We start from the raw sequence: 144,179 nt of genomic DNA, 5'->3' as shown, positions 1-144,179 counted from the left end.
ATCAATCCGACTTCCTGAGGATCCCATTCATACTTGCAGCATATTCTAAATGAGGCCTGACCAACGACAGAAAACATTCCTCTTCAACATTTCCATCACATTTCTCCCATTACTCTTCTGATAAATCCTAATTTTTGTAAACTTGTCCGAATATACCTCGTGTATGTTTCAAACGCTGACCCAATGGACTCTGAAAAATGTGCCAGAGCTATAGTTTGTAGGTAATATTATCCGAGGCGTTGGTTACCCATTCACACGGTATTTATTAATTTATTTATGCGCCCTACAAGCCATCGCTATGGTGTGTGGCAGTTGCAAAATTAGTCTGGTGTGAATACACACCAGACTAAATTTGACCCGTAACAGGTATAGTACACGCATACTTACAAGTAGGATATGGCTCTGCCGAATCCAACATGGTCTCCATCCATTCTTATCACCTGAACAAACAGCTGCTAAATTTTAAACGGTGAAACTGTTGGTGGTGACGGTGAAATTGTATATCATAGAAGGGTGGTGACGGAGTGAAGAGTCAGGTTGGTGGAATATAGATAGGCCTTTGTCACCTCCGGGCGGTGTTGGCCGCCATCTGGCGAAGGGATGCCCGTCAGGAATCGATGGTCAGCGTGGCGAAGGGAGGGGAAGGCGGCCCACGAGGGATGGCACGGGGCGTAGGACTCAATGTGCAAATTAAGGTAGTGCCCACGCGCGAAAGATGGATGTAGTCACGTAACTGACGTATTCTCAGCGAATCAAATGTGTTGCTTAAAGAGCAATAATAAAACAAAAAGGGATATGGCAAAGTAGAAAATAAAAATGAACTCAATTCAGATCTACAAGAGCAACAATTCAAAATGTAGACCGATGATCAAAGTACGCCGAACATGAGGGGAGCAGCACGCATGCGCACGAGGCACAAGAGAGGGGTTTCTCCCAGGGTGATTCGGGGGATGCGAGAGGTTGGGAGGGGAAGAGGCCCCTTTCATCTGGAGGGACTTGCGTGGGTGGCCTTCCTCTAACTGTCTGCGATGGTCAGTCGGGTGTAATTGGCGCAGTTGAACTTGGTGGTGGGAATTTGGAGATATGAGCTGCGGTGCGCCCGAACGCGATGAACGAGAATGTTAACCCGGGAACGAAGTCCATTGATCGCTCGCTGCTTTTGGGGAGGAGGGTTGAGCATAGAGCAACGGCAAGAGGAAATGGGGATGGTGGATTGCGAAACAGTGTGCCATGGACCTTTCGATGACCGCGTCACGTTCTCTCGGGAACAAAGCGGTCAGCGGAGTGCAATTTGGAATCGTGGGGAGAGGAGGCAGAATCGGGGTTCATTCCAATTAATCGAGCAATTTTCCAGTTTCTAGATGCGATGCCCTTCAGCAAATAGTGAAACGAGTAGGTGGTGGTAGTAATGGTTATTAGGGGAGGCGATCGACGACTTCAAGGGACGGGCAGATAGGGATGGATGGGAATGGAGGGATGGTGGAGGGAAACCCGCCGACATCACCTTCCCCCATCCATCCCAATCTACCGATCCCGCCTAAGCGGACTCCGTTTGTTGAAAGGCAGTTACTTCTGTAGTGGTTTGATATTTCTGCGGTGGCTCTTACTCTAGAGAGAGAAAAAGATTCAGAACTTCCGGGACTCGATAAAAATCGTATACACACTGTGTGACTGAAATACAAGGTTTGTATAAAAAGTATCCGCAATAATTTTTTCATGACGTTTGCATGAAGTGCCGAATTCAGACATTGTCGCTTTAGTGTGCGCATGATTGCAGATCGTAAATTGACATTCATAAGATGACAGTGCACACCATAATCACTGAAAATTTCGCGATGCGAAAGATCTGCGCTAAACTCGTCCCGAAGGTCTTGCAGGACGACCAAGAGCGGAGTCGAGAGTGTCTGCTTGCGAAGACTTTCTGAATCGACATCGCGATGATTCCCCAACCCCCTTAAGGTCCCGAATTGGCACCAGCAGACTATTTCCAACCTATTCCAAAAAGTGAAATCTTCCCTAAAAGGGCTTCACCATGTGACCGTCAGTGCCGCCAAAGAAGCTAGCACGCGTACCCTTAAAGGATCTTCCGCCCACCAGGGAGCCTTCGAGTCTTGGAAAAACCGCTGGCAAGGGATAAACTTTGATGAATTTCGAGGCTTTGCGGCAATATCCGAAATAAATCTATTTTTCCGATAATTTTCCCGATACCTTTTATACAAACCATGCATATATTTGCGCATAAAAGGCCTTGTGGCATGTCCCCCTGTTGGAGATATCAAAACTCTGCATCATAACTTTCTTCCATTCGCGTAAAACTTTTGTCTTTTCATATCGCCCTATTTTTTTTATTTTTAAAACAACGTCTGCGACATTGATCATAGTAAAAATACTTGTACATGGCTGTGGCTCAGGAGCGATGGATAGAGGAGTGCCAACTTAAGGTGCCCTTCACCGCTCCTTTTGGTTCGTGATGGGATTAGGAGGGCATTTGAAGATTCGATTCTCAGATTCGAGGACCCGCTTAGGGGAGAGAACGTTCGTTTTTAACTGAACTGACCATTGATTGCCTAACTCAGTCAGTCACTCACCTGCGAACTCATTCATATTATCTATCCTATGCCTTCCAACTAATGCTCTGTCAATTTAATATCATTTACATGTTTCTATTAATTATTTAGAGGAGATTATCGGTCAAGGGTACTTAGTGGTGAATCTTGGGACTAAGAACTTGGTCGCCAGCCCAACGCAGCACAAAGTTAAATAAATGGCATAACTTCCTCCACATCAATTAGCCATTCCTCAACTGCATATGCTTCCCATCCCCGTTCACTTCTTCCAACTTTCTCATTCCTTTCCTACCCAGCATCCAACTTCTCAGCTGCCCTCTTTGAACTTCTTTCTCTCCTTCCCCACCGTCCGACTCTGTCCATCCTCCACAGCAACGCCATCTTGAATGTCTCCAACCTATGCTCATTCTCTTGCCTCGATGACCAAGTTTCCGAACCGTACAATACAACGATCGTATTTCTATTTAGTGCTCACCCAAAAAATCCATCTTTAGGCCTTTACATTGGACTATATCTACGAGGACAACCACAACATCCAAGCCATAGGGAGTGGGGTAATTCACGGGGAGAACCCGACCTCGAACTTACGACCTCTGGGTTGTTAAACGGAGACAGACGTCACCACGAGGCGAGGTATAGTGGGGGAATGGCAGCAAACATGAATGAAGGTAATTTGGATGGGCCAGAGGAATTTGATAGAGGGAAAAGCGGTGGGCAAAAAAGAGAAGGGTAGGGAAAGGAAAGGCACGTTAGACGTCATGAAGGGAGGAAGGAAGTGTTCGGAATTGAAGAAGACTTTATTGGCGTTTCGGGCTTTATTTGAGAGATATTAGAGGCCGATACTTTGTGCAATTTCATTGTACGGCATAAGATAGAATCAAAATACATGAACAGACTACCATTAAATGCCCCAAGCAACCCAGTGACCGTGCACGCCCGCCACCCACCTGCCTCTCTCCTCTCCCATGCAAACCCAAACTTGTTTGCGCCCCCCCATCCTCCGCTCCACCATACTTTAAATCGATTTTATTTTTTAATTAATCAACCGGTTAAGGTAGGTTTTTGGATGGACACAGTTACTAAATAAAACATTTTGTGACTCCTAACAAAACAAAAAATCCAGAATCCTAATCTAAATCAGGTCCCTCTTCAGCTCTGAGTACTTTCTTCCTCCCTTAATCCCGTCCGACATCCCTATCCTGCTCCTTCCCTTTCCTCGTTTGCCTGACATTCTCCCCTCAATTACAGTCCTCAACATCCCACTGCCAGGAAATACCCCCTTCATCCACTTTTCCTGCCTCCATACGATTTTTCCCAACAAACCCCTCTCTTCGCCCACCATACCAAGTACTTCCTCATTTGTTTCCTTCTTGGTCCATTTCATATTCTCCATTCTTCTCCACACCCACATTTCAAAAGCCTCTAGTCTACGTCTATCCTCCTGCTTCAATGACCACGTATCCGCGCCGTACATAGCTACGCTCCATATCAAAGTTTTTACGAGTCTTTTCTTAACGTCCTTATTCAACGTCCCTGTCATCAACTCCCTACTCCTTGTGAAAGCCTCTTTCCCCAGCGCAATTCTTCTCCGTACGTCCCTACTACTTCGAGCGTGTTGGTCCAAAACACTTCCGAGATGCGTACACTTTTCTACCTGCCCTAATTTTTGCCCTCCTATTTTAAGGGTTAGCTTAGCCTTTTTCCTTCTAGAAATCGCATAACAAGCGCAGTTCTTCCCATGCCTCTCTGATCATTTCCTCTGCATACAGGTTGAACAGTACCGGTGATAATGGGCAACCCTGCATTACACCTCTTCCTAACACTGCCCATCCGGACTCCCCGTTCCCCACCCGCACCTGCGTAGTCTGAGACATGTACAGGTTGCGGATTAGCCTCCTTTCCCTCCAATCTATTCCTATTTTCTTCATAATAATCATTAGTTTTTCCCAATTCACTCTATCAAACGCTTTTTCGAAATCTACTAAACAGGCAAATACGTCCTCGTTGTATTCTATATTCCTCTCGATTAATAATCTCATTACTGCAATGGCATCACGCGTACCTCTCCCCTTCCTAAACCCAAACTGATCATCCCCTAAGTAATAAATTTTCCCTACTCTCTATCCTTTTGTTGATGATCCTGAGAACAACTTTAGCTGCGTGTGATATCAAACTTATCGTCCTGTAGTCCTCACATGATGTAGCCTATACCGTTTTCGGAATACGAACTATAACTGATCTCATAAGGTCTTCCGGCCAGATTCCTACCTCATAAATACTAAGAATCAGCCCATAGAGCCTCTTCCTCCCACATTTCCCTAAACATTTCAATAGTTCCGCGAGAATGTTATCCACCCCCACAGCCTTATTTAGTTTCCTTTCCTTTTAGCCCTTTCTATCTCATCGTCGAGTATGCCTGGACCTAAGCTATCTTCCTCCACGTCATGTTACTTTTCAATGTCTAACTTTGTTGGTCTAAGTTCTTCACAATACAGTTCTTCTATATATTCCTTCCATCTCTCTTGGATCTTTACTGTGTCAACTATTATCTTACCCGACTTATTTCTAACTGTTATCATAGATCTTCCCTTCTTACTTCACGATAGTGATTTAACCTTGCTGTACAGCGCACCAATTTCACCCTTCCTCTGTAAACTTTCTTTATCCTCGTACTGCGTCTTCCGTTACGTTTTTGGTTTATATGTTACCCGTCTCAATTTATTATTTAACTATTTTTACTTCCTTCTGCCTATTTCTCTGTTTACATTTTTCTATTTTCTTCTCTTATCTATACGTTTAATTATTTTATCCGTGATGCATGGTTTCCCAGTCCATTTCCCGTTAATGTTCCTATTTTTTCATTTGCAACTTTCGATGTCCCTTTTTCATGTATTCCCATTTTTCTTCTCCAGTACTCAGATCCTTAAGCTCATCTATGATTTTCACTATCGCCTGCTGATACTCCTTCCTTGTCAATCCATTTTACGCTTCTGCATTCCATTTCTTAACCCGTTGCCCCTGTATTATCTTTTTGAAACGGACTCAACACTTAATAGCAACTAAAATGTGGTCAGAGTCCGCATCCGCTCCCGGGAAGCTGTGCGAATTTATCACACTGTTCCTTTACCTGTGTCTAACCAGGATATAATCTATCTGATACCTTTTTGAGTCACCTGGCATTTTCCATGTATACCTGCGTCTTTTGTGGTGTCTAAACCAAGTGTTGGTGATGACTAACCCCTGTCTTCTGCAGAACTCAACTGCTTTCTCCCCGCAGTCATTCCTCGTGCCTAAGCCGTTGTCCCCCACCTCATCCCCATCTCTTCCTTCGCCTACCATCGCATTCCAATCTCCCATCACTATCAAATGTTTCCCTGCACGAACACATGCGATTGTGTCCTCTAAATGATCGTATATACTATCTAGATCTAGCAGACATAGTAGGCATTTCAAAAAGTGAAGTATGGTGGATATTAACTGAAAATTTGGACATGAGAAAGCTGTGTTCAAATGGGTGCCTATTTTTGCTCACACTCGAGCAAAACCAGTGTCGTGAAGATGTTTCCATCGAGTGTTTAGCAAATTTTCAAAGCAGCAAAGTAGAATTTTTGCGCCGCTTCATAACCAAGGATGATGAAACATGGGTCCATTACTTCAACCCGAGGCAAAAGAACAATCAAAGCAATGGATTTAAAAGGTAAAACTTCCTCCAAAGAAGATGAAGACGGTCGGTTTTTTTGGGATGCGCGTGGGATAATTATCATTTACCATCTTGCAAAAGTAAAACTATCAACCACGAGTATTATGCGAACGTATTGCAACGTTTGAGCGAAGAAATCAAGTAATAGCCGCCTCATTTGGCTCAGCAGAAAGTTTTGTTTCATCGAGACAAGGCACCAGCTGACAAATCCGTTATTGCAATGGCCGAAATTCATGGATTAAAGTTGGAATTGCTACCTCATGCACACTCTAAGATAGATTTAGCCCATCTCAAATTATTATCTGTTCGCAAACTTGAAAATATGGGTAGTTGGTCAAATACTTTCCAACCGTGAAGAATTGTTGGGGGCAGTTAACGGCTCTTTTGAGAAGCAAGACAGTTCTTATCATAAAGAGGGTATCGAAGTTATTGAGTATCGCTGGAAAAAAGTGTATAGAACTGGAAGAAAATCAAATTAAAATAAATACATTTCTTTCCAAAAATGTTGTTTTCTTAGAAGGTTCGGGTACTCCTGGGATTACCCTCGTGTATGTGTGTGTGTTTGTCTATATATATATATATATATATATATATATATATATATATATATATATATATATATATATATATATATATATATATATATATATATATATGTGTGTGTGTGTGTATATATATATGTATATATATACATATGTTTATATCTATGTATGTGTTTTTATATGTATACATATATGTACATATATATGTGTCTCGGTAGTCCAGTGGGTAGAGCGTTGGACTACTGACCGGAGGGTCCCGGGTTCGATTCCGAAGGCACTCTGGGTACCTGCAGCTCCACTCAAGCTAAAGTGATTTTTCGGGTATAAGGTCTTCCTGGGAAGAATAACCGGCACAGGGAAAGGAACTGGCCCCCCTACTCTGATGTGTAAATTTCACACGCCGTATAGGACTTAGTACTGGGTGAACTGTGTCCATGTATGTGTGTATATATATATATATATATATATATATATATATATATATATATATATATATATATATATATAGTGAGTGTGAGTGTGCCCATTATATATATACATATGTTTATATTTATGTATGTGTTTTTATATGTATACATATATGTACATATATATATATATATTTGTATATATATATATACATATATAAATATATATTTGTATATATATATATATATTTATATACATATATATATGTATATATATATATTTTTTATACATATGTAAGTATATGTGTAATTTCCCTCCCCCGGACTACAACCTTGACGTGGTGGAAGGGCTTGTGCGTTCCGATGGCCTCTAGAGCTGTGCTGGCGGGAGTAATAATAATTGCTCCTGGTAGGGTCTCCCATGCGAGATAGGTCGACGGTTAGGAGCCAGACGAAAGGTAGTCCACGCAGCGTCTGTTCCTCAGTGAGACGGCTGCAATGGCGTCTGATACACGTCTGATATAGGATTTACGATCAGTTAGAGGACATAATCGCGTGCGTTCCAGGAGGGAAACTTTTGAGAGTGATTGGGGATTGAAATGCGACGGTAGGCGAAGTAAGAGATGGGGATAACGTGGGGGACTACGGTTTAGGCACGAGAAATGACCAAAGGGGAGAAAGCAGTTGAGTTCTGCAGGAGACAGGGGTTAGTCATCACCAACGCTTGGTTTAGACACCACAAAAGACGCAGGTAAACATGGAAAATGCCAGGTGACTCAGAAAGGTATCAGCTAGATTATATCCTGGTTAGACACAGGTTTAGGAACAGTGTGATAAATTCGCACAGCTTCCCGGGAGCGGATGCGGACTCTGACCACAATTTAGTTATTATGAAATGTAGCGTCCGTTTCAAACAGATAGGGCAGGGGCGGCGGGTTAGAAAATGGAATATAGAAGTACTAAATGGTTGTAACAGGAAGGAGTGCAAACAGGTGGTAGAGGAAATCATGGAGAATGGTAAAGAGCAAAGTACTATCGAAGAAAAATGGGAAATGATCAAGAAAGGGTTGTCTAAAGCCGCAAAAGACACTATTGGAACCGTTAACGCTAAAAGGACTAGGGAACCATGGATCACGGATGAGATGATTACAAAGATGGATGAGCGGCGAAAATGGAAGAATGTTAATACAGAATTAGGCAAAATGAAGTACAAAGAATTAAACAATAAATTGAGGCGGGCAACAAATAAAGCAAGAGAAGCATGGTGGAAGACGCAGTGCGAGGATATGGAAAGTCTGCAGAGGAAGGGTGAAATCGGTGCGCTGTACAGCAAAGTTAAATCTTTATCGGGAAGTAGGAAAGGGAGATCTATGGTAACAGTTAGAGATAAGGCGGGTAAGATAATAGTTGACGCAGGAAAAATGCAACAGAGATGGAAGGAATATATAGAAGAACTGTATAGTAAAGAATTTAGACCATCAAAATTAGACAATGAAAAAGAATATGACGTAGAGGATGATAGCTTAGGTCCAGGCATACTAGACGATGAGATAGATAGGGCATTAAGGGAAATGAAACTAAACAAGGCCGTGGGGGTGGATAACATTCCCGCGGAACTACTGAAATGTTTAGGGAAATGTGGGGGGAAGAGGCTCTATGGGCTGATTCTTAGTATTTATGAGAAAGGAATCGGGCCGGAAGACTTTGTGAGATCAGTTTTAGTTCCTATTCCGAAAAATGTAAAGGCTACATCATGTGAGGACTACAGGACGATAAGTTTGATATCCCACGCAGCTGAGGTTGTTCTAAGGATCATAAACAAAAAGATAGAGAGTAGGGCAAATGATTACTTAGGGAATGATTATTTTGGGTTTAGGAAGGGCAGAGGTACGCGACATGCTGTCGCAGTAATGAGATTATTAATCAAGAGGAATATAGAACACAACCAGGAGGTATTTGCCTGTTTAGTAGATTTCGAAAAAGTGTTTGATAGAGTGAATTGGGAAAAACTAATGAGTATTCAGCAGAAATAGGAATAGATTGGAGGGAAATGAGGCTAATCCGCAACCTGTACATGTCTCAGACTGCTCGGGTACGAGTGGGGAACGGGGAGTTCGGTTGGGCAGTATTAGGAAGAGGTATAAGGCAGGGTTGCCCATTATCACCGTTGCTGTTCAACCTGTGTGCAGAGGAAATGATTAAAGAGGCATAGGAAGAACTGGAGGTAGGAATGAAAGTGGGCGGGGAAGTCGTTAAATCAGGTAGGTTCGCTGATGACCAAGCTTTGGTTTCTCAGTCAGCCAAGGGGTTGCAAGCATTGCTTAGTGAATTGGAAATTCAGTGCGACAGGTATGGGATGAGAATCAATATTAATAAAACAAAGGTTATGCGATTTTCTAGAAAGAAAAAGGTTATGCTAAACATTGAAATAAGAGTGCCAAAACTAGAGCAGGTAGAACGGTTTACGTGTCTCTGTAGTGTTTTGGACCCACACGGTCAAAGTAGTAAGGAGAAGAATCGCGCAAGGTAAAGAGGCTTTCACAAGGAGGAGGGAGTTGATCACAGGGAGGTTGAGTGAGGATATCAAGAATAGAGTCGTCAAACCTTTGATATGGAGCGTAGCTATGTACGGCGCGGATACGTGGTCATTGAAACAGGAGGATAGACGTAGACTGGAGGCTTTTGAAATGTGGGTGTGGAGAAGAATGGAGAGGGTGAAATGGACAGAGAAGAAAACAAACGAGGAAGTACTTGGTATGGTGGGCGAAGGGAGGGGTTGGTTGGGAGAAATCCTATGGAGGCAGGAAAAGTGGATGAAGGGGGTACTGGCCGGTAGTGGGATGTTGAAGGTTATAATAGAGGGGAAATTGTTAGGCAAACGAGGAAAGGGAAGGAATAGGATAGGGATGTTGGACGGGATGAAGGGAGGAAGAAAGTACTCAGAGATGAAGAGGGGTCTGATGTAGATTAGGTTACAGGATTTTGTATTTTGTTAGGAATCGCAAAATATTTATTTTGTAGCTGTGTCCATCCAAAAACCTACCTTAACCGGTAGATTACCTAATAATAATAATGTGTATTTTTTGGTATCTTATGTCAAGATGAAGCTACAGTGTAGCGAAACTAGTTGACAGAAATAATTTCTATCCTGTGGAAACGCAAAGTATTTTGATTCTTTCTTTGGCGCTAGTTTCGGATGTTAGGTTTTGGTTTTTAAAAGGGGCTACATATCTTAAATACTAAAATGAATACAATGTCTGTTCCCATCCAAAATACGAGTATACTTTCAAAGGTTGAATAGTAATAATATATAGAAAGCCATCAATTAGTATATGCTCCTAAAACTTGCAAATGTCTTTCTCCAGCATATGAATTACCTTGCATTACTTAGCCATTCACAGATTTAATGAAGAACAAATTAGAGGAAATGTGTGAAAATGTTGTTTAGTGAAAACTCCAGCAAGATTCATAAATTATAGAGGCAGATTTTTTTAACATTATTTAAAAAAATGGAATTTAATGTAAATGATAGCAAGAACCTCATTTATATTTACAATGTCAGTGATTTTTTAGCCGGTCGCATCGTAATAAATTTATTCACTGAAGTCAATTGCTTGGAGGTTAATCTACAAAACGTTCGAACGTAAGATAGACAAGTGTGCCTATCAGTTTTTGTCGAAGTTTTTGCAAGATGGTCGCAAAAACATGTGTCGCAACGTTAGAATATCAAGGCCCTGCCTAGGCGACGCGATTCATTGCACTCAATGGACGGCCGAGTGGTGAGAAAGCGGCGTTCGCATCTCCCCAAGGGTATTGTTTTCTTGCCCTCAAAGCGTCTTTCTGAGCGTCCCTCATGCCGTTATGTAGGAGCGACCGACCGACCATTTTGAGGCGTCCACGCATCCCCCATGCTCCTGTGGAGCGCCGAGAAGGAAAGTTGACCGCAGGAATTGCAGTCGGCGAGATAAAGGAGGACAAGACTCGCCTCTGCGCATGTCGCCCGTGTTCGCATTAGAATGACACCATAGCGGTATGCAATTGGCCGTGCGCGTCGAAAGCATTACCGAATCCCCCAAAGAGGCGCCCTTTACAAGAAAGGGCGCCTCTTTTTTTGCCCCCCCACGCAAGAAAGGCGAAGTCTCCTTCGCCTTTCTTGCGTGGGGGGGCAATTCGTTTCATCGGGGCACTTCAATGTCATATCTGCATCTGAACGCTTCCTTCTTTTTTTTTGTATCGTCTTTCCAATGAGCAGGGAAGGGGCAAGTTGGTGACGTGCCATGTACTCTCGTGCTCTGTGTGTCCAGAAAGGCGATGCAGAGGTTTGTACGGCTCTCCGAGTCCCGTTGTGAGGTTCACTTCTGTGCAAAATTCCACGCGTCAGCCTTAAACTCGGGACGAGTTGCTAATTCGGTTCATAATACGCGAGCAGCGGCGGCCCCACACACCCCGAAGCGAGCGACGTTTCTCTCTACCGAGCCGGGCCTCCTCCTCGTTCGATTCTGACCCCCTCTCCCTTCCCGTGCATAGTTCACCGAAAGAGCGCCATTGATAAAATTAACTTTAAGTTGTTGAGCGCTCGCATGCTTCATATTGTGCTCAAACATACTGCCATATACCATTCTTATCCTTGAAACCACCAAGCCGAAACTTCTTTATTTTGCATTCAAATATACTCTAATGTTCATTTCCCACCCGACAGCTTTTTGTGCTAGCCTAAACAAGGCCTAAGCCTTTATTGTGAAAGTATACTTTTCCAACATGATAGCCTCAATGCCTGTTAAATGCTCACTCTCCGATATATCAGGCATTGCCTTTTTTCCCACCCTCTCTACTACTCGCAAAAAAGGCGACTCTCGCAGTCCTTTGAGGAAACTATCTCAGGCAGCATTTATTATTAATATCAGAGATATATTGTGGGTCACAGAAGAGTGGAAGTTAGTCGGGGAAAGTAGTCTTTGCGGAAACTTGCGACACGGGGGCTGTTTACTCGCATCCTCCCCCCTCCCCCGCTCCCTTCCTCCCGTCGACCTTTGAGCCTCCGCCTGCCCCAACGTCACGACCGACAGCACACCCAAATCCGTCAGCGCGCTCCAATAGGAAAGTTTTGAACTATTGAGGAGGCATGCTAAACAAGAGCTCGAGTGGTAGTTCGCTTCAATGTGTTTCCTCTTCATTAGCATTGTTCATGAGGTCGTAAGTTGAAATTGAAGTCACAAGGTGATGGCACCTCGGTGTTGAGCAGTAAATATTTTCCTTTATTTTTCTGGCATTTAAATCATCTCTGAAGTTGGTGGGAGGGTGTTCATCTCTAAGACGTGAGAAGCGAAGATAGCTGAAGTCTGCAACGGCGTGCAAATTATTTTTAAGTCGGATGATCTTTGACATATTCCAATTCGTTTTGTATTTCAGTTTTCTCTCATGACTGAGAAAGAGGGAGAGTGAGAGAGCAATCCAATACCAAATTGCGGGAAAATAACAAATAACCATGTGATTGAAATCATCCCTTATTAGTTGGGGTGATTTTCAAGTCTTATTCCCATATTTGTTTTTTAACTTTATTTCTAACATCGTCCTCTCTGATATCTTCTCTGGCTTCCGCCAGCCTCACACGCTGTTTCTGAGACTTGAGGAGAATACTCAATAAGAATTCATCGATAGCATGAAGGTGTACTTACTGGCCATCTATGGTGTTACTCCAGAGTCCAGTCCGCATATTTTATCGTGGAGAGTTACTGATTTGATAGTTTGGCCACCAATATTTTTTATGTTAATTCCCGTGGATATCAAATGAAAAATTACAGATATAATATTAAACGTTGCCTTCAATTAGCCTTTAAAGTTTAGAAATGGCGATGATAATTAAATTGGTGAGAAGAAAATTTTACCGCGTCTCTGGCTTATTAGCATCTCTTTTTATTATTAATTCAATTATAATTGTTATGAGTACTGATGACCGAAAGCACATTCCCTCGTGATGTCTTGCAGGGTTAGTTGTAGTTACGTTAACAAGCTGAATTGTAGTTGTAGAGTCTCTCGCAGCTGCTTCGCTTCAAAATTCATTTATTTTCCATTCACTCATTGACATTCGTCCTTCGTTGAATTGAATACTACTGCTCTTTCAGTACTTCCTGGTTTCCAGCCTTAGGTTCTTTGAACAAAGTAATTGCCTCTTCTTAATGAATGCGTTCTTAGCTTGGGCTATTCTTCGCTTGATGTCGGTCGAACTTCTTCCATCCCATGTAATGCTGCTGCCCAGGCAGATGAAGGATTCCACTCTCACCCCTCGAATGGTGATATCTGCATTCAGCTTCTCTCTTCCGCACACAAGGATTTTAGTTTTCTTCTTGTGGATGTTCATATTATATTCCCCCAGTACTTGATCCATAGCACTTAAGAGTTGCTTGCATGTCCTCTCGCGTCTCTGCTACTACTGCGATGTCATCTGCAAACCAGAGCATGTTGATTTTTTCTCCATTTACCTTGACTCCTTTGATACCCAATTCTTGTGTTTCTTTTATTGCCTCTTCCAGGCATACAGGACATGTTCATTAATTATTGCTGGTGAGAGGTTGCATCCTTGTCTTACTCCTTTGTTTATTTTGGCTTCTATTCTTCTTCCATTTCTCGTTTCCATTACTGTAACCTGATTCTTGTAGAGGTATTTGTGTATATGTACATGTATATATACATACTCATACACACACGCACACACGAGGTCTGTCCAAAAAGGATCCAGTTATACAATGTTTTGAGATAAATAGCCTACCTGGAGCATTAAAGAGGCCTTAAGTTGTCCCTTTCGAAGTACTCCCCTTGGGAAACTCACACACTTATCCCAGCGTCTCTCCCACTTTTCAAAAACAATCGGCAAAGTCCTTTCTATCTGAATGTTCATCAGCTGCCTCTTCCTCGCATTCTCCCCTATCTCGTCAAAGTTAAGAATTTCGTGCTGCAGTTGCATGTGATTTTTTCCAAGCCGCAAACAATGACCCAGGTTTACTAGAAAAAGTTCATTAGTGGAGGTAAGTCTGGGGTCCACGGTTATGACCCTGAAACAAAAGCGAAGTGTTCCTAACAGTTGGTTGATAAGATGAAGGAGAATGTGACGAGGTAGCTGATCTGAAATATGAATCTCCAGGTAATATTGATTAAATCCTGATAAAGTTTGACCGTAATATCTGTCAAGTCCTTTAACAATCTATTTTGTAAAGTTTAAACTATTATCTATCGCTCATTATTTTTGCAATTTGAAAATAGGGCCTCAATGAACCTTTGAAAAACTATAATAGACCTGTAACTCGCTAAGACAACTGTTGATAGGGTTCTTCACTACCAAGTTACTAAGTGATGTTTAGCTTTCACTTGTGAGTTTGAGCATCTTCTATCAGACTTTCATGCGGAATCTATTACTCAAACAGCGCTGCTTAAATTAATTGATGACACTTTTCTACCCGTAGATGATAAAGTGGCGACTAATACGGTATAAATTTATTTTGGCAAGTCCTTCGATTTTTGAAACGTTTCCGCGGGAAAATCACTTCTTCATGTACACAATATAACCTATGTAAAGTTAACAATAATAAATACGCATGCATGTATACAGATCTGAAGGGAAAGGATTTTTTAATACTACTGAGTACAACATGGCCAATTCAAACTACTCGTGTGAGGTCCTCATGTCCGAGGAGTCAAGAACTGCCTCCAAGGGACTCTTTCTAAAACAGTGAAGATTTCTCATCCTTAACGAACGAAAAGATCCTCTACCACCTTCGGCATTTTCCGGGAGCAACAAAAGAGTTCCGCAGTTTTGGAGTGCTGTATTCTCAAACTTCGCACAGTAACTGTTATGGTCTGGTTTTATTTTAGACCTTCAATGGAGGCAATCACTCATTACACTTACGTGAACTGAAGTATGAATTTTACTCTTTTCTGTAATTTACTGGTTTAATTCTAACCTGACATATTGAAATCAAGCTGTTGTGATTTTCCGTCATTATTTTTCATTGTTTCGGTTTCCCGAGTAGTTCCTCAGGTTTCTATTCTTTGACCCCTGTTTCTCATTCTATTTACTCCAGTTTTACTTAATCATCTATATCTAAAAATACTTCACAAACCGCCGCAAGGTCGTGTTGTATGGAGTGCTCGGTTGCCGCCCGTAAAACAGAATAACACCGCCTGCAAAAATAACAAATTCATGTCAATTCACACGTACAGAGTGGTCATTCATGCAAAGTCAATATAACTTGTAAACTTGCAAATACATATACTATCAAATAAAATACGCATGCACCTACGAATATCCCTTATGTCTGCGCAGCGTTTAATCTTGCCCTGACTTGTAAATCGTAAGTATTTAACATTTCCATAGTGACTTTGGTTTCCTACTATTATAATTCTTGATTATCTGTGGAAAGAACGAACATTTTTATCTATCTGTACTAAGGTGTTATTTAACTTATTTTATCCTTGTGGTCAGACCTACCCAAATAGTATGGGGCCATAATAATGTTTATAGTTCCATTGTTAAACCCGTTGGCTCTGAACTTTGCTAAAAGTCTAAGTCTCGCTTGTACTCTTCGCATCTCAAGCGGCTCCCTGCCTAATTCCTCAAACAGACCTCTTCTTCTCGTCTTCTTTTGGTGAACATTTTGGACGATTCTGACGGATTTTCGCAGAACTTTATGTAACTCTTTCAGCAGCACGTTCTTTCTATAATTCCAAATTCAAGTGTCGCATTCCAAATTTGGCTAAGCTAAAGGGAAATGATACCTTTTTTCAACTTTCTCATTACATTTCCCACCACCCTTTCAATGAAGCCGAGTTTCTTTAAAGCGGATCCGCATATTGTCCTGATACTTGCTCCCCGTAAAAAGCGTGATGTTAGAACTACCCCCAAATATTTAACTTGGTCTGCCGTAGTTAGAACTGAACCCTATGTTTTATGACTAATGTCCCTCTCATCATTTCTTTTGCTCCAAATTTTCAAAACTGCATTCGCCTATGCTAAGTATCATTAGTGTTGACAGGTAAATTGAAATAAATACATATACTTTACGCGGAATATTAGCCAGTTTATATCCAGTTATATCTTGCTAAACCCCCATACTTCATTGATGCAATCAATGCTTGATAATTGCTTTATTAAATAATGGGCCAAAATAAATTGCCTCCGGTTAAATCCAAATATGACGAAGCAAGTATTTTAGGCAATGCTCTGCTCTTAAACAGGACTTTTTATGACTGCATTCCGCCTGTCCGGGTTAGTCACTCCATGATGCTATTTTAAAAGGCTCTTTGGTTTATTTGGCTTACTATTTCTTTTAAATTTTCATGGCAAATGAATGTTTTGGCAATGTATAGAAATGAAATATTCTATAAGATTCTTAATTTAATTCAAAAGCAAAAGAAAAATGTTCTGTTTTCAGCAAAGTTATACTTTTATCCACTCTTATTTTTCCAATTTTGGATTACGGTACAATAATTTATTGTGCCTTAACCTGTGTCCTTCATAATCGGCTCTAACGGCTAATTAACTCCTGGCCTAAATTGGCTTGTAAACTGGGAAGCCTGTTAACCGTGGATGCCTTTTGAGCTTCCATGGTTAACAGGTTAGTTTCCTCAGTAATTACCTGAATCCCAGGTTCTTTTCTCTGTGTTCAGCCACTGGAAATCTTCCTGCCTAGAGTATATTAATATACCCTAAGGACATGCGTTTCAAATAGGATTAATATTCTTATCATAGCTTCATTCTAACTCCCCTAGCTCGAGCCAATATTTATTTTAATTCTTTCATTATTACTCTCCAAATTTTTGAGCTCCTTGCACACCAATAAAAAATCTCTCTTTCCTCCCCATTCATTTAAAGGTATACGGTACTCAAACCTTAAAGTCTTCGTTACCCAGCTATAAATATTTTCTAATTTCTCTGTTTAAACGTGTGACAAATTGGTGCACAAACTTCCTGTGATTGTGTGCGGGAAACTACTTTCACTCCACCGACAGCCATAAACCACAGTCACCCCACCTCATAGGGGTTTTCCGGAGATCCTCTTAAGGAAAGCCATTGCTAGGTAGGTCACCAGCGCGCAATATGGTTTTTGGCGAAATGTAGTCTCTCTTTAACTGAAATAATAGTTTTTTCCTTCCTAAAGTCTCCTTTGCTGCAGACTCCGCCAAGCACTTTCTCCAAGGCTCCCATGGCCTGGTCCTTAATTAAATATCTACTGTACATAATATGTTTCGCGATATTACTCCCTTGTAAACTCCCTCCAAAGCTTCAAACTCCACTTTTCAACCCCTCGGCCCTAGTACAAATTGTAAATTTCATTGAATAACGGCTAGATTTTGGCCTGAATCTCCATCCAACCACGGGAAGCCGTTCAATTTGAAGACGTGTATACTTAACCTGTGGTGTCAAGTTGTACCACATTGCATTTTCCCAGGATTATCTACGCTTGTCATGGAATGTGGGTTGGCTGTTAGTTATTACCAAGCTCTTTATCTTCATAAACTCGATTGCTTTCCCTCTGTATTCATGCCTAATTCCTATCGCGTACCCCCTCCTTCCCATCTCTCACTTCGTTCCAATACCCCATAATCACAAGATTTTAACTTTCCTGTACGCTCTCCATTATTTGTTTTATTTACTCATTCACCAAATCTCATTTTCCTCATGGACAATACTTGACGGCATCTCTACCTACGCAGTTTTATCCATCACCTAATCTATATTAACTTCCACTGTCTCTATTTTCCTATTCACTATTACGGTATATCCACATTGACTCTTCTCCCCGACACCATTAGCCAATAATCCTTTCTTTTTCCGTCTGATCTCATGTGTATCTAACATATGTGCTTCCTAACTCTATTAATATCTTAGCGTATTTTTACATCTCCGTCCTTAACATCGTTCTAATGCGCAGTACCCCTATGCTAAGGGGGATCAAGATGGTGCGGTGGCTACCGTACTGGCTTCCCACCCAGAAGGACCGGGTTCAAATCCCTGCGGTGTTGAATATTTTTCAGAGGTATCTCGATCCCTACTCGAGGTGCTTTGTGGAGGGCACTCTGAGTGAGTACGCCGTCCGTCGGATGGGACGTTAAGATGCGTACCCCTTGGCGCCTTTCGTAAAGAGTAGGCTAATGCCGACGCCGGGTTTCTCTCCACTCTTCATCCTTTCCTGTCCATCCCCTATGGCGCAAATGACCTCAGCTGTCGGTCGCCTCCCTTAAATACTACTATTACCCTATGATAAGGTTTGCCGTCCTCTTCAAAGTCATTTTTCCGCAGGTGTCAGCTCGGCCGGGAAAGTATTTTGCTTGATGACGACCGCTCAGTCCTTGGCTCCCCAACGAGGGCTCGTCCATTCGCGAACCACGGGATGGCGGGCGGCGTCTCGCCCTTCCAAGCTCGTGCCGGTTGCCTTGCCGTGGCGCTAGATGCCGCCGGACATTCCTCGGGGATCCCCCTGCCACCTCCAAATCACCCACCCGCCTTGAATTTCTCCCGACCGCGTGAATCACCGCCAAACCATCCGCTCGTTGAAGTTTCTCGTGCCATTCGGCCGTTGAAGTCACCAGCCGTCGCTCTCGCTTTATTGCATTGACGTGTGACCCCGTCCCCCCTCGCTCTCGTGCCCCCTCAATCGGTCGAGGTGGATCTCCCCTTATTGGGGGCGCTACCTGGGGGTTACTCTGGAGGGCTGTGGGGCAGGGCTCCGAGGGAAGAGACTAAACCGCTCGGAGGGGGAAAAATCGCTTCGACCTGGACATTGCTCGAAGGGCGAGTGCTTCCTTCCGCGGAGGAAGCGTCCTGTTTGCCAGGGAATGTTCAGCTTTCGACGCAAGATACTAACTTTCTCACGCGGACATTGAGGCGCAGCGCGTGGGTACCTTCTTCCCTCATGACTCTCCGCCTCCCCACCCGGCAGCGCCGCCTCCAACCCTCCCCCTTCCCGCTCAAAGCTTTCGTTTCAGGAATAATCGCAATTTTTAATCATTATTACTTTCTAAACGGATGAAAAGAAATCGGGAAGGAAATTGCCATATCACTCTAGCCGTTGAAAATGAGAGGCTGTCTTATTTATTTACGCTAAAGGGTGTCGTGTCGGTTACTGTGGTTTCTTTTTCACAACGCGGAGATACTTGCACCTTGCCGTTGAAAATTAACTGTTACCTTTCAAGTATAATTATATCAATTTTTTGATATCGCTTCAACTACTTTTAATGCCTACTTCAATCTGCTAATAAAAATGACCACCTTTACGATAGTATATCATTGAACATAATCAAGTGCTCGTTCTGTAAACCTACTGAATCATAAATATAAATTATGTCATTCATGAACGTAACAGTTCAAGACTAATTTTTCTTCATCAAGTTTAAAATATTTCTGAGATCGCCCTCATTATTGATACATTATATTTCTCATAGTATGAGTAGGAATTATGCTTTCGTTTTACGGTGCATATTTAAAGAATCCTGCCCTTTAAGGTTTAGAATTATTATTGTAGTTTTTGCGAAGAGCGCGAGACCTTTCTCAGGAATGTAAAAAAGTATATCGATGTTTCGACATTGCCGATTATATCTTAAAACCTATACGTATATACAAAAGATGAGATTTTCACAAATATGAAATAAATTTCAATAAATAATTAATACTAAGTAAGACATTTCGGGCGTTAGAGTTATTCACAGAGGCAATGCGACCCGATGAGTCGGCCGTATGGCAAACACGTATGATAAAGTCTTCCACATTTATATTAGACGGAAGAAAAATTACTGCATGTTGGAAGGGAGTACTAATGGCAGTTGATACATAAGTGAATACGTTAAGGTGAGATTAGATGAGTCTCGACGTAGGGTGTGCTTCGGGTGTATGACCTTCGAGGCGATGGAAATGTGGGGCGCTGCAAATGTGGGTGCGGAGGGCGGTGGGGGCGAGGCTGGGGGGCGCGGTGGAAGATTCGAGTGTGGAGGCGTTGAAGGAGTGGGCGGAAGGGTGGGGCGAGAGGGCGGGTAGGGGAATGGCGCAGGCGTCTGTGCCATGGACAAGTACTGTCCGTTTAAATCCCTTAAGTGTGTCATTAATGCATTCAGTAACCTTCCTACATTTATCTCGAGTCAATTAATTAACCTTATGTAACATTTTTCCAAAACTATAAAAGTCCTAAATGCTGTATTCTTATTTGATATTGAAATTATAAATTGTTATGCATGCATGTTTCAAACGAAGACCAATTCCCTTGATAATTTTCTTCATCTACACAACTACTTAATACCCCGCAAGCTGCCGCAAGGGCGTGTAGCGGAGGGTGATAGGCCACCAACCACGCATATCCAGAAGACATTTCTCATTATATGAGTTTTTAGTGCACAGCAAGAGGGTCAGAAGCAGCATTGTGGGGGCGGATATGAAGTAGGTGATTTTTCATCTGGGTATCCTTTTTATCCAGAATATTTTAACCAACCATTACTCGGTAATGTTTCTCGATATTTTCTCCTAATTTTACATTTTGGAATTAGGATTCATAGCTCACTTTTTCATGTTTCGATCTGATACAGGAGTAAAAATCTAGAAATTTTTAAAGTTATGCAAAATAAATAGAAAATTTTTTAACATCAGTTGGAAAGGAAATAGACTTCACCTCGAATATCGCTCAAGCGTGATCATTTTACACGGTGTATTTATAATGTGCTTCTTTTTGATATGCAATAAATTTGGTTGTCCCGTTTCTGTCCAATCAGTGCCACATACTCTTTTGAGTAATCCAGGAAAACATTTCATCAAAACTTCGCTAATAATTTCCCTCCGCAAATACGTAAATCTTGAATATTACATAATAAAATGATGTCAGATGTATTTCATGACGCTGTGGCATCGCTGTCGCTCCAGGATGGTCTTTGTTCAAGAAGCAGCGTTCACTCTTCACTCGCCCCCCGTGTCCCCTCCAGGCACACCGGGCGAGTTCCTTAATCGCGCGGGCCCTTCGCCCCCTCCTGGTGTAATGTGCCGACCGTGTGAGAATTTCGCACTCCCGTTACTTACGCGCCTCGACCCGACCGACGAGACCTCTCCCGCTTTCACACGTAATTTAAATTAGCAGCCCTCCATTGTTCGCGGCGACTTTCACTTTCCTATCCCGTCGACGACTCTTTAATATCGGGAATGGGGGAGCCCCGTGTGGTGCCGCCTTCGTTTCAATCAGAGTACGCGTATGCGCGATCCGTGGCCCTAGTTCCCGCGAGCAGCAGCGAGAGTGAGTCCGCGCACCTTCCCGTGAGACTTTCTAATTTTTCGGTCGGCCGCTCCACGAGATGCGATCGCCGCGATTGAGCGTTTCCGCACTCCGTCGCGGACGCTCCGACCGCCTCCGCCGAACGCGCTCCCCTTCGCCGAACGCGCTCCCCTTCCCTGCTGTCGCCCTACCTTTCGCCAGGATGCAAAGGAGTAGAAATCTGGCAGCGCGCTTCGCATAGCAATCGTCCCACAGCAATTGGGAACTCTCCTCCCCCCCCCCCATCCCACCGTGCGCCACTCCACACCTCTTCACTTGTTTTGTGTGTATGAGGAACAGTGAGGGGAGGGAGGAGTCTCCCAAACTTACTCGAATGTCCCGCCAGGGGTCCCGTTCCGAACTCCCTACCGGGTTGGCCGATTCCAATTTCCATTTTCTCACAAACAAGCTCTCTATTATACGTAATAATGAGACGTCATGTTCGTTCAAAACGATTTCCTTGTTTTATTTCACAAGAAAGCTTGGCGCCGTGGGAAATACATTCCTGCATCATAATCTAGGAACCGCCACGTACTTGTAACAGTGTTTCAGATAACCAGTATCATTTTCGTAATTTGTAAAAGTTTATTAAGGAAGTGCTGCTTAAAGAACTGGTGAAAACACGTAAGCATCGAGCATTGTTGGTACCCATATTGACGATTTCAGCGTGTTTTAAATTTTTCGCGAACTTTGCGCAAGAGAAAAATGCTATCTTAACTTTAGGAGACTATTATCTTTGTTGATCATCACCAGAGTGGTCCAATCTGCCAATGCATGGCGGGTTTTGATCATTCTTTCGATGCCAGGAGTTCCAGGATGCGAAAAATTCTACCTCGCCTCCGTATTCAAGGGAGCATTTGAAAGCAACGACGTTCTACTTAGTCAATGGCCTTACACTAACAAGGTCAGATCCGTTTGATTTCTCACTTTTAATGAGTGTTCTTCACCTCCGAACGCCTATCCCCGGTTGGCGGTGACAATATCTGAGTGGAAAGCTGGATGAGTAATTTGGGATTGGATTGTTTTCTTGAGAGAACAGGAGAATCGCGATTTGGGAAACAAAAAGTAGGTAAGCGTTGATGAACTCTTTGAGGGAAAGACGCCAGACAAAGTGCACTACACGTGGAATGGGCCATAATGACATCGGAAAACACGAAGTCCATCGGTATCTGGAGCATTTGCGCATTCTACACCCAGCCAATTCTATTGCCGAGATCAAATATATGAAACATTCAATTTGAACCCTGCTCCCCAAACTAGGCTGTCAATCGACACTCCCTAGCCAATAAGCAATCCATCCATGGAACTATGACTGGACGTTTTTAGATGGGATAACGGTGACCAAATGGTTCAAAAACCTTAGGTTAGGGCAGAGATCACCTAATAGTGAGTCCTACAGGGCGATTTAAACACATTAGCATGGTTACAAGAAGAGCAGTTCCTTTAGCTCTGCCATCTCTGGTTTTCCAAGGTCTTCTAAGTTCCCGAAAAGTAACCTGGGTGAATATAAGCGTGCCATCAGAGTCACCACTCGGTATCAAACCCAGGGTCTCCAGTCAAAAAGCTCAGCACTCCGCCCACAGGTTTAACACTTTCACTGTGAATTAGATTGTTAAATTTTACAAGTTAAATGAAATTTTTTTGAAACAATGGCAAGCTTGTGACAATACCTTAAAGGCTGGTGTAGAAATGAATGGAAACCATTTTAATTTTATTATTTCTAAATAACACATGAGAATGGTTTCAAGAGACGGACGCACTCTGATAGCTTTCCGAAGGATTTCACCCGCATTACTTCTGTGCTTGGTGCGACGTGTGGAAATAATGCGCGGGGACTCGATGTTAAAATAAACAGGGGCCGGTGTTTTTGAAATCACAACTTGATGATTCATTATTTTTATAAAATTCTCCATTTTCCCTAATCACTGAAGAAAAATAAAAACGTCAGTCTTAGTTTGAAATAATGGATTTTAATTGCATGCGGGGGCGTTTAGTAACATTTTATTTTTGGTTTCGAATGGTCGAGCCTCCCGTTTTACGTTGACACGGCCACGAATCGTATGTGCAAAAGAGAAAGGATTCCTTTCAAGTACATACAGCATGCCGGCAGAAAAGTTCAATGGGATATGTAAGTGAATGAAGCAATTGCTGCGGATGTCGCAGCGTTCCCAAAGATCGGTCGAGTGCATTTGTCTCTTGGTCTGGGCCCCTTGTTTCCGTCGGGGCGAGAGCGGCCCCGGGCAGGGTGGGCCGACCGGCCGACCCAACCGCCCGCGCCCCCGATCACGTCCGAGATAACCCGACCTTCTTGCTCACAAGCGACACCTATCTATTCTCCTATGTCTAAGGTCGACACAAAAGAAATATCGAGGTGGCCATTAGTATCGGATATATCGAGCAACATCGATGATATTGAATTTATCAAATAAAATCGACAACATCGAGTATATTTAGCCACGGTGCGTAGGCTACTGAAAATAATCGCATCGGCTCAGTTGCTTCGAACCAGGCACATGGACGCGTGGTGCCGGTCGATGTTTTGGCACGCCGTCGTCGACTTCCCCTCCCCCCGCCCCTCCGCCAGGGAAAGTGGGCCTCTCCCAGCGCGCGGCGGCTCCTCTTTCCGTCCCCGCCCTTCAAGCGGGGTCGTAACCCCCCGTAGGAGTGGGGAACAACGCGAAGGGTTTCTGCCTCACCCCCTCGAGATCGCAGCCGAGCGCTTCCTCCCCGAGGGGCGGGCCTCCGTCGGGTGCCGAGAGGCGTATGCAGATTAGCTCACGCAAGTGCGATAGCGATCCGCGCGTAACTTGTCAGTGCAGCGTCTGGTTGGGATTTTAAAATGTCCCGAGAGCCGAGGTCGCGCGGCTCCGTGAACTCAATCCAACGTGGGAGAGAAACGGCGCAGTGAGACACGGCACCCGAACGCGGGAGATGAGCCCACGTGGACTCGACCGGATGGTCACCATCGGCAAATGTCAGTTCAGCACGCAGGGAGGTTGGGGGTAATACAAGAATCCCTTGCAGCCAAATATGTGCCTACTACCGGGTCTCATCTCAATGCTACCTCCTGATTCCGTGAGAACCCTTATTTCTGCTGGGTTAAAGCAGCTCTATACATGTATATAATACCCCACAAACCGCCGCTAGGAGTGTGGCAGGGGTTGTTAGGTCACCCTCCGTAAAACAGAATAAAAATATGAGCAAAACCAACAAATGTATGCCAATGTACACCCACAGAGGCGTATATATTCATGTAAAAACCTTTTTAACTGAAACGCATGCAAATACATAAGTATAATATCAACTAACATGCATATGCACATACGAATATACCTTATTTCAATGGTGTTGGATTCAACCTTGTGAACATTCATCTTGAGGAATAGGAAAAACTGCAAAATTCATCAAAAATTCATGTTTTGGTGAATTCGGCAAAGTTTGTCTTATTCCTCATTTTGCCTAATATCTACGCAGCGTTTTGATCTTGTCCTCGCTTGCAATTCGAATGTTCATACTATTTCTATAATGGCTTTGATTTCTTACTATTATGACTCGTGATTGTCCGGGTGAAATAATAATTCCCTTTATGCCATATATAAAACATCTTTTGTTCTGTGCCTTTCTAATAGGCAATGCCTTGCTTGTTCTCTTCGCATCTCAAGTGGCTCCCAGACTGATTCCTCGCATCAAAGGCCGGTCACGCACGTTTTCTTGCACGCATTAATAACAATTTTTGACGATGCTGATCGATTTTCCCTGGACTTGATCTAACTCTTTTGATATTGTTTTTCCAAGGATCCCAAATACTTGCGGCATATTCCAAATGAGGCCCAACTAGAGCCAAAATAACACCTCTCTTTAACTTTCTAATTACATTTCCCCACCACCCGTTTAATGAAGCCGAGTTTCTTTAAAGCTGATCTGCATGTTGTCCTGATATTTGCTCCCCATGAAAGGCGTGGTGTTGGAACTACCCCTAAATATTTAACTTGATTGGCCGTAGTGAACACTGAACCCGCTTTTTCATATTTTATGTCCTGTTCGCCTCTTCCTTTGTTCCAAAATTGCAAAACTGCGCTTTTGCCCAGGTTAAGTGCAAATCCTCATTCCTTGAACCAATCTGACATTGTGTCCAAGTCTCCAATGAGTAGCTCGCAATCTGATTGGCCCCTTATTTCCACCTCTAAACCACTCTGTCGTCCGCAAATAGTCTGAGGTTGCTACTAACGTGTGCGTTTAAGTCACTAATTTATATATTAAGAATAGAAGCGGCTCTATTATTATTATTATTTACTTCTAATAGAATAGCTTTATAGTCACTGATGTTGCTACTAACGTGTGCGTTTAAGTCACTAATGTATATATTAAGAATAGAAGCGGCTCTATTATTATTATTATTTACTTCTACTAGAATAGCTTTATAGTCACTGATGTCGTCCATTATTCCAATGTGTGTAATGGCTTCGGGCGTTGAAGTCGCGAGGATATCAAGTGTGCTGTGGCCCCGTGTTGGCGATTTAACAATTTGATCTTAAAGAGTGTTTTGCGAATAACATGGAGGAGTTCTTGGTATGAATTTCAGTTTTTGGTAGATTTTCCTATGTAGTACGAGTACCAATCAATTGATGCTAGAATAGTATCACCAGCGATTATAATAATGCTGTTGCTATGTTTGCTGCTGAGAGTGGATAATTGGTCGTCCAGCTTGCGTAGAATATCTGTATTTGAATCTGGTGGTCTGTGAAATGAGCACACGATTGGCCTTCAGTCGTTGTGGCCCTTTATGTTGAAGCAAACGCTTTATATGTCATTTACGTCGCATTCATACTTTTGGCTTCTGAGTTGTGAATATACAGCAAGAAATGCTCCCCAACAAAGTCTTTTAGGTATTTCCTTTCTATAAGTTGTGAAACCTTTTCGAAAAACCTCAGTTTCCTATATCTTTCGTGAGCCAACTCTTCGTTCTTACTACAATGCTTGCCTTATGGGCGTATTGACAAAAATATGCTCGATATCCGATATTTTTTTCTAGTTCTACGTCAATTTCAAGTTATAATTTTTCTTTGGTCCATCACCTTTTGTTTGAGTGTTTTCCAGTTGCTCATAAAACTGTTTCGCGAAGATTCATTGTAAACTGTTGCACTAGTTTTATATTCACCCCCATGATTATCTTTATTGCTTTTCGAGGCACTAATTTTATTGATACTAATTGAGTCATTTTAACGCAAGTGTTCATCTGTTTATTATTATCGGGATCTGAGATTCATATTAGGAAGCAATGTACTTAAGATTGAGATGATTGAGGAATACAGGAGCTATTTTGGAGTAGCGGTAGCTCTTGACACGAATGATGAGGGTGATGTGTAAAAGGGAGGGTATAATTTATATGAGAGGCGGTGTCATTACTATTGCTAGCCTACCAATTAAGTTAGGTATTGAATGGACACAAGCTGCCAACTGGTACATCGTCGATTTCCCTGCTTCTAAGTGCCGTCATATCTCTCATTCCGGAATAACATTCCTATAATACTGATCAAGTACATAAATAATTGGCATTAAATCGGAATGTTGATTTATCAGGCTATAACTAAAATTGCTAAATTGCTGCCAACAATAAAGGTAGAGAATTTATGAACTCAATTACGTGTATTAAATATTGTTATTTGTTAATGAATTTGTTCGAGGTACAGTTTTTTATCTCCTCAAATCAAAACTCTAAACAAAAATAATGTGAAAAAGTGTAAGCAAAACTAATTTTCTATTTTGTGACGTGAGATTGGTAACCAAAAAATGCAAGACAATACAAATAAGACATTAAGTGAATTTCCTAAGAAAGTTGAAGCTAAATTATATTGATATGTCCCAGGACAATTGGTTTTTTATGGTATCTGCACGATTATTCACGTTTAATATTTGCCAACTTTTTGGACGGAAGAAGTGCTACACTTACGTCGAATCCCGAAAAGTACACTTCCATGAGAGTTTCTCTTTTTAGGCTTTTTGGTTCCTTATGATGTGTCACGTCTGGACCAACGTACTTTTTATGTGACTCGGGAGTTTTTATATCTCGTGTATTCAAATCATGCAGGGGAACTGTTTGAAAGATGGATCTATTCAAGAAAGAAACATGCAGGATATCAAAAAAATGTATGTACTGCCTTCGCAAGGAGCAGAATTGATTTTTCCACTGCCTCTACTTCCTACGCTCATTCATGTCTGTCACAGATTCAAACAGTTGCAGCCAATTCCCTCTCATATCACGTATGTACCATTTTCTTTTCAACCTTCAAAGCTCTCCCTTCTCCTCTCAAGTCGGCTCGTTACTATTCATCCAATGAGGCAGAAGTCCCCCCTAACCTGGCGGGAAATCACCGCGACTGACAGCGAGAATGCGGGGCCAACCCTGGCGAAGGAACAATTTCATTGCCAACCAACAATTCCGTTTTAAGGCACTTGAGATCTTCTTGAGAAGGAAGCCTCTGATCTTTTATTTTTTCATAAAATTACGCACATCAAGAGTCCGTGGACAATGCTGTCCCTTTGAGGTATCAATTACATTGGCGAAATTTTGAGCGGAATAGTATTTCTTCCATCATTTCCTCTTAGAACTGCCTAAGAACTCTTCTATTTATGCAAAAAATTAGAAATATTAGCTCTGTGCCGTTCTATTAGAAATACGCCAACAGTTTTTCCAATAGGAAGCGGACGGGTGGGTCGAAGACAGGTCGAGAAAACGTAATTTTGTCTTTAGTCGCTTTCAAAATACGATGGACAATATTTTGGATTTGCCATCGAGCTAACGTGCGAGGCGGTTGCAATCATCCATTCCCTTCGCCCGCACGGCGTCTATACTCTCGTTATCTGCACTTTGGAATTTAAAAAATAGACATTTTTCAGCATCTCGGCGTGATCCGTCGGAATACGTATCATAACCACCGCTGAAAGCATCGTTTTATGCTGACTCGAATTAATAGAATTACTTTCCGGCTATAAACTATTCAATATCCTGGCTCTAAAATCACCCTTTCTTGCTACCGATGGATTTTTCTAGCTTTTTCACAATTCAAATTATGTGCTCGGTGGAGCTAATTCCCACAGAATTCGCCCGTTGAGAAGGTTGCATATACGCGCCTTTGCTCCCCCGGCCTTCTTCCACCAGAATCATACCCATCTGACGCGCATTCCTTCATGTTTGCTGCATATTCCGTTGAGATGGGTTTCGTTTCGGACTGCTACGAATCGGGGTCATTAGATGTCTCGGCTGAATAATAGCATCGATGATACCATCACCGTTTCTCGCACCACAGTTGACAAGAATGGCCATATGTGTAAAACCTTCACACACACACACACACACACACCATGGATATACCCAAGTGCGTGGACTCGATAGCCCAGTGGGTAGAGCACTGAGTTACTAAGCAAAGGGCCCGGGAAAATTCAATTCTGGGTAGCGTCTGGGCACCATCAGCTTCACTCAAGCTGTGCCATTTTCTGGGTGCCAGATATTCCTGGAAATCCATAGGCAACAGAGGGAAAGAAAATGGCCCCCACCAAAATTTATATGCCGTTGAACCCGCTACTCAGTGACCTCTATAATTACCTATCAAAAAAACCTACCCTGATTATCTATCGTGCTGGTGATTATGTCACAGTGAACTTTATTTAGAAGGCAGTCATTCATCACTCGCCCTGATAGTGGTGGACACATGTGTCGTATGCTTGGCTCCTAGTAACTACGGAACCCAGCCTCGCGGACCGTGAGCGGCAGGGCTTCCTCAATCGTCATCTCATTAAATCCTGGCAAAGCGAAGTCGACAAAAAAATAACAAAAAAGGACCAAGCAAGTAGCAGTTGGGACTAAGAATTTTGCGGCGACTTTGAGGACAGAAATATTAGAAATCAGAAACCTGGAGAGAAAAAGATAAAATTTTAGTGATATGCGAGGTGAAAAGGAAGGATATCGGGAGTTATAGGAACGATAATTGCGTGGATCGTTCATTAAGTACTTTGGAAAAAATAGAAAAGCCAATCATTATGAGTAGATATTTTTTTATTTTACAACTTAATCTCCTTTTAGCTCGCCTCTCTCTCCCAGCATTTCTCCAGCTTTTTTAAGCCGACCAAAGACAATGTAATGTGCATGCCTGGTTGGTGACTTGACATTCCCCGCCACACACCCTTTCGCTGGCTTGCGGGGTATGATATAGATATGGATGAGATGTAGAAAACTAGGTTTTCGGAGAGTCCTCAAAATGGGCATCTATGCTGGCGATGACCTCCTATTTCGACGTGAATCGTTTTCCACTGAGCCATTTTTTCAAACAAGGAAATCAGAATGGTCAATTGGGGCCAAATCTGATGAATTTGCTTGATGTTGTAATAATTCGACCTTAAATTACATCATTTTCACCATCGAAACTTCGCAGGTGTGCGTTGTCTTTTATAGAAGAGAATTTTTTCTTTGACAAATGAGGGCTGTCTTCCTTAATTTTTTCACTCGACCGATGCAATGACGACGCATAATACTTTTCATTTATCACTTGTCTTTTTGCCAGCAATCAACGTGGATGCTTCCGCGGGCATCCCAAAAACCCGTCGCCATCATCGCCTTTTCAGCCAATTTCACCATCTTTGCCTTCTTCGAAGCTGGATCGCAGTTAGAAACCCACTTTTCCGATTGCTCTTTTGTCTCTGGACTGTAGTAGCGAATCCATATTTCGTCCTTAGTTATGTATTGACGAAAATCTAGTCAGGATTGCGACGGAGAAGTGCCAAGCCAGCCTCCGAACTGAACACACGAATTCGTTTATTCTCCACTGAGAACAACCCATCCTGCCGAGATTGCTTCACGCCCAACTGTAGAGTGTAGCTTTAGTAGTTTTTATTTCATCAATTTTGTATTAGAGTTTACTGAGCCGACTAACGAAAGGTGAGACTAACAGAGTCAAATATACCGTGAGCTCGGGGAAGACACCGCCGAAGTCAAAAGGCAGGGGATCCGGATTGGTGCGGTGGCTGTCATACTGGCTTCCCACTCAGAGGGCGCGGGTTCAAATCCCGGCGGTGTTGAATATTTTTCCGAGGTTTCTCGATCCCTACTTGAGGTGCTTTGTGGAGGGCACTGTGAATGAGTACGCCGTCCGTCGGATGGGACGTTCAGCTGCGGACCCCTTGGCGCCTTTCGTAAAGAGTAAGCTAATGCCGACGCCGGGTTTCTCTCCACCCTTCATCCTGTCCATCCCCTATGGCGCAAATGACCTCAGCTGTCGGTCGTCTCCCCTAAAAACTACTCCCACTACGTTTTCGTGCAGACAAAGCCTGTCAACTTTTCGCGCATTCAGTGCAATCATTGAAGATCGGAGATCTGATTTCGTGGGTGCTTTCTTCTCCGGGATTAATGGATTGAGCGTTGGACTCCAGTTTTCCTTTGGGTCAACCAGCGAGAACGCTACTGGAACTGGCTCTGCTAATACATCTCTTAGTTTCCAACGCGCTGGGCGTGTCAACAAGCTTACCCACAGTTAGTTTCCACTTCAAATGAGGGATGTTCACTCAAGAATAATGAAATTCCATTGACAAAGTACTCGTGATCATCCTCGCTAATTTCATTCGTTCTTATAAAGATATCCTCATTGGATAAAATGCATTGTTCCGCCTTTCTTTCTGGCCTCCAAGGGCATACTGGAAGCATAGGCCCTTCAAAATCGTCTCAGAATTCTTCATCGCTGCTTCAGATGGTCATAAACGCTTTCCACGAAGGTATTCCTTCGCTTCAGAGAATAGGCAAAAGCCATTTTGGGGCTCGGTCTGGATTGAATAGAGGATGAAACACAAATGTCACATTGATTTGCGCGATAAATTCACCAGCGACGTGCACCCGTGCATTATGCATGGGTTGCACCATCCAGCCCGTTGCTTTTAAGTGCGGCATTATGGGATTGATTTGGCCGAGGAGAATATGCAGTATATCAAAAGCAAAATTACAACGCAGGAACTCTTGTTGCCTCTTTCATTGCCGTGGGTGCACTGAAAATGTTTCAAATTGCAACTACTGCTACTCACACAAAACTGGAGTCAATCAAACTTTTACCTTAGACATTATTCTATCAGTGTAACGTAAAATCAAATTTGTGTACTATCACTTATACAAAAAAATGTATATTCATTCTTTATTGAACATTTTTTCACGTTTGTTTATTCGAGTTGCGTCAACGCACATAATTCATCAACATCTACACATTACCCGTCACTAGCCGTCGCAAGGACGTGTGGTAGGGAGTGAAAGGTTACGAGTCATGTAAAATGTTTACATAAATCATGGTGTGACTGGTGATATTCTCATTCTTATTTAGTGAACTAATTCAGGAAGGGTGTTTTTGTTACTGCAATCAGTTGAAATAGCAAACAAACCGAGTATCGTCCGAGTAACCAGCTGGCACTTTTGACCAAACACGATTCGCACCAGGTCACCAATGCAATTATAAATTACATTCAGACTACTTAAAAAGTATTTAAATTCACCCAGATAATTGTTTTTACTGCTAATAATACTGAAACATTATTTAGTCCAATTTTAATGGCAACTTAAGTTGTGTATCTGAATATGTTCAGAAGATGATACTTGCATTGCATTATAATTAATGCTTTTGAAATGACGGAGCGCTACTATAATTATGAATTGTATTATTCCTTAAAATAAACTCAAGACTTTAAACATTGTGTCCCACTGATTTCGAGAGGGTCGTGTCTCCCTTTACATTCGCTAGAACTTCTTTATTTCTCTCAGACTGAAGATCGACCCCGTAGATGGGTTCCCTTTAATTGCGTCGTCGTCCGCCGTGACGGTGTCGCATTGATGACTAGAGTGGTGTTGTCACTTAGGCAAAAAGGCAATTGCCAACGTCTCTCTTCACGTGACATTACAGTTCTCCATATCGGTGGATTAAGTCAGGGAGGGCACTCGTCACAGGGCCCACCAGCAGAGGCCCTGCCGAAACCATTGTATTTAAAACTTCGTTGGACCCTCGAGCCTTTTCCCTTGGCATAAAGCAAAAAATTTAATATTTTTGATAGCCCAAGTAAGCTGTGACGTTTCCCTTCATATGGCAATTCGATGGTATCCATGGCCACCGTCATTAAATGGTCATTTGCAGTGACCTCTCCACTCATCTCACGCGGCGATAATTCATTGCAATTGATGGAATCGTAGGCGCCAACTTTTTCCTCGGGCTCAGAACTGATAGGCAAGAAGGCAAATCCATGCCGTGGAGTCGATTGAATTCAAGCCCTGGACCGATCGGAGAATGTCCTCGGGTGTAACGCTGATATTACCCGATGTAGATTCGAGGACGACTAGGGGAGTATTCAACTTTGAGATAGGTGTGTATTTAAGTAAGTTATGCATTGATAATGGTCTCAATTGGGATACTTAAAAGTTATATCCAACAGCCAACCGCGATAGTTATTAAGCTAGTCATTTCTAGCATCCATTGATTCGAGATAAGTGGAAAGGTGAGTAATAAATGAGTCATTCAATGACAGGGGGAGTTTTAACGACTTGCTGTTCATGTGTACGGCAATTGATCTCCAAGCTGCATTACTTTTTCTTCCATTCTGCACTGAAATAAAGAGCACAATTGAATGTCTGTTAAAGAATCCACTTTCCCTCTTGCAGCTATAAAGTCGTTCATTTTGTTAAACGAGTTGAATCGGCCTTGTCTCCAGAGGCACGATTAATCAGTCGCTCGCCGCCATCAGACAGTCACGCGGTTACGCGAGCACGTCCTCCCCGGCGGCTCTGCTTACTTCACCCGATCGAGAGAGCATGTGGAAAAACCGAAGGCGTCGACCTCAATATTTCGCGGAATTGACACCTCGTTAATAGTTCCTGAGGATGGAATAGTTCATATTCTCATTATATGCATCACAATTAAAGGAAACACTCAGCTGATTGAACTAACCCGAGCAGGAATAATTTCAAGAGAAGGGCTCATTCAAGCTTATTAGGCTCTGCATCCAGCGAAAATCACCCGTCAATGAAGTTACGCTGAGAGTCAACGATTGATATGTGATGATGAACACCTGATTTTTCCGCATCGTTTTATCAAAAAAAATATCGATCAGACGCTGCCATAAAGAATCAAATATCCATCTTTTTCCTTCGTGTTCAAAGCCTGGGTCATATCCTCGATTCCCATGGGCGACAACGTGAGCATTGCGGAAGGGTGTTCCGATGGGTGTGCTGGCGGGAGCGATGATCATTGCTCCCGGTAGGGTCGCCCATGTCAGATGGGTAGGAGCGAAAGAGGAAAGGTCGCCCGAGTGGCTTCAGACGCCTTTGCATCTTTTAGAAGTGATGCTGACAAATGAATGAAAACTATTGAGTAGAGCATGATCAAGCATTCATGATTCACAAGAATGAGTCCTGGAAAATGCGGGAACTGGTGCCCGGGCTGATTGCCATGCGTGGCGGTGGAGAAGGTACGACCCCCGCCCGCGGTCGTATTCGCTTTAAAACCTCCCATAGCTGAGGGAATGTAGGTGGACAAGAAGAGGCAGGAGAGATGGACCACCGTAAAAAAGGGCTTGGAATGTTTCGTCTACATCTGCATAATACCCCGCAAGGGTGTGTGGCGGGGGATGCTAGGTCACCACCCGTAAATAGGAACAATACCACATGCAAAATCAACAACATGCAAAACTACACCCACAGCGGCGTACACACTCATGCAAAAATCCCTTCATCCAACACTTATGCGAACACATATACCATAAACCAACAAACAATTGCACCCCAGGATGCAGCACGACAGCCATCCAACAACACGCAAGGCAGAACACAACAAGCAAGAATGTGAAACACCACCACCACACAATGTTAGAACGATACTGAGGACATTGGAATTAGAGAATATAAAGCGAGAGATGGAGAGATGAAATAAATATAGGCTAGGTCTATGCGTCGTAAGATCGAAAGGCGGTGTAGATTATTGGGGAGATTGTCGCTGGGTGATACATAGTGAAGGGGGGGAGAATGAGTTTGCGGTAACCCTAGCACTGACCAGGAAAACAGGGGAGAAGAGTGGTGAACGTGGAGAAGGAGAATGATGAAATACCAAGGGTGGAAACAAAGGACGTACCCGTTCAAAGTCTTGGCAATCTATGTCTGCGTGCCGACAAGTGGGAGGAGAGGAAGCAGTATTGTATGCTGTCGGATCGACGCAATGATTTCGAATTTATCGGAAAGACAAACTCGCTAGTGCAAGTGGATTGGAATGCGGTGGCCGGCAGATGGAGAGACTGGAGTGAGGCGTGGTTTAAGTGAAAGGAATGACCGCGGTGAAAAAACTGTAATGTTTCGCAGAAGGATTATCATAATATTTGTACAACTAATTTTAATATTAATTATAATTAGTATCACAACCGATGAATGCTTTAAAAATTACTGTAGGCCTAGGTGCACATGGAAAATGCCGAGAGATAAATGGATATGTGACTCAGATTAAATTATAGCTAGGTCAACCTTCAGGAAAAGCGTTATTAAATCACATAAGCACATGCGGATTCGGACGCAGTTTACAGTTCATGAGGTTAAATATTGAAATCAAAAGATTGAAAAAGGTAAGGAGTATAATATAATGGGAAGTGTAAGATTAAACTGAGGCGAAGAGAAAGGAATTCTCCGGAGGCATTTGATAGATTTCTGTTGGAGAATGACTATTACAGTGGAAGAATGATGGAAGTATCTCAAACAAGGAGTAAAAAAAGCAGTTTGCGAAACAAGAGGGACCCTTGAGTAGCTTCAGGCGTGATGTGGTGGAAGTCGAACATAATTAATAACTGATCGTAGCACTTTTCCACTTGATAAAAATATTTTTATTTACGACCGGGTTTCGATGTATTACCTGATGATGATGTAATACATCGAAACCCGGTCGTAAATAAAAATATTTTTATCAAGTGGAAAAGTGCTACGATCAGTTAATCATTATCTTCAAGAGCGACCCTGTATAGAAAAAGGGTTGGTAATCCTTGGATTAAAGAAAATACGATTACGAAGATGCAGAAAAGAAAGATATGGAAATTTCATAGAATTAGGAAAAGAAAGTAAAAATAGTTAAACAATAATCTGGTGTGAGGAACCAATGCCACAAAGGAAACATGGTGCAAAGAGCAGCGCGAGTATTGGAGGATTTTCAGGAGCCGGGTGAAATGGTGCCCTTAGCAGAAAGGTGATAGAACCATCGGGATGTAAAAAAAAGGAAATTTGGTTTACACTATGTATACGCAACGCGTAAAGTATCAGTCATGTAAGAATAGGTTATGACAATATGAAAAGAATATGCAGTTGAACTATATGATAAAAACAATGGGTCAGGGTTTTCGCGAAAACTTTCCGAATAACTGCCTTTTGTGAAATTCTGCGTGAAACTCTGCAAATTCTTCACGGAAACATTTGAGTTGATTACTAAGGCTTACGGTGAGGATACTTTGAAACATATTGCCTGTTACGAGTGGTTCACATGATTCAAAAAGGGATAGCAATCAGTGGTAGATGAGGAGCTTTCCAGAAGGCTGTCAACATCGACTGATGACCCCGACATCGAGGAAGTGGGTGATCTTGTTCGTGAAAATAGACGTTTACTATCAGGAAACTTCCGCAAGAGTGTGGCATCTTGATTGGTTCATGCCATGAAATCCTGATTGAAAAATTGAGGATGCATGGAGTCGCCGCCAAATTCGTGCCTCGCCTGATGTCAGCGGACCAGAAGCAACATTGCAAGTACCAGACTGTCAGGAACTGCTTCGAAGAGGATGAAACCTTCTCGTTCAGAATCATAACTTCACAATGGATTGGTGACACATCCCCCGGCCCCGAAAAGCTCGACAAGTTCGCTCGAATGTCAAGGTGATGTTGACTGTCTTTTCGATGCAAAGGTGGTTGTGCATCACAAATACCTCCCTCAAGACCAGACACTCAACAATGAGTAGTACATGGGGGTTAGGAGAGACGCCAGAGAGAGAGAGAGAGAATCAGGCGAAAACAGCCCGAACTTAGGAGGAGCGGCAAGTGCTTTGTTCACCACGACAACGCGGCGGCTCATTCGCCTCTCTTAGAACTCGTGAGTTTTGAGCCAAAAACAATACCGCTGTGCTTCCCCACCCACTCAACCTACTCACCAGACCCCAGTCGCCCAATGTGACTTCATCCTGTTCTCCAAACTCAAAACCCAGCCCAAAGGAAAATGATTCGCCACCATGTGAGAGGTGGAGAAATATACGACGGAGGAGCTTATGAACATTCCAAAAGAAACGTCCCAGGACTGTTTCAAAAAGTAAGTTTATGCGTCGGAGAGGGAGAATTTTTAAGTAAAGTATTTTTCTGTTTTAAATAAAGTTTGCGTACTTTTTGAACAGTTCTCATGCCACCGAGCAATCATAGGGAGGAAGGCGTCGAGAGAGTATACGAATATATGATCAGTGGTAAAATTTCCCGTGAGCGGAGGCAGATTCAATTTTATATGTAGCTTCATAGAAAAGCGATGACGGTTTATAGAAGATAAATCGGGGAAGAAAAAAGAAATCAAGGCGCATTAACCGGAGCGACAAAAAAGGGTATGAGCAGGTGCTAAAGAAAATAATGGGTGAGAAAGGGACTGGATCACATCTCCTTCCTTTAGAGCCCCTAGATAATTTGCGTTCATGTAAATCATCCTAAAAACTCCCGGCGATGACCTCCCGGCGCCCCCCTCCCCCCAATCTCGCCGTCCGCGGGAAAACACGAAGGGGGGAGGGGAGCTCGTTGTGCGATGGAGGCATCATTGCGCCGGGATGTTCGTTTGGTGCCCCGTGTCAAAGCAAATTGTGTCTCGCACGGTTTATCCTTTTGGAATACTTGTAGGTTTTTTGGCAATAACTCTTTGACTATCGAGGTGTCTCACCATCGAACTAATCGCTATTTGCTCCATGACCTCACCGAAGATGGATGTGAGGGAATTGTGTCTGTATTTGCTCTGTTCCTCCCTGTCTCCGCTTTTAAATATAATTGTCATATTAACCGTTTTACAGACACTGGGGACCTTATTATCATTATAAACTTCTTAAATATGTTTTATAGATACGTCGCGATTTCGCGGCTTCGGAATGAAGGGATATAGAAGGCGTATGAAATAGAAGAACAGGTTAGTGTATTGCAGGTTACGTCTTGCTAGACGAAGTTAAGAAATGTATCGCCTAGAACTTCCTAATAGGCTTTAACAGATGAATTTTAGATTCTAATCCAAAAAATGTCAGTCATACATTTATGCGAGGACTCCTGAACAATTGGTTTGATTTTGCAAGCAGCTGAAGTGGTCCATGAAGGAAGAATATGTGCATATTACGAAGGCTTTTAAAGTATGAGTGTGGAGAAGGATGGAGGAAGTGAAATGGACCGAGAGGAAAACAAATGAGGAAGTTCTAGGTATGGTGAGCGAGGAGAGGGGTTTGTTGGGAGAAATCATAAAGAGACAGGAAAAATGGATGAAAAGCATATTGATCGGCAGTGGGATGTTGAAGACTGTAAAAGACGGGAGATCGTTAGGCAAACGAGGAAGGGGCGGGAATAGGATAGGGATGTTGGATGGAATGAAGGGAGGAAGGAAGTACATAGAGATGAAGAGGAGCTTGTTCTGGAGTAGGGTGTTGGGTTGTCTTTCCTTTTATGTTTACAATTCCGATGAAAAAGGTGGTTGTGCTAACGAATTATTCAAACACCCAAATTGTGAGTAACCTTTTTCGAGTTCCATTCAAATGTCACGAGTATGATTTTACATTTATTCACATATATACGTACTTACTTCCAAATAAGTGGTATGCACGGTCATTTTCCACAATATTTGAAACAATACGTCCGGTTTCGCCATCAGATGACATATTTTGGCCACATTACAAGAAGGGATGTAAAAGATGGGAAGGGTTCGCTGGAGATGTAAGAAGTGTCTCTCAACTGACGCTTGCGAACTGTTCTGCAAATTTCTCGGTCCAAAACGGAAGAAGTTTCGCGACGGTTTCCAAGGAACATGGGAGGCAGTTTTAGCATGCGTTTTTGGTCCATGCTCATGCGTGGCAACAAATTACTACCAATACCTTCTCACACCTTACAAAAAGGATTAAAATTGGACGCATTAGAGCAGATTGGAATTCCCCAAATGTATTAGATTATATGAGTATTCCAATTCCCTCTATGTAACGAACAATCGTATCCAAGTTCTCTCCTTAGCTTTCCATAAACTTCATGTTCCTGCAATGATGCTTTCCCTCAGCAAGACTCCCGCAATCACGGTCCCCCATTTCGCTCTGAGGTTCAAGGCTGCCGAGAGACCTTGACCAAGAGAGGGGTCAAATATATGGGTCCCAAACACGCTCCTAAAATCTGCTGTTTACCAAGGGAATCTTGCATATAAGTGTATGTGTGTAAATACATATAAAACATTTTATATATTGTTATATTTTATCATTACATATATATATATATATATATATATATATATATATATATATATATAAACTACTACCGTAAGTTTTCCTCCTTTCCTTGAAAAAGGTGGTTGTGCTACGGAAAGGTTCAAAAAACAAAGTCGTGCCTTTCAATGTACTTCTAACTTTAATCTGCCATTGCCACGCTTAGGACTAATATAATATTCATTTTCGTGACATTTTTCGGACTATTAACGACGTTCTCGGAGACGAACGAGGATTGTCATCTCACAGAAGCATATCATACAATTAATTGCGTGACCAATTTCACTAAGTCTTACGACTCAGGAAAAACTCTCGCAGTCAATCCCGTTTGCTCACTATTACGCTGTATTCTCACATTTAATGCAGAGTTTCCCAGAGGAAGGTAAGAATGGGCTCTCAAATAAGAGGGAAAGAACGTCATCTACCATATTTTCAAACTCATAACGAACCTCAGTCCCTTAAATACATTTTCTTTTTGTCTCTTCTGATCAACATGCAGAGCCGTTGAGCGTTCTCTTGTCGCATCCTCGGCACGGCCGGGGAGGTAGGAAGTGGCAAAGAACGTCCACTGCCCTCGAATCGCTCGTGATCTTCACTTGGGCGTCCCAAGCGTCCGGCCACCACTCGCCCCCAGGCATTTCAATGTCTCGGGGCGAGACTTATGCCCACGGCTCACTCAGGCCCTCATTCCTGCACGCACGCATGCGCCTCTAGGTGGACGCTTCTGTCATTTGCTGGCAACGAAGCGAAGGTGAGATTCCATCCCGAGGTTTATAAAAACATGCCACGAAACGTTCCGTGGTAATTGCCCCGGTGTACGTACAAACGCATGTAGTATGTGTGCAAGTATTGCATAAACATATACATGCATATATATATATATATATATATATATATATGCCATCTCTTGGCTAAAGAATCGGGGCGCTTGGCGACATATTAGACCCACGGATCTCAGGGTAAATTACGTTTCCTCGATAGCTCAAGTGGTTAAGAGCATCCGCCCGGCAAGTGGAAAGATCCGAGGTTCGAGTCCCGGTCAAGGAAATATTTTTACTCTTGTGATCTGTTCGATTCCGCCTTCCCCACCTCTATTGTGTTCGTCCTTTATGTGTGTTCCTATCCCTTTTCCTTATATCTGTTTCTGTATATATGAGTGTATATATATATATATATATATATATATATATATATATATATATAGATATGCATGTCTAAATAAATATGTATGTCTGTATAAATAGATATATATATATATATGTATATATTATATATATATATATATATATATATATCCCTCCTCGGACTACGGCCTTGACGTGGTGCTTGTGTGGACGTGGAAGGGCTTGTGCGTTCCGATGACCCCTAGAGCTGTGCTGGCGGGAGTAATAATTATTGCTCCTGGTAGGGTCACCCTTGCCAGATAGGTCGAAGGTTAGGAGCCAGACGAAAGGTAGTCTGTTCCTCACTGAGGCGGCTGCAATGGCGTCTGACCCCAGTGGGGCGGCCAATAAGTGCTGGTGTCACGTTAAATACACTATTGAGTAAGCCAACGGGAAACCACCTCAATTATCATTACCAAGATTAACATGATGGACTTTAGAGAGATGTTGAGTCCTGGCAACTACGGGGCTCGGCCCAATCGGCCGACACACGACACCTACCGAGCGTGGGAAGCAAGGCTTCCGCGGTCGTCATACCACGAAACGCTTGCAAGGGAAAACCAGCAGCAGCAGGACAGAAGACGCAGGAGAAGAAGACCAAATTAGTTAGAATAGGAACGCGGAATGTTAGGACAATAATGAGGACAGGGAAATTGGAGAATGTTAAGCGAGAGATGGAAAGGGGAAATATAGATATTTTAGGTCTATGCGAGGTGAGATGGAAAGATAGCGGGGATTACTGGAGTGATGAGAATAGAATAATATACAGCGGCGGGGACGACAGCCAACGAGGGGTTGCCATAGTATTAAATGAAGAGGTAGGAAGAAGCGTAGTCAACATAGAGCAGGTAACGGATAGAATACTACTAGTGGAGATAAAAGCAGAACCGACGAACTTAGTTATTATTCAGGTATACATGCCACCGAGCAACCATAAGGAAGAAGAGGTCGATAGGATATACGATCAGTTAGAGGACATGATCGCGTGTGTTCATGCAGGGAAACATTTGATAGTGATGGGGGATTGGAATGCGACGGTAGGCGAAGGAGGAGATGGTGATGCGGTAGGGGACTACGGTTTAGGCACGAGGAATGACCGTGGGGAGAAAGCAGTTGAGTTCAGCAGGAGACAGGGGTTAGTCATCACCAACACTTGGTTTACACACGACAAAAGACACAGGTATACATGGAAAATGCCAGGTGACTCAGAAAGATATCAGCTAGATTATATCCTGGTTAGACACAGGTTTAGGAACAGTGTGATGAATTCCCACAGCTTTCCGGGAGCAGATGCAGACTGACCACAATTTAGTTGTTTTGAAATGTATCATCCGTTTCAAAAAGATAAGGCAGGGGCAGCGGGTTAGAACATAGAACGTAGAAGCATTAAATGGTATGAAAAGGAAGGAGTACCAACAGACGGTAGTGGAAATCGTGGAGGATGGTAAAGAGCTAAATACTATCGAATCAAAATTGGACAGGATCAAGAAAGGGTTATCGAAAGCCGCAAAAGACACTATTGGAACCGATAACGCTGAAAGGACTAGGAAACCATGGATCACAGATGAGATGGAAGAATATAAATACAGAGTTAGGCAAAATGAAGTACAAAGAGTTAAACAATAAATTGAGGCGGGCAACAAATAAAGCAAAAGAAGCATGGTGGAAGATGTAGTGTGAGGATATGGAAAGTTTGCAGAGGAAGGGTGAAATTGGTGCGCTGTACAGCAAAGTTACATCTGTATAGGGTAGTAAGAAAGGGAGGTCTATGCTAACAGGGATAAGGCGGGTAAGATAATAGTTGACGCAGGAAAGATCCAAGAGAGATGGAAGGAATATATAGAAGAACTGTATAGTAAAGAACTTAGACCATCAAAATTAGACAATGAAAAAGAATATGACGTAGAGGAAGATAGCTTGGGTCCAGGCATACTATACGATGACATAGAAAGGGCATTAAGGGAGATGAAACGAAATAAGGCCGTGGGGGTGGATAACATTCCCACGGAACTACTGAAATGTTTAGGTAAATGTGGGAGGAAGAGGCTGCATGGGCTGATTCGTAGTATCTATGAGGAAGGAATCTGGCCGGAAGACTTTCGGAGATCAATTTTAGTTCCTATTCCGAAAAAGGAAAAGGTTGCATCATACGAGGACTACAGGACAATAAGTTTGATATCCCACGCCGCTAAAGTTGTTCTTAGGATCATAAACAAAAGGATAGAGAGTAGGAAAAATGATTACTTAGGGGATAATCTGTTTGGGTTTAGGAAGGGGAGAGGTAAGCATGGAGAGATGGAAGGAATATATAGAAAAACTGTATAGTAAAGAGCTTTGACCAACAAAGTTAGACATAGAAAAGGAACATGACGTAGAGGAAGATAGTTTAGGTGTAGGCATACTCGACGATGAGATAAAAAGGGCATTAAGGGAGATGAAGGTAATTAAGGCCATGGGGGTGGTTAACATTCCCGCGGAACTATTGAAATGCAACAACAAACAACATAGAAACACATGAAAAGATCACTCACACATTATTTCTTAATCATTTCGACCCTTCAGATAATTTTGACGGAATTTGCTCCGTCTTCATCGGGAAATATAGAAGTAATGACTGCTTCAATAGTAGAAGTGAGGGGTGCGAGAGAAAGGGAAGGGGGCCAAGGGAAGGGGAGAACAGGAGGCGGAGGAGGGGTGAGAGGAATAGTATGGGGAGAGGAAAGGGAGAGGAGAGGCTAGAGGGGAGCGGAGATAGGCAAGGAGGGAGAGGGAGGATGTGGAATTGACTCAAAATCGGAAAAGAAAACAATCTGCTCACCGCAACTATTACAACATACGAGACCCAGGTTTCAACTTACAAAGTCGTGATCAAGACCCTGCAAGTCGAAACAAAGGCCAAGCACACCAACACTCATGCGGAAAAACAAAGTATTCGACTCTCCGATATGCATCGCTTCCTCAAAGTGACAATTCGGGCCATTCCCATTAGTGAACGACATTGAGGCCCGGATGCTGATGGGCCATACAGATCCAAATGAATGCTATTTCAAAAGTTTTTAATGCTATAGGTTTATCGGATGTGGGAAGGGACGCTAGGACGGAAACATTGTAACAATGGTTGAAAGGGGTATTATGATGGGAAGCATGTTTAGGGATGGGGAGACCCGCGGACGGGGAGAAGGGATTGCACGAGGCGTAGTGGTTGTTAATCCTAATGTTCAGTGGTGTGGAACATTGTCCTATGTAAAAGGACGGGCGGAGTTTACAGTTTAGAAGATGAAAAACATTCTTGGAAGTGCAAGAGGAGTGGGGGAAGGGCGGGAGAGAGTTAAATGGTGGGATGGAGTGGGGTGGAGTGGTGAAAATAGGGCAGGTTTTACATCTTCCTCGGTGACACGGGTTGGGTATGGCTCTGGGGGTGTGAGGGGATTTTGAGAGCGGCCTGGTGGATTTGAGGATATCTGCTAGGTTGGCGGGACGTTTGAAGGTGACAGAGGGTCATTTGGGAAGAAGGTTGGAGGAAGTGTTGTGATTTTTGAGGATGGGGAACAAGGCTTTCAGGATGAATTTGAGAGACTGAATGCCTGGGAAGTAGGTAGTACAGATTGAGAGAGGCTGGGAGTCTGTGGTTGAGGCAGGCTTGGGGGTGTAGGAATGTTTGAGTATTTTTTTATGGAGGAGAGAATCAGGGTATCCTCGTTGGAGGAGGGAGTGGTGAAGGTTGGTAAGGTATTTGTTAAGGGATTCGGGATGGTTGCAAATACGGTGACCGCGGATTGAGAGGGAGTAAGGGAGGGAGCGCTTGGTATGGGAGGGGTGACAACTGCTGTAATGAAGGTATTGCTGCTTATTAGTAGGTTTAGTGTGAACAGAGGTCAGGAATTTGCTATTACTAAAGGAAATATTGACATCGAGGAAGGTGATCTGAGAGGATGAAATGGTCGAGGTGAAAGACAGAGATGAGGAATCATTGAGTTGGGAGATGAAGGAATTGAGGGAATCTATGCTATGTGGCCATAGTAGAAAGATGTCATCAATGTATCGGAGCCACAGGAGGGGTTGCAGAGGATAGTTTGAAAGGAAATTCTCTTCCAGGACACCGAGGTGGAGGTTTGCATATGAAGGGCTGAATCTGCTTCCCATGGCACAGCCCTGTATTTGGAGGTAATAGTTATTGTTGAAAGAAAAGGAGTTGCGGGTGAGAATGAAATTAGAAAGATCAATGAGAAATTCGGTGCTGGGGATGTGAGGGGTAGGGCGTTTGGAGAGGAAGTAACGTAGGGAAGAAAGGCCTTCTTGGTGAGGAATGGATGTGTGTAAGGAGGTGACATCCATTGTAGCCATAGTAATTTGGGGGTCAGGAGGGAGGAAAGTTGAGTGGAGCAATCTGAGGAAGTTGTAGGTGTCTTTTATAAAGGAGGTTAGAGAGTTAACTAAAGGTTGGAAATAGTAGTCCACGAAGGCGGAAATTCTTTCAGTCGGAGAGCTACGAGAGGAGACTATAGGGCGGCCTGGGTTGTTGGGTTTATGGATCTTAGGAAGAATGTAGAAGTTAGGGGTGTGAGGTTGGGAAGGGGAAAGGAGGGAGATATCCCTGGGGGATAGATTCTCCTTAGGGCCGTTGTCTCGGTTGAAAGCGATTATTTCTTTTTGGAATGCGAGGTTAGGGTCAGCAGGAATATGTTGATAGGAAGAAGTGTCGGAGAGTAATCTGTTATATTTTTGTAGGTAGTCTGGAGTGTTAAGGACTACAACTGTCGAACCTTTGTCGGCAGAAGTGATGACTAGGTTAGGGTTGCGTGTGAGGTTTTTAACTCAGCTATGTTGGCCGGGGAGAGATTAGGTTTCGGGTTTAGAGATTCAAGGAAAGGACTAAATGTTTTGGACAGGAGAAGATTGATAAAGATTTCGACCGGGTGATTTGGAGGGAGCAGTTGAGGTTCAAGGTCGGAAGGTGGACGGAACTTAGTGAGGGCGCTGTATATGTGTGCATTTCATCCTCTCAGATCACCTTCCTCGATGTCAATATTTCCTTTAGCAATAACAAATTCCTGACCTCGGTTCACACTAAACCTACTAATAAGCAGCAATACCTTCATTACAGCAGTTGCCACCCCTCCCATACCAAGCGCTCCTTCCCTTACTCCCTCTCTATCCGCGGTCACCGTATTTGCAACCATCCCGAATCCCTTAACAAATACCTCAACAACCTTCACCACTCCCTTCTCCAACAAGGATACCCTGATTCTCTCCTCCATAAAAAAATACTCAAACATTCCTACACCCCCAAGCCTGCGCTCCATCACTGATGTGAAGCTGCTTTCCAACTTGTCTGCTCTGTGACAGGACTAACGATGTGTTCTCTAGTGGGAATTCAAGATCCCAGCTTGGCAGGAACTCAGTCCGCGGAATCTCGCCAAAAGGATCGAGTGGCGTCTCACGGTCTGGGCGGTTGACCGGCCGGCGGGGCGCGGTGGCCTTGAGACGGCCACTCGGCGGGGGCGGAGGGACGGGGGGGGGCGTGGGAAAGGTTCGAAGGGGATTGAAAAGGGGGGGGGGGCTGTTGTGTCTGATTCGCAAATTATTATAGCTCTGTTAGCCAATCAACGAAGTGATTTGAAGTCGAAGTTGAGAGATCAGAGTGAAAGGTGCGGTCTGAAGTTAAATCATCAGGAAAATAATGTGATTCTCAAGAAGCTAGAACGATTTATTCAGTGGCGTACATCGGATCAGGTGGAATATGACACTTATTCGGATATTATTTGGAGCAACAGAGGACGTGATGGTTGGGTTATGAGAGGAGAAAAAGAATAAATCTAGCGATGACAAAGGGTACTTTGAGAGAGGAGAGAAGTGTTTAGTTTCAGTTCGTGGTAACAGTTCATTCTGAGGTCAAACCATTTTGTACTTCCAAACAACATTGTGAGTGGTCATGCAAAGATATTTCACCTCAGCGTGACGATCAGGTCAATAAGTAATGACCTGAAAGGTGTATATAATTTCAGCCTCTTGGTCTCTGAGAAAAAGGAGAGTTTGGATAAGAGACTTGCATTATGGATTCATAAAAAATGAAGATAGTAAGATGAACTGTGGAGGAGATGAGAGAACGTGTGAGGTGTGAGAGGAGGAGAGAGCATTCCGTGGCGAAGGTGGGACTTAAATGCATGTGTCCGGGCGATATATCGAAGGGCAGTGAAATACTGAATGTACTGAGAAGATGATAGAAGGGAGTGCGCGGGCGTGCAAGGACGGATGGCAGCTGGCAGGGGCGATGGAGAACACGTGAATGCATGCGAAGGAGGGAAGCAGTGCATAGGAACGAGAGTGGAGATGTTCGAGTCCTTTTTAAGTTCACGATGGTTTATATCAGTTTGAAGACTGTGACAGAGGGGACAATGTCAGGCAAGCGAGGAAGGGGCATAAATAGGATAAAAATAGGTTGGTCGTAACGATGGTAGGAAGGAAGCCAGTAGAATAGGAGAAGGGCTTATTTTAGTGCCGTTTGTCAGGTGGTGATTTGTTAGGAGAGGCAATGGAATTATCTTTGTACAGTTTAAAAGGCCATTCCAAACTTCCCTTAACCGGTATAATACTACCAAATACGACTTATAATAAACGAGGTGGTATCATAAAATTTAACTCTTACTAAAAAATAATCGACGTAGAACCTTAATTTTTATTTGCTATTCTTAAGCTTTGTCGACATAAACACCAACCAGAGTTATACATTTCTCTCGGTGTTTCTTGACCATTCGAAGGCCGTCAATATAGAACTCCACAGGTTGCGACGAAAACCATTGTTCCCCGTCTAAAATGACGTAATTTGTGTTATCTCCAACCCTTCAGTGGTCTTATTTGTTATTTTAATAAGAAAAAGTCGCTTGGGGTGGGATCGAGTGAAGAAGGGAGAATGTGGCAAAATTTCAAAGCCACGCCGCTTCGATTGCAGGTCGCGCCGTGTTTGCTTCTGAAAAGGAGTCGGTAATCGTGGGAACTAGCGTGTTGACACCTTTGACATGTACAATTCATCGTGAATATATTCCAAACACTGCCGTGCTAACTAATATTTGTCAAGAGAATTTGGATAGTTGCTCAAAGCGAAGCCAATTGGATAAAGTCCTCTTCACTTTCTTCACTGTCGCAGAATCTTCCGTGATTGATGATCTTCCTGTTCATGGATCTCCTGCGAGGGATCTGTGGCCAGTTTGCAAATTCCTTCTCCACCTCACAACTGTATCACATGGCGAACTATCGTTTCCATGAACAGCCATCAATTCATCATCGATTTTCCAGGCCCTCTTAACCATTCAAATAAAGCAACGGAATCACACTGCAAGCCTCCATCTCGCCTCCTTATTGCGAGCTACCTCAATCTACGGCTTCCTGATACAAAAAATCAACATTAATAGCTGCAATACACAAAATTATGTACATAAGGATCAATCCTCCACTCCGCCCTCGACGCGCCGGTCGAGGGCGGAGTGGACGGACGTGCGGACAACACTCGGCAATTGAGTGGTGCGTCCGCCGCCGTGGGGGCACTTCCACGCTCCTGAGCTGACCTTGCTTCCTTCTCCCCGGGGGGCAGGTGGTCGAGAGCAGAGAGGGAGCGGGGATGGAGCGGTCGACGGGAGCGGCCCTCGCCGCCGCCCTCGTGGGCCTCGCCCTGCTCGCCGGACACGCGGTCGCCGTGCCGCAGTGCGACCATTACGGCGGCCCCGGCTGCCACCCCTTCCTGCCGGCGCCTCCGGGTAAGAGACCCGCCTGCGCCACCCCCGGAGCCACCTTCTGCGAGAAGACGGAGCACTACCCCAGGTGAGCACACGCACTCCCCGGGGGCCACACCTCTTCCTCCGTGTCCCGGACCACATTCCGTACACCATACCCCATGCGTAATTATCGATGTAATATATATATATATATATATATATATATATATATATATATTAATTATATTAATATATACCTGTATATTATCCCGTGAGACCTAACAGTTTTTGAGATTCAGACATAAATTTGATTTTCCATGTTTTCGAAAAAATATAATTTAATTGTTTAATCATCATATTCGAGAGATAAACGAAATTCATTTCGCTCGGCATAGACTAACTATTAACATTAATTTTCCACTGCATTCTTGGATTGCGAGCCATTTTTTGTGGAGGTTTTGCGGGCTATCACACGGTTAGTGCTTAATCATCTGAAAACTGCGTCGCTGATGGCAATTATTCATGGCGGTTGTCTTTTGTTAGTTTAAAGAAGGCGATAGAGGGGGGAGGAGATGGCTCCCTTTGGCGCCGAATTTTGGATGCATAAGTACGCGAGTGGACCTACGCCAGACGCCTAACGTCGTGTACAGGTATATCCGATGGGGATTTCGTAACACAAAGTGGCAAATGTCGTGTATATAGTACATGACAGAGTCTTAGAGGGTTATATAGGTGAGTTTCTTTCAAAAATTGTTACGCCCAACGAAACCAGGAATTTTTATCAGAGTCTATATTTTTAAATAAAGCAAATAAAAATGTATCCATCAAAACCAAAACATACACAATTACTTGACGGTGGACTCAAGGCATGTCGTGGAGGGGCTGATGACGGATCAATCTGGCTTCGGGCGAGGGACTGGTGCTCCCGCTGACATCGAGAGTGGTCCCGATGAGTCGGGATGTCCCGATGCTTCCAAAATGCGAAGCCTTCAAAGAGTGCTCTCGACCCAGAGGTGTCGGGAGTCTCTCATGATTTTAGTGCGCTCTAGAAACTTTTCCAGCTAATTCAGTCGGTGCTGAAGGGTCGAATTATTTAGACGGAGTCTATAAAGGTCTTAAAATGGACGCTGCCGAAATATCTGAGCACTAGAGAGATTCAAAATATAGACCTAAGTAATCATTATGTTTCCCGACACTTCTTGCCATTAATAGTCTCCACCATTAATCCTTAAGCTATCCATCCTCCCCCTTCCTTCCCGCGTCTCCAGAAGGTCAAGCTCTCTCCTCGCCAGCCACCCTTCTCCCAGCTCTGCCCCTCCCCGTGCGGGCGAGGACTGTTTCAACCGACTCCACCCTCGCCTATCTCCGCCCCACCCCTCAACCCCGCCCAGATCAATCCCTGGAATAGAACCAAGGTTTCACTCGTTCATGAACGTGTTTCATCTTTTTTTCTTTCATTCACCAAAGGCTAATTGAAACCGAGCCGGTCTCCATAGCTTAATACCCACCAAGGCGTTAACTTCTACTTAAGCGTGTGTACGTCCTTTCAAAAAAATTGAAAGACGCGTATTATCTTGATCTTATATTGAGCAAAATAATGCATATTATCGTGAATCAAGTTTGATGCGATGGTTATCAAATGCTGTTTACCCGTTCCGCGTCCGCTGGCGGGCCGTCACCCAAGTCCATCGCGGCCCATTCCCCCGAAGCGACCTCAATCGAACTCGCTCGTTTTAATCGATCCGTTCACCCATTCCGGATCGGGAGAGCGCGTGCCTTACACGCCGCCCACTCCTCCTTTACCGGTGACCCAATCAGTCATCGCCGACAGTCTTGAACGTGACCCGGATTTTGATTAAGACATTGCCTGCTCATTGCCTTCTTGATTATTTCGTTCGCTGCTGATCCCACTTCCGAGGCGGTTAATACAGGGTCGCACCCAAAAGTGGTAGGACTGATTTTTTACAAGAATTTTATTGACGATATACTTACATTGACTTAATAATCTTCAAAGTATGCTCCTTGAGCTGCTACACACTAAGTATAACGTTGCTCCCATTCCCCGTACGCCCGCTGGAAATTTTCTTTGGGGATGCCGTTGATGACCCTTGTCGAAGCCTCTTGAACGGCCTTTATCGAGTCCAAACGTCGTCTTTTGAGCTATCTTTTCATCGGGGGGAAGAAGAAGACGTCCGGTGGTGCCAGATCGGGAGAATAGGGCGGGTGCGGCAACGTGTCAACGCCGTATTTGGCCAGGAGCTGTCTGACGACGAGCGCGCCATGGCTCCCATTTTCGGCACCATCTTGGCGCACACCTTGCGCATGGCCAATTCCTGTGAAATAATGCGTTGGACGTTGGATGCAGACAGACCCAACTGGTCTGCAATTTTTTCACTGGTCAAGCGTCGGTCTGTGTTCAGCAGTGTCCTCACTCTGTCCACATTCGTGTCGGTTCTTACCGTCGACGGCCGTCCGGAGCGATGGCCGTCTTCAACGAGCTCCCTACCATATTTAAACAAATTGTGCCACTCAAATACTGTGGAACGGCTTAAGGCAGTGTCCCCATAAGCCTGCTTGATAATATCGGGGGTCTCAGTTGCCGTCTTCCCGAGTTTCGCACAAAACTTCACGGAATAACGTTGCTCTAAATTCAGATTCATTTTGTTTTTCGACGCGGACAAAAAACTTGCTTCGCTAAAAACGGTGTCCTCACTCAACGACAGCCCGCAGGCGACTGAGATTGGTGTCGGTCTGTTTCTAAGAGCCCCCTCCACCTTACCCTGCCAGGTAGACCCCCTCCACCGCTCCGTTCGCGCCAGAGAAAATCAGTCCTTCCTGGTCATCAGCGAACCTAACTGATTTTGCGAATTCCCCGCCCACTTTCATTCCTACCTCCAGTTCTTCCCATGCCTCTTTAATCATTTCCTCTGCATACAGGTTGAACAGCAACGGTGATAATGGGCAACCCTTCCTTACACCTCTTCCTAACACTGCCCAACCGGACTCCCCATTCCCCACTCGCACCTGAGCAGTCTGAGACATGTACAGGTTGCGGATTAGCCACCTTTCCCTCCAATCTATTCCTATTTTCTGCAATATACTCATTAGTTTTCCCAATTCACTCTATCAAACTCTTTTTCAAAATCTACGAAACAGGCAAATACCTCCTGGTTGTGTTCTATATTCCTCTCGATTAATAATCTCATTACTGCAATGGCATCACGCGTACCTCTCCCCTTCCTAAACCCAAAATGATCATCCCCTAAGTAATAATTTGCCCTACTCTCTATCCTTTTGTTTATGATCCCGAGAACAACTTTAGCTGCGTGGGATATCAAACTTATTGTCCTGTCGTCCTCACATGATGTAGCCTTTACCTTTTTCGGAAATAAATAATATATATATATATATATATATATATATATATATATATATATATATATATATATATATATATATACATATGTCTATAAAAGTAAAAAATACACACAGACACATATGTATATATACATATTGTCATATATGTGTATGTATATATATATATATATATATATATATATATATATATATATATATGAAAGGGGTATGGGCTGGGAGGGAGGTGTGGAGCAGGGAATGCTGGGAGGGAAATTAAAGATGGCGGTTAAGGGTGGGAATTTAGAAAGAACGGGAAGCTAATATGTAGGTGGATTCACGAGTTCTCACCTCTATATTGGTGGCTGAATTAGGTAGGGATTCTAGGATGCTTAGAGCAAACCTCTGGTCGAATGTAAGGTTGTGGGAATCGGCGTGTGAAGGGATAGGAAGCGAAGAGACTGATGCAGAATTGCGGGAGTACCGGTGATTATTCATTCGAATGGATAACGGGGTAATGCATTCGCCTACGTAAAAGGAAGTGCAATGTTTGCATGGCAAAAGATAAATAATGATTTTTGAGAGGCAATTAGCGTGGGAACGAGGTGAGGGCGCCATGAGGGGATGTAGGGAGAGGGGAGTAGACCTAATAAGAAGACAGGTTTTACATCGGGGGCGGTTGCAAGTAGGGGAAACATTAGGAAATATGTCTCGGGGGGGGCGCCAAAGGGTTGGTGGATCTTAGAAGGTTTTTGAGATTGGCGGGTCGCCCTATCTGGCATGGGTGACCCTACCAGGAGCAATTATTATTATTCCTAGGAGCAATTATTATTACCCATGGAAAAAAAAAAAAATATATATATATACAGGGTTCGTCCGGAAAATAAGTGTACTGACTCCTGGGCTGGGCGCGCCGCTCCAGACGCGCCCAGCACCGCTCTGACGGGCTGCGATTGGAGGGGGGTATGTTGGCAAGCGACGCTGAAAAAGGCAGTCGGCTCTGAGCTGTGGTGTAGTGAGGAGCTCTGTTAACGCGAACCTCCACGCTCGACCCACGTCACGGAACGCGATGCCGAAGTTTTTGGAGCACCGTTATTCCATCAAATTTGCGGTAAAGCTTGGGAAATCGTCGGTATGATTAACCAGGCTTACGGGGAGTCAGCCATGTCCAGAAACATGATCTTTCGGTGGCACAAGATGTTCGTGGAGGGCAGAGAAGAGGTCGACGACGAGTCTTCGAGAGGTTCCCGATGATGCCTTCGCGGGAGCGTTCCAGGAATGGGAACGCCTCTGGAACAAGTGTATCGACTCACAAGGGTACTATTTTGAGGAATATTAGCTTAAGATATGTAAAAGTGTAATAATTTTTTTTCCTGAGCTCATTACACTTATTTTCCGGACGAACGAATATATAAATATATATATATATATATATATATATATATATATATATATATATATATATATATATATATATATATATAACGATTGTACGGAAAAACTCATACGAGCGGCACAATAATGGGCTGACACAACATAACACAAATAGAAAAGAATAGACACATATAAAAGAACACTTACACGGTAAATTGTTCGAGCTTTCGGCCCTCTCAGGGGCCTTCTTCAAGAGAGACTCATATATATATATATATATATAGATATATATATATATATATATATATATATATATATATATGGGGCGTTTATCTCAGTATTAATTTGCGTAAACTTTGAAAAATCTGGGTTGGCGATTGGACACCTTTCCCCTGTCTTTCTAAAACTACTCATCCCGGCCTTCCATCCGCCACTCGCACCTGAGCTGGCTGAGGTCTGCAGAAAATAAGTTGCCTCACTTTCCAATTGACTTCTGTGATGCATTCATTAATTCTATAGACTTCATTGAACGCCTTCTCGAGATTCACATAGCAAAAAAATACATTCTCATTATACTCTAGTTTAATTTTATTGCTGACCTCATTACTGCAGTGGCATCACGCGTGCCTCTCCATTTCCTAAACCCAAACTGATCATCCCCTAAATAATCACTTGCCCACCGCTTCAACCTCACCACAAAACACTGATGATCCTGAGAACCACTTCAGCTGGGCGTCGTATCAAAATAAATGTTCTTAAATCATCGCATACGGCTGTTTATGGGGATGGGACACTCATCTGAGAAAACCTTTCGACTACATTCCTCCCTCATCAATGCTACGAATTAGTCCCTAAATATCTCTTCCTTCCACGTTCTCCTAAACTTTTAATTAGTTCCGCGGGGGTGTAGTCCATCCCCGCGAGCTTAATTCATTCCCATTCCCTCGACGCTTTTTCTGTCTCGCAATCGAGTAGACATGGATCTAAGCGGCTCCATCTATGACATATCCACCGTTTACATACGTGCGTAGGCTTGCTGGTCTAATATCCCAACCATATAGATTCTACCCATCTCAGTTTTAATATTTCCTTAGCCAATCAATATTTTTCTTGAGTATTCGTTATTAGTTTGCACGGTTTTTCACTTTTTACCTCTTAATAGATATTTAAACTCTCTGTACAGCGCGCTCATTGCACCTTTCCTTTGTATGATCTCCATGTTTTTACATTGTGTCCACCACCATCCTTCTTTCGCCGCATTAATTTCCCACTTCATTCCCACTTTCCCACTTTCAGTTAACTTAATTAACTTCTTCGCACTTTCTTCTGCCCGATTCTGAGTTTAAATACTTCCATTTCACTTTTTCATTTATCTTGTTAAGCATCTCGTCCGTAGTCAAAGGTTTGTTTCCAAGTCCTTTTCTTTTAGCCATTATTTCGTTAGCTGCTTTCGGTATGCCTTTTTTGAAGCGTTGCCATCTTTCTTTTTTCTACCTGCACTTCTATCCTCCATCGTCAAATGTTTCTTTGCATAATTCTACTCTTTTTTTCATTCCTTTTAATCCTTCTACATTCCATTTTCTCTGTATCTTCGCTGAAATTTCCTCTTGGATATGACGTTACGCTTCATCACTACTTGACGTCACCCTAAATTATCATCTGTATCCGCATCCCGTCCCAAGAGACTATGCTAATTGATCACGCTGTTCCTATATCTATGCCAAACCATAATATTCGAGACCCGCGGTCATTCCTTGTTCGTAAACCCTAGTCCCCTACCTCTCTGCCATCTATTCCCTTGCCTGCTGTCGCATTCCTATCCCCCAGTTGAGATTGGAATGTGACGGTATGGGACGGAAGTGTTTCCCTCTGGGAACACCCGCAATTATGACCTCTAACTTATCCTGTACCCTGTCGATTTCTTCCTCTTTATGACTGTTTGGTGGCATGTACGCCTGAGCAATGACCGAGGTACTAATAATATTTTATTAATCACAGCAAAGCTGTTCATGTTTTAGGGAAGCATGGTGGTTAAGGAAGCGTAAAAACAACGGTTGGTTCATTCAAGCGTATACAGTTCATATGAGCAGCAACCCCAGTTCCCAACCAGAAGGTGACTGCCAAGAGGGCAGGGCGGTTTTCAACCACATGTGCGCATGTGTGTATACCTATCGTAGTTTCCCCCTTGTGAGGTCCAGTTTCGCTCTATGGTCCACTGATCGCGCCATACTTACCATTTCTCCTCCTATTCGTACACCACTTCCTATCTTTTCCTGCATCTAGTCATCTGCCTTCTTGACATACGTCTTTACTCGTTGAATATCAAAGGCGATAATGAGCAGCCCTACCATAATCCTTTATCTTCTTCATTTAGCCTATTTCACCACGTTTAATCACTGCCGACTGCTCTCATCTAAAGGGTGTGGATCTATCTCCCATCGTTGTACTTCATTCCAATTTACTTTAAGATGCGGGAGACCATATTTCACTTTTCAAAGGTTTATTCCAGATTGAGGAATAAGATGAATGTCCGCTTTTCCTATTCCTCTGCCTCTTCTAGAATTGATGGGTTCTCAATTAAATACTTCCCCATTTCTTCTCCATTCTTTGGTACTTCATTCTAAATGTCAGAATCTGTTATCCATGTGTCGTCGGTCTGATTTTGCTGACTATTTCTCTTTGGATAAAGAACGATTACATTCTTCCTCAAGTGCGCCAATATTCCTCGTCTCATGTACATTTCACGAATGAGGTTGGATGCCTGTGTCACATTCTTTTATCATGAAATTTTTATTTCGTTTTGAAGGCAAGGATTTCGATCTCTTGATGCCTTTTTTATTCTTAATTCCTTCATTGGAGCGTCAAATTCAGATCTAAATGTGCATGGACTTTCTCATCATCGTCGTCGACGGCGTCGCCTTCGTCTACTATTCTTGCATGCATTTCTTCTCCGTCATAAAAATTCTCCAAAATACTTTTTTAGTCTCCTTACTTTGCTTTCATATTCATTGAGAGTCTCACCGCCGCTAGTCCGAATGGCATTGAATGAAATGTTGCCATAGTTTTGAGGGTGAGCGTCGAAACCATGGCAAAAGAGTCAATAAAAGCCATTCTGTGGAATCGTTGTTTCTGTTATCAAGTTGAAAAATGTTATACCAAGGCATCGTTTTTATCGCAAATAGTCTTACTGAATAAATATTTATTTTTAAGAGAGGAAACGAGTACTTTTTAATTTCATGATTATACTATTTTAGCAATCACCTAGGAGACGACCACCAAGGTAATAGCTAAATTTACTTAACTTAAACTAATTAATATAACTTGGATCCTTTTTTACTAATAAGTCAAAGGTCATGTTCGCCTAACTTTGTAGGAATGGACCCTCAATTGCCCTGGCTGCGGCCATAATTAAATGCTGAAGCAACTCATTGGCATGTCGGATATCGCCTTATACATACGAGTACAGTTCATTTATCTTGCGGATCCGTAACTTCCCGGAATGAAGTTAGTTCCTTTCCGATTTCCTTCTTGATTTAGTTGTGCATTATAGTGGACTACTGCTTCAAAAATCAGAAATCTTTTTATTTTTGTGTGATATCCTAGTTGTACAATGTGACCTGAAAATCTCCCTCACTAATATATGTAGCAAGCCATCGAGAGTCACCTTCATGTTTCCCACTTAGCAGCGAAGTAGTAAAGGAGAGCTCGGATCCATCGTCGCCTTCTCCGGAGCCATTCAACTCAAATATATACATTTGAATTAGATGAAAGGAGACTCGTTGCTATTCAACATACCTGATGACGTTACGCTGAAACGAAACCTAAGTCGTAATAAAAATATTTTATGTGGAAAAGCAACTTGTCTTATTTCATCTTGAAGGGTTATCTCCATCTTACGCGTGAAACTGTGTTATTTGAATTGGACTGAGAGGAACACGATACGATGGTTGCCGAATGTGTTAAATGACTGGGATCGGAGCGACCCCATCGCCAATCCAGGCGAAATGAATACTTCCCGGCAAGATAAACTCGAGACGCCCGAACGACCGTCCGCCAACACTCGCTCCCGAAGACGCATGCGTCGCCATTCCCTCCTCATTTCACGCACAAGTGAGCGGCGCACGTGTTTTTAAGCTTCGATTGATTTATATTGTTCTCACGATGGGGGAAATTTATTCTTATTAATGGCAGCCTACCGGCGTAGGTGTGTTTTGGATGGATACGCAAGGCTACCACCGCCACATTTTTATGCCTCATTTAACACGACACACCTCGGCACCCTTTACGACAGTAAACCCTTCAAATCCGAGCGTCTCTCCATTTTTTCCTTCCAAAATGTCTAATCTGTTCCTCCCCACACCTCATCTCCTCGCCTCTAGATCCAATATCCCATCGCCATTCAAAATATTCCGGATACAACTTTCCGACATTCTTTGGAATTCTTCCAACAGCCCAATTTCCTCCTCCTCTCTATTGTTTTTCGCGCGCGCCCGTTTTCTTTTTTAGAAAAAAGGTTCCACCATTGGCCGCCAGGAGCGCGAATCCTCTGTTTACATTGGTCATTGTCTTGCGAATGATCACCCTATTCCTTTTTTCGCTAGTTCCTGTTGTTAGGCGCGAGGACCTTGTGGACACATTGAATTTGGTTCGCATTATATTGGATACATTCTTTTTATTAACGTGAAAATGTAGAAAATTAATTCCTTAAGGGGGCGGCAGACATTGACTATAGCGTAGGGCGGCAAATGGGGTTAATGCGCCCCTGGGCACCCCCTCTGGCGAATGCGAGTCCAACCAGGCGCAAAGTGGTTTGGCGCGTGCTGCCCCCGACGCGTGCCGAAGCAACCTTCGGATGCATCGCTCGGCTGACGATCGCTCAATTGAACTCGAAGGGGACCGAGAATTGCGTTCGGGAAGTGTTTGCCCTCCCTATCCCCCCGTGGCGGTCTCTTCGGCGAATGTGAATGCGGCAAAAGGCCTCTGAACATGGCGGGAACCCTGGCGCCATGCAGCATTTGGGCCGGTCGTTGACATCCATCCCTTCCGAGCGACGCGCACCATTCGGTCAGCGCTGCCGGGGAGCGTTCCCATCCGACTCGCCGATTGGTCATTCCACCGATGCCTGAGGAGGCTATCACGAAAATTCAATAGTGGGAAAGTTCTCCAAACCCCTTCTTATCACATTACGATAACATCTGCCAACCTATTTGTGATTTTCTAGGGAGTTAAACATATCAAAATATAGATTCTGATTCTGTAGCGTATTATGAAAGATATAGCGTGAAACATTCATTCATTAGTACACGAAACCATGGAAGCCACTACTGGGGTGTATGGCAGGGGTTTATTACACACCAGACTGCTTTCGACCCAAAATAGTATCCGCCCCTAGCGCGTTCGGACAAGATTATTCTGGCCCCTGTTTATTGTTATTGTTTGTAAATAATACTTTTAAGACTGGAGAGGAAATAACTTGAAATACTGTTTCCACACTTAATTTCTCGAATTTTATTTACATTATCTCTCCTGGCCCTTCTGCAGGAAATGTTGAAAATGATGTTGAAAATGATGTTGCCATGATGTTGAAAATGCATTATTAGCCCCTATGATGGGGCTAATAATGCATTTTCAACATCATCGCAAAAGAGACATCCTTCTAATTAATGCGAGAGATTTAACTTGTAATTAGCCTTCCCTCTCTGAGTGATTCCCGACCCAGCTCCTCTAATAATTTTGATACGCTACTCGGTGTATTATTACTACATTTTGCAAATCTAAATGGTTTTTTCTCCATGTAGGGCTCGAGTGTTTGTAATTGTCTATTGTTATATCAGTGTTAATTGTCCTATGTAAAGCCAAAGTACTGTTTTCGGATTAATTTAATAGATCAATTTGTTCATGGTTTTAATATAGCCTTGGCTATATAATTTATTTAATATAGGCTTGGGATGCGTTGACTTTGCTCACGGTGGAGTGAATTAAGTTGACAAAGCAGTGGACCATGCAAAATTGAAAATAGAACGCGCTGCGCTCCAAAACCACTCGTCTTTAAATCTCGGAAACATTGGATCTGAATCCTTCCATTGAAGATTTAAAAATTGAGTTGTTATTGCTTTTATAATTGGTACTACTGAGTGAATATAAAATGAGCGTTGCTACGGTCGTGAAGCAATGAAAAACGAAATAAAAGCAGAGGCCGTAAACTTTACGGTCTCGGCTATTTCGTTTTTCATTGGTACTACTGAGTTCATGTTCAGCACATACCAGGCACGTCTGGTTCAATAATAATTACATTCCACACACTGCGCCCGTGAATTCCTTCGCCCGAAATGAAGAACAATTCAAATGGAGGAAAGACGCGACATAAGTGAAGTTTGTCGGGCAGTCGAATGGGGAACAGAGCGTGCGGGATGCTGGCGGAGAGCAAGCTGGACTCGTTGAACGCGCGACGTTTGAAAGCAACTCATCGAAGCGAATGCCACCACGTCTGTAGCTGGCTGCTATACTGTGACTCCCCGCAAATCGTTTTATTACGTCGTCGTCGGCTTGTGGCTCTCGGAGACCGTTTCTCTTCTCTGAATCCTTGCGAGACCCAGAACGCTATCGAATAAACAAAACAGCGGCGCTGAGGACTGCTTTCTCCAGGAATGATCCAGTGCTGCGCTCATGGCATTTTCCTCCCCATTCCACGCCACCAGTCTTTTCGCTAAATTCGCGTGTTGATCCAGAGGACAACTCCTGAGCAGTCCCAAGGCTTCAATCATTCAGTGCATATTGAATCATCATTTAGAAGATTATTCGGGTCTCCCACCTAATCTTGGAAAACATTATTCGCCGGGAAAGTACCAGATCATTCTTCATCATTTAGAAGTTTGAAGAAAATAATTCGTTCTTATAATGCAACAATTTCAAAGTGTAAAAATCATACGCCTCAACCGGTATTCGAACCTCCGATCCCCCTTTCTCCGGCCGAGTGCTTTGGCCAGTGAAACTACCGAGGGGTAGTTTCTTCTCTTTCGCTCCCAAATTGTGGGGACTTTAAAATAATAAGATGTTATGACGCATTTTATCTTACGGCATTTCGTCTTATTCCTTCGGAGCCGCCACCATTTCCTTGTGCAAGAGGACGCCCCGGAACGCCTTCAGACGATGTACCGTACGTACAATGCGTCATAACATCTTGTTCCTTTAAATACCCAAAAATTTGGGAGTGAAGGAGTATACTCCTCGACAGCTTACTGGCTAAAGCACTCGGCCAGGCATCGAGGGATCCGGGTTCGAATCCCGATTAAGGCGAGTGATTTTTACCCTTTGAAACTGTGGTATTGTAATGCAAATTAGCGGATGACTCTGTAAAAAGTTACTGTCGCGGCATCTCCCGCCGTTTCTTGGAATTTATCACGGGTAAAATTTTTAATTATGATGAGAGCACAAAGAAATTTCATCTGCAGTGAATAAACATAATAAGTGTGTCCTTGGTGCCAATTGCCGCGGCGCGCACCCATTAGCTTCTTTCGCCCATGACCCCTCACTATTTCTTTCTCATAGCACGCACTCCGTCACCCTTTCCTCTTAGCACGCGCTCTCAATTCTTTAGCACGTGGCTTTGCACCATAGTGGTCCAGTTCCTTGTAATTTTTATTTTTCTGTATTAATTTTCTTCCTTTGTTAAATTTCCCCTTACGTTATTCGCCACGTTTTTCTTGATGCTAAAAACCACCTTAGTTCAGCCGTCCGTCACTGATTTTAATTTTGCTTCATGCGATGACATTTGTCCATAAAGCTGATTTTTTTTAACCTTTCAGCTTTTATTTCCCTTCTCCACATGAAGGAATGCCAACAATTCACACGCCAAATCAACGCTCGCCTTATTTAACTCGTACTTACGAAATATACTTGCGGTCTCTTACGTGATTTTCTGCACTAATGCGCGCAGTCAGACACAAATGAAGACTAAAACTCTTCACGTTTTCGAGATAAATTCGCCTCAGATATTATGTTACCATGTTGTTTCTATGGAATATGTGGTCAAGATATTGATGTATTTCGAGTGTTTCTGGAATTTCCTCGACTCTTGTTTGTCTGACTCCGTTGGTCGACAGACGTGTACAACCAATCGCACCTTGTTTTGTTTATGCATCTCTCCGCGAATGAATTTAGAATTCCGATCACGCTTTGTGAAGACTTGATCCATTTGTTTGCGTAGACCCTCCAAACCAGATTCCCATAGCGAACCGGCTTTTCCCGCTTATTATGGCTCCGTTGCCCATTCCACTTCAGATTTGTTTTTCTTACTCCCCAACACATACTATATGTACTTTCGCCATCCTCGCGCATTCTTTCGTGTATTTAGGCTTTAATTTGTTATTCTTTTTTAATGGTGACCTAATAGCGAGGTGCCAGAATTACCACGACTCCGGAAAATGGGAAGGAAACATTATAAATAGATTCGCATAATCTGAAAAGTTAAGAAAATTCCTCAGGAATATTTGATTCCGAATCGAGAGTTACTTCCGCGAAAGCATTAAAGGCTGTCCTTCCGTCCATCTTCATTTCAACAACAACCATGCACAGTTCAGCTTCGTCGAGAAATTTTTTTATCGTTATTTTCTCGATTCTTTCCTCCAAAATGTCCCTTTTTATCTTATTGTTCACGAGGTATTATTCCACGGACTCCCACGAGTCTCACCCTTAGCTCGCAGGAGGGCGTTCTGAATCGTTAACGAAGCTCCAAGGATACGTTCGGCGAGCCAGGAATCCGCCGGAGAGATCCGCTGACCGCAGTGCCAAGAAAACGATTACCTCGAAGGGGTGTCATCTCTTCCGGATTCACGTGGAGACGCCCCGAGTTCGACTTTAGCCTTGAAATTCCATTGTCTCCCGCCTCGAGGGCAGTCTCCTTCGCTTTTACTAAACATGGCCATCGTCTTATGGGACATTTTATTATCTGATCGGCCATTGGACGCCGTCATCCTTGTCGTTTTGAGACACGGTAGCCTGTATTTCGGCTCCTCACCCGGAGGGTCCCGGTTCAAATCCCGCGGGAGATGGCTATGGCTATTTCCATCAAAAAATCCAACTAGTGCGATTATTGTAGCCATAATGGGAGAAATTCGCAAGCCTTTTGAAGCTCGACAAGTGCGAGGTGAAATATGTGCCCTCGCCTATCGAACCAACCTCCGATTCGACCAATGCGATAAAATTGAATCGGTACCGTTCCTCACCTTTCAATGCAGACGTGTTGAGAGGTGTGAACGATCCTCCGATTGGTGTGCCGTGAATCCTCTTCCACTCCGAGGATTGCAATTCTGCCTCCGTGGAGACGAAGGATCGGATCGCGGGGCCGAAGGGAAAGTGAACGTTCAAGTGTTGACGTCTCAGTTCGAGGGAAACGCACTCTCCTCGGCGCAAGAGGGCAGAACGTGTGGCTTCCGCCCCGAGGGACCCGGGTTGGCCTCCGGGCGATGAGAGACGGCCGTAGCGTTCGGCTTCCTCAGGGCTTCGTGCAAATCCGCGGAGGAATCGTCCGCTCGTTAACCCTCTGGTCGTGCGGCGATTTTCTCGCGCGGTACTTTTCCTCTCGGAATCACGTCCGTCCCTCCTCGCCGTCGTCAACCGGACTCCCCTCAGCAGTCGGAGGGATGGATCTTCATTTGGGCGAAATTGAGACCAAATGGTCCCTTCTTCCAGGGAGCCCTCGTCGTAGCCTCCTGCTCCTTCGCAACGCTCTCCCAGAAGACTCCATCCCTTACAATACCCCGCACTATCCCGCGCAATAATCTGCCCTTGACTTTTGGCAGCATTTGGCGAATGTCAGTTAAATGCGTTGATTTTCCAGGTTTCCAAGTATTTTTTCATTTCATTCAAAATTGTTGACTTCTCGTCATTTCTACAAGTCGGTGTGTTCAAACGTCATCCTACTGTATCAGTGTCTTGGGGCAGGGAGGAAACGTAGACGTTGGGCGGAAATCCTGTCAAGATGGAGGAAGACATCGGCGCCAGATACGGGCCTCCAAGCACCCTACTCTGCCCGCACTGATGTGGCGAGTTCAGACCAGAATACAAGTTCTTGCTTATTCACGAGAATCGGAGGCCTTTTTTTCTCGCTTTCGAATCAAGTTTTGAGGGTCTTATGCAATTTCGGTGGAAGAGGGAGGTCAGTGCGGGCGCTAAATAGCGCAGTGCGTTCTCTGGGTTATATTTGGGACCGGCGAGGGGGGCGTACGCCTGCGGCCCCCCTCTCTGCTCCTCTCCGTTCTCGGCGGCGCATTCGGTCTTCTCCGTGGAGTTCCAATTCACTCGACCCTTCGTCTTACTATTCCGGATGACAGGGCGTCTGATTGGTTCGCTCACTTGAATTAATCAGGCGCCCCATTTTAGATGTTTCTTTCTTCTGTTCACTCGCCGGTCGTCCGTGTTTCCGAGCTGTCGTCAGTTTCCTTCATCATGGACGTACAATTCCATTTCTCTACACTTGTTATTGTCAGTATTTGGCGTACTTCCATGCCTTATTTTCGCCAATTTATACTTGTCATGAATTTTATAATCTTATTTCTCAGTCTAATTTGTCAATTTGTGGCCCGGAAAACTTTTTAAACCGCGCCAAGTGCCCAGCGTAGAGATACCCAAACATGTAAGCGAAAGTGTTTTTCACCTTCCATTTATTTGGACAACATCGTATTAACCTCTAACAACTTTAAATTGATACTTGGTGAAATTATTCGAGATGAAAGCATAGTATTTAATCAAATTAATAATAACACTTAATAATAATATTGCTAATAATTAATTTAATGATGAAATGGTTATATTTAAAATTTCCCACTGCGAAAAAGGTTGATGGAATACTTAAGCAGCTAACATTATAATTGATCGTAAGACTTCAAAATGTTTGCTGTGATTACAAGTATCCTGTTTAGGTCAACACAACACTGAGGTACGTAGTGAATACAATTAATAAGGCATTACGGGAGTGCCAACCCTCCCATGTTTTACTTTCCTCGGCTGCCCAATCATTCGTTAATGGTTTGTAAATTTATCTCTCCGCTATTACAAAGGATATCCAGGTCATAATATCCATCATAAACTTCGTCACAAACAATGTTTGAGGCAAAACGGAAAATATTTTTTTTATTTTTAATGTTACAATAACTATAAATAGAGCACGGCGTCCCTCCTGGAGATCTACAAAAAACAATTTTACCGATTATTATGCTGTTAAAGTTTGAATTTTTAATATATTCTATTGTTTCAGGCTTCACTTCGTGGAAGTATTCAATATCCATGCTAAAAAGAAAGACTCGTACTTTTCCACAGATTTTATTAAACGGTACAAGGCGTTTCAGCGACTTGCGGGATCATCAGGTACCTGTACCTGATGATGCCGCAAGTCGGTGAAACGCCTTGTACCGTTTAATAAAATCTTGCGGGATCATCAGGTACCTGTACCTGATGATGCCGCAAGTCGGTGAAACGCCTTGTACCGTTTAATAAAATCTGTGGAAAAGTACGAGTCTTTTTTTTAGTATGGATATTGAATTCTTAACTTTGAATTTTTACATGAGAGAAAGCATTTTAAACAGAACATTTGGCTGACTAATTAGTACATTAATGCAACAATTTCAGAGTGTAAAAATCATTCGCCTTGACTGGGACTCGAACCCAGATCCCTCAATATCCGGTCGAGTGCTTTAGCCACTTAAGCTACCGAGGCGTCCCCTTAAACTCTGAAATTAACTCTAAAAGCACTCGACCGGATATTGAGGGATCTTGGGTTCGAATCCCAGTCAAGGCGAATGATTTTTACGCTCTGAAATTGTTGCATTGAAATGCACATTAGCGGATGACCCCGTTAAAAGTTACCGTTGCGGCATCTCCCGCAATTTCTTTGGAATTTAGCACATTAATATTTGTTTCCACATTTTCTGCAAGAGCAAAATGACAGGCAACTCATTAAACGCAGAAAACATTTCCCAACGCGAAGAAATTGGACGGAGTACACACACACGTGGTCAACATTACAAGTCCTCCTGAGACTTCGCAAAATTGTGTCGTGGTCACGCGTCAACACCAACGAAAATCTCCTTCTATGATCACCTACATATGAGGAGCCTTTGTACCGAATAATATCCGTGTGGTCACTTCATTCCGGGTCATACGTAAAAGGTCTCTGGTTTCTTTCTCTTTTGCTTACCCGCCGCTCATTCAAGCACCTACTCTCGCCATCGTTTCAGATTCTCTCTGACCCAGTTACGTCTCGATGAAATCACTTCGGCGAATCCATCGTCTAACCCCACGTCCACCCACGCACCCACCCCTACCTCTCCACCACCCCCTCCCCCACTCCCCAGCCGGATCCTCGTGAGCTGGTTCGGCGTTGTCCGCACCTCCCGTGCCACCGACACACACATGACTGTGTAATGTGTTTGCGCGAAGATGTGTATGTATATATATATACATATATATATATATATATATATATATATATATATACATACATACATACATACATATATACATACATACATATATACTACACACATACTATATATATACATACATATATACCTGTATATACATTATATATAATTGTGGTTTTTATGCGACAACTAAGGTCATTTGCGCAATTAGGGAGGGTGGAGAAATCCGGAGTCGGCATTATCCTACTCTTAAAGGCACCAAGAGGCCCGCGGCTTAACGTCCCATCCGATGGGCGTCGTACTACTTGAGGTGCTTTGTGGAGAGTATTTGGAGTGACCAAGTATTCTATACAAAGCACCTCGAGTAGTGATCGGGGTACCGCTGAAAAATATTTGTTTCCAGGATTTGAACCCGGACCCTCTCGGTGGGAACCCTGGACGTTAGCCACCGTACCATTCGATCCCCTCATATATATTTATAAATATCTATTTATCCCTGTATTTATAAATATGTATATATATATATATATATATATATATATATATATATATATATATATATAAAATATCTTCGAAATGGAACGCTCTTCGGCGACACACAAATATATAAAAAACACAGATGTAGATTTTTAGAATATAGAGACACAAAGAAAGGACACTCACAATTTGTTATTTTACGTTTCGACAGCACGGCTGTCGTCTTCAGATTCTGAAGACGACAGCCGTGCTGTCGAAACGTAAAATAACAAATTGTGAGTGTCCTTTCTTTGTGTCTCTATATTCTAAAAATCTACATCTGTGTTTTTTATATATTTGTATATATATATATATATATATATATATATATATATATATATATATTACATATATATATATTTTTTTATTAGGTAATCTACCGGTTAAGGCAGGTTTTTGGATGGACACAGCTACTAAATAAAACATTTTGTGACTCCTAAAAAAACAAAAAATCCAGTATCCTACTCTGCGTCAGGTCCCCCTTCATCTCTGAGTACATTCTTTCTCCCTTCATCCCGTCCAACATCCCTATCCTGTTCCTTCCCTTTCCTCGTTTGCCTAACATTCTCCCCTCTATTACAGTCTTCAACATCCCACTGCTGGTCAATAACCCCTTCATCCACTTTTCCTGCCTACATAGGATTTCTCCCAACAAACACCTCTCTTCGCTCAACATGCCAAGCACTTCCTCATTTGTTTTCTTCTCTGTCCTTTTCACCTTCTCCATTCTTCTCCACACTCACATTTCAAAGGCCTCAAGTCTACGTCTATCCTCCTGCCTCAATGACCACGTTTCCGCGCCGTACATAGCTACGCTCCATATCACAGTTTATACGAGTGTTTTCTTAACATCCTTACTCAAAGTCCCTGTCATCAACTCCCTCCTTGTGAAAGCCTCTTTGCCTAGCGCAATTCTTCTCCTTACGTCCCTACTACTTTGACCGTGTTGGTCCAAAACACTTCCGAGACACGTAAACTGTTCTACCTGCTCTAGTTTTTGCCCTCCTATTTCAATGTTTAGGTTAGCCGTTTTCTTTCTATAAAATCGCAAAACCTTTGTTTTATTAATATTGATTCTCATCCCATACCTGTCGCACTGAATTTCCAATTCACTAAGCAATGCTTGCAGCCCCTTGGCTGACTGACAAATTAGAGCTTGGTCATCAGCGAACCTAACTGGTTTTAGGAATTCCCCGCCTACTTTCATTCCTACCTCAAGTTCTGCCATGCCTCTTTAATCATTTCCTCTAAATACATAGATTGGAGGCTTTCGCAGCTGTTGAGAGATGCAAACGTGGTTCTCGGGTTAGACTGCGTGAGAGACATTTTTGGCTCATCGTTTCTCTCCCGTTGAGCGTCTTTAGGAGCCAAGTAATCTTACATGCTCATTCCGCCGGTATATATACTTCAGTTCTCGGTCCTTTCACTTTTTGACCGTTCGGGTCTAACGGCCGTTGGTTGGTAAGGGTGGGGGTGGGAGGTCGTCACAAGCACCTGGTTTCCCATTTCACTCAATCAAACGGTTTTTCGAAATCTACGAAACAGGCAAAAACTTCCTGGTTTTATTCTATATTCCTCTCGATTAATAATCTCATTATTGCAATGGCATCACGCGTACCTCTCCCCTTCCTAAACCCAAACTGATCATCCCCTAAGTAATAAATTTTCCCTACTCTCTATCCTTTTGTTGATGATCCTGAGAACAACTTTAGCTGCGTGGGATATCAAACTTATCGTCCTGTAGTCCTCACTTGATGTAGCCTATACCGTTTTCGGAATAGGAACTAAAACTGATCTCACAAAGTCTTCCGGCCAGATTCCTTCCTCATAGATACTACGATTTAGCCCATATAGCCTCTTCCTCCCACATTTTCCTAAACGTTTCAATAGTTCCGCGGGAATGTTATTCACCCCCACGGCCTCATTTAGTTTCATCTCCATTAATGCCCTTTCTATGTCATCGTCGAGTATGCCTGGACATAAGCTATCTTTCTCTACGTCATGTTCCTTTTCTATGTCTAACTTTGTTGGCCTAAGTTCTTTACTATACAGTTTTTCTATATACTCCTTCCATCTCTCCTGGATCTTTCCTGTGTCAACTATTATCTTACCCGCCTTATCTCTAACTGTTACCATAGATCTCCCTTTCTTACTTCCCGATAAAGATTTAACTTTGCTGTACAGCGCACCGATTTCACCCTCCCTCTGCAGACTTTCCATGTCCTCGCACTGCGTCTTCCACCATGCTTCTTTTGTTTATTTGTTTCCAGCCTCAATTTATTGTTTAATTCTTTGTACTTCATTTTGCCTAATTCTGCATTTACATTCTCCCATTTTCGCCGCTCACCTATCTTTGTAATCATCTCATCCATGATCCATGGTTTCCTAGTCCTTTTAGCGTTAACGGTTCCAATAGTGTCTTTTGCGGCTTTAGACAACCCTTTTTTGATACATTCCCATTTTTCTTCGATAGTACTTTGCTCTTTACCATCCTCCATTATTTCCTCTACCACCTGTTTGTACTCCTTCCTGTTAAAAACATTTAGTACTTCTATATTCTATTTTCTAACCCGCCGCCCCTGCCCTATCTGTTTGAAACGGACGCTACATTTCATAATAACTAAATTGTGGGTCTGAGTCTCCCCTCCCGGGAAGCTGTGCGAATTTATCACACTGTTCCTAAACCTTTGTCTAGCCATTATTAAATCCATCTGATACCTCTCTGAGTCACCTGGCATTTTCCATGTATACCTGCGTCTTTTGTGGTGTCTAAACCAAGTGTTGGTGATGACTAACCCCTGTCTCCTGCAGAACTGAATTGCTTTCTCCCCGCGGTCATTACTTGTGCCTAAACCGTAGTCCCCGACCTCGTCACCATCTCTTCCTTCGCCTACCGTCGTATTCTAATCCCCCATCACTATTAATTGTTTCCCTGCAGGAACACATGCGCTTATGTCCCCTAACTGATCGTATATCCTATGGACCTCTTCTTCCTTATGGTTGCTCGGTGGCATGTATACCTGAATAATAACCAAGTTCGTCGGTTCTGCTTTTATCTCTAATAGTAATAATCTATCTGTTACCTGCTCTATGTTGACTACGCTTTTTCCTACCTCTTCCCATAATACTATGGCAACCCCTCGTTGGCCCTAGTCCCCGCCGCTGTACATTATTCTATACTTATCACTCCAGTAATCCCCGCTATCCTTCCATCTCACCTCGTATGGACCTAAAATATCGATATTTCCCCTTTCCATCTCACGCTTAATATTCTACAATTTCCATGTCCTAATCATTGTCCTAACATTCCACGTTCCTGTTCGAACTAATTTGGTCATATTCTCCTGCGTCTTCTGTCCTGCTGCTGCTGGTTTTCCGTTGCAAGGGTTTCGTGGGATGACGACCGCGGAAGCCTTGCCTCCCCCGCTGCCGGGCACGACACACGGCCGATTGGGCCGAGCCCCGTGGTTGCCAGGACTCAAAATATCTCTATTGTCCATCACATTTTTCTTGGGAATGATAATTGAGGTGGTTTCCCGTTGCCTTCCTCAATAGTGTTTTTAACGTGACACCATCACTTACTGGCCGCCCCACTGGGGTCAGACGCCATTGCAGCCGCCTCACTGAGGAACAGACGCAGCGTGGACTACCTTTCGTCTGGCTCCTAACCTTCGACCTATCTTGCATAGGTGACCCTACCAGGAGCAATTATTATAACTCCCGCCACCACAGCTCTAGGGGTCATCGGAACGCGCAAGCCCTTCTATCACGTCAAGGTTGTAGTCCGGGGAGGGATATATATATATATATATATATATATATAAATTTTCTCGATACTCGATGTCTCAATGGTTAAGAGTGTCGGCCCAGCAAGAAGGGTTGTGGTTCGAGTCCCAATCAAGGAAACCGTTTTACGCTTGTGATCTGCGCGTTCCCACGTTAACCACCATTCCTGTGGGCAGTTGGGCTCTTACGGGAGGATAATTTGTTCGCCAGTGGAGAAAATCGAGCCGATAACATTAAAATGCAGCAACTCCAGAGTGCAAAAATCATTCGCCTTGGCCGGGATATCCCAGTCGAGGCGAATGATTTTTACACTCCGTAATTGTTCCATTGAAATGCATATTCAGCGGATGACTCCGTTATAAGGTAATGTCTCGGCATCTCCCCCAGTTTCTTCGATAGCATTGAGGTTATGTGTTCCTTCGAGAAATACCCTGGTACTTTTTATTTTAGAAGAAATTTCTTTAATACTGATGGATTATATCAATAGTTGACATCCAATCGCAGTCCTGATTTTTCATATGTATGGCTTATTTGTTCACAAAGTAGTACTTATAATTGTCTAACTGTTGACAGTTAACTGCATAAATATTGGTTAGCATTAAGAAATTTAGATTGAAAGTTGATTCTATCTATTTTTTTCTTACCTTTTGTTTTGCATATCCTGAATTTGAAAAATATGGTAAAAATTAACTTTTACAGGGAAAATTTAGGAAATTTTCACATGCCTTGAAGTAACTTGCGAATGGTAGCCCAGGAATGTAGTTTGCAAAGAAACAAATATCGTGAATTTCCTATAAATAGTTGTGAATCGTCCACCGTCCTTCATTTCTCCAGTTCTTCCAACGCCTCTTTACTCATTTCCTCCACATATAGTTTAAGCCGCACCGATGACGATGGACAACCCTGCCTTACTACGACTCTTCCTAACACTACCCATCCGTATTCTCCGTCCCCCACTCGCATCTGAGCAGTCTAAGGCATGTACAGGTCTCCTGTACATGCCTCAGACAGTACATAGTCTCCTGTCCCACCAATCTAAAGTTATCCCTATAATCTACCTGTCTTCCTATTTTCTGTAATGCCTGTATACTCATTAGTTTTTCCCAATTCACTCTATCAAACGCCTTTTCTATAATAATACGAAACAGGCAAATACGTCCAGATTGTATTCCATATTCTACTCTATTAGTGATCTCACTACTGCAATGGCATCGCGCGCATGCATCTCCCCTTTCTAAACCCAAACTGATCATCCCCTAAGTAATCATTTACCCCACTCTCTATCCTTTTGTTGATGATCCTGAGAACCACTTTAGCTGCGTGCGAAATCTAACTAATTGCTCTGTAGTCCTCACATAATGTAGCCTTTATATTTTTCGGAATAGGAGCTTTGTCCTGCCGAAATCTTCCCACCGAATTCTTTTCGCATAAATGCAACGAACTAGTCCATACAAACTTTTCCTCCAACTCTGTCCTAACATTTTGATTAGTAGGGCGGGAATGTTGACTAACGGTTTAATTTCACTTCAAATGCTTTAATGTCCTTTCTTAGCCAGGGCCTAAGCTATAAATCATATTCTTTTTTTATGTTTAAACATACTGGCTGAATGAATCTTTACCATATAGATGCTCTATGTATTCTTTCCATCTCTCTTGAACCTTTCCTGGTTCAATTTGTGATTTTTAGTCGCATGTTTAACAGTATGAACATGAAATTTCCCATATTAATTCATGATAGTTCTTTTGCTTTCATTTTCAGTACTTGCACCTATTTCACCCTCCCCTCGTCAACTTTCTTATCCATGCATTGCAGCTCCAGCACGCATCTTTTGCCCAGACATTTTCCTGCTTCTCTACACTACTTGTAAATCGCTAACTCTACTCAACTCTACCCGTCACCTTGAAGTTTGCCCACCACCGGCTCCGACTCCTTCCAAATATTTCCGGTGAATGCTTCTACATTTCATTCCACCGTCCAGCTTCTCTGTTTTTACCTTATTAATTTGAGATTACACTTCATGAGTTATCATCTTAATTTGCATCCGCACCCGTGAAAGCGTTGCAATTCAATAGGCGGTACTTATATCTTCGCCTTTTCATAAAATAGACAAGCTGATGTCTCCTTGAATTCTATTATCCTTTAATGTCCGGCTAACTACTTTAGACAGTTACGCTACCGAGGCGTCCTCACTCGGCACATATACTTTTACTACTTATCTCACGTCTATTTTGGCGTTCATTCAGATTAAACTATGTCTCCTGCAGCCTCCTTTTCTTTCCCCTCGCGTTCGTCCTTTCTTACTAAACCGTAGTATCCCCCCTCACTCCAATCACTCGATTCGCCCAAAAATCGCGTACGCTCCATAACTATCAACTGCTTCCTTCCAAGGACTCTATTTACTTGTATACATTGTCTATTTCTTCTTCCCTATAGTTATTTGTCGAATTGTAGACCTGAATATTGACAAAAAATTTTGATTCTGCTTTTATTTCTACTAAGATTCAATTACTCACCTGCTCCGCTAACTCTACGCTTCTTTCTATCTTTTGGATTCTATCATTGCTCGCGGACTCAACTCACTTCGTCCATTTACTACTCCAAAGCAATTACTCCCATTACCCCCAGTTATATTTCCATCTCACCCTTCGCAGCCATAAAATATCCTCTCTCCGTATCTCGTTTTATATTTTCTTAATCCCCAGTCTACAATATCGTCCCAATATCTCAAGGCCCTAGTCTTTAGCTATCCCTTTCTTCTTTTGAGCCTTCTTCGCGGTCATTACTGTTTATCTTGCTCTGCAAAGATTTCGCGCAATGACGACCGCGGAAGCCCTGCCTTCCCCGCTGCCGGGTACGACGACATGAAGCATATGAACATGTTGTCCGCAGAGAAAGTCACTGAGCAGCTCAACCTGGAGTCTGAACGCGCCCCTCTTCCGGATATTCATTCTACAAATTCTTTTTTCTTTGCTGTCTCCATTCAACTTGATTTTGGTGGTCACTTATTGGTCTTGGACAGCTCGCCGCAGCGTGGAAATGTCTTAAGGCGCGCGTGAGTGAAGTTTTGTGAATGTGGCTCCAGCGAAACATTTAATTAAGTCAATCAATTTTTGGCATAATCAAATATATTGTTGTGATTACACACCAGACTATCCTTGACCCAACGAAGCTTTCCCTCCTGGCGCGGCCGGACAAACGTTAATTCATTCTGAATCCTTATCGTTCGTGGAAAAAACGACATCTGAAAGCTATCTGTTCTGCACTTAATCTCAAGAAATGTATTCATATTATCTCTCCTACCGTAGTGCGATGGGACATTAATACATTTTCAAGTTCACTGCTGAAGACACATCTTTCCCATTCATCCAGAGACTTAATCAGTAATTTATCCTATCCTAATCGCTCCGTGAGTTATTCCCAGCCTAGCCACTCTAATAATTTTGATACTCTTCTAATAAATCCTAATTTTTTGTTAGCTTGTTCTCAAATTCTCCATATGTTTCATCCAAAAGAGATCGTGAGTGAGGGTAACGCCTAGGTATTTAATCGAGTCTACACATTTTATTTCGGGTTTGCCGATGCAATAAGCGTTCGGGAGAGAATTGCTCTTTTTCCTAAAGTTTATCACTACGCACTTTTTTGAGTTTAATTCCAAATGCTATGTGTCACAACAGCGTTTGATAGCATTAAAGTCATCTGATAAAGCTGATCTGTCATCAGGTTTACGGATATCACGGTAAACCACGACATCGTCCGCAAATAACCGTATCTTACTGGTGACTACGGATTCAATGTCGTTAATGTAAAGTAGGAATAAAAGAGGTCCGATAACACTTCCCTGGGGAACACCTAAAGTCACTTTTTTGCTGCATTTGAGCTGACTCCATCTATCGCTACTCTTTGTACCCTAACATTAAAAAATCCAGCCCAGATCATATTTATCTATGCCATATACTTCTAGCTTTGTGAGTAGATCACTATGAGGAACTAGGAATCCTTTTTAAAATCTAAAAAACTGCGTCCAATGGAACATTGCCTCCTAAAGAACTTCATCAATAACTGCTGACCATCGAGGTGCCACACTATCTAACTAGCCATTACGTATCCAGTTTGTACGCGTGCATTTTCCATGACCTCGCATTATATGGATGTTAGGGAAGTACTCGTAGGTTTTTAAATTGCTCGGCTTCCCTTTGTCTCCATTTCTAAATGTTAAATTAACTGTTTTCCAATCACTGGGAACCTAGTGATCTACTAGCGATTTTTTAAATATAACTTCTAGATACGGCGCAATTTCCGACGCTTGTTCTTTAAATATAAGTACGAGTATTTTATCTGGCCTGGAGGATTTACTAGGCTTAATATTTTTCAGCAAACTCTCTATTCCATTACATGATATTTCAATTTTTAGCATCGGTTGGCGGGAATGAATTGGTAAGCTATTGGAGACATTTGGCGAAAGAAGGCTTTGAAAGAAGGAATTCAATAACTTGGTCTTTTCTAAACTGCTGGTCATCTTCATCGTTTTCGAGTGAATAAACTGTCAACTAATTTTCCTCAACCTCTCTGACGTTACGCGAAAATGCTTTCGGATTCTATTTCAAATTTTCTGCTAATCTTTGCTTTTTGAAATCGTTAAATGCTCTCCGAAATTTCTTCTTGGCATTTGATCTCTTTGTCTTGTAATCATAAATGATCTTATTGCATTTGATGCTCGAGATATCGTTCCTTATATTTTTCATGCTGCTGTGACATAAATCATGTCACAACTCTGACGTCGCAATGTTTTCCTAACATCCGAAAGGTGCCATCTACGAGACAGTGAACCAAAATAAATCTTCCGCGACTCTTAGCGCAACACTTCGACATTCCCGAATTGATCGTATATGCGCCTTTGACATTATTACACGTTAAGATGGAAGACAAGGCATTACTTAACTTCGCCGGGCATCATAATGAAATTGAACATTGGAAGAAGCTTGAATTTCGCCACCACTGAAATGAATACACGGCGGTGGTGGTGACACGCCAAAGCGGAATCCGAATGCTCTGACCGACCATCCCTCGACCTCTCTGCCCGAGGTGAGTCGAAGCCCGCAGCCCTCCCGACGGACGGCGGTGTGGGAGGGCGGCGAGGGATGGGGGGGGGGACGTGCGAAACTGCTTTCTCCTTAATCAAATGGATGATAGCGCGGGCGGCCCGCAGACTCACCCGCCGCCCGGAGGACACTGCTTTCTCGAGCCGCACTCCGCGGCGGCGCAGGGGGTCTGGAGGGCGACCATCAAGGGGCGCTTCCCCCGGACCGCCTTCGCGGAAATCGCCGCTCGTCGCCAAGTTAATATTGCCCCGTGCGAGTTCGACTTAGACCTCACGGATCTTTTATTTCAGGCTGCAAAGTGTGAGAAATTAATTTCATTTCAATCCTTACAAATAAGTAAGATCAAATATAATGATGATTAACGTAGTCAAGTGTTTTTAAATGACGCGTTCACTTAGAGTTGTTTCAACTTACAAATCCACGTAAAATTTGAAAATACAAATCATATTCGTATCGGTTCGAGTTTACGCAACAATTGAGGTCTCGACGGTGGTCACCACATGATACCTGTATATTCCCAATTAAGTGACGTACTAAGTGAAGGCGACAAGGGGGTTGAAAATTTATTATTGGCCCCATCGTACTACGGTAGGAGAGATCATGTCAATAAAATGAGAGAGATTAAGTGTAGAACAGAAAGATTGAAGATGTCATTTATTCCACGAACGATAAGGGGTTGTCAGAAAAAAGTTGTCCGACTGCGCTGTGGGGAAGAAAAGTATTTTGGGTCAAAAGTAGTCTGGTGTGGAACCACCCCCTCCCACACTTCCTGCCGGTGGATTGAAACGTATTGTATTTTAAAAAAACAAAAAAAACACAGGATGCGTTCCGAAAGTAATGCAATTAAATTTCCCGCTCCGCGCCTATTGGTCGGAGTGGTACCAAACTAGTTGGAGTAGGTGGGGGCGGGGATCCGAAGCTTAGCCACAAAATTGGTCTCAGTGCTCTGCAAGCCGTGGATATGGCAAGATGTCCGTTATTGTAAACCTCTGCGCGCCGACCGTGCAACGAAAAAAAAGGAATCGACGATCGAGCAATATTACGTGGTCCCTAAATTTTTGCCAAACTGAAAAAATCTCTTGAGGAGACCAGCAAAATTATTCGCGAGATTTACAGGGACTGCTCTGTACTACTCACAAGTTACGAGGTGGTTCAAAGCCTTTAAGGCCGGCCGGGAAGAGGTTCACGACGAACAACACTCTGGGCAGCCGTCAACCAGCAAAACCGACAACAATGTATTTTTCGACAGTAAAGGATTGGTCCATAAGGAGTTTGCTCCTCGAGGACAGACAGCTAACGCTGCCTAAAACGTGGATGTGCTGGAAGTACTCCGAAAAATGGACGAGAAAAGACATTTCCGCTACCTGGCAACTCCATCACGACAACGCGCTACGAGTCCGCGAGTTCCTGTCTAAACACTAGGTGCCAACGCTGCCCCCACCCCCTAAAGTCCTGACGTCGCCCCAGCTGACTTCTTTTTGTTCCCTCGGATTAAGGCAGCCCGGAAAGAAACCCGTTTTTCGTCCATAGAAGAGACCCAATCAGCCGTGACGAAGACTTTGCGAGAGGTCCCCGAAGACGCCTTCCAGGGCGCGTAACAATCATGGTGGAGTCGGTGGAAAAAATGCGTAGAGGCACAAGGACAGCACTTTGAAGAATTGTGAGTGTTTGTGCAAATGTGTTGAATATATTTCTTCAAAAGAAATAAAAGCATTACTTTCGGAACGCACCCTGTACAATAGTTTGTATTGAACAAGGTCGACTTGACTAAATATATCCTTCAAAGGATAATGCCAATGGAGGACGCTTGAATCGAGGGCCAGGTCGAATCGGGCAGCTCTCCGAACCAGCAGCCGAACTATGAAATGATTCGCGACATTCTTCGGAGAGGCCTCCTTTCCAGAATGCACCTGTCCGGATCTCACCGCAAGCGCCGAAGCTTGACCGCCGGCCGGAGGCATCGGCGTCGGCCCACGGACGATAAGGATAAAGGTCACGAGGGCTCGCCCCCTTCCACCCCCACTACTCTCCCGCCGGTCCTCGGCGGCGCCGCGCCGAAAAGCGCCCCGCTTTCCCTCTTCTTCCTTCCCTCCCCCCCTTCCCCAGAGATGATCTGCCGCACGCCTCTCCTCCTAAATATAGCGCACGTAACCCCCCCCCCCACACCAGTGCGCGTGGCGAGGACCTTGCTCCGTCATGGTGCCATCATCCATACCAATCATGCACTCTACTCCAATTCAAAACGAGGGTAAAAGCGTCGGACGAAATTCCAATGAATAAAACATTTCACCAAGGTGGCGGATCTCTACTTAGCCCTCCGCTCTGCATATACTACGTAGAATGTGTTCGATAGGAATAGGCTTCGGTCACAAACAGAAGAATGAAAGAAGGTCAAGTAATGACAATAAGAAAAATAGAATTCATCATTCAAAAGGAAACTACCGCGGACGCTCTAGTTAACTAAGATCACGGGAATTAGACAAGATTCAATGTAGAGGTAAGTTGATTGCGAAAGAATATGAAAGAAGGGGTATGAATGAGACGAAAGGTAGTCCACGCAACGTCTGTTCCTCAGTGAGGCGGCTGCAAAGGCGTCTGACCCCAGTGGGGCGGCCATTGAGTGATGATGTCACGTCAAACACGCTATTGAGAAAGCAACGGGAAACCACCTCAAATATTTTCACGTATAAACATGACGAACATAGATTTGAGCATGAGCCCTTGCAACGAGACTCCTTACCCACAGCATGTTCGTATACTTCATTGCGTCGAAACTTAGAACTATTGAGGCGTTCAGTCGTCCCATTGGCTGAGGGGGGAGGCGGCACGCGGAAGTGGTTGAGGGGGACAGCCTCGTGCTCCAACGCCGGCCACGCCGACGTTTTTCCTGATTTGTGAATTTCACGAACATGGGAAATGGGGCCTGGAGAGGGTGACTCAACTCGACGGCGAATTCAGAATATTTACCAATTTTGCAATGAATTATCTCATTAACTCTCTAAGAATACAATGCTTATTCATTTGATTCATTAGTATTCCTTTGAATTCTATTAAATCAGTTTATCCGATGGCAACGTATCATTCAAAAATACCAATGTCACATTTCTATATTGCGCTGTGATCGTTAATAAATAAGTTATTAAATAAATAATGTAATTTAATTTAATACTAAAGTTGAAAAACTCGTTTGTTGCCTCATCCATTCATTTTGCCTCCTCCTACTCGCCCGAATCTCAAAAGCCTCCAATCTTAGTCTCCAATCTTGCTTCAAAGGCAATGCCACCACATCGTACAAACACAACGGTCCATATAAAAGTTTGAACGAGTATTTTCATAGCATTCATGCTCAACCTTCCTGTCCTAAAATCCCTCTTTCTTGTGAAAATTTCTTTGCTTAGTGTGATTCTTCTCCTTGTATCCCTACTACGACCAATTTGACCCAAAACCCTTCCGAGATGCATAGGCTGTTCCACCTTGTATTCTGTTTGCCCTTCTATTTTATGAGTAATCTTTAACCTAACCTTCCCCTATCTCAAAAACTGCATAATCCTCTTATTTTGGAATATTATTTGAATTTCATCCCATACCTATCGCGCTGATTTTCTAATGCGCTCACCAAAAATTACTGATTTGACTAAATGACTAACCTAAGCTTGGTCATAAGCAAACCTAACTGATTTTATGAATTCCCCTCCGACTTTCATTCCTACCTCCAGTTCTTCCCATGCCTCTTTCATCATTTCCTCCGTATACACGTTGAACAGCACCGGTGACAATGGGCAACCCTGCCTTACACCTCTTCCTATCATTGCCTATCTTGACTCCTCATTCCCCACTGGCACCTGTGCAGTCTGAGACATGTACAGGTTGCAGATTAGCCTCCTTTCCCTCCAATCTATTCCCATTTTCTTCAATATACTCATTAGTTTTTCCCAATTCACTCTCTCAAAAGCCTTTTCAAAATCTATGAAACAGGCAAATACGTCCAGATTGTATTCCATATTCTACTCTATTAGTGATCTCATTACTGCGATGGTATCACGTGTGCCTCTCCCCTTCCTAAACCCAAACTGATCATCCACCAAGTAATCATTTGCCCTGCTCTACATCCTCTTGTTGATGATCCTGAGAATCACTTTAGCTGCGTGGGAAATCCCACTTATTGTTCTGTATTCTTTCTATATGAAAGCCATCATTAATGCTACAAATTATTCAATAAAAACTACTCCTGCAACATTTTTATAAACCCTTAGATAGTTCCACAGGAATGTTTACTTTCTCCATGGCCTTATTTTTTTCAGTACCCTTAATGCCCATTCGATTGAGTAAGCATTGATGCAATGAATGCTTACTGCATTCTATTCTTTTTCCATGTCTAATCTTGCTAGCCTAATGTCTTTACCACATGGATTCTGACAATCACTTTTGAAATTTTCTTGGATGAGTGAACATACTCCGGACATAGAATGCCAAGCAAAACACAATTGTGTCTTTTTATGCATTGCATCCTGAATCGCAGGAAGGAAATGCACAATTGCATGGTGCAATTTTATGTTTCAAGAAAACCTTAGAAAGGTCCTCACGAGAAATTTATATTTTCCTACTAGGAGATGAAGAGTATTAATGAAAAGGTGACTAACTGGATTAGGGTATTCTTATATGAATTTTTAAAATTGCTACGAGAGGAGAGTACATTAGCTGGGGAGGAGACAATTTTAAGGGCATCCTGACTAATAACTTATTAGTTGAATATTTTTTTGCATATAAAAATTTTGCTATATTTTTGCCAAGACTTCATAAACTTGAGCCATGGCTCTAATTGATATTTGACCTTTTACTTCATATGTAAAACACAAGATAATCAAATATTGTTATTTCCATATTGGCCTATAAACTTTATTAGCATGAACATTGCAAATCTTTTTTTTTGAATGTCTGTAAGCAGTTCCATTATTATTTTGCTCATTCCATCATTTATTTCAGTACACACGTCATTACTTCCTAGTTAGAAGGACCATAAGGGAAAATGAACTTAAATAAAGCTGTGGGGGCAGACAAAATTCCTACTGAACTACTAAAAAAAAAGGATTAGGAAAATGTGGGTGGAAGAGTGGGCTAAGGGCTAAGGGCTATGGGCTAAGTCGTAGTATCTATGAGAAAGGAATTTGGCCGGAAGGCTTTGTGAGATCAGTTTTAGTTCCTATTCCGAAAAAGGTAAAGGCTACATCATGTGAGGACTACAGGACAATAACTTTGATCTCCCATGCAGCTAAAGTTGTTCTCAGGATCATAAACAAAAGGATAGAGAGTAGGGCAAATGATTACTTAGGGGATGATCAGTTTGGGTTTAGGAAGGGGAGAGGTACACGTGATGCCATTGCAGTAATGAGATTATTAATCAAGAGGAATATAGAACACAACCAGGAGATATTTGCCTGTTTTATAGCTAGGCTAGGCTAATCTGCAACCTGTACATGTCTCAGACTGCTTAGGTGCTAGTGGGGAACATGGAGTCCAGATGGGCAGTGTTAGGAAGAGGTGAAAGGGAGGGTTGTCCATTGTCACCGGTGTTGTTCAACCTGCATGCAGAGGAAATGATTAAAGAGGCATGGGAAGAATTGGAGGTAGGAATGAAAGTTGTTGGAGATTCCATAAAATCAGTTAGGTTTGCTGATGGTCAAGCATTAGTTTGTCAGTCAGCCAAGGGGTTGCAAGCATTGCTGATTGAATTGGAAATTCAGTGTGACAGGTATGGGATGAAAATCAATATTATTAAAACAAAGCTTATAAGGTTTTATTACAGAAAGGAAATAGCTAAGTTAAATGTTAAAATGGAAAGGAATACTAGAGCAGGTGGAACAGTTTACATATCTCGGAAGTGTTTTAGACCAAAATGGTCAAAGTAGTAGGGACATAACGAGAAGAATTACATTAGGTAAAGAGGCTTTCACAAGGAGAAGAGACTTGATGACAAGGACTTTGAGTAATGATATTATGAAAAGGCTCCTCAAAACATTGATATGGTCTGCAGTTATGGATGGTGTGGAAACAAAATCCATTGGAGCAGGATGGTAGGCATAGGTTGGAGCAATCTGAAATGTGGCAGTGGAGAAGAATGGAGAAGATGAAGTGGACCGAAAGGAAAAAAATGAGGAAGTGTGGGAGGGAGGAGAGGGGATTGTTAAGAGAAATCCAAAAGAGGCGGGAGAGATGGATACGGAGCATTTTGATTAGTTAGGGACTGCAATAGAGGGAAAAATGTTAGGCAAACGAGGAAAGGGCAGGAATGGGATAGAGATGTTGTACGGAATGAAGGAAGGAAGGAAGTGTACAGAGATGAACAGGGGCTTGTTTTAGAGTAGGTTGTTGAGTTTTGTTTTATATGGAGAGACAAGATATTATTTGGTTTTTGTGTTCATCCAAAACCTGCCTTAACTGGTAGATTACTTAATAATGTTTTGGTGTGAAAGATTCATTAAGAGGATTTCATTAACGGCATGTCCATATGTACCAGACCTACAGAAGTTCACAAAGTGCTATTTGAATATGGGAGAAAGGTTATAAGGCTCCAACTCATGGCCTCACACCAACAAGTAGAATGAAACTGCCATAAAATTCAAGTGTCTGCGATTGGTTGAAAAAGTCCAGACAGGAAATTAAAAGTGAGCCATGTATATTTTTAAATATTTGGAATTAACAATGTGCTGGAAGGAAGTGAAGTTGAAATTGTATATGAGGGGAGTGACAACCCCAGTGAAAATAACTGCTTCTTTATGTAATAATTGTTTTGATCTTTTCCATCTGATCTAAGTATGTTTAGTAAGTTCTTGGTAGGAAAAATCACAGTGTGCTTTATGGGCTGTGAAAATTGATATGGGGAAGTGGTAGTCCAGGGGTTGGTTTTCTAACCTGAGTGCATTGCATTCAAATCAAAGGTTGTGCCATGATAAGTAAGTTCAGTCCTTCATATGCCAATCCCTACCTTGGCATCCTTGAATTTTCTCTCCCAATGCACCCTGAAACCCATAATATGGCTATGATACATTTATGACATTTTTCTCATTTGACAACATGGTATGGACTCACTTAAATTTTTTATCTCTTTCCTCAGTAGAACATCATCTGTTTCCTTCACTTCCGCTCAAATCACATTTTTAGATTCACAAATCTCCCTCCTCAATAACAAATTCCATGCTTCAGTCCATAATAAACCTACAAATAAACAACCATAATTTTACGATAGCTGCCAACCTCTCCACACTTAACAGTCAACCCCAATCTCTCTTTCTATCTGAGGCTGCTGTATCTGCAGCAACCCTGATTCCCTGAATGAAGTCCTTCATATACTTCATGCATCTCTCATCTGATGGGGTAATCTGGAATCACTTCTGCACACAAAAATCCTAAAGTACACATACCCTCCTAAATTATAACGAATGAAGAAATATGGCACTCCATCTATTTGCTCAACTTACTTCCCAATCCCTTAGAATTATACTTAAAAGATCTTCTTCCCATCATCTTCAACAACAAATCCACCCCAACCCACTTTCCAAAAGCCCAACTGTAACATTTAAGCATCCAGTAAATCTTTCATATATTCTTAAAACTACCAGACCCCTTTCTAAATCCACTCCAATTCTCAATATCCCTCTGACTCAATGCAAATCTGCTAGATTCAAAACTTGCTTCATCCCTGTCACAAAAGCCCTCCCAACTTGGTCAGTTAATGTTTTCAAAATCATAAGTTCATGTTCCATAAAGTATTAATTTTACTTAACCTATCTAAACCTTTCACGAGAGTTTTTGGGGCTGCCAATATTTATAGCAACCATTGGCAGCCCAAGAAACTCTGGTTAAAAATTTTACAATAATGTGTGGACACCATTTCATACTTACCCATGATGAATGAATCCAGAATTCTACCCTTTTTTATCATGCATAAACGAAGGATTGGAAATTATCTACATGTAACTTATGTTTTCATTGAGAAAATAAAATATACTGTTGAAGAACTTTTAATGGTGTCCAGAAATGCATGGTATCAGGAACTCTAATAAATGTTGAAGAACTCGAATTGGAAGACACAACTGATGACCAGGATCAATTTTAGCAGCAATTAACGGTGTTTGACTTGCAATAGCTCCCAAGTATGAGCAATGCTCAATTAGTTGAATAGTAATGCTTGGAATTTTTTTTTCTTCTTGAAACTAATCATCTAAGATTTTTTCAATGAATGGGTGCATTTTCCTTTTGGCACTTACCACATTCATGGATGGTTCTCTTAATAAACACACTTCCGAATTTCTCTTCACAGCAATACACTTTCTCTCATATACATATTTTCCATTTGCATTAGTTGGCCGATATACAGGTGTTTCTGAAAAGTGCTTACACACCTTAAATAGACTCATTTTTTGTATTTCTTAATGTTTTGTATCTCATGAATATTATACAATGAATGTTAAATTGTAAATAACACAATTTTTCTGCTTGCCTGATTTATTTTATTATCAGTTAATTCACTCGCAAACCTGAAGTAAAATCAACAAATCTTTCTATTGTTTCAGGCTTCACTTCGTGGAAGTAATTGATATCCATTATTGAAATAGAAAGAAAGACTCGTACTTTTCCACAGATTTTATTATACGGCACGACGCGTTTCGTACGAGTCTTTCTTTCTATTTCAATAATGGATCAACAAATCTTATCTAATATATATCACTTTGTCCCTTTCTGGCAAAATATTGTTATTAAACACTAAAGTATAGCATACTTTCACCACTGAACAGATAACAAACTATTAACAAAGTAAAAGTTTCCTAATACTGTCTCCAACTCATCAAAAGTGACTTTCCAATTTTATTATAATATTAATTTTATTCGCCCAGAGATTATAATTGATTAAGAGCAAGTCAGGCGTGAAAGTTGAAACAAAAAATAAAAGATAACATACCTTATGGTTTTAGGCTTCATTTCATGGAATTATCTGATATTCATATTAAAAGATTTCATACTTTTCTGCGGCTTTTATTCTAACATACCGTGAGGGTTTTACGGACATGAAGAATGAAGTCTGTGCAGAAGTAAAAAATCCAATATATGGATAAAAAATAAAATTTACATGTCTAAGCTTCTAGAAAGATGAGCTTGACTCAAACATAAAATGGTCATTAATGTTGCCCCGGGATAATTTGGATGGCAGTCCAGTTTGTTTGAATGATTATTACCATCTTTCACCCTACATGATACAATCAAAGATCTTTATTTCAGTTAAATAATATGAATATCATCCAGAAAACCATGCATGAACACATGTAGAGGATTCTTCAGGAAAATAAATACTTACTGATGCAAACAAGTTATTTAGAAAAACAATGCAATAATTTCAAAATAAAACAATATTATGCATATATGTACCTAGTTGTTGTTTTATTTTTTGAGGGGCGGCGACCGAGAGCTGAGGTCATTTGCACCATAGGGAGTGGACAGGAAAGGATGAAGGGTGGAGAGAAACCCGGCATTGGCATTAGCCTACTCTTTACGAAAGGCACCAAGGGGTCCGCAGCTTAACGTCCAATCCGACGGACGGCGTACTCACTCAAAGTGCCCTCCACAAAGCACCTCAAGTAGGGATCGAGATACCTCTGAAAAATATTCAACAACGCCGGGATTTGAACCCGGGCCATCAAGGTGGGAAGCCAGTACGTTAGCCCCCGCACCAGCTCGATCTCCCACATACCTAGTTACAGGGTCGCACCCAAAAGTGGTAGGACTGATTTTTTTACAAGACTATTGACGATATACTTACATCGACTTAATAATCTTCAAAGTATGCTCCTTTAGCTGCTACACACTTAGTATAACGTTGCTCCCATTCCCCGTACGCCCGCTGGAAATTTTCTTTGGGGATACCGTTGATGACCCTCGTCGATGCCTCTTGAACGGCCTTTATCGAGTCAAAACGTCGTCCCATGAGCTGTCTTTTCATCAGGGGGAAGAAGAAGAAGTCCGGTGGTGTCAGATCGGGAGAATAGGGCGGGTGCGGCAACGTGGCAACGCCGTATTTGGCCAGGAGCTGTCTGACGGCGAGCGAGCCATGGAACGGCGCGTTGTCATGATGAAGCACCCAGCAGTTTGCGATGGCCGGTCGGACTCTTTTCACGCGTTCTCGGAGGCGGGTGAGCACCTGCACGTAAAAGTTCGCACTCACAGTCTCCCCTGGTGGGACAAACTCCTTGTGAACCACTCCATGACGGTCGAAAAACACAATCAACATCGTTTTGATTTTTGATTTGCTCATGCGAGCCTTTTTTGGACGTGGGGACGCGGAAGTGTGCCATTCCGCGGATTGTCTTTTCGTTTCGGGGTCATATTGAAAAACCCATGTTTCATCACCAGTTATCACATTGTCCAAACAATTTTCATCTCGGTGCAAATTGGCCAACACTTCTTCGGAAATGCGCACACGTGTTGCTTGTTGGTCGACAACACGAATTTTCGGCACCATCTTGGTGCACACCTTGCGCATGGCCAAATCCTGTGAAATAATGCGTTGGACGTTGGATGCAGACAGACCCAACTGGTCTGCAATTTCTTCACTGGTTAAGCGTCGGTCTGTGTTCAGCAGTGTCCTCACTCTGTCCACATTCGTGTCGGTTCTTGCCGTCGACGGCCGTCCGGAGCGATGGTCGTCTTCAACGAGCTCCCTACCCTCTTTAAACAACTTGTGCCTCTCAAATACTGTGGAACGGCTTAAGGCAGTGTCCCCATAAGCCTGCTTGATAATATCGGGGGTCTCAGTTGCCGTCTTCCCGAGTTTCGCACAAAACTTCACGGAATAACGTTGCTCTAAATTCAGATTCATTTTGTTTTTCGACGCGGACAAAAAACTTGCTTCGCTAAAAACGGTGTCCTCACTCAACGACAACCCGCAGGCAACTAGGGCTGGCGTCGGTCTGTTGCTAAGAGCCCCCTCCACCTTACCCTGCCAGGCAGACCCCCCTCCACCGCTCTGTTCGCGCCAGAGAAAATCAGTCCTACCACTTTTGGGTGCAACCCTGTATTATATATATATATATATATATATATATATATATATATATATATATATATATATACACACATATATATAAAACCATAAACACAGTATCCAACCCGAAGGTCGGTTTGGTAGATGATGGTAGAGTTCACCCAGTACTAAGCCCGACGGCGTGTGAAACTCACACATGAGGGTAGGGGGTCCAGTTCCTTTCCCTGTGCCGGTTATGGTTTCCCAGGAAGATCTGGTACCCGAAAAATCACATAGCTTGGGTGGAGCTGCAGGTGCCCAGAGTGCCTTGCCCGGGAATCGAACCCGGGACCCTCCGGTCAGCCTGTATACCTACCGGTTGTCTATCAGGTGTTCATCAACAATATACTTGTAATTACACTTCATGGGTAATAAATGCTTCACTTTGCTTGTATTTATATGCATTGATACTTAAGATGATATAGATTTTGGAAAGGAATGACAACTTTTCGTTCCCATTGCTTAAGTCCTGTTTCGCTCTAAGGTGAAACTCTTTTCTCTTTGGCGAGTCACATGAGTGTTTTTGCTGCTCCTGGGTATCTGAATTATTATGAAGCAGATGAGATTATTTTTTAAAAGGAGGAATTCAAGTTGAAGAATTTCATATTTTGAGCTCTACAAATAATGGAATTGCTCTGAAAGTATGCAATTAACGCCATAAGTCACATCATATTTGTTTTTTTGATTCCCTAATTTGATCCTGTTATGATTTTGAGTGTTTTTTGATTTCAGCCACCTGATCCAGTACCTGATCGAGAGATGGGGCTATGACTACACATCCTTCTTGGCCGATGAATCTCGGATAGAATATAAAACTCCAAGGTAATATTTGATCTTTAGATTTTTATCAGTTATATCAAAGTTTTATTTTTTAATTATTTTTACAATGCTCCTAATTTTAGGTGGCAAGGACCCTTCTTCAGTATTCTGCCAAGAAAGGTCCAGGCACCAAATCCCCTGCAATACCTCTTCAGATTCTAATCTCTGAATAATTTCTTGCTATATACTTTACAAGTGGAATATATATTCTCCTAGCATGTGAAGGTCACATTGATGACCATAAAATTTAATGATGGTGTTTTTTTTCGTGGCTATATTCTGTATCACTTTCTAATGTATCACTTCATTTTTTTAAACTGGTGTTAAGGACTGTTAAAATAAATGTATAGGAAAACTGAATTCATTGTTGTTTTTGTCCATTATTGCGCGACACATGGATGAACAATCATTTGGTGAAGGCAATATCTGTTGAGAGGCCCTTAAGAGGAGGCAGTAATGTGAAGTGGCATACATATATTGTTTACCAATGAAATTTTCCGAAGATAGTTGAAAAACTGCCAAAAGAAGGACGGTATTGCCTGTGTTTCCACGTCTTGCCTTTGACCGTCTGTTTATCTCTTTGCATAGGCCTCCACCGCCATATCATCCGTATCACTACACTCCTGGCATCACAAAGGTCCCAACTTATTATTACCCACCTCCCCCACAACATGTAGTGCCTCACACCCAGTACGGGCCACCACCCGTAAATGCATCGACACCATTTGCAGGATATCCCGACAGAAGATATAAGCTGGATCCCCAGTTTGTGGGACCCCTGGTGTACACTGCAGTGGTCTCAGCTCCTCCATATACCCCATCAGGGGATTGGTGGGCAAGGTGAGTTTGATCTGCCATAATTTAGTTTTGATAGACGTCAATCAAGCCAAGGCTGCTAGTGGCCCTGGGGATATATCATTTTGCACCAAGGCTGAAAAATTGACCCAATTTTTAACTGTACAAAAGGGATCTAAATATCATTACCCACAGCCTCCATCCATTTCCTGCAAAGTAATGATTCTGGCCTCTAGGTGAAAGAAATCAAAATCAAATATTGGAATGTACTTTTCCATCATTTTCCTACTGATTGCATTGACTTTGGATGGCAACAGGTTGATAGAGATGGGCAAGATTGAAAATGAAATATTTTCAGCCAAAGTTGGAAGAATTAAATTATTAAAGAAATATCTCTAAGCTTTTGCTCCATCTTTCTTCAATAAATAAAATTTTGCATATACCAATGGATCATTTCTGTATGAAAGAATATTTTTTGCCACGTTCATTATTCCCAGTAAGTACTGCACTGACACAGAATTCTACTGCTGCAGGCCATTACTGACACGCAATCCAGGATTTTAAAAAACAGACAGCAGTTGAAGTTGTTTCCAGTTTAAATTTCATGTGTCAACCTGGTGGATGGTACTATTGGTGACGTCTTAGCTAGTTTGCAAGTTCCTCCTGGACACAAGTGTTTAACTTAAGAGGGTCACTGGCATGCTGGAAAACATTAGGCAGGTCTATCAAGAATGAGGGTCGAGTCAGTAAAAAGAGAGCAAAGAGATTATTAATTGAAATAAAGTATGTATCTGCATTGATGCACCAGTTTAGGAGCATCACTGAACTTATGATTTCCATGGTCATTTTAATTACTTGAGCATGTTAAATTATGAATATCAAATCACTATTATTGCCTAATTTGCCAAATGAGTTTGATTAAGTTCACCATAGACCCACCATTTTCTGCATACTAATTCTAGAGTTAACTGTAGCCAAATTTGTGGCTTATGAGGACAATTATGAACAATGTAGCAAAAAAGTAGGAAAAGAATAGCAGAATAGGCTAATCTGCAAAACTGTAAACCCAGGTCTGATCTCTGGATATGGTACACATAGTTCATTTAGAGAACAACTGTGACCTCCACACGAGTAAGATAATCACATTAAAAAGCCATTGTTTTTTATCTTAGCAGAGGACTTTGTTCTCTAGTTCCAAAATGAGGATCCTCTGGAGTTGTTGTGCACTGTTTTTCTTGTATTTTTCATTGAATTGCAGCCTGAAACTATCATCTCATTAGCGGTACTAGAATTCAAATATGCGAGATGACCACAAGATTCTTAGAGGGTGTGAAAAGGGTTAATCAAATCAAATCTTTATTCTGAATGCTTACATTTTTTAATGCTTGTCCTTGCAATTGAATTTGATTATGAATTTAAGAAAATTTTCATGGATAGTTTGTTGTTCATTAGTCAGAAGTGAAGCTTATTTATGGTAAAAATTTTAACAAATTCAACATTCAATTCTTAGCAGAGATTCTAGTAGCCTCTATGATTACTACATATAATATGTCTGCAAGATTTGGAAAGATTATAGCTTTAATTCCCAAGTAAGGATGTTTTATTGATATGAAATTAATTTTCCTTAGCTGAGTCAGTGGTACTATGTGTCTCATACCACCAGACTATTTTTAAATGCCCGATTATGTTGCAGTTATAAAATGTGCCATCTTATCTTGATTTCAGGGATCTGTCAGTGACTGAAAACATGGATCCATTCTATCATATTTATAAACTGGCTTTGTTTTCCCTCATAGCATTTTGTGGGGCTTGACCCAAGTTGTTTGTTTTACACCAATGTCTTTGATGGATCTGTATTTCAACAGGTTTCAAATGGGCTCTCTCCACTTCTCTCTACCCTTAGCCTCCACTTCCTTCTGAGTATACTCCTCCCTCACCTAATATCTGTTAGCATTCCAATCCTCATTCCTATTCCTCTCTTTCGTTTGATTATCTTTAGCTGAATATACGTAAATACAATATATGTATATATCCCAAGCAAGGTGCACTCATTTTCCTTATCATCCTCAGAAGCTTCCTCTTCTCCCCATCCTCCTCAACATGCCTCATTTACCACTTTTTTTATCCATTTCACTTTCTCTTTTCTTCTCCAATGCACATTTGAAAACTTTCTAAATTCTTCTCTTCTTTCTTTCTCACTCAGCATCATGCTTTGCACCCATACCAAACCACATTCCATCCTAAACATTTAGCAAACCCCTTCCACAGTTTACTTCTACATCTACTTAATACCCCGCAAGCTGCCGCAAGGTCGTGTGGCGGGGGATGTTAGGACACCACCCGTAATTTAGAAAAGAAAAAAAAATGACATGCTAGAACCCCAAATTCATACATCCACAAAAAAACATGGCATACATTCATGCATGAACACTTACACCCCACACACATGCAAACACTCAAACTACCAACTAATATACACATGCACCTGAAAGTATACCTAACAGCTTTGCAATGTTTAACTTTGCTCCGACTTGTAAATTCAATGTTTTTAATATTTCCAAACTGACTTCGGTTTCTTACTATTATGATTTCTGATTATTCGAGGAAAGAAAGAGTATTTGTATCTATCTGTCCTGGAATCTATTTCCCTTATTTTATCTTAATGGTCTGATCTGCCTATAGTATAGTGTGAGGCCATCAGAATTCCTTCAGTGTCATAGTTAAACTCGTTTGTTCTGAACCTTTCTAAAAGTCTAAGCCTCGCTTGTTCTCTCCGCACTTCAAGTGGTTCCCAGCCTAATTCCCCTAAGAGATCTGTCACACTTGTGTTCTTATCATAACAATTTTTAACAAATCTAGCGGATTTTCTCTGGACTTTATTTAATTCTTTTTGCCAAATTTTTTCCCAAGGATCCCAAATACTTGCGGCATATTCCAAATGAGGTCTAACTAGAGCAAAATAACACCTCTCTTTAACTTTTTCATTACATTTCCCCACCACCCGTTTTATGAAGCCAAGTTTCTTTAAAGCTGATCCGCATATTGTCCTGATATGTGCTCCCCATGAAAGGCGTGGTGTTAGAACAACCCCCAAATATTTAACTTGATCGGCCGTAGTCAGTACTGGACCCTCTATTTTGTAGTTTATATCCAGTTCCTTGCTTCCTTTGTTCCAAAATTTCAAAACTGCTCATTTATCTATATTAAATGTTAATCCCCATTTATTGCACCATTCTGAGATATTGTCTAAGTCTCTAGAGAGTAGCTCGCAATCTAGTTGGCTCCTTATTTCCCTGTTTAATCAGAATCCTTTTCTTAGTTTATAAATCTATCACCTTCTCAGATTCTTTCTTTACAATTGATAATCTGTTTTTTATTTCTACCACACAGCTCCCATTCTGTATTGTTTAACTAACCAAGTCTTTCAGATATGGCCTCTTCTACCTCCTGTCTATCAACCCATTACTTTACAGTGCTTTCTATCTTTCCTACTCCCATTACTTTTGTCTTACATTAATCTTCAGTCCATATTCCATTCCTTTCATTGCGATTCTTTATATTAAGAGATTGTTAATGTTCTTCTGATTCAGCCAGTATCAAATTCCCTCTCTCAATCCTCAACACTTCTGCTTCATCATCATCTGCTTTAACCACATACTACTTTCGACCTCAACACTCATTATTCAGGCTCCTATACTTTCAATGAATAATAATTAATTTCAAGATTTTCTTCAGCTCATTCCAGTCAAATATTATCAAATGTTTTCTCCAAGATTTTGAAGCACATGTACATTTTCCTTACACATCTTACTCTCTTCCAGCCTTCAACATCAATCCTGGATTCTTCCCTAGATTCTATCCTATACTTTTTCCTGACTAATAATACTTTTGAACAATTCAAAAAACTGTGGGTGATTCCATGACAGTCACTTTGCCTGGAGCCATCTGCTGATGTGCACTAAAATGCAGGAATTTCATGGTGGTAGAAATGATTTGCCTTGGCTGAGATCCTGTTTTGTGGAGCCTTTGTAATAGTATGAATAAAGTTGACTCCCATGTCATCTGAGCTTTTTTTGGTATTACACTTATTCAGTAATGTGAATTGACCAGTACCTGTTTCATGCATCAAATCAGCTATACAGGTAACCCTCAATACCACCTTATTCATACAGCCTTCCAGAATTTCAGGGGTATTCTATTGAGACCAATTGGCTTTCTTTATTTTAAAATCATAAATTGTCTTTTTCATCTCCCAATTTAATGTTTTTGGTCTTCAGTTTTCTTCATTACATAGTATATAGTATGTTCATTCTCTGATTTAGATATTTCCTGATTACCATGGGCATCATCCAACTCCTTTATATATTCCTTCTATACTTTTATTTCCTCCCCTCTAGGAATCTAATTTTCCCAGGCTACTCTCACTCTTCAATTCAATCATATTCCATTTCCTTTCAGTCTATTTTCTCTTGACGTGCTTCAGTCTCACTCTTACATCTACCACTAGCAAGTTGTGATCCATGTCCATCTCTGTTCCAGGGAAGGTTTTGCCATCCTACAGAGTTTTAGAACATTTGATTGGTTAGAATGAAGTATATTTGGTATTTTTGATATTAGCAGTTCATTAACAGGTTGCTGCTCCACCCCCTAGCCGCTGGAGGTGGGCATCAGGAATCAGAGGAATGAAACCTCATGGACCAGAACAGCACTGCTCAGATTCTCCAGCTCTATGTTGGAACAATATCAAGTTGTAAAAGTTATTGTTTCCCTGTCATTAGGGAAAATTGAAGCTATATATTATTATGATGAAGCGATTCCATGAAATTACATTGGGATTATTATTTCCAGCAATTTATTTGTTGATGAAAAATAATACATAATGAATAAAACCCCATTTACAATAGTGTTTCTTCACTATATCTTTAATTGTTCACATGAATGTCATTTTATTTCATTTTTTTCAGGAGAGTACCTGATGGGTCATGGGCTCAAATGAGATTGTAAAGTTGTGAGCTAAATATTGTCTATCATTGGGGAGAAAAGGGAGAAAAGAAAAATGCAAACAATATGTAAACAAACAATAGGATACTTTATGCAAAATATACACAATTCTGCTTCTGTAATCTTGGTGCTCAAGTTTATTTGCCCACCCAAATTTCAAAGCCTAACAGTCCAGCCCAAGACAAAAATGATTTCCTAACTTCTAGTACATGCAAAATGTTAAATCTAAGAAAAATTAATTCAATAGAAAATAGTGTTTATAAAGTTATCTATGAGCATGCACCGCCGTAGTGAACATGTAAAGTCTCTACGTGCAAACAGAGCTTTGTATGCACTCATACTTGTAGCACTTTGTGAAACAAATGCAATGCATTTGTTTACTTTCAGATAAAATTTTGTGGATGTCCGACATGAGTATAAAAAAGTAAATGTTTCACCATTTTAGAATGTTGCCATTGAAATTTTGTGTGAAGTGTATGGAAATATTTTCAGGTTTTCAAGATCAGTAGAGAGCCAACCGAAAGCAGACGGAGAGGAAAAGAAGAAGTCTAGAGAGAAACGGCAAGCAACTCCAGCCAATGTTCAGAAACTGTGCCCCACAAATTCCCAATATATAATGCCAAAAGCAGCCCTGAATAACCGAGGAAATTGGATGTACGTAGTGAACCTCAATGAAGTGAATGATCGCTACACACAGCTTGTGAAGAGTGAAACCTGTGTGTAAGTTTTGAATATCAAATGCCTTTGCTCTCTAATTTAGGAAATTTATCTTTAAAAATATTTCTACAATGAATAATTTTAAACTTGAATTATATTCCTTTAATATCTTGCAATTGCTTCAACCAAAATACAATGTCTGAAAATCCTCAAGTACTAACATGCCCTCCAGGTATGCATCTGTTCATACTCTACACATACCCCATACATCTACCTCTATATGAATGATTATTTGTCACTCAGTGTATGAGATTCCCTTAGGATACTAGAGTGATCCCGAGTGATATGAAGAATTTATGTGTTATGATGAATTTAATATGATTATGATCAAAATGTTTCACCCACCTTATTTCTTTCTGTTATTTGAGAATACAATAATTAATTTTGGAAATCAAAAAATAGTAACTTTGTGAATCCACAGAAAATTTATTACAACCCAGGTTTCAACATTCAATGTCATCTTCATCGACGTTGAACGTCTAAGCTCGTATCATAATAAATTTTCTGTGGAATCACAAAGTTACTATTTTTTCATTTCCAATATGAATCGATTCCATAAAGTTACACTGGAGACCATCAATTACAATAATTTATATTTTCAATCATCTTCATTCCACAACATTTTGACTTTTTAGAATAATATGGTTCTTGTTTTTCTTTTCAAGTATATGATTCTTTCAGTAATATGGCAATACAGTATCTGTCAAATATTAGATGAACTCCTAATTAGTTCAATAATTTCAGCCTCAACTTTGTGGAAGTTCATTTTAATAAATGAAAAAGAAACACTTTGTTCCAATCCACCACTTTATTACAGGTACGACTAGTTTCGACGCTACGGCGTCATCCTCAGGTACAAAGTTTAAAGTCACAATCATTGTATATATACCCTCTTCTGGAAAGGGTGGGGGAGTTGTGGGAAGAGGGGGCGGGGAGGGGAGTACGGGGGTTGGTACGAAAGAATGTGGGAGAGGGTAGGAAACACCAGGAAAAGCGTTAGTGAGTGGGGGGGATTGGAAGGTGGGTTAAGAAAGGGGAAAATTTCATTGGTCGTTAAAATTTGAGACAATGGCTAATGGGGATAAAGGTACGGGTTAGGAGTCAATGGGAGTTAGGGGGAAGGGGTTAGAGGTTCTGTTTTTCTGTTATTGCTAGGGAGGCTTCCAGGAGAGGTGATACATTTTCAAACAGAATGTCATTGAGTAAAGGATGTTTCTTCATTGTTCTCCGGATCTCCAACTCTTCCTTCTTGTCCATCCGCATAGGTTACACTTCTTGTAGCATCTCTTCTAGCCCAATCCCACTTTGCCAAACACCTGTGGGAGGAAAATCACACCAGTGATTTCATCCCCAAAATTCTACATCGTGAAGAAAAAGGGAGGAGGATGGACAAGAAGGAAGAGTTGGAGATCCGGAGAACAATGAAGAAACATCCTTTACTCAATGACATTCTGTTTGAAAACGTATCACCTCTCCTGGAAGCCTCCCTAGCAATAACAGAAAAACAGAACCTCTAACCCCTTCCCCCTAACTCCCATTGACTCCTAACCCGTACCTTTATCCCCATTAGCCATTGACTCAAATTATACCGACCAATGAAATTTTCCCCTTTCTTAACCCACCTTCCAATCCCCCCCACTCACTAACGCTTTTCCTGGTGTTTCCTACCCTCCCTCACATTCCTCCGTACCTACTCCCCTCCCCGCCCCCTCTTCCCACAACTCCCCCACCCTTTCCAGAAGAGGGTATATATACAATGATTGTGACTTTAAACTTTGTACCTGAGGATGACGCCGTAGCGTCGAAACTAGTCGTACCAGTAATAAAGTGGTGGATTGGAACAAAGTGTTTCTTTAATAAATGAAAAAGAAACACTTTGTTCCAATCCACCAATTTGGTGGATTGGAACAAAGTGTTTCTTTTTCATTTATTAAAATGAACTTCCACAAAGTTGAGGCTGAAACTATTGAACTAAAGTGTTTCTTTTTCATTTATTAGATGAACTCCTCTTTACACTCACATTACATATAATATTTGCACCAGAATTACTTTGATATGGACATCATTTTAGTTAACTATTTCATGCATATTGAGTCACCAGGGTATACATTTTTACCTTTTGGTGAGTTATGATTGCTCATTTTGTCCTCAAGGTCTCCCCAGTCATCTTGTTGAAAGTATCAATTTAACAATGACACTTCTTCAGTTTCCATGAGTTTATTCAGAGTTGTTTCCTTTGGTAACCTGCAAATTCTAATTGCCTAATTATTTGGTGTTGTTTTGAAGAAGTAAGTACTTCATGTTGATGTCTGAAACACTGCTGGGCTCTATAACAATCTTTCCCTCAGTGATTGTCTTCCTCACTCATAATTACCACCCCTCTATCTTTATATCATCCAAAATGCCCATTCCTGCCCTCACTTTCTGCCAAACGCATATCCACCTCCTTTCTTCCACAGCCTTCAGCAAATCACTTCTCATTAGTAATCTCTGCGACCGCTTTTACTGCTCCCCTCAAACTTGCACTACATATTTCCTTTCCTAATTTCCCCTATCTTGCGCCAGGTTATGCATTTATTTTTCTCCCTACCCAGCATACATTGTCCATATTTATTTCAGTCAATGTCTGAAGAGCCTCCAATCTCAACAGAGGACCACTGGAGCCCATTGATAGGAACTTCTTTATTTTGAAACAAAGATACCTCAATCAGGCTCCCTCCCTCCCAATATTTTGGGTGCCATATGTGCATTGATGCCATCAGCCTGCTTTTCTCACCACTGGGCTCCAACTTTCCCATATGATCTGTCCCATACATTTGGTTTACTCTCTGAGCTACAAATCGAGACTTGTATCTGTAAATATCATCATCTTTACTTGGTTACAAGCTAAGCATCCCATTTTGAAACAATTACTTCACATTTTGAGGCATTATAACTATGTAAATGCTTGATTTCTTGCAATTTGCCTCTCTCTTACCTCATAGTCTCAGTTAATTTTGCAGCAAATGGTGTGTTCTTTGTAATCACCCTCTGTCACACACCCTAGCAGTGGCTTGGACAGTGCTATGTAATGTACTACAAGGTAATGCAATGAAGATGAACTAAGAATTTTTCTTGGGTTTTCTCTGATCACTGAACAATAATGTTCATTAGAAAATTTTGAGTTTTATAATCTCTCCTAGAAAATGGAACTACACATATTAATTTATTCAAAGAGATATATAGTGCTCATAATTTACAAGGTTAAACTACTGAACATTTCAATGTTGGTTTTAATGAAGAATTTGGTTGGATGGTGAAGTCAAACCAGGGAAAATGAGAGAAAAGATTTTTGAGAAGAAAGATTAGCTTTGCCTATTAGAGGTTCTTGACTTTTGATGAGCAAATCATTTTTGAGGCTAGGGAGAGCTTTAAGCAATTAATATCATATTTTCATTTAACCTACATTCCCAAAATTACAAAATTTTATTAAAATTAAATACCTATCCTATTAAAATTGGGAGTCAGAAAATTGTAGGCAGTGGAGGTACTAATTACTTAGCAGGACCATAATACCTGAACTTGCTGCCTGGAAAAAAATTTTGAAATTATAGATTTCATTAAACTAAAACAGGCATCTCAAACATATATAAATTCACTTTCCCAAAATGATTTCAATAAAAAGTATCATTAGCAAGAAATTGCTAATATAAACCTCTTTTCCAGCAATGCAGGGTGCTTGCAAACAATTGGGAAATCCATGGCACAGATTGCAGAGGCGGGTGGATGGTATGGCTAGAAGAGGATTGATTCCACTCATACAAACCTTGATTTATTTTTAATTATCTTCAAATGTTTTACATTTTCAATTTGATGTGTTGAATTTTGTGGACTTTGCATATTCATGGTACTTCCATTTCAGGAATGTCTTTCTACACTTCTTTCTACACTAGACACAAACAAGGATTTTCATCTACTCAATCTCTTTTCTATGGAAATTATTTTGCCCAGAACCTGTAGGCATAGAATGTAGTTAGATATGGTCACCAACCTCTCATTAGTATCTGACTGATCCTAAAAACGGCTGTAACTTTTACCAATTAACTGTTTTTCTTGTGGCATGTGACCTACTATCTGTGCCAAAGAGCACGTCTAATGCAATGTCATCAATTTTCCAGCAGGTCATCGAGCTGCAATGGCCTGTGCTCCCTACCCAACGGCTACACATCATCGTGCCAGCAGCAGTATGTGCAGAAGCGCCTTGTGGCCCTTGAAGGGAGTGGCGATAGATTGTACACAGATGTGTTTTGGTTCCCACACTGTTGCGTGTGTCAAATTACACAGACGGGCTAAAGATCAGATGAGGTGGGTGAACCACGCTCTGAAGGGCAGGAAGGTGGTGGTGGTGAAGGAAGAAGGTGCCAGGGGATGAACCAGCAGCCCTTGGTGCCTCCTTCACCTTGCCATGCCACATTTGTTCACCTCAGCGGAAAAAGAAAATTTAGATCCAGTGATTGAGACGGTTCCAGTTGGTGAGGCTTTGATAGGGCTTCTCTGAAAAAACTGTGTTCCACATGACAGTAGAAATCAGACAGATGATTGGTTCAAATCATGTGATGTCTCGCACAAGGAATTTAGTTTTTCTTGGTCTCAATAGATTTTCATCCAGTCTCATTTGCAATGATTTTCAAGTCAATGGCCAAATTTATATTTTTAATTTTTTAATCTACATTGATTATAGGAGTGTAATCAATCATTTTACAAAATGTTGCTCCCAAAGCTAAGATGAGGAAATGACAGCAGGGCTGTGAAATTGAAATGAAATTGCCAGACTTTAAACCAGTTCAGCCAAAATACCTGAAAGTGATACATGTACATATTAGCTCTTGATAACTGAAGGTCAGTGAAAATTTAAGCTCTTCTTGTAGCACCTAAACTCATTTTCAAAATGATCTCTTTCACTTGCATAGAATGGCATATATTAACCCTGTGAATCTAAAAACTCTGTTCATTAAAGGTAATTTTTGAGTGAATTGGTTTTGGGAATGAGCTCTTCATTTAAGTTAGGAAGTGCTTTTTCTTGAAGAGCAGAAATAAATCAAGGCCATCAGTAAAAGAAAATGTTTTCCTTAGCTTAAGAAAAAATTTTTAGACCGATCACTTAGCTTCTAACCTCAAAAATGTTATGATATTAGAGAAATAGAGTAGAAGCATTATCTTAGTATTATTATGATGTAAGCACTCATCCATTTAATTGAACTAATGTGTTATTTGTGTGTCGAAGGAAAACACTCTTGCAAGCTAAATTGTAAATTCAGATCATGACCAATATTTCGTGTTGGAGAATTGATTAAAACAATGGCTCTTTGCCTCTATTGGTATTTAACTCACAATTAGGTCCTTAAAGCACTGAACTCATGCCAAAAATACCATTTAGCACATTTTTGTCAATTTTTTTCATTCATGGACATATTAGCATTTGATGGATAAGAAGTTACCATTCATCCCTGTTGGTTCCATTATAATCATTTTCATTTCGTTTTATTTCAAATGTATTTTTTTTATTTTTAAAAACCAATGTGAAAATATCATCCCGAGTTTTTTCATTGTTGTCATCTATTCCAGTCCACAACTTGTACACCACTCCTACTATAAGTATTAGCCTGCAGAATTGAATGCTTCACTTGCTTTGCATATAAAATGCCGTATGAAGCTATAAACCTTGCACCACGCTCGTATTTTTCCTCAGAAATCTCCTCCGCCGTATTAGAAAGAGGCTGCTTGTCTCTTGCGAGTTCCATCTCTCTGCGCTCGTTGGGAGGAACCCCAGGGTGGGGCTGGGTGCTGATTCCACTCTGACCCTCATCCCTTGAGGTCAGCGCCAAATCCGAATGCTCTCCGAGGCCCTCCGATCGCTCTCGACCAAGCGTTGTGTTCGCTTCTTACTTGAATGTTATTCAGTGACCACTCCGACTAGTTTCGACCTCTCTTTGCTATTGTTTGCAATTAGTTCAATGCTGTAAAAAGAATCAGGATTTCAATGAAAGTGAATGCTATAAGGAACTCAATTAAAATTTGGCAATTTTCCACAAAATAAAATTTATTAATGCTACCCGTTTCAATGTAACTACATCATCGTCGGGTAACAGTCATCACTCCGAGTCCAGTGTATGTGTCTACTAAGAAGCAAGTAAGGGGAGGGTAGTGGGGAAGAGGGAGGAAAAGTGGCAGGCAGCATGGGTGACTATGTATGTGAAAATGGGGAAGGGAAGGGGGTGGGGAAGACAAAGTAAACAGATGCAAATTCCTTCAAAGTCCGGAGAGAACGTCGTTGCTGGATGGAGGGGGATTTCCCGTTGGGGGTGTGTCCCACGGAGCGGTGCCTAACTCCTAGGGCCGTGGAGAAAACGGGTGAAGTCGGAGGTTATCCCCCGCGGTCGTTGACTGGCCGTCGGCATGGTATCAATGCACGAAGGAGCACAGTGCACAAAGGGAAAACTGGTGATTAAGGGTTTGGAATCACCTATATATTGTGATTCCAAGGAGCAAGCTCAAGCGAGGGTTAGCGGAAGGGTGGAGGAGGGATATTTTACACTTTTTAAATTGCCGATGCAGGGGGACGGTCCCGCAACGTAGAACCTTCCCTCCTGGTCCGTGAAGAAGGAGGAACCTCGAGTGATGACTGTTACCTGACGGTGATGTAGTTACATTGAAACCGGTCGCATTAATCAATTTTATTTTGTGGAAAATATTGCCAATTTTTAATTAATCATGATACTCCACCATATCATGCCTGAAACGTCTCTTTTTATAAGGAACTGAAGATCTTGGAGGAATAAAAACCGCGGCACAGGGCAAAGGTACGATGTGCCGTAACATTTCGTTCGGAATTAAAGAAGAACATGATTGCAGTTCTTGTCTTTACAATTAGGAGGGCGAAGTCGATTTAGCAGATGACCTAAATGTAACGTTGGCGCGACTCTAGGCACCAGAATTGAACTTTTTAAAGTGCGTAGTGATGATTATTTTTACATAATACCTGCTCCCTCCCGAACGCCTACTGCATCAATAATGCCGAAATAGAAAGCGTATACTACTCGGTTAAATACTTGTACTTAGGCGTTTCCCTCACTCACGACCTCTCCTGGGTGAAACATAAACGGGAAATACGTAAACATAACAGTTTCAGGTTTAACTTTGTGGAACTCCTTCATTATGAGGGTAAAAAGAGACTTAACTTCTCCACGATATATATTTAATATTTCACATTCACAATAAGATTTAATATGTATGTAGACAGCCTAGTAAAAAATAAGTTTTATTTGAAGAGTATTGGGGAAATGTGACAAAAAGATTAAAAAGCAAGAGGTGGAAAATGGTAGGAGGAAAAATGTAATAAAATTAAATAGAGATAAAGTGGAGAACAAATGGATTCAATATGCCATTTTCCCCATGCACAATAAAGGATCGGAATAACGTTGTCCGACTAGGGGGGAAAGGTTTTTGGGACCTAAAGCAGTCTGGTATGCAATCCCCCCCTGCCACACACCCCGGCGGTGGCTTTCAATGTACAATATAATGTAAAACAGGGACAATTAAATGGTTTAGCTGAAGTTTCTGCCGTCAAGGGCGGTCCCTGTGTCTTCCACCCCATTGTTCTTCCATTTTTGTCTCCGCCGGTTGGGAGTAGGCGAGCCCCGTCCACGGCAAAAGTGCCCTGGATGGAAAGCACCGCCCTTTCGTTTAGGGAAACATTTATGCAGCGACCAACTTCAATGCCGCCGAGAGACAGCGCTGCCCAATTGGAGTGTCGCGAAAGTCAGGGCCATCGCGACGCCAAGTGCGTGGGAGAGAAACATCGACGCCGCTTGTCCCTTCTCATTTCTCGCCTGAGTGAAGTACATACGTATATTCTAAGGAGTAGCTCATCTAGGATATGATACAAATATAAGAAAATAGCTAGTGACTACTTTGTTTTAAATAATTCTTTTATCTTTAATTTCATATGATTCATTCAAATACGAGGATAATCCCAGAAGTACCCGACCCAACAAAGAAAATACAAAAATTTTGGAAAAAAATTATTTATTTTTCAGCATAATCTCCTTTCAGCTCTATACACTTTTCCCAGCGATGCTCAATGATTTCGATACTTTTTTTATAATAAGAACTGTCTTTCTCCCCAAAATACGTAGTCATTAACTGTCGACATCACTTCTTCACGGTTGGAAAATCTTAGACCACCGAGACATTTTTTCAAGTTTGCGAACAGAAAATAATGCGAGGGGCTAAATCTGGCGAACAGGGTGCATTAGGTAGCGATTCAAACTTAAATTCATGAATTTTGGCCATTGCAATGACGTATTTGTGAGCTGGTGCATTGTCTTGATGAAACGGCACTTTCTTCTTAGCCAAATACGGCGGCCGCTTTTGTTTGATTTCTTCACTCAAACAAAGCAATAAGTTCGCAGAATACTCGCCGTTGATAGTTTTTCCTTTTTCAAGGTATTCAATGAAAAATATCCCAAAGACCGACACCATGACCTTGCCTGCAGATGAAACGGTCTTCGCCTTCTTTGGATGCGGTTCTCCCTTTTGAATCCATTGCTTTGGTTGTTCTTTTGTCTTGGGTGTGAAGTAATGGCCCCATGTTTCATTCATGATTATGAAAGGGCGCAAAAATTCTGCTTTGTTGGTGTGAAACTTTGCTAAACACTCAATTGAAACATCTTCACGACACTGGATTTACTCGAATGTGAGCAAATGCAGCACCCATCTTGCACACAGCTTTCTCATATCCAAATTTTCAGTTAATATGCAAGGTACCGCACTTTTTGAAATGCCTACTATGTCTGCTAGATCAGGCGTTTTCAGTCAACGATCATCCAGTATCACTTTGTGGATTTTCTTCACCGTTTTTGGAGTCGTCACCTCATTTGATCGACCAATGCGATGCTCGTCTGGACAGCTCGTATGGCCTCGTTTAAACTGTGCGATATAATATTTTACTGTTGTAAACGAAGGAGCAGACTCACCCAGAGTATAATCCAGTTCAGATTTTATATTGGTTGGACTGAGGCCTCTCAAATAAAAGTATTGTATCAAATAACGATGACCAATTTTTTCCATTTTCACTAATTCACTGAAAACGTTCACTCATGGTCCGAACAAATACTAAACATCGTCTGAAGTCGTCTTCAAAGATGAAACATATGCTTCATAGATAGCGAACTTTCTAATACAGTGATATTTTTCAAACCGCCATAACTAGATCAGTCCGGGTACTTATGGGACCACCCTCGTGTAAATTAAATTACCTCACTCTGACGTCCTCCGATTTCGTATTTTTCCACACTCAGAACGGAGAGTACACGCAATTTATCAGAGAAGCCCTTTTCACGTTCATTCCTCAAATATTTTGCCCGCAACCTGCCACAGTACGATCTCATGCAATCCCCGACACTTTGAAAGTCATCAGCAACTTCATGTAGATGACCTCAAGGTCAGACGCATCAGCTGATTACGACACCATTGACACATTCGGATCCATCGGACGTGTAAGCAGACCCGTTGACCGTTCTAGCTCCTCCAATGAATCCAACGCGAGAATGCATTCATTTCCACATGCCGTTTCTCCGCAGCTTGAAAAGTCAATTGGCCCGCGGTTCTCCAGCGTCAGCCAACTCCGAAGAGTCAAATAGGCGGACAGACTCAAGACTCCCCCATTGGATCTAACCCCGTAATACCGGGATGTCCTGTATTTCCTATAGGCCCGTGATCCTGTATTTTAAGCGGCTATGTGCATCGCTAGCTATCGCTTCCCAAACGCACTGGCCTAGTAATCTGGTTCGATGAGAGAGGGGAGTGTCGTGCTGACCGTGCCGCGTCTGGAGGAGATTGTTCTCCGTATGAATTTCATCAGTGTAGATATTTGATTTTAACTTTCATTCTGTCACTTTTGCAAAGAAGCACCTGATTTAGATAAGTGATTTTGGTCTACTTTCGATTATTCTTGGTCGAAATCACTGTCACCAATGAGAGGCAATTCATCTAATTAATCTTCATCAATGATTATTTTGGTCGAATTCATTTTCATATTTTTCATCACTATTTTTACTTTTTTCCATCTGACCTAGCCGCGGGCCATTTGACTTTTCAAACTTTAGTCACTACTCTAACTTTCATCTTAGGCATATTAGATATGAGATATATATTTTTTTTTAATTAAGAGTGACATAAAGGCATCACTCAAATAATATAAAAAGACAGAGAAAAATACTAATCTGATGGTGAAATACTTTCAAGTGATTTGCACAACTTTCATGAATGCTTCAATTATTGGGGTTCAGATATACGAGGGTCATCCGGAAAGTAGTACCCGTTCGTGAAATAAAGACACAAAAGTAAATATTAACAAACATAAAAAATTTTATTTGAAAGAGGATACTTTAAACTACTTCTCAACATAATCTCCAAGCAAATTAAGGCATTTGTCATAACGTGTGACAAGTTTCTGTATTCCTGCTGCATAGTCCTTCGCCGCCAGCTCATTGAGATACGCGAGGGACCCATCTTGCACAAATTTTTGCATAATGCAGATGGTGTTTAACAATTTCATGAACAATTGTTCGAGAAACATTGGGAAAATGCTCACAGATGTCATCAATTGTGACGCGCCGATCGTTCCTCACGAATTCGTCAACTGAGCTCACCAGTTGGTCTGTAATGACAGACGGTCTCTCCGAACGCTCATCGTCGTGTGTGTTCCCCCTCCCCATGTTGAAGTTGCGACACCACCGCCGAACAGACGACTCGTCCATTACATTGTCTCCATACACCTCCTTTAATTGGCGATGAATATCACATGGGCGAACGTTTCTTGCATTGAGGAATTTAATCACTGCCCTCACTTCACAACTGGCGGCGTTCTCAATTTTTTTAAACATTGTAAACAATCACAGAAACAACACAGGCAATGCTAGCGTCACGCAACTTGGCTCAGAGAAGGCAGACAAGCCACTGAAGCTATCTGACCTCGTCCAGCGGCTACTCGCGTCGTCAGCACTTCATGCGGCACGAACGGGTACTACTTTCCGGATGACCCTCGTAGATATTTTGTGTATTACACCGCAATGCACCAAAACACTTCTCAAGGTAATCAGGAGAAGGGACCTGAGTCATATTTACACACTGAATTCACACCTGCTTTTGTCCAACTGAAGTTCTCAGTGAAATCTGCAGCTGTCGGATGCATCCTTCAATTTATTGGCCTGGACTTGGTCATTGAAATTCAGAGAGGCCAATCAGAAAATGCCTGATCCCAGGGCATATGTACACATCAGACGAAAATTGGCATTCTTAAGCCCTGAGCCCATTTTACTACCTTACATTATTTTTCGTCCACTGATAAATGAGACATTGTGATAATTGGGACTAGGATATGATTTGCTCACATGAGATATGTCGCCAATTGCTTCATAGTTTTTAAAGGAAAATGAAATGCCATATGGTTATCCATATTTCCACATGCCCAGTCAACCCCTGAGGTGCCACCTGCTTCTATTTTACTACCTTGCATTTTTTTCTTATTGACACCAATATACAATTCACCAAGGCATCCAGTAGTGCCTTCCCCTCTCCCCCTCCCAAACTTTTGATCATTACTTGGTGAGACATAAAATTTACGACAGGTCTCTCATTCAGCATATTTTTTCCTCCAACCATCAGGGGAAAATCCATAAGGCAGCGGTACTTAAAAATGAATAAGCCAAGTCGTGACAATGTTTTTTATTTTTCATAGGTTTGTGCATCATGCGTGAGAGTTACTTGATGAAGAAATCTGTTCATCTATAGATCAATCATAGTGCTCATATCATATTTGTGTTGAATTCAGTGATTGAAATAATCCAGCAATATAAATAGACTAGACTATCTCCCAAAATCTTACCTACATATTAATTTGAAACTGAATCAGGATCATTCTTTTGCATTCATATATAAACTGTTTCTCAAAATTTAATAAATAACACAAAAACAGGATATCCTTGTAATGCACCACTTACATGGTGAACAAAGTAAGTTCACAATCACACATGCCTCTTCTTAAATACTTGGAACCGCTTGACGAAGAAGAGTGGACTTGTTGAGCTTTTCACAAAGTTGCATTATGTAAAGGGGTAAAACTGGAGTTGACCACTCATGGTTCGACAACTATTCCACACAAAATACACAGTGGGATTAGGCGTTATTTCCTAGCGCTCTCTCTCTCTCTTCGCTCAATCACAAAATGTATATTTCCCCTCAAATTACTTGTTGAGTAAGTACTGTTACTAAATTTGGTCCCATATCCCAAAAGGACTTTGTGCAGCAAGCATATGCACTCTTGATGAGTTAAAAAATGGACTTAATGAGTAAAAGTTATTCACAGTTCATGGACAAGCGGTGGCAGGCATTTACTTTTGAGCATAATGTAATTTCTTGCATTGAAACATAACTTTGCAGGAGTAGAGAAAGGGGTTTCCTTTTCATCCAATGACAGCCACCAAAGGGCCTTAGGGTGGAGAGTCAGGGGAGGGGGAGAGCAGCGGATCAATTTGCTGCACCCTCTGCAGGAGGGATGCCCGGACGGCAGACAGCACCTTGAATGCCTCTTCGGCTCCTGGTGCCACGGTTTTGTCAGGGTGAAGCAGCACAGCAAGTCTCCGGTAGGCACGGTTTATTTCCTCACTGGTTTACAACAAAGCGGAGAGAAGTAAAAATCAGTGACAGCAAAGGAAGAAACCTTGACAGAGAAGAAGAGAAGACGTGGAACAGGAAGAGTGGAGGAAATAACCAACCAACAAATGGAAGATATGTCGCCGGTGATGGGATGTCACAGGCTGAGAGACAGAGGCTCGGTGGTTGTTGATGCAGATTGGAGAGGGGTGAGGAGTGGGCTTACCAATGTATGTGAAACAAAGGATAGTGGTAGGCATACAACATTTGTGAACATCAATAACTGTGATGAAATGGAAAGGGGTGTGGGACTGTCAGGGCTGGGGGAATATGGAAAGAGAGGGGATGAGAGGGCATGTTTTGAGGCGTGACCAATGGCAGGGCTCTTTGGGGAAGGGAGTGGTAGTTAGCGGAGAGTGGGGAGGACCTAGGCAGGCCATTAGGAGGAGACGATGGGGCAACTGAAAATGAGTTTTTGAGGTGAGGGTGCAGTTGTGCAGGGTGGGGAGAAGGCCTTGAGTTGTATCCTTACCAAATGCATTCCAGGGCAGAGGTTCAATGGTATCAGATATAGGGATGTGGCACGTAGGGAGAAGAGAAAAAGGATCTGAAGTCCACTCCCATATTTTGCAATCCCTCCATTAACTTTGCCCACTCTACACAGTCAAATACCTTCTCAAAATCCATGAAGCACACAAAGAGACACACTGATTATACCTGATGTTCCTTTCTACTGATGCTCTTATCAATGTAATGGCATCACACACTCCTCTCCACTTTCTCAAATCTAACTGATTGTTGTGTGCATAGTCATTTGAACCATTGTCTAAAACCTTGTCTTAATGATAATTAGCACTACCTTTGCTGCTCCCAAAATTAAACTTCCTCCTGTAGTCCTCACAGACAGCTGCTTGAAACTTTTCTGGAATGACATTCAAATTTGACCCAGGGTCCAAATGGCTTCTAATAAATCTGGCCAAATTACCTCCTAATAAATACTAGTCCATGCGAGTCCTCATATTCTTTCTTATAATTTTCCCTAAACCTTTTTTTTACTGATTCTGTAGAGATATCTCAATTTATAGCTTCCCTCTCTAATTCCTTATAGTAATACTAGTTTTTACCTTGTTTCTTTCTGACAATTACCTCACCTTCTTATATAGTGCTTCTGTTTTTCCTTGTGTCTGAAATTTCTCCAGAGCATCCCTCGCACCAATATTTCCACCAAACAACGCTGGCCTAGTGTCTCACCTAAGCACATCGTTTAGTACCCTAAGCATTCTTCTCCTCGCCATATCTGAAATTACATTCTACCATTTCCTTCTTTTCTCCTGTCCTCTTTTGCTTCCATCCAGTGATCCATGGCTTCTTTAGTCTATTATTCTCTAGCATTCCCACTGTTTCCTTTGCCATTTTTCCATCGCATTCTTAGGCTCCAACCACCTTTCCCCAGCCGTTCGTTTCATTACCCTGTCCTTACGAGGGTTAGGGGAAAAGTTCTTGGAAATGAAAGACTGCTGTTTTAAGTTTAAATACCACTTCATTTCAACATACTATAATCTCCCTTGAATCCAATGCACTTGTTCCAGCATTTCTCCAACGTCAGTTTTACTTCCAGGAAGTGAGAGTCTGGAAGGCTGTTAAAATGTACATCTACAGCCCTCTCAACTTTTTCTTTGGATGCAAAGTGCTTCCCAGAAACAAATTTCTTCAAGTTCGGGAGCAGATAGAAGTCTGAGGGTGCTAAATCAAGAGAATAGGGAGGATGGCCAAGCAAATCGTACCCCGGAATCCCTTAGTTTTCCCATCGCCAACGCACCTTTGTGAGCAGGTGACAGCAGGTTGTCCAGACGAAAGATGATTTTCTTCTTCTTCAAGCCAGGCCTGTTCTCGCCAATTTTGGCATCCAGATGGTCAAGGAGGTTGGAGTAATATTTGCCTTTAATTATTCCCTGGAGTAATATCCACCGGTAATCAATCAACAGGATCCCTTTCATATCCTAAAACACACGGGCCATGACCTTTCTGCCAGATGCACTGATCGAAATCGCTTTCTTTGGCACTGAAACACCTGCTTCCACCAGCTGTTTCCACTGCTGTTTTGTTTTTTGGCGTGTAGAGGCGGACCCGTCTCATCCATCGTGACAAATTGCAGCGCAAAAGCGGTCAGTTCCCTCTTGAATTGGTTCAAACATTGCTGCGAAATTGTTTGTGCATTTGCTTGTGATCGGGATTCAGAAAATTCAGCATGGGCAGAGCTATCACATTCCTAATTATTTCTGCAAGATGTTTCGCACCCTTTCTTCCGATATCCCCACGGCCTTTGCTATCCCACTCGCCTTTTGTGCACCTTTTCGATGGTTTCCGGTGTGGTTGGGGTTTTGGGCCGTCCTTCACGTGGGTCATCTTTGAGGGACATGCGAACACGTTTAAATTCAGCCGCCCAATTTTTCACGGTTGACATTGAATGAGCAGAGTCCCCGTACACTTCGCCAACTTCGGATGAATTTTCTTGGGGATTAATGCATCCCAAACGAGGAATTTCATGACCGCACAAAATTCAAGTTTTTCCATTTTAATGAAAAACATGAAAGATGTCTACTGCAACAATACATTTGAACAAACTACTTAAGGGAACAAGTTGAAGCATGTCTTACGAGCTAACGTCACCTTATCCCAGGCAGGAATCATAAATTTCACTCATTAGAACGCCATCTCGGTGTCAGGCCGAGAACTTTTCATCTTACATATATAGGTATTACGTATATAGGTATTTATTGAGTTTTTCTTTGTTCTCCTCCAATTTTACTCTGGTTAAACCTTCAAGGTTCTTATAACAGTTTCAGGCTTAACTAGGTGGAATTCCTTCATGAAGAGGGTAGAGGGAAACCCTACTATTCCACATGAAAAGGTTTAATATATTACACGACCATCATCAGGTGACATATATGAAAAACTTTTTCTTTACCTCACGGACTACAGTGCAACACGCATGACTCGGAGTACTTGTGACATTGTATGAACAGTGCAAGAGGATGCCTTGGTAGCTTAACAGGCTGAAGCATGCGACTGGATATAGAGGGACCTGAGTTCGAATCTTGGTCAAGGCAAATAAGTTTTACTTTGAAATTCCTGCATTATACTCCATATTGATCCGCCATTGTCTTAATCCAAACCAAAAGTACTTCATCACCCAACTGCTCTATTCACCCCCATTCTGCTAATTTCTAATGCAGTACTAGAGCCGCTCCATATTGACTATCCTCCCCAATATGAATTACTCCATAAATATCACTCCAGTTATCCCCACTCCCTCTCCATCTCACCTCACACAAACCCCTTTTTTTCCATTTCTCTCTTCCTGTTTTCTAGCCTCCCTGTGCTCATCATTTCCCAAACTTCCCAAGTCCTTATCCTAACCATTGTGGTCCTCTTTTCCTCCGCTTTCAACAAGGCTGCGCAAGGGTTTTGAGAGATAACGACCTCAGAAGCCTTGCCTCTCCCACTGCTGGGCACACACATGGCCCAGTGAGCCAGGACTTGCATGCATATCTATGCTCATCACTTTTCCGTGGGATAATCAATCAATGTGTTCTCCTCTCGCCTTCCTCAAGTGTTTTTAAAGTGACATCATTGCTGAAAAGGTTGCCCCACACGGATCAAATGCCTCAGCAGCCCCTCTCACTGAGGAACAGATGTCATGTGGACTACCTTTTGTCTAGAGCTCCAAACCTTTGCCCTATCGGGGAAGGGTGACCCAATCAAGACCAATTATCAATGCTCCTACCAGCACAGTTTAAGGGGTCAGTGGATCATACAAGCCAATCAGCCAATTTAAAAGGAGGATGCAGATAAACAGAAAATATTAGACAGCACTTGCATTGAATCCTAACATAAGTCAACTTATCCACACCAAAGTTCTTTCTAAAAATAAATCTTTTTCATTACTGAGAACTCAATAAATACTGAAAATAAAAATACATAAAAAAACAACTTTTAGAGGAAAGTTGTTTCCACTTGCTTCAGTCACACCTATGTATATAGTTCACTTAAGTTTTGGCTGACAACAATATGCACCTTGCAAACCATGTGAGGCCACGTAGAAAAATGGGTGCAAGTTCAATGTGAAGTGCAAATTTCAGCACATTACAAAGACGTGAACATTCTCGGCTTAAGAGTAAGTTGCAGAGAAACAATAAAAAGTAGGTTTCATAAGTTTCAACAAAAGTGAATTGACACAAGGGCAAAATCATAAATAAACAAGGAATTAATTGAATAAATATATTTTTAGAAATATAAATTAACATTTTAGAAATAAAAGAAAAATATTAAATAAAAATTCATGAACTTGAGTTATTAACTTCATCGATTTAGGTGATTGTGCCTTCAAATCCCAGAGATAGGCATTTATAACTCAAAATCAGAAAAATTCCTGAATGGCATTCAAATAAAATTCATTGATGATTAGCAGTTGAGAGTTTACATATGTATACAGATGATACATATGTGAAGATTTTGGTTCAGGCCAAAATAGAGAGAGGAAGTCACATGCTCAGGATACTCACACTGTGGCCCCTCGTTGCAATCCCAACTTTTCAAAGTCATCTGGAGCATTGAGGAGGCGATGAACGGTCCCCGCATGGTCTCCGCCCACACCAGGGGTGCCATCCACACTGGTGGGGCGCCCGACACCAGAGGGGTCGGACGGAGGGGGCCTTGCCGTGGGGCGGGAACTTGAGAGCCTTGCAAACTCCTGGGCTCTCACAATGTTGGTGAAGAGCGTCTGATTTCCCAGCAGCATCGCCATTGGGAGAAAGAGAAGAGGCGAGGCTTTACTTCCATTGTAAAGCATATTTTATAAAGTTTTCTTTATTCCCCACTAAAGATCTTGATTGAATTGATTGCACCCTGAGTGAATTGAAATGTTGTCATCTATAGCAATCTGCAAAGTGCACAGATACAATGCATGAACTTCAATGCATAAAGTGATTGATGGAAGAATCACTCAGGAGATTGGGCTAAAGCTGTAAAAGCCAAGAGAGAAAGTTAATTACATGTGAGTAGATGAAAATGAGTGGTATAATTCGGACCCCATTAGTTATAGCGATAATTCTTTTGCTGCGAGCCTCTTACAGGTGAACTATGCAAAGACTGCCCCCTGCCCATGAAGTTTGGGTGAATATTGATTTCACATTGTTTTGAGTAAATAATTTTAATAAATGAAAGTCTTACTTGACGATATATTTGAGGTTTTGGAGGATGATGGAATTGTCTCTGATTTGAATGGTATAAAAATTTTTAAATGTTTCCTTAAGTACCTAAACAATTCACAATTATATGCTTATTTCATAAAATTTAGACAAAAGCATTATTTCAATAGTTTTTTTTTATTTTTCAATGATAAAATTTAGTTTTCCAAAACAGTATATTTTCATGAAGGTCATATATTTTTGCTAGCTACATGAATCAATTTACAAAAGCATTACAATAAAAAAGCACTGCCTCGTCAGCTGACGCATACATGAAGAGGTGAACATGAAGACCTTGACTGCACTTAGCACATCAAGTGTACAACCCTTGCCTTAATTGTTTTATCCCCTTTTGCTGCATGAACAGGAGTTCTCCTTTTTTCGGCAATTTCATAATTTTCTTCCTATCACATTCGAGATGCTTCTGATTGCCCTCCTGCATATTGCTTTACTTGAATTCACTCATTGCCATGATCCTCATTCATGCCAAGGAATAGTGTAAATGCAGCCCTGGCAGATGCCTTAGTCACAAAAGACATTTTCTTCATGAATAATGCATGTATTTAGTACCATGCATATTAAGATATTGAAACATCTTCTCAAACCAACATTTTATGGTTCATCTCTCGTCAAGGCATGCACAGCCTATGATATATGATATTCCAATTACATACAAATGATCATTATAAAATAATAACAGGCTTCTCAACATTCTTTACTTCCCCCAACACATACAATGTATGCACAGGGATGTTTATTTTTTCTCCATAGAGTTCATTGATATCAAAATCATGGGAAATTCCAAAGATTTTACTGGGCATTGAGGTGTATTAAGGAAATAACTCTCTTCTCCTACTTTACGTTATGTTCTGAATACCATGGAAAGTAATTCCCTATTTCTGAGGATGTCCATAAAATAATAGTGACCCTCGTTACTGTTAAATGAAAATTAATGATAGGAACATGAAACGATTAAACCATAATTTTACCCTTCTGATTTTTGAAATTCATTCATGAATAATTATATGGGGCCATTCTGTGCAAAATCAAAAAGGAAAGGTCTTCTTTTGTTTTTTCACAGCCCTCAATTCAATATCCTTCGCCAAATATGCATTTTTAATTATTTCAGATGAGAATTGTGTCTTTTTAACTATTTTATGATGAACTAAATTATAACTTTAGATATCACTGATTGTCTTTTCAAATCATGGTGGCAAGATCTTTCACTTTTAATACAAAATATGCTAGGTTGCTAATATCCACTATTTTGCATGTTGCATTTCCCAAGCACCTACTAGCAGATATATGGAAGTAGGCCCAAGACTTCTACCTATCTCTTTAGGTTTTATTATTATTTCTGGGCTTCTCAAAAATATGATATGACTTGCTGTTAGCTTGGAAATATCTCAAAATGAGAGATTCAAGTTCCGCTAAATTCTTCAGCATGCAGTGAAAGTGTTTAAGCTCACCTCAAATGCAACCTGCACCCCCAGACCCGTCTTGGCCGAGGTTTCGAAGTAAGGGAAGGCATGGAGGTCTGCCCAAAGCCTCCCTTCTGCTTCGTCAATCGCTCTTCTCACGCCTTTGTCCACCTTATTGGCACAGACAGTCACAACAGTACGCTCAAACTCCACACTGCTGCCGGCGTCATTTGCACAGTGATTATTGTGGAAGAGAAGTCATGAGGGGTTTAGTTGAATGATCAGGGCAAGTGCGATGGCAACCACTGGATGGGATAGGCTGCGGTCACAACAACGACTACAAGTCATGCAAAACTCTACCTCAGCCAATGATCCTGAGTAAACTTAACAACATAATATGATACATATTCTAATACTTACTTTCATTAATTAGGCAAAGGTCATTCTTATAGCATTAACAGACCATAGCTCCACATGGTAAATAAATAGAAACCATACACTGTAAATATGATTTTCATACAGCAGGCTTAACAGAACCACAGAAGTTAACCATATGTATTGATTTCATATTTGAAATTACCTGCACTTCATATTATTTTCATTTCTCACAATTTAGTTGACTGACTGCAGCACAAGACCATGATGGGAGAGTGACTAAGGGTTGATGTGTAGTGGATGCGTCCGCTTGAAATACATGTTTCCTTTGTCATTTAAGAACTCAGTTAATTATAATTCAAAGACAGCAATTGTTTTACCTAATGCCATAGTTGGAAATTTTAAAGTATGGCTTGATTCTCAGAATTCAACATTTTGATAATTGAAAACTATTTAAAATCAATTTCATATCAACAACATTCAAATATATTTTGTCATATTTATCTCACTGAATATAAGGAAAATTTGAAGAAAGGAAAACGCTATTCGAAGAAACTATGATAAAAAAACGCCTGCAATAATACTGGAAGAAGAAGATACTGTGGACAATGATGAGAAAGAAGGATATCCTTAAGACTTGTAATTGGATTTTGCAATAATGGAATGAGGCCCCAGGGATCAATGACATACAATCAGAACAAATGAAAAATTCAGGAAAAGAGATTCTGGCTCAGGTAAAGAACATGATATATATATATATATATATATATATATATATATATATGTGATATGTACATGAGAGGAAACACAGATGGACTTAGATGAGGCCATGATGTGTGATGTCATTTATAGAAAATTCTGACAAGATTAAAACACCGATAATTGATAACGCACCACAGAGAAAATGAAAAGGTACCTTCACGGCAGTGAAAGGGTTGAAGGACATTGGTATGACCTACACTAAAGGGAGATTGATGCACACACTACATAGAGAACATGCAGCAGCAATCGAAGTCCTGTCACCCAAAATATCAATTTTTTGAACCCATCACAATCTTCTTAAAATTAATGCCAAAAAGTCACAATTGATGACATTATCTTACAAAAAAACACCGACCCAAGTGTTAAATATTCCTTTAGACAGGAAACCTTCAATTAAATTTAACTGATTTAAATTCCCAGCTTCATAAGGATTCTCATATTGACAGTCTTCTGAAGAGACTTAACCCTATGTGTTCTCTTATTTGCACTATCCTTCTCCCAACAATCTATTATAATCTTTACCACTCACATTTTGTACCTTATATATTGCTCTGAGGTTATTCCTCACAAAGTGCTCGTGTTAAACCGCAAAAGAAAATTCTGTGCTCGATAGACAACGTGGGGTGTGATGCTTCAAGTCTTCCCCTTTTCAGGAAGTCCAATGTGTTTGTTGCCTCTTCCATTTATTTATATCTTTATGACAATTGGGTTTGTGAAAAAGAATACAACAATAATTTCAAGTAATGCTAATGTACTTAAATATAGCCCTTGTAAGATTAATAAGTTGCATATTTCTTATTTATGTACCTAGGGCCCCATACCATGGATTTCATTTCATACAATCTGCCAGCTGAATTTGAAACATCAATGTGACTTACATACTTTAAGTGGGAACTGAAATGCTTCTCGCTGCAACCATTTTTCCATAACACCAGTGAATAACTTTCTCGTCGCTTCTGTCGTCAATTCCCATGTGACATGCCCTATACTAAATTTGGAATTTTTCTGTTGTAGCATATGGTCCTATGACAATTACAATATTATGATTAAATGTGTTGATAGAAGGAAAGGTGTGAGGAAGGGTGTTCAAAATGTGTATATTGAGTGGGCCATTGACTAGATCAAGGGAAAGATAAGAAGAGATGTAAAAATTCAAGGAAAGAGGATATGTATGCTGCATTACTTGGACAATATAGCTATCCTGGCAGAGGGGAAAGAGGAGCTCTCCAAGATGCTAGCATATTATTATTATTATTACTTTTTATTTGCCCAGAGATCACAATACAAAAATACCAGGTGGGTGGTGTATGTACATGATATAAGGCACGTCAAAGAGGAGCAAAGACACAGGCTCAATTAAGATACATAACAGAAATGATGCTCATAGTTACATAAATGTTTGGCACAAACCCATGAACATTGGCTGTAACATGCACATACATGCAATATCAAATTCAGAAAAATCATTGATCACCAACATGAATCATACCATGACCATTGCTAGAAAGTATGAACTTACTGGTTGGGAATATTGTTGAGATATTCGTCAACCAAGTAGAACATATTGCGCTGTAGATATCTTTTTAATTTATGCCAGAATGCAGCAGTTCCCTTTGTATCCTTGCAAGGCAAAGGGGATGAAAAAGTACAACTTCAAGATAAACATGATTATAACTCTGCCGTAAACCATGGATGTAGGGAAGGCAATCTCCAACTAAGACAAACGAAAAACACTCTCGAGCAAATGGAAGAGTTTTGCAAGATAGAAAGGAGGATCCCAAATTATGGAAGAAGCAGGAAGCGTAAATTGACTGGAATGGAGAAGGAGTCTCCCTATCAGAAGAAGCAACTGCTCACAGCAAAAGGGTACTAGCATAGGCACGTGAAAGTAATTCACTGAGAGTTGCCCATGATCTCCTTTTCTATGAATGTGGACGATATGGGCAGCAGAGAAAATGAGGTTGAAGGCGACAGAAACGTGGTGCTACTGAAGGAAGATGAAACTAACATTGATAGGGAATAAGAAAATGAAAAAGTGTCCGGAGAGAAGCCTATGGAGGGCACCAACTAACAGAAGAGGGATTTCAATTGGACACATCCCAAGGACCAAAAGTGAAGGAAACATGGAGGGGAATAAATTCATTGGAAGGCAAAGATGGACTAGGAGAGGCAAATTATGGAAAATGTTGGTGCAAACAGCTAAGAGAGAATAAAGAGAGAATGATAAATTGGAACAGGAGTGCAGTTTGGAGAGTGGCTGCCTCAGCCACCAACCTGATAATCCATTGTGATGATGACATATACTCAGGGTGATATGAATGAAGTAGGCAGATATTACTTTGATATAAATGAAATTAGAATCTCAAAATTTGTTCCCTAACATGCGAACTCAATCAATGATCAAAAGATGTGCTCAAGTGCAGAGAAACAATGAACTTTACTAAGGCTCCAGGGAAACTCCAGTACAGGGCAATGATTAGTGAGCCCAAAGCAACCCATCCTCCCATCAACGGTCAGCAACAGACCATCATCACCACTGAAATGTCTCCACCTCTTCAAGATTAGTTCCACCCCTTTAGCAACAAACCATTAAAGCCTTCCACAAGGTTGATGCCTGAGACTTGCCATTCCTTTTCCCCTCCAGCACTCAGTTCCTCGGACCTTCCATTTACCACAGTCGTCCTTTTTCTTCCATTTCAGCTGACCAATAATACAGTCACAACTGTGGCCTTACTAAAGAGGATTTTTTCTGACGATTTATTGCTCACTCGATGGAATAGAAATCATTTCTCCATTTTAAATTAATTCCAACTCTACTATTATTGTGGGTATTGACTAATGCCAATGTTTTATTCAGATGTTTCAATTAAACTATCAGCCCCATAGCATCGGGTAGTGCTTGTTGGGGGTGCAAGGATGGAGGGAAGCAGCATTAGTTTGGAACATGAACATGGCCGTAAAATACAATTGAGATATTGCAATGATGTTGTTGTTGCAACTTAAAATTAATACAGCAAAATACAAACAGAGATTACTCAGTGCGAGGAAGTGGAATAGAATGATTATGGAAAATCATGGGTCTTCCTTGTAGTTTTGCTGTCAATGCCGCAAAGTATAACAATATATTTTACTCAATTATCATACTGCCAATTTTTGAAATTGCAAAAGCAAACGATAATTGTATACAGTCCAATCACTTTTTGATGAAGAGAGAATTTCATACCATGAGAATGAAATTTTGCAGATATATAGAAATATTGACTTAGGCTAAAAAGGCAAATTTCACCCATTGCATAGAAAATTTTTTCATAGTAATGCAAATACACATTTGGGCTTAAACTTCAGTCGTCAATTTTGTCCAAGAATGAGTGGTGCAAAAGCATTCGAGATGGTGCGGGGGCTAACGTACTGGCTTCCCACCCAGAGGGCGCGGGTTCAAATCCCGGCGGTGTTGATTATTTTTCAGAGGTATCTCGATCCCTACTTGAGGTGCTTTGTGGAGGGCACTTTGAGTGAGTACGCCGTCCGTTGGAAGGGACGTTAAACTGCGGACCCCTTGGCGCCTTTCGTAAAGAGTAGGCTAATGCCGACGCCGGGTTTCTCTCTACCCTTCATCCTTTCCTCTCCATCCCCTATGGCGCAAATGACCTCAGCTGTCGGTCGCCTCCCCTCAAAACTACTATTACTAATTATTTTACATTTGCTTCCAAGAGATAATATTCCCAATAATTCTGTTTTTTTAAGGAAACAGACATCCTATAAATAATGGTATAAAATGAAACTACGGATTTTAATAATATATTATTTCATCCTTAATTAAAATTAATTTAGCATTAATAATTCTACTAAGAAATAGAAAATGGATGGTTAACTGAAGAGAAAAACAACAAAACATATTTTCAATGAAAATCAATAGTTTTACTCCTATGCTGTTCTATGACAAGCACTCGTGCAAGCAAGCTGCCTGAATTCAGTCTCATGCAGGTGACAAACAGGAAGGGTGATTTTAGACGACCCAACTGCACTGGTTCAGTGCAGATAGCATGTGGGATATGTGGATAGTCAATGAGCCAACATTTCCCCCTTGCTTGTTGGGTGCAAGCATGTCTAACCCATAAACAGAGCAAGAGAACCTTTAATGGGGAAGGAAAGAGAGGGGGCCATTGTCACACATGAAGTTGAAAATCGTTTCTCATTTATAAATTCGCACTAATTCAGAGACCACAAATCATTCTGTGGTAAATAGTTTAATGCCCTGTGGACAACAGGTATCCAAAAGTAGTATCGGGAATATAACTTATATTCAATGACAATTTCATTAAAGATGAAAATATTTCTCAATGGGGGTGAGGGGGAGTAATAACCTCCAAATCCCCCACCACCCAGGTGGCGTCATTTCATGAGGCATTCATGATCTACGGCAGTATGCAATAAAACATATTTTTGGAATAAAAGGTTATTATTCGAATTATTTTTTATTAATTTTAAAATATCATATCAAGCCAAATAAAGGCATCCATTAGATAATGCACTCAATAAATCCATTGCAAATTACATTGTATGTGATATCATATGGAAGTGATTTTTTGAGATGCATTTTCGGGTTGAAATTTAATTCCTCACTTTGATTTACAGAGATACTCAGAAAAAAGCGATTTGCAGAACGCAAATTTGGTAGTTTTAATGGCATTTCCTTTGGCCAATGGGCATCTTTTGTGATAGAAACTAGTGCAACACATGCAAACTTAAGTATTTATTTTACCATTCAGCCATCCTCTTTTGACATTGTGGAAAAATTTAGAGGCGTGTAGAGGGTAGGAAGAAGTGTGTTCACTGTATTAAATTTCCTTCACATTCCCCTAAATTTCATGAGCACAGTTTATTATCACCCGGGGAGTTGAAACGGCGAAGTGTCTCCTTGTATAATCTAAGGGTTCTTAACAACAAAATAACTCGCAAGATTAAAACGGTTAGTTATTCTATACACATGCATTCTTGAAATGGTAGGCGACTATGCGATTAATTAGATGACAATAAAAACCGACAGGGTTGAAAGAGATCAATGTTCCTCTGTCTGGTGAAGCTTCAATTTTCCACCTAAGTAGCACAAACCACTAGTAGTGAACGTATATAAATGAAGTAAGCATGATATTTAATTCATAACGTCATACGTGTAAAGGGTGTATCAAAAACTTAACCAGCATATGCACCATCTATTACGATAAACTGTTATTAAACACTCATGCCCGGGAACGATTTAGCGAAATAAGGCTGATCTACAGTACATTTAAAAAGACTCCAAGTGATCACTTGAGAGAACATAAAAACCATGCGGTGCCTAAATGACAGTGCTAATTTGACAGCATACCTGGCCATCTCTTGTTGCATCTCCATCAGCCACATATCTAGGGCTTCGAAACTTTTACGACTTGTAACGTCATAAACAAGTATAGCACCGTGAGTTCCTTTGTAGAATTCATTTCTAACCTTGAAGATTTTTTAAAGTTGATTGTGAAAATAATGGCAAACGGAATTCATTGACCATGAAACCAGGACGGAAATCAACGAGACATGAAAAAGATATATCACGTAATATTTACCTCATAAAATATTGGATCCCCCGACAAATCGAAAATATTTACACTAATGTCTTTTTTGTCTACCACCGTCTTCGTGACTCCGTAATCAATACCAATTGTAGCATAATATTGAGGGACAAAACGCTTTTCATAGTACCGCTTTATTAAACAGGTCTGAAAATATGTTAAAAGCAATGTGTTAATTATTAGCTCCAAGAGATTGAATATACACATAGTAAACAAATAGGGGAGCTCCGAACAGGGGAAACATACTTTTCCCACTCCATTATCGCCTACACTAATAATCTTGATTCTGAAAGGTCTCTTAAAATGCCGTTTTTGATCCATTAACTTAGCATCAATGCCACAAATTCCTTAAAATTACCAAAGAGGAATCACATTTGTATTTCGACACCACCAACGTACAAGCACACCCAGGAGTGCACAGCAGACAAGCTGACAATGATAAATCGAAAATGCGTGTATCAACGCCATCTATTAATAAAATTTTACAATACAGTCACCACTGGTTCAATATTGTAGCGGTTTCGGAGCATGTCAACGATTTACATTGTATTTTGTTTGAATGGTAATGAAGGATGATCCAAATAACTTTTAAGTTAAGAGATCATAAATTTGGTTCATTTTAACTACTACTAACAACAAATGATGACAACGCCTTACTTTTCTTGGTTATTTTCAGGTTGCCACTATAGTTGCTATCATTTACTCAGACGGTTGAAAAAAAATCCAAACAGAATAATTGACCGAGAGAAGAATCTTATGAGTCATTAACATATTATGTAAATAGAAGTACTGTTGTTAGACTCGTATTTTCTCTTTCTATGCCGTCATGTTTGCAGGCCTCCTTCCAGATTTAGTGAGTCAGGATATTTTTTAAAAATTATGAATGGTATTTCTTATTTGAACGTTTACTCATGCTATTGCAATGAAATTCAGAATTCAAAGAAAAAATATCGAGTGGTAGTAGTTTGTACGGGAGGCGACCGACAGCTGAGGTCATTTGCACCATTGGGGATGGACAGGAAAGGATGAAGGGTGGAGAGAAACCCGGCGTCGGCATTAGCCTACTCTTTACGAAAGGCGGCAAGGGGTCCGCAGCTTAACGTTCCATCCGACGGACGGCGAACTCAATCAAAGTTTCCTCCGCAAAGTACCTCAAGTAAGGATCCGGATACCACTGGAGAATATCTACCACCGCCAGGATATGAACCCGGGCCCTTTGGGTGGGAAGCGAGTGCGTTAGCCACTGCACCATTTGTAATAGTATATTTATTTTCGTGAGTTTGATTATATTTGCATTACCCGCAATTTATTTGAATTATATAGAAACGTCCACCTGAACAACTGGCTTCCCATTTTTTTCAACAATTTTTTGTGTGAATTTACTGATGGTTGTTGTTGATTACTTTTTTGCGGGCAATTTTTGTCTTTCGTTTATATAGTAATTGGTCAAAAATGACTTTGACTTATTACTGCAACTATGAACAATTATGTTGTTATCTGTAATATTAACCGGTAGCACCAAGGAGGCCTTATTATACGTATTTTGCGCAGCCCTTTTCCGAGCGTGCTTCTTTTGCCGGCGTTTCTGGGTGTGTTTTTACCTCCCGCCGCACACCCTAGCGGTGGATTGCAGAATACTTGAAAATACAAAAATTTACGTACTTACAGCAAGGAAGAATTCTCCCATTACCATAGTCTCCATACTCACGTAGTAGTTTCTTATTGTTATTGCTCCTCATGTAGCTATAATAAATCATGAAATAGCGCTGGATTTAACTCGTCGAAATTTCGCGAAAACTATTTTAATTTGCCAAACATCTTCATTTCAACAAATTTTTAATTGTATTATTTATTTTTTTTATTTAGATATACCCTGCAAGCCGCCGTCAGGAGGTGAATACGAGCCAGAATAATTTGACCCGAAATGACCGTACCACGATCGAACAATGTTATTATGATAACCTATCGTTCTTGGAAAATATGACATCTTAAATCTATCTAGTCTACACTTAATCTCTCTAATTTTATTAGCATGATCTCTCCTATCGCAGTAAGATGGGGATAATGATGCATTTTCTACATCACTGCTATAGAGATGCCCTTCATTTTTATGCGAGAGAATTAATCAGTAATTTAACCTTCGCTCCGTCAGTGATTCCCAGCCTGGCTGCTCTATTATTTTGGATACGCAACTAAGTTTATGATAACAACGTTTTAAAAATCTAGCACCTCTACGCTGCACGCGACTCAATTTGGCAATTAATTCAACTTCGCGAGGATCCCATTGACACTAACTACCTGCGTTATCTAAATGAGGAAAAGCCAGCAACAGATAACATTTCTTTTTTGACCTTTTCATCACATTTACCAAGTTCTCTTCTAATTATTATTAGGTAATCTACCGGTTAAGGTAGGTTTCTGGATGGACACAGCTACTAATTAAATAATTTGTGACTCCTAGCAGAACGCAACATCCTACTCTACATCTGGTCCCTCTTCATCTCTGAGTGCTTTCTTCCTCCCTTCATCCCGTCCAACATTCCTATCCCGTTCCTTCCCTCTCCTCGTTTGCCCAACATTCTCCCCTCTATCACAGTCTTCAACATCCCACTGCTGGCCAATACCCCCGTCATCCACTTTTTCTGCCTCCATAGGATTTCTCTCAACAAACCCCTGTCCTCAACCACCATACCAAGTACTTCCTCAATTGCTTTCTTTTCTGTCCATTTAACCTTCTCCATTCTTCTCCACACCCACATTTCAAAAGCCTCCAGTCTACGTCTATCCTCCTGCTTCAATGACCACGTTTCCGCGCCGCACATAGCTACGCTCCATATCCAAGTTTTTACGTGTCTTTTCTTAATATCCTTACTCAACGTCTCTGTCATCAACTCCCTCCTCCTTGTGAAAGCCTCTTTGCCTAGCGCAATTCTTCTCCTTACTTCCCTACCAATTTGACCGTGTTGGTCCAAAAAACTTCCGAGATACGTAAACTGTTCTACCTGCTCTAGTTTTTGCCCTCCTATTTTAATGTTTAGCTTAGACTTTTTCTTTTTAGGAAATCGCATAACCTTTGTTTTATTAATATTGATTCTCATCCCATACCTGTCGCACTGAATTTCCAATTCACTAAGCAATGCTTGAAACCCCTTGGCTGACTGACAAACTAAAGCTTGATCATCAGCAAACCTAACTGATTTTACGAATTACCCGCCCACTTTCATTCCTACCTCCAGTTCTTCCCATGCCTCATTGATCATTTCCTCTGCATGCAGGCTGAAAAGCAACGGTGATAATGGGCAACCCTGCCTTACTCCTCTTCCTAACACTGCCCATCCGAACTTCCCGTTACCGACTCGCTCCTGAGCAATCTGAGACATGTACTTTCTTCTAATAAATCCTTATATTTTGTTAGCTTATCCACATATTCCCCGTATGTGTTTCACCCAGGAGAGATCGTGAGTGAGCGTAACGCCTAAATATTTGATCGAGTCTTCACTTTCTATTTCAGTATTCTTGATGCAGTAGGCGTTCGGGTGGGAATTGTTCTTTTCCCAATAATTATTAACTACGCACTTTCTTAAGTTTAATTCTAATTGCTAAGTGTCACACCAGCATTGTATAACATTACGGTCATTTGACAAAGCTGTTAAGTCCTCAGGATCAAGGATATCACGGTAAACCCCCTGCATTATCGGCGAATAAACGTATCTTACTAGTGAATACGGAGTCAAGGTCGTTAACGAAAAGTAGGAATAAAATAAGTTCGATAGCGCTTCTATGGGGTCCGTGTAAAAAAAAGAGACTGGCTTTTCTACGCGCCAAGCGAGACGGATCACAATCAATGAGTTGTGGCCCTCTAGCGGCGTCTGTGAGAAGTAAAACACGACTCTGCTCGTAGCCCTATCTCGACTTGTCTACACACGAAAGCAATTCTTGCATGAGCTTGGACACCCTTGCTGTACAAATTCTCGTGTCGGTGAGAGTGACGGTGTTAGAGCAGCAGTGGGTGTGCATTGAATTTTGTTTTAACCTCGGGAAAAGTGAAACTTGTGTAATGATTCAAGAGGTGTTCGGCATTGAATCTATGAGTCGGGAACAGTGTTTTCGTTGGCGCAACCGCTTCCAGTCTGGACAAACCTCGACCGATGAAGAACCGAGAAATGAACGACGAACGGCGCTCACGTCAACAATGAGAATAATTTAGAGCGTGCAGACCGTAGTTCAACTGTCAGGGAGATTGCCAATGAAGTCGACATTTAAGTTGGATCGTCTTTCACAATTTTGAGAGAAATGTGGGGTATGCAGCGCCGCACGTCCAAATTCGTGCCGCGAGTGTGAACGGATGAAGAGAGGCAAAAACGTCTTGGCGTCAGCCATGAGCTGCTGGATTGTCCAAACAATGGCCGAAACGTCTTAAAACAATCTTCACAGGTAATGAGGTTCATGGTTATGATACAGAAGCCCCGTTGGAAGGGGCCACTCTTCCCAATGAACCAAAGGAGCTCGGATGTCGCGATCGAACGAGGAAAGTGATGTTCATTGTTTTCTCCGTTTGGGCAGGGATTATTCATTATGAATACGTCCCCAAAGGACAAACAGTGAATGGACAGCACTTTATACGGGTTGTGAGATGGTAAAGACACTCCATGTTGCGGAATAGAGAACAAGTCTGGAAAAACAAATCTTGGTGCTTTCATCACGACAACGCACCGGCGCGCACATCGTTGATTGTTACCGAATTTTTGACCAAAAACAGTACGCAAGGTATTCCCCCAGCCACCCTTATCTCCTACATTTATACGCCAGGTCGGTGTTTTTTGGGATCAGGACGGCTAACTTACTGGCTGGCACCTAGAGGGCCCGGGTTTTAATCCCGGCGGTGTTGAATATTTTTCAGAGGTATCTCGATCCCTACTTGAGGTGCTTTGTGGATGGCACTTTGAGTGAGTGCGCCGTCCGTCGGATGGGACGTTAAGCTGCGGACCCCTTGGCGCCTTTCGTTATTGAAGTAGGCTAATGCCGACGCCGGGTTTCTCTCCACCCTTCATCCTTTCCTGTCCAGCCCTAATGGCGCAAGTGACCTCAGCTGTCGGTCGCCTCCCCTCAATACTACTACAACTCGATATTTTTTCATAGCGACAAGTTCAATGTGAATAAGTTTAAGGTCTTAATGCATTGAGGCTCAATAATTATCATTGATTTCCGACCTGGGTGATATATACGGAAGATATGTAAGATAATTATAAACATTGTAGTCGAAAGTCGAAAGACGTGGACTTTTTGGTCGAACTGCTTGATATTGGTGTGGTTTAATTATGCTCGAATTAGCGAAAATGTCATTGTTTCACGTTTACCAATATTATTGATATCACTCTATAGACGAGGTAAATGTGTTCACTTTAATATGCAGTGGCTATCTCACAATTAAGCGCTTTTCGGCGGTCGGCACTGGACAATGAATAGCGCGCACAGCCGACCCACACCGAAGGGCGCTGGAATCAGGAGGGGGGTCATTTGGAGCAGGCGAGAGAGATTCCCGCAACTGCCGAAATGGAAATGATCCCACCTGAGCAGCCCAATGTCGATCCGTGCCCTCGACTGGATTCTCCTGCGAAAACGATTGCCCAAAGCAGGCGCGTGCAATGGAGTCGGGGGTCCGTCATTCACTCATAATATGTGCGTTCCGCGTCCATCGGGCAGGGCCGGCCCTCTCTTGTTCCGACAGATGCTGCTCCTCACTCGTTCTCCCCCTTCAGTTCCGCCCCCGCGGCTCGCCCCCCCCCCTTTGCCAGAGATACTTCCTCGCCCCCGATCCGGACGGATTGCCAATGCAGTGACGTGGCCGACGCGCGACCTCGCCTGCCCTCATTCTGTCGGCGACCCATCGAGAAGGACCCGTCGTCACGAGGACTAACTCGAAGAGATGACGATTGCAGTGACTAGAGGCCTTACGGAGGGCTTCTGTTGCCGGTGTGCTTTGAGGTATGGAATAACATGAAGCTTCAAGTTCATACGTAAGCCGGCTTGGTGAGCATTTCTATGTTTGCGACTTCAGGAAGGCCCCGGGGTCAAATTCAGGAGACATGTCACTGAATTCCTCCGCTTAAACCAAGCTTCGAGTTCAAGACGTGCCTGAGAAATCGCAGGCAACAGAGGGTGAGGACATTATTATTGCCCAGTTATTGCGCTTGAATTTCACAGGCCATATGAGTAATATCCTATACATTAGCGGCTGAAAATTATATACATCTCCAGCACAACACATAAAACATTCCGGTGGACCAGAGTGGGGACAAGTCGACCAACAAAAGGGAGAGAAATGCTTAGAGGTGGTATCGCATGGGGTGAGTTCAATGTATGCATGCTCTGTCAAGTCAGTAGTTGCTGGAGGGTGACCAGTGTCTTGCCAATGGTAATTCCTACTGTCAGTCTATCAGAATATTTATCGCCATGAGAATGGTCAGCTTGTTAACCAAGATATCATTTTTGGACTTTTGTCTATTATGCCTTAGGTTTTGGCTCTAGTGGTATAGTATACCCTCCGTAAACTAGCTTTCCAAAGAAGAATTGAAGTAGGAAGGAAAAATCTCCAAAAATCGTCATGTTTAGTCATCGGAGTGCGAAATGGGACGTCCATTCAGTAGCATTCGGCCACTCCACGCTGGCCGTCTTGCCCTCCGCCTTACATTACTCTACAACGATTTCTTCAGAAATCGTCGCTATCCTTCCATTTGGTGGTATGTAGATCTGAGCAACGACCAAGTTTTTACTTCTTCTAGTAATAATCCGCCACTCGCACCTGAGCAGTCTGAGACATGCCAAGGTTGCGGATAAATATTCTATCCTTCCAATCTACTCCTATTCAATACAGTCACCCAATTCACTCTATCGAACGCCTTTTCAAAATCTGCGAAACGGACAAATACATCCATATCGCATTCTATTTTTTTACTATTAGGTATATTTACTATTACTTATTACTATTAGTAATAGTAAATATTATACTTATTTTATTATTTTTACTATTAGGTACCTTTCCATTCCCAAGATGCCAGGTTTTAAATAATAAGATAATCCAAATTTGTTTCGCATCGCCGACTTTTCCTGAATGCTAACTGGAAGCAGCAGCGCGTGTTTTACGACTGTCAAGAAAGGATATTATATATCGCTAACATCGGAATGATATAGGATTTCGCGGGACGTCGATACTATTAAAGAAATCGGCCTGTAATAGCTGGGGTCCTCCCTATCGCCGTATTTGTGGAGATGTGAGTTAACTATCAGTGGCCTAGTCGCACATAGCCAAGTCTTTCGCTTGCATTTTGATATGGGCGATTTTTCTGATTCCGGTAATTCATTTAGTTATTTCACGGACTCTTTTATCAATATTTTCCGTGCTGTTTTTCATGTTTTTCGCTTCTTCCGGGAAAGGGTTGAGAACTCTTTGAGGATATTTGTCCCAATTCGTTACTCCCAGATTAAATCTTTCCATATCTGGATCAGAAGATGTAAAATAATTTTCGCCAAGGCGGAACGTGATTAACCTGTGGCCACTGACGGTATCCGTGGTCAGTTGCTGACTTGGCGTATGATATTACCCTTGGTCATTGTCTGGTCGATTCGCCATTGACTAAACTGAAGATAGCGTGGAGGCGAGGTTCCTTAAAGATAGATGCTTTGTCCGTTCAAGAACTCAAGTTCTCCACTCCTGGGACCGGTTCTGTAACCAAACCATGTTTCGCTCATGCAATTAGATTCAATACAAGTCATGGTATTTTCGTTAACGATTTCGCCCAGGATTTCCTGTAGTCCCGTGACGTTCTCCTGTGGTGGAGTAGAATTACCCAGGGGTCAAAGTGACAAAATGGTTTGCTGTCCGAATTGGAGCCACCGCAAATGGTTTAGAGGCATACATTTCAAGTTGGCGCGTGCTATTCATTGCTAGGGCATAAATAGATAACAACGTAGAAATTTCTCCTTTGTTTTAATTTCGTTTTTATTTTAGTTTTTACGGTAAATTAGGGGATGTTCCACTTATTATCCGTTAAAATTATTAAATGGAGTACATCAAGTTGGAGATAGGCGGCGCCTTTTCTCGTTTCCTTAGTATTGGTCATTTGAATTGGGCAAATTAACTACTTGTCCTGTTCGATCAATTTCCTTGTAGGCTTTCCCCTTCATCGATGGTTTTTATTAAGTTCTCCATTCTTTTCCGCATCGATAGGCATTTAATTTCTCTCGCCTCATCCAGTTTTTACCTCTGGCTCGGTTGATCACTCACGTCCACTCTTCGTCATCAAGGTGCTCGCATTTCCGAGAGTCGTGGCTGTCGACGCAGTGCGTGCGTGCCCTTTCCTCAGCCTTACATGCCATGGCGGAGCGGTCGATGGCAAGGAATTTTTAGCATCTGGTTGGCTTGATGCATTTCTTAACTGCGTGGGTTGCGGATTCAATGAATGCTTTTTTACTATTAGCATTATTTTGCCATTATCGCGATGGACATTTCAATCGATTCTTGAAATTCGTCACCGCCTTTATCCAAACTTTCAATTAGAGTTTGCCGTGCGAGTCCGGAATGAGATCGCTTTGATTCTTCGTTTCGTCTTCACTGGTCCTCCCTCTCTCCGCGTCGCGAGCGACGAAGCCCGTGGCTCCGGACGGGCGGGATCCACGCTCGCTTGTTTATTGCGATCGAAACCTCTGGGAGAGAGTCGATGGCGGCAGGTGACGCGCCCACCCTAAGGTGCGAACCTCGCCGCACCGCAGTGCCCACGCCCCGAGGAGCTGGCACCCGTGGCCGCCTTGAGGCACGCGACAGAACGGAGGGGGCAGCACCGCCCCCCGAGGAAGGATCGCCGGCGAATTGCACCAGAGGCGGGGGAGCAGAAGGAGGCGCTGTCTCCGCCTCGCGCATGCCATGCATTCATTTCTGAAGTAGTCGAGGGTCAATTACGCAGATGTCGCATGCGAACGGGCAATCAAATGCACTGTGAGAGGTAATGAGATACACTTTGCGGTCCTCGCCGTGGGTGGGGGGAGGGGGCGTTAACGATCCCCATCCGCAATTTGCTTCGTCGCTCCCCCCCCATCCGCGGCGGCGAGATGATTGAGGAAACGGCGGAGGGCGTGGGTGGTCACCCGCGGTGCGTGGGGTGGTCATCCGCCGTCGCGTGGCGCCCTGGCGAGCGAGGCCTCCGTGCCGGAGTCGTGGAATCGGCCGCCGTTGGCGTGAGTGACCCCTCCGACGACCAAGCTCTTACTCGGAGTGCCTTGGATGCTTTTGGACGGCTGCTTCCGATGACGGCTTCCTCTTCAATGGACGCATAATTTAGCGGCGCGCGCGTGCCCCAGTCGTGGCCAGCCCTAAGGATTTACGCAATGAGAAGACATGCAGCCGATTCTCTCCCTAGGTTCCCTTGGACCACTTCCCCTCACTCTCTTAGTGATCGCCGTTCTGCTCTGGGGCGAACTTGAACGAACTAGTGGAGTAGTATTATTAATCGACTTTGAATAGAATTTGTTATTTTTTGTTGAGTCAGAATAAGTTTTCAGTAAAGAGCGGTAATCAGCTTGAAGTTTTGTTTCCATTGGCAAGGATAGGGCTAAGACATGGTTGGTGAACCTCAAGTCTTAAAGCCGAATGCGACACACTTGGTCGACTGGGCAAGAACTTAGATTTGAACGTACTTTAAGCTCTCCAGGGATCATAATGATCTTCCTGAATCTGGCTCAACGCCTGCTACTACCAGCAATTTAGAAGTTGCATGGTCGTGAATCAGGAAAAAGGGGCTCTTTAAATAATGGTTAAATCAATCAAAATAAACTCATGTGAGCTTAATCTTGATGTCATGTCTTTACTATAGTTGCTGGGGGAGACGTGCCAAAGGTGTTCCAGCGTTAATGATGTTTTGTTCGCTCCATTGCCCTTCCTTGCGGAGTTAAGGCCAAGTTAAATCTAAGGTCACATTGCACGAGGACTTCTCAATAAGAAGTTCATCATCAAATTTTTAATTCACAAAATTTAGTGTAGCATTTTGATTTTACGGTATATCCTTAAGTTAATGCGTGATGTGTAAGTGGTACAAGCTTCATTGATTTGATTTTAGGTATGTTGTTTGCGGCTACCGACACAAGCTGAAACATTTTATGATCGCTTGCGGCAACGATTGAGTTAACAAGCGTAGAATATTTGCTTTACGCGAAAAAAATTATCAGTCGATGCCTATGCAAGATGCTGTAGGAGCGGAGTCTGTTCTTCCCGACGGTACAGCTAGAAGATGAGTTACGATGGTTACACGTATATGTAGATAGGTGACATTCAATTTCAAAGGAAGGTTGACCTGTGGATCCTGCCGCTAATCCTACAGTATTCAACATTAACGCCGCTGCCGCCATTCAGAGATAAGATCGTCCAATGACGCATGAGCGCCAGTATGGTAAATGGAGTATATGTTATCTTTATTATTGAGTAATCTACCGGTTAAGTTAGGTTTTAGATGGACGTAACTATCAAATAAATATTTCGTGACTCCCAACAAAACACAATCCAGCAACTTAATCTACATCGGGTCCCTCTTCATCTCCGTTTACTTCCTTCCTCCCTTCATCCCGTCCAACATCCCTATCCTGTTCCTTCCCTTTCCTCTTTTGCCCAACATTCTACCCTCTATCACAGTCTTCAACATCCCACTGCCGGTCAACACCCCCTTCATCCACTTTTCCGGCTTCCTTAGGATTTCTCCCAACAAACCCCTCTCTTTACCATACCAAGTACATCCTCATTTGTTTTCTTCTCTGTCCATTTCACCTTCTCCATTCTTCTCCAAACCCACATTTCAAAAGCCTCCAGTCTACGTCTATCCTCCTGCTTCAATGACCACGTTTCCGCGCCGTACATAGCTACGCTCCATATCAAAGTTTTTACGAGTCTTTTCTTAACATCCTTACTCAATGTCCCTGTCATCAACTCCCTCCTCCACGTATGCAAGCCTCTTTGCCTAGCGCAATTCTTCTCCTTACGTCTTTGCTACTTTGACCGTGTTGGTCCAAAATACTACCGAGATACGTAAACTGTTCTACCTACTCTAGTTTTTGCCCTCCTATTTTAATGTTTAGCTTAGCCTTTTTCTTTTTAGGAAATCGCATAACCTTTGTTTTATTAATATTGATTCTCATCCCATACCTGTCGCACTGAATTTCCAATTCACTAAGCAATGCTTGAAACCCCTTGGCTGACTGACAAACTAAAGCTTGATCATCAGCAAACCTAACTGATTTTACGAATTACCCGCCCACTTTCATTCCTACCTCCAGTTCTTCCCATGCCTCTTTAATCATTTCCTCTGCATACAGGTTGAACAGCAACGGTGATAATGGACAACCCTGCCTTACTCCTCTTCCTAACACTGCCCATTCGGACTCCCCGTTCCCCACTCTCACCTGAGCAGTCTGACACATGTAAAGGTTGCGGATTAGCCTCCTATCTCTCCAATCTATTCCTATTTTATGCAATATACTCATTATTTACTCCATGGATTTACTGGAACGTGTCCAAAGACATTGTCAATCGCAATAGGCCACATCTCAAAGCAACGGGCTGGAAGCTGCAGCACGATGTGATGTAAGGCCTAGCATCGTAAATGATTTGCTGCTGAATTTCTCGCGAAAATCAATGTGGAATGTCTTCGCCATTCCCCCTAAAGCCCAGACGAAGCCCCATTTGACTTTTTTTTTTGTTCCACAATTTGAAGAAATATCTTAGTGACTAGTATTATTCATCATAACTAGCAGCCGTAATAGCTTTGGGGTGACTTTGAAGGACCTATCAAAAATGGTGTCCAGTATATCTTCAGAGATCTGCATAGAAAGCTCGGGCAACTACTTTGAATCCGACGTGGAACGTCAAATTTCGGATAATGAACAGTGTTATGTCGTTAAAAAAATAAGTATAATTCCCTATTTGACAGCCTTATCTCATTGGCACTTGAATTGAGTTAGTGCCGCGCATATATCCCTTCGGCACTTGTGACTATTTCATCATTTTTCGTGAGTATGGTGACGATAATTCCCATGACCCGAACTACAATTCCTCTTCCGCGAGAAAACTCGGCGCTCCGACGACTACCCCCACACTCGACGTCAACTGCCCCGTCCCGTCTCGCTATACGGTCACACTTCGGCCGCCGCCCTTCTCCAGGTGCTTGAAGGAAACAAGTTCACCGCATCGGCATCATCAAACACGTCTGCACTCACCGAAAGGGGCACCCCAGCCGATAGACAGACACCACCCCCGAAGAAGCGAGACTAAAAGAGTAAGCACCTGCTAGCCTTACGACTTCCACACAGACGCAATGGCGCATGAACAGTAAAAAACTAATTTAAATTGTGCACGCATACGAACGTAGTCAACCGTTTAAGGTTGGTTTTGGATGGACATTGATCTTCAATACATATCTCAGTTTCCCCAAAAATGACTAAACCTGTCACCCTAAACTACCAGAAACTATTCTTCAACTCCGCATACTTTCTTCCTCCATACATTCCGTCCAATATACACAACCTATCCCTTTTCTCCCTTGCCTAACATTCTCTCCTCGATCACAGTCTTCTACGTAAAAACGATAACCAAAATACTCAGCACCCATCTTTCTGGACACTCTTTGATTTCTCCCAAATATTACCCCTCCTCAATCACCACTCCTAACATTTATTCCTTGAATTTCCGTTTCTTCCTCTTAACACTCTCCATCTTTCCCAACTTCTACCCACCGCGTCCCTACACTCCACCTGTACGTCTCATCTCGCTTCAACGAGCCTGCATCCGCACTGTTTCATGTCCACTCGATATGTCAAAGTTTCACCAACACTTTTTCAACATCCTTAAAATCTCCGTTATCAACTACCTCCCCCTTGTGGAAGTTTCTTTACCCGACGTATTCTTCTTCTTACACCACGCTTGCATTCCTACCAACTTGACCATCTTCGTCCAAAACACTTCCAAGAGGCGTAAATTGTTCAATGTGCCCCAATTTTTGCCCTCATACGTTAACGTATAGCTTATCCCAAAACCTTAAAACCCTCATAATTTTCCTTTGTTAGCAACAATTCTCATCCCAAACCTTTCACACCAACTATCTAATGCTCTCAGCAATGCTGCGTTGGCTGATTGTCCGTTAAAGCTTGATCATCCTTTTATTCGATACCGCCCAAACTGATTTCATGAATTACAAGTTCCTCCTCAGTCTCCTCGATTTCCTGCTCAGTTCCTCGTACGTTGAACAGCAGCTGTGATAATGGACAACCCTGCCCTGCATCTCTCCCTAACACTGCCCATCCGGACTCTCCATCCGCTACGCTCACCTGAGTGGATATGTCTCCTACTACTATCTCCTATTTTTTGTAATACATTTATTTTTTCTTCCCAATTAATTCTATCAAAAACCTGAAAATCTGGGAAACGAAAAAACACTCCGATTGTCTTCTATGTCTCTTTCTATGGTCGAATTCATTACTGCAATGGTATCTCGCGTTCCTCTCCCCTTCCTGACCCAAATCGATCATTCCCCAAGCATTAATTTGCCCTTTTCTTCATCTTTTTATTCATTAATCTGAGAACCCTTTTAGCTTCATGCGAAATCAAAACTTATTATTCTGTAGTCCTCACATATGACTGATTTCCCTTTTTTGGAATGGGAATTGACTCTGATCTGACGAAGGCTTCCGGCCTCATTCCTCCCTCATAAATTCTACGGTGTAGTGCCTAATATCTCTTCCCCCACCTTTTCCTAAACATTTGAGTAGTTCTGAGGGCATATTGTCTACCCCCACGGCCTCATTTCATTTTAGTTTCCTTTATTCCCTTTCATTTCTCGCTGTAGTGTAAGCCTAGACCTAAGCGATCCTCATTTACGTCATATTCCACTTCAATATCCACACTTGGTGGTCTGTCTTTACCACACAATTCCTCTATATATTCCTTGCATCTCTCTTGTATCTTCCCTAGTGGAGTTAATCATTTTCCTGACTTATCTCTTACTGTTAACACAGATCTTCCCTTCTTACTTCCTGACATTTTTATAACCTTCTTGGGTAGCGTACCAATTTCACCCTCACCTCTTTTACTTTCCATATCCTCGCAGCGCGCTTCCGCCAAGCTTCTTTTACTCTATTTTTTGCCCGCCACAGTTTATTATTTAAATCTTTGTTATACTTCTACCTAACTCTATGTTTACATTCTTCCATTTCCTTCTCTCGTCTTTCTTTCTAATCATCTCGTCTGGAATCCATGGTTTCCTTGTCATTTTCCTCTTTACAGTTTCTATAGCTTCATTTGTGGCTTTTGATATCCATTTTTTGTTATGTTTCCCATATTTCTTCGGTAGTACCCGACTCCATGTCATCTCTGATAATCTTCTTTATGGCTTTTTGATACTCTCCTCTTGTTTTTCATGTCACTACCTCCCAATTCCATTTCCTTAACCGCCTTCCCTGTTTTATCTTTTTGAATCGGATGCTATAGTTCGTTATCACTAAATTATGATCTGCGTCCACTCCCGAGAAAGTGTGCGCATTGATGATGCTATTCTTAAATCTTTGTTTAACCATAATATAACCTAACTGATATCTTCCTGAATCCCCGGGAATTTTCCATGTGTACCAACGTCTTTTACGATGCCTGGACCAAGTGTTCGTTATGATTAGCCCTTGTCTCCTGCAGAACTCTAGCGCTCTCTCCCCACGTAATTCCTCGATCCTCTACCCTGATCCCATGCTTCGCTAGTACAATCTCTTCCTTCGCCTACCGTCGCATTCCAACCCCCCATCACTCTCAAATGTTTCCCTTCAGAAACAGCCGCGGTTAAGTCCTCTCACTGTTCATATATCCTATCGATTTCCCCCTCCCTATGATTTCTTCGTGGAAGCTATATATACCTGAACCAAGATCAAAGTCGTAGGTTTAGTTTGTACTTCTGCCAAATTTATTTCATTTGCTATGCTCACTACGGTTCTTCATACTCAATTGTTCAATACTATTGTCCTCCATTTCCTGTCCCTCTTACTCTCCACTGTATATTATTCTATAATTATCGTTCCATTAATCCGCGCTATCTTTCCATCTCATCTCCAGCAGCCCTAAGACGACATCAATATTTCCTTGAAATTTGAAGTCATGTTGCAGAATCTGAACAAGTTGGATGAACAAATAAGATGATACTGCCATTGTATATGAAGGTGCCTCTATGTTATTTATTTAGGCTTGAATTTTTATGCATGTCGTATATGAAGTCATCTACAGTAGCAGTGCGTTTAGTTCTCGAACGCTAGCCTCCTCTCAGGTGGTGTTAAGAGGCAGTCTAAAGCTCTCCTAAAGTTGTATTATGGACGGAAATAGCTCTGCAATTGTTACTTTTCTCCCTGCCGCCGCTTTCAAATATAAGTATTACAGTGGCTATTATTCCAGCCACTGAGTACCTTGTGACCAATTAGGGTCATAAGGTATGTGATTCCTAGATACGGCGCTATTTCATAGGCTAGTTGGTGAAATGTGCGAGCTGGTATTTGATCGAGTCCGGAAGATTCATCGCGACGAATGGTTTCCGGCCAGCGATTGAAAAACGGAAGGGAGAACGTAATTTGGTAAGCTATCGCAGACATTCGGCAAGATATTGTTAACAACGATTTGAAAGAAGGAATTTAATAAGTTGGCCTTTTCCAAACTGATGGTTACTCTTTCGCCTTTATCGTTTTTGAGTGAAATGACTGCTGACATATTTCCCTTAACCTCTCCGACATACGACCTACATGCTTCCGGATTCTCTTTCAAATATCCTGATTATATTCTCGTTATCAATTGGGTGATTGCTTTCCTTAATTCTTTCTTGGCATTCGCCCTAGATATCTTGTAACCGTGAGTGATCTCATTCCGTTTTCCACTAGAAATATCGTTCTTTATATTTGTTATATTGGCTTGACAGAGCCTTGGGAGTCTTAGCAATATCCTAACTTCCGCGTTCCACCATTTAGGTTACGTGTTGCCTTTTAGAAATTTACTTGGCATTAACTTGCTGCATGCTGAACGCGCGATCTCAAGTAAGTGATTCCGCGTGTCCTCAGTTTTTCGGTGCTTAGCAAATGAACTCCGCTACAAGAATTTAAACCATGAAAGCTCCCTTTTCTTCACGAGTAAACTTTTATTTAGAATATCGTATTTCTGACTGTATTTCAGGGAAATTCAGCGATCAGTACTCTTTGATCACTAATTCCTTTAAATTGTTTATATGCAATTTGGCCTATTTTTGGTACGTTCATTGCTAATAAATCAAGAACATTATTGCCTCTAGTTGGTGAAGTGACAAGTTAATCTTCAGAGTTAGACATGACAGACTGACTGTAGAAGCGACTCGCAGGTGTCTTAACCCCCCGTTTGTCAGTAGATGTACCCCAATCAGCAGGTGAGACATTGAGATCTCCTCCGGTTATAAAGCCTCGTTCGTTGTTACGGGTTGACTAGCTCTTGACCTTTTCGCCCGATAATGAATTAGCGCTGGTGGTCTGCGAAATGCGCACGTTGTGAAACGAGGATTGGATGAGCGCAAGAGTTCTTCATTGCAATTGCAGCAGCAGATGCCATCCCAATTACACTATACTTGCCGAATCGTTAGTTATGTGGTTGGTTGGACCCGGAAAAGGGTTACTATCACAGTAGACGAAACGTTCCCTCGTCGCGTAAACCGCTGCTTCAGCAATGTGCACCGGCATTGTAAATGAAACCTATCTTTGAATGAAACGGAAAATAAGAGCGTGCATTGCAGCAGCAGCACGGCAGCGATGTGGATAACATACCCAAAAAGGGCAATTCACTAGACCAGCACGAGGACCAGATTCTGACACGACTATGTAACCTTATTGAGGATTTTTTAATGAGAGAAATAGTACCCATGGACTTTCGGGAGACCAATCGTTCGGAAGTAAAAAAGGAAAAGGAACTTGGAGGAGACCGAGGGAAGACACAGTGGGGGGACAAGTGGAGGAGTGTTGCTATTGGGGCAGTAGGACCATCAGCGATGGAGAAACAAGAGCGGCAGATTGAAAGAATAGGAATGGCGAAGAAGGTTTCTATCAGAAGTAGTAACTACTTACGGTAAATAGGACTAGCACAGGCATAGAGAAGCGATTCATCGAAATGTTCTCTGTCGGATATTTACTAAGCATGTATTAAAATTGCAATGTAGAGTGTAAATGGATTGAGAGCATTTTGATTGGCAGTGGACAGCTGGAGACTGTGATAGAGGGGAGAATGTTGAGCAAACGAGGAAAGGGCAAGAATTGGGGTTGGACGAAAAGAAGGGAGTATGCGGGGATGAAGAGGGGCTTGTTGCAGAGCAGGAAGTTGGGCTGTGATTTGTTAGGAGAGGCAAGAGAATTATTTGTTAGTCTCTGAGCATCCGAGACCTGCCTTAACGGGTAGATTACCTGAAAAAATGTATAGTTATTGGTCGTCGTGAGACTTGGACGATGAGAGTAGGAGAGACACAAGGATTGGAGGAGGATGGAAAAGCGGAAGAAGAAACGAAATGGATGGAGAGTGACACGAATGAATAAATATCTCCTTCAAGAGGTGAGCGAAGAGAGGAGCCTATGGAGGGCACTCGTGTGAAGAAGAGGGAAATTGATCGGGTATGTCTAGAAGCAGGATAAGTATAGTTAACCGAAGACGCCGAGGAGGGAACTGTCCACGGGAAAAATAAAGGAGGAAGAGGCATGCAATGAGGAATGCGGGGGCGCAGGAAGATCGGAGGGAGCGATGAGATTGGTGGAAGGGAACGGGACGGCTTGGAGGGAGCCGCTCCGAACCAATCCTCGGGTGCATAACACGTGATGATGCTGATGACGGAAGCTGCGAATTAATTCCTCCGGGTCGGAGAACCGTAGTTTGCCGTGCGGAGTTCAAAGAGCCGCGCTGCGTTCCCTCCAGTCGTCCTCTCTGCCCCCCCTTCCCCCACCCCGCGGACCTCTCTGGGTCAGCAGCCTTAGGGGCCACGCGACGAGGTCCCGAGAATCGCGGGCGATTAGCGAGCGCCTCGCAGCGGGGACTCCGGGAAGCACCGTCTCGCGCGCCTCCGCCGCGCTCGAGAGTTCCCCCGCCCACCGCCGGAGGGCGCGAGCCGCCGCCACGGCCCCGCCGCGCCTCGTCTCATCTCTCGTCAGTCGAGTGGCAGGCGAGTGAGGTGTTGGTTATTACGGAAGCGGTGCACGCGTGCGAGTGTCCGCGAGCGAGTGTTCGGTGCTCGTTTGTCGACACGCTCCTTCGCCCCGCCGAGGGCGAAGGGTGCCCTCTCGCGGGCGAGGCGAGCAAGTCGGGATCCACCCCCGGGGTCGCGGTGCCAGAGGCCGTCTGCTTATCCGACACCGAACAGGTAAAGAAGCGCTCTCGGTTGGTGTGGCGTCTTCCTTGGCTCCGCGTGTGTGTGTTCCGGTGGTTGGGAACGGGAGAGCGACCATGAGGAGGCGAAAACAAGTATGAAAGGCGAGGTCAGCTTGGAAAATATTTCAAAAACGCAGTCGCTGCGTTACCGGGAATGGTCTAAACGGAGGCATTTTGACATCGCCAGCCCCGAAAGCTAACAGCGTGACATGTTTGCATTGAGACAACATAAATAACCCTCACATTTGAATAAGAAATAGACCTGCTTGAACGGTACGGAGGTCAAGGGGGTCACTTCGCCCTAGAATGTGCCCACTAAAAATGTTAGCAACACTTATTTTTTCATGCCGGCTATTACACCTGCCCGGAGTGCGCGTTGATGGTGCTCCTATGGAGGGAGGTGATGCCCCCCTGATGGACGGAGTTCGCCCCTCTTCGCCTGATCCCCTCGAACACGAAAATTGGACCCCCTCCCAAAATTCAACTTCATGGGGACGACACTCCCGTTTGCCTTCTTCGTGAGCCGATGCCGCGCCGGTATTTCATTGGTCCTTATTGCTATTGTGCGCCGCGGACTAAATATTTGGTCCAGGTGGGAACTGCGTCTCGAATTGACCGAGATTGAAGCCCGGTGATCCCACCTGCGGCGCTCATGAATTCTGACCGCTGGACGGTTGTTCACACTGGGGCGATGGACCTCCGCCCCCCCCCCCCCGGTGGGCTTTGTCAATTGTGGTCGCGAGCTACTTCTTTGACCTCGAGACTCGCGGAATGGTGAGGAAGTCAATCGGATTTTGTCATACATTTCGATTCGATTTTTGAGCAAATAACGGTGGGATAGATATCGTCGAAATTACTCGCAGAATTAACATGGAATAAATAATGCAAGTAGCATGAATGAGACTTCAGAAGTATGAGATACTCAAGACGGTGTAGTCCGATAGGTTCAGTATAGCATCACCTAGCGAATCTGTCGCCAAAATAACGGTGAGACTAGACCGGGATGACTAGTCGATTAAAATGTCACAAATCAATACTCGGGATGGGTAAGATGAGTCGTAAGTGCCTGGGTTCTTAGCGCCCACCGTCATCTGCTTGCAGACAGGGCGTGGACCATCAGCATCCATCCCAAGATTGGATTGCCAACTCCCCTCCCGCCCCTCTCGGCCCACGCGGTCCCGTCGCTTCACCTCCCTCCGCTCTCCGTCTCTCCCGGACAACGCACATTCGCCGTCTATGCCCAATCAGCCGCTCTCCACGGCGGCACTTCGCGCTGCCGCCCACACTCCTCCTCCGCATTATCTCTGCCCATTACATCTGCATGCATCTTTATCGCTTCGTCAGTGGTCCGCGTCTCACAGCAACAGGCGGGGAACTTCGAGTTCGGGGCTTTCCTATCGCGCCCGCCTTCTGAATCCACTGCGTCTCGATCTCACGCAACCGCGCGCTCCATGGTTTGGCGCCGCCGGTGAGTGAATCTCCACCCTCCCGCCCTCTTCGTCTCCCCCGTCACCCGCGGGAGGGCACTCACATCTCCGAGTCGAGCGGATCGACCTTATTCGGATCGCCTGGATGGCGGTCACATGGACCAATCAAGCTTCAATATTTCATCTCCAGACACTCGAAGCCACGGGGGGTGGGGGGTTGGGTGTCGGAGGGAACTGATAATGGCAGCTGTGATCGACTTCTCCCCTAACTCGGGACGGCGTGATTTACGACCTCGGAGGATTGAATGGGCGATCTGAGATTTACTTCCGGACGATCAGACCACCCCCGGCTGGACACAGACGAAGTCTCCCTTCGCGAGGGGAGTTACGCGTATTTTAGTATCTTTGGCGCAGGAAAAAATAACGATTATCGTTATTATTTGCGAAGCAGTTTCATAATTTACTGTCTCGCGCCGTGCGAAGATGGAACGAGCAATGGTAATAAAGTAATGAGGTACTTCACGAAGTAGTACTTGCAAATGTATAATTGGAGGCAATGGAGTGGTTTCTTTTGGAGGTCGTACTCTGGGCTTAGGGATATCTATTGCAGAGGTGATTGCGGCCGAGAGCAATGCGTGCAAATCTGGTTATTGCTGGTAAAATTAAAGGAAAGCTCGTATTTTTATTTATATTTCATTTATATTTATTTGGTCGTCATTCACAATGATTCTGTTAGGAAATTCAGTGTATAGTTATTCTTTCATTAATTTTAAATGATCTCTCTACCTTGGCGGTTATGTTTTGAGTGTGTTTGATCGAGAGAGAGAAGCAGTGAGTGAAAGTCAGTTACAACTTGCTTTATGTCAAGGATATAACGAGTAACGGCTAATTCGAGCAACCGTCCCGTGTTCTTTGCATCTCGTTATAGCCGAGTTCGACTGTGTTGTATTTGCCAGGGATTTCTTTATTCATCCCTGTTTTTTTGTGCCTTCTTTTAATACATTACCCATGAAATGAATTATAGAACTCACTCAACAAATGAAAATTCGGATCACAAAAGTTCTTATTAAGTATAATGTTAAATATCAGATATTGAGGACTCTACAGATACTTGGAATATGCTTGTACAGGCTTATAGCGGTGTAAGTAAATAGAATGTAGAACAATTGACGGTAGCAAGAAGTAAGATAGTACCAGGAGATGGTTTTTAAAATTCTGAGCGAGAATAGTGGGACGGGTACCGGCGAAGAAAAATGCCAATGACGCTCAAACCAGATATAAAGACAGTGGCGAACGAAGAGAATAAAAGGGCAAATAGAAAAATCGTGAAGAGTGTATGGATTGCATGAGCTATGATTCGGAAGGTGTTTGAAAGAAGGAAATGGAAGAAATGGGTTCGCTGTTCATGAAGAAACTACCAGGATGGGAGAAAGGGAATATCGTTTATGCTATTATTAGAGGTACAGCAGGTACGGTACTAATTGAAGAAGAGGTTGTGACAAGTTGGAAACAACAAGTACAGTAACCATATGATAAAGATGATTGGCTGGCAGTTTAAATATAGAAAGAGAATAAAATGTCGACAACGATAGCAAAGGACAGCTAGGAAAACTTGACTGCGATAAACGCACCAGCTCTCGTATATTCCCTCCTAATTTAATCAGCAACTTAGGATTCCTATTTCTCGAGTTGCTCATTACATTATTAGGAATGGTATGGATATGCGATCAATTAATTAACTAATTTATTAATTTAAGTACCCTGCAAGCCACCGTTAGGGGTTGTGGCAGGGGGTGAATACAAATCAGAATAATTTTAACCGGAATATGACCCTACCGCGGTCGGACAATCTTATTTTGATCCCTTATCGGTCGTGGAAAAAATGACCTCTTAAATCTATCTGTTCTGCACTTAATCTTTTTAATTATATTGACAAGATCTCTCCTACCGTACGATGGGGGTAATAATACATTTGCAACATCACTGCTAAAGAGACCTCCTTCCAATTTATGCAATAGATTTAATCTGTAATTTGACATTCGCTCCGTGAGTGATTCCCAGCCTAGCTCCTCTAATATTTTGGATACGCCACTACGTTTATCTTAAGAACGTTTTACAAATCCAGCTCCTCTACGCTCCAAGCGATCCAATTCGGCGATCAATCCAACTTCGTGAGGATCCCATATCCTAGCAGCATATTCTAAATGAGGTCTAACCAGCGAAAGATAACATTTCTCTTTGACCGTTTCATCACATTTACCCAGTACTCTTCTAATCAATCCTAATTTTTTGTTAGCCTGTCCACATATTCCCCGTATGTGTTTCGCCTTGGATAGATCGTGAGCGAGGGTAACGCCTTGGTATTTCATTGAGTCTACACATTCCATTTCGGTGTTCCCGTCGCAGTAGGCGTTTGAGCTAACTACATCTAGCACTTCTCTTTGTACCCAATCATTCAAAAAGTCTTCAATCCAACCCAGGATATTTTAATATATGCCTGTATGCTTGTAGTATTTGTGAGTAGTTTACTTTGAAGTACTTTATCGTGCATTGTTAAAATCTACAAAATCCGCGTCCACTGAAGCATTGCTCTATGGATGCAATGAACGGAAGGCGTAAGTCGTGTCTCGCAGGTTTTACTATGGCGGAAACCGTGCTGATTTTTCGTCAACTTTTGACTATCGAATGAAGAAGAAAGTGCAAAGATATTAATAAACCTTTATCACGATAATCTGATGGGGCGGAAAGTGCTGTGCGCGGAAGAGGATGGTTTAGAGTGTATGGGGTGAAATGCTTAACATGCATGTGAAAGTGCCGGGAAGTTTGGAAGGCAAGTCCATAAACTCTGTAGGAGATGCAACAGGAAAAGTATTGATTGAATTAGAAGTGATTCCAACAAGATGGATCGAGACGCGGAGGAACTAGACTGTATTATGGTCATTCACTCGCAGATCTGGTAGTACTTGGAATCATAAATACGAGGTTGGAGTAAAAGAGCAATGCTTACTTTGGGGATTATTAGTTAGTTCTCGGATGGGGCCGTAGTTTTGTTGAGCCGTAGCAGTACTGAGATCATAGTGGACAGCGATGGAAGAAACAGGCAATATTTGTTTATTTTTTGCTTTGTGGATTGGTTGGAAAGGTTGAGCAAATTGGTTAGAATTAATAAATGAAAAAAATATAAGGTCGATGTGCGGGGTAACGACCTCGTCTGCCAATTCAAGTGTCGCAGGTTCGATTCCCGCCTGGGTGGGTTTTCCTCCACCTAGGGTGTTTGTACTCTTCTCTATTTTTTTCACTGTTTTTAGTCTGATGTAAAGGCCAAAAAGTGCTGTTTTCGGACGAAGACTAAATGAATTGCAGGAATTAAAAGTAGATTGGAGGGAGAGGAGACTCATCTGCAAGCCGTACCTGCCTGCTCAGTTGTGAGTGGCGGATGGAGGTTGCGGTAACCGTCGTTGTTTCCTGTTTGTTAGGTCTCATTTCGCTCACAACAACTGGGAAGGAACTGTTTTTTTTTTCAAAGATCAGAGAGGATGTGAGTGATGTTGGTTGCCTCGATGTTGTCGCTTGGGGCGTGCGAGGGCGCCGCGGGGTAACGGCCACCACTTCGTGGTCATGGCAACGGATGCAAAGCGTCGAGCGAGGGGTAGGTCGCTCCGCAGGGGACGGGATAAAGGGTGGCGCCCAAGCAAGCGAGCGTCGCTTGGCGCCAGAAGGAAGTGCCCCTCGACGTGAAGGGTGTCGCGCGCATGGGGTTATGATGCGGACTGCCCTCCCTAAGGCGCGCACGTGTCGTGTCAGCGGTAAAACTAACGGCCAGACGTTGATACATTTAGCACTGGTGTTATGTTCCAGCAGATGGAAGGGAAGTGCTAAGTTACCCGGACTAGGTTGACCGCCGTTTCGAACGTATGCTTTCTATTTAGAAGTGATCCGCTGTAACTTGCAGACATACCATTTTAATGTGCGGTGTAATTATACTTAAATGAGTATCTTACCTTTGTGTAATACGTTACTCCTTTTCAGAGTAAAGTTTAAATGGAGTAAATCGAACGTTTGAAATTACCCCGAAGGATTGTTCTTAAACGTTGGATAGCTACCGAGGATGGATACGCAGAACGTATAAAAAGAGACGCTTCAGGCGTGATATGGTGGAATATCATAATTCATTTAAAATTTTATTTTGTGGAAAATTGCCAATTTTTAATTTTTTAATTAATCGTATAAATTCCAAAGAAACTGCGGGAGATGCCGCAACAGTAACTTTTAACGGAGTCATCCGCTAATGTGCATTTCAACGCAACAATTTCAGAGTGTAAAAATCATTCAGCTTGACTGGGATTCGAACCCAGATCCCTCAATATCCGGTCGAGTGCTTTAGCCACTTAAGCTACCGAGGAGTCCTCTTAAACTGAAATTTTTGGGGCTTTTAATTAATTAATTTTTGGGGCTTTTAATCGTACAACGTTACACAAACTAGAAATTTAAAATCCAGAAAGCCAAAGAGAAGCTGAAGATTAGCTTCTCACGGAATATGGTTACCGTGCAGAAAATTTGTTAACGTTGGTATTGGTATCAAAACTATAGGGGCTATTATCTTAAAAAATGTTCTCACCTTGGGGCTACTATTGTAAAAAATGCACTCAGGACGAGAACACTCGTAATTGAGAAGAATATGTGACGACCTTTTTAATGTATTTGATGGGATAATCGTTTAATAAGTAACATTGATGAAATTAAATGCTTTATTTCAAGTTAGTTTGGTCACATTTGAATTGGGCTTTAGGAGTTTAAGAGCTTACATTACGCAACAAGTAATCTGTCCGTTAACGTAGGTGTTGGATGACACAACAACCGAATAATTCTCTTGTCTCTTTTAACAAAACATAGTAACCCAACATCCTACCGTACAATGATCCCCTCTTAATCTCTGTGTACTTCCCCCTTCCCTTCATGCCGTCCAACATCCCTATTGCTGCCCCTTCCTCGTTTGCCTAATATTCTCCCCGCCATCACAGTCTTAAACACCCCACTGCTAATCAATACGCTTTGCATCAATCTTTCCTGCCTCCTTACGGTTTCTCCCAACCATCCCCTCTCCTCCTCCACTCTACCCAGCACTTCCTGCTCTGTTTTCCTTTCGGTCCATTGCACCTACTCCATCCTTCTGCACGCCCACATTTCGAAAGCCTCCCATCAACGCCTATCCTTCTGCTTCAGTGGCCATGTTTCCGCGACGTACATAACTACGCTCCTTATAAAATATTTTACGATCCTTCACAGTCTTTACATCCTTACTCAACGTCTCTCTCATCCGTTCCCTCCTCCTTATGAAAACTTCTCAGCCTCAAACAATTCTTCGTCTTATGTCCCTCTTACGTTGACCATTTTG

General features: G+C 42.3%; 3 protein-coding genes across 4 annotated transcripts in view; 2 read left to right on the top strand and 1 right to left on the bottom strand.

Moving 5' to 3' along the window:
* Positions 1 to 47,844: 47,844 nt before the first annotated feature.
* spz5 (spatzle 5) lies at positions 47,845 to 98,315 on the top strand (the record flags this gene model as incomplete). Its single annotated transcript, XM_071586424.1, has 5 exons — positions 47,845 to 47,978; positions 86,225 to 86,314; positions 86,900 to 87,151; positions 92,600 to 92,827; positions 96,982 to 98,315. Coding segments are annotated over 5 exons (879 nt in total), but the record flags the coding sequence as incomplete, so codon positions are not given.
* Positions 98,316 to 103,934: 5,619 nt separating this feature from the next.
* Positions 103,935 to 119,353, bottom strand: LOC139689297 (dnaJ homolog subfamily C member 27-like). Of its 2 annotated transcripts, none has more exons than XM_071586366.1 (6): positions 119,177 to 119,353; positions 118,925 to 119,077; positions 118,693 to 118,811; positions 112,236 to 112,404; positions 110,083 to 110,300; positions 103,935 to 105,529 (listed from the first exon to the last, which is right to left on the bottom strand). In XM_071586366.1, the coding sequence occupies exons 1-6, from the start codon at positions 119,249 to 119,251 to the stop codon at positions 105,355 to 105,357; spliced, it is 909 nt and encodes a 302-aa protein (XP_071442467.1). In that variant the 5' UTR covers positions 119,252 to 119,353; the 3' UTR covers positions 103,935 to 105,354. The 2 variants fall into 2 exon arrangements, with proteins under 2 accessions (XP_071442467.1, XP_071442468.1); XM_071586367.1 differs by having other exon boundaries at positions 112,236 to 112,401.
* A 17,808-nt stretch (positions 119,354 to 137,161) lies between these two features.
* Positions 137,162 to 144,179, top strand: part of LOC139689339 (extracellular sulfatase SULF-1 homolog) — a 289,901-nt gene continuing 282,883 nt past the window's right edge. The window contains exon 1 of the mRNA XM_071586423.1: positions 137,162 to 137,349. The gene's annotated coding sequence lies outside the window, so the exon portion shown is untranslated. The remainder of the gene's footprint in view (positions 137,350 to 144,179) is intronic.

This window comes from Hetaerina americana, unplaced genomic scaffold (genome assembly GCF_022747635.1).
Source record: "Hetaerina americana unplaced genomic scaffold, ioHetAmer1.1.p SCAF_22, whole genome shotgun sequence".
Taxonomy (NCBI): domain Eukaryota; kingdom Metazoa; phylum Arthropoda; class Insecta; order Odonata; family Calopterygidae; genus Hetaerina; species Hetaerina americana.
This window is presented reverse-complemented; position numbering and strand designations above follow the sequence as displayed.

What these genes read in the sequence shown, in the direction of transcription:
- LOC139689297 (XM_071586366.1), bottom strand. Translation starts at nt 119,251, where the DNA reads ATGGATCAAAAACGGCATTTTAAGAGACCTTTCAGAATCAAGATTATT. An exon ending in GGGTGCAGGTTGCATTTGAG is followed by an intron (nt 110,301 to 112,235) that starts GTGAGCTTAAAC and finishes CTGGGAAATCAG; the next exon opens with ACGCTCTTCACCAACATTGT. An exon ending in TTGCAACGAGGGGCCACAGT is followed by an intron (nt 105,530 to 110,082) that starts GTGAGTATCCTG and finishes GTTGTAAACCAG; the next exon opens with TGAGGAAATAAACCGTGCCT.